General features: G+C 41.2%; 1 protein-coding gene and 1 pseudogene across 8 annotated transcripts; both read right to left on the minus strand.

Annotated features, from left to right (window-relative positions):
• Positions 1-31,696: 31,696 nt before the first annotated feature.
• On the minus strand, positions 31,697-32,255 carry LOC135228206 (protein BTG1-like; annotated as a pseudogene).
• Positions 32,256-64,399: 32,144 nt separating this feature from the next.
• LOC100677032 (zinc finger protein 596) lies at positions 64,400-119,975 on the minus strand. 8 transcript variants are annotated; one of them, XM_064272589.1, is made up of 6 exons: positions 119,882-119,924; positions 78,290-78,375; positions 77,358-77,484; positions 76,559-76,735; positions 72,745-72,809; positions 64,400-72,273 (listed from the first exon to the last, which is right to left on the minus strand). In XM_064272589.1, the coding sequence occupies exons 2-6, from the start codon at positions 78,299-78,301 to the stop codon at positions 71,131-71,133; spliced, it is 1,524 nt and encodes a 507-aa protein (XP_064128659.1). In that variant the 5' UTR covers positions 78,302-78,375; positions 119,882-119,924; the 3' UTR covers positions 64,400-71,130. The 8 variants fall into 8 exon arrangements, with proteins under 8 accessions (XP_064128659.1, XP_064128658.1, XP_064128657.1 ...); XM_064272588.1 differs by having other exon boundaries at positions 64,400-72,276; XM_064272587.1 differs by having other exon boundaries at positions 72,739-72,809.
• Between the last annotated feature and the right edge of the window lie 1,921 nt (positions 119,976-121,896).

Genomic DNA, 121,896 nt, shown 5'->3' on the forward strand with positions numbered 1-121,896 from the left:
GCCCTTCTTTGTGGAGGATGTGATCTTGTGATTCCTGTTACTTCTGGATGATAAAATGATTGGATTCTGCTTTTCCTGAACCAGTCCTCCCCAGTCATTCATGGTTTTCCTCAACTTTAGAGCCCAAACAGGGATAGATGTCCATTCAGTTCTTCTGCTTACCATTCTATCTATGAATGGTCAACATTTAGGCTTCTCTGAGAGCTGGGGAGAGTTGGGGTGTCTGACCACATTACATCATCATATTTGCACTCAGGCTTGAACAAGGGCAGATTTATGTTTTGGTTCCCCATCTGGGTTTTTCAGTGTGCCAAGCACCACCACGGTGAAGCCAGGGTAATGCTCAGCCTCGTCCTTGAGCTGGGCCCCTGAAAGAGTGAGAACGGATTTTCCACCAGAGGTCCTGAGAACTGGTCAGGGATCCATGAGTGTTTGTTGTTTGTGTCTAGGGGACCTGTCCAGACTTCTGCTGGAAGTAGCATGGATAGTGATCATTGGTGACAGCTCCAGTGCTGGAGCCACAAGGACAGAGTGACTGTCCCTCCTGGGGAAAGTCAGCGAGGGCTCCTAACTCACCACAGCCTGAGAACAGTCCCTGAAAATACAAAAACAGACACAAGTTAGGAATGAGAAAGGAAGGGAGATGGACCACTACAAAGGACAATCTCTGAAATCTCCAAAAACCTGGGCAGTGAATGAAGAGGAGGAGGAGGAGAGGAATCCAGGCCATGGTGAAGACTTTCCAAAGACCCCCTGACCCCACAACTGGTGTTTGGCCCTCTATTGGTTCTTTTATCTCCTCCTCATCTCCCTAAGTGGAGAGTATGTGTTTGTGTGGAGCATTATGCAAATCTGAGCCTTTTACCACTACTACCCATTAAAACCCATTGCTTTTTTTTTAGTACCACCACCACCCAATTCTGGGTCCTAGGTTCAGGGAGCCGCTCCACTGCCAGGGGTAAGTTAGGGTGGTTGTGTACTCTGAGTTTATCCCTTGGGAGGAAGAAACTGCTGTAACCTTTTACTTGACCAGTGAGTAAGTGTCTATGTGTTTTGAATTTGAAACTCTTGAATGTGCTTCAGGCCTTGTCCTCCTCTGAGAAGTTCCATGTCATTCCTATTAATTTTTTCTTTTCATTCAAGTTGCGACTTTACTGGTCCTTCATATGATAAGCAATATTTTTATTGTATCCTAGATATTTTGGATATTATAAGATCGCCCCCGCCCCGTGTATTCTTTCCCAAAACTAACCCTAACCTGTGAATATTTTCTACCCTCTCCAGTGAAATCACTTCTTGTCTTCCTTGGGTATGCATATTGGGTACTCCTCCCTCAAGCAGTGAGCCCACTGGGAAATCAGAGATGTCCTGTTTCAGGGTGTGAAGGGACAGGAGCCTTCCAGTGACATTCTCCTGAAAACTTTCCCAGTAGCATTAGTGGAGCTGGCTAGGGCAGGGGGTTCTGATACACAGAGCAGTACTGCCAGGCTTGCAATTCCAAAAGGTCTTTAAGAAGCCTCTAGTTATAAGGAGTAACTTCAATGTAACTGCCAATATTAAGCAGAGAGATAACACTATCACAGTGAAATTATGCAGTTTATCCCAACATAAGAAATACAATAGGAAAGCATATGCCTTACAAGAAAAATGAAAATAGTGCTGTGTCTGTAAAAGTTGCTGTGAACATCACAGAACATTTTCAAACACCTTTCCCTTAACAGTCTCTATGGAGCAGAAAGAATGAGAAGAGTGTCGGGGATTTATGAGGTAAGGAGAAATATCAGGAAGATATTTCTCCAGTTAGTTGGTGAAGATAAACCACAAAATTTGTGTTCATCACAGTGTAAAGTAAAAATATGATTTGATATTCATTTATGAAATGCTAGTAACCCTGGTGGCATAGCGGTTAAATGCTACAGCTGCTAGCCAAAAGGTCAATGGTTTGGATCCACCAGAGGCTCCTTGGAAACTCTATAGGTAGTTCTATTCTGTCCTATAGGGTTGCTGAGAATAGGAATCAACTCGACAGCAATCGGTTGTAAATTAAAAAAAAAAAAAAAATTGGTGTAGTCATTCTTTCCTTTCTCATCATCTATGTTTGAGAGAAATGAAGACCTAAAATTCAAGGGAAAAAAAATCAGAAATGATAATTGAAATACCTAAAGAATATCAGCTTCCATAAGTCACTAGATAAAATGACATAAAACTCACTAAGATAAAATGACAAATAATGGACTACTAAGAAATGCGATCTAAAAATATTACAAATAAATGGTTAACACATTTATTGCGTATTTTACTATGAATAAATTGAGAAGTAATTATTTACCAACAAGGATACCTGATCTCTGAGCCCTGAGCCACCACTGCCAAGAGTCTAGGCATTCTCAAAGCCTCAGGCATCAGAACGATTCTTTCCCTTGGGTGAAGTCTGAGAGCCAATTAGAAGCTAGTGAGGAATGGAAGCATTGAGAAACTAGATGTGGGAGAAAAACCCAGAGCTCACAACGCAGAAACGAGCAGATAGTAGCTTTCTTGTTTGCTATTGGGTGATGCTACTTGATTCAGGTGATGTTGCCAGGTGGAAACCCCAAGTTCTGCTTGCCATGACTTGTTATAGCCAATAAACAAGAGGCCGAGGTGGGAGAAGAAAGGCACTTTCAATTCATTTGCATGGAAAGGAGCAAGCGGGGCTGCTGCCTCCAAGACTGCTGAAGGCAGCTTGGGGAGGTGGGCTTTTACAGAGAACAGACAAGGAAATGCAAATTTGTCATGAATATTCAGGATTGACCTTCATGCAGGGGCTCAGAGCTTGAGGATGACTACGCATTTTCTTCAGACAAGGGCTCCTTTCTCCAGGATGGAGAAAAAGGTCCATTTTCCTTCATTAGCATATTAAGTCTCCACCTCTAGGTGGGTTGAAGCCATCTATGGCCCATTATGGGTTATCTTGTCAAGGACAATTTTAGAAGAATATGCAGCCTATTCTGCTTAGTGTAAGAGGGTAAGCCTGAGCAGGTATCTCTTAGAAGGGCTGGGCTCTGAGGCTGTCTGTCTCAGTAAAACCTTGCTTTGGGTCGTGCTTTTTATACATAAAGGACCTTGCTGATGCAAGCTGCCCACCGTGGGTAGGGTATCAGTGAGTATCATTGCGATGTGCCCAGTAATTTCTTCTTTCTTTCCTACAGAGTGTCAGGCACCACCACTGAGAGCACAGAGGCTTTCTTTCTGACTGGGGATCTGACGTATGGCTCCGAACCTCTTTATATCTGCTCTCCATCCAAAATCCATGTTAACAGTTCCCCAGAGACTTCATAAATGCCCCAGTCTTAGCCCAAATCCTCCCTGGTGGTCAAGGGAAATCTTTCTCAGTCTAACAAGGATTCTATTTGTTAAATATATTTAGGAATGTCTGCATCTATGTTTATACATGAGATTGTTCTGCAGTTTTCAAATCTGATACTTTTCCTGTTGGATTGCAGGTCATGGTTTTTCTAGAATCAGAAAACATGTTTGGGCAATGTGCCTTCTATTTTAGTCTTTCTAAAAGTTTCCTGCATGTTTTGTAGAACTCTGTTATTATGCTTTCTTGCTTGGACTTTTTAGACATTGATTTTGTGTATGTATGTTTGTATACATGTATACCCATGGAAGCAGCAGTCAAGAAATCAAAGAACATATTGCATTGGGCAAATCTGCGGCAAATCTCTTTAAAGTGTTGAAAAGCAAAGATGTCACTTTGAGGACTAAGGTGCACCTGATTCAAGCCATGGTATTTTCAATTGTTCATACATATGAGAAATGTTTAGAATGAATAAGGAAAATCGAAGAAGAATTGATGCCTTTGAATTATGGCGTTGTCGAGGAATACTGAATATACTATGGACTTCCAGAAGAATAAACAAATCTGTCTTGGAAGAAGAATAGTCAGAATGCTCCTTAGAAGCAAGGATGGTGAGACTTTGTCTCATATACTTTGGACTTGTTATCAGGAGGGACCTGGAGAAGGACATCTTGCTTGGTAAAGCAGAGGATTAGTGAACAAGAGTAAGACCCTCAACAAGATGAATTGACACAGTGGCTGCAACGATAAACTCAAGCATAACAACGATTCCAAGGATGACACAGGACCAGGCAGTGTTTCATTCTGTTGTGCACAGGGTCACTATGACTCAGAACGGACTTGATGGCATCTAACAACAAAAACATGTATTTTTTTTTTTTTTCACAGAGCCCCAGACTTTGTGGATGGCAGAGTCAGCACAGTCTGATCCAGAACACTGGAAGCAGGAGAGAAGATGGTAGAAATAATGGCTGACTGACCACCCTTGCTCAGATGCCACGTGCAAAAGTCAGTGCAGATGTGCCCCTCACTATCCTTTTAAGTGTCCCATAACAGAAGCTCCCTTTCTAATATGTGAGAAGCTTGAAGCTCACGAACCACATGAGCCATGGGGGAGACACCTTCATATTCTGCTTGCAAATTTGTTCCTTCGATGTGATTGTGCTTCTAACCCTGCCTGGGTATCAGGCCTGGGAAATGACTCCACAAGGGTGAAGGACAAAATATGAAGCGAAGATGTGAGTCAGAGCTAAGTGCTCATGCGGTTCCTGGGGGACCCCAGGTGCAGGAATGTCACACTTCAGTGAGGACACTGCCCAAGTATGTGAGAGCCAGTGGAGTATTGTCTTAGCTGGTCTGGCCAAGAATGCTCCAGGACTGGTCCAATAGCTCCCCCTGCTTGTCTCAGTTCCTGGGTCCTCCAGTCCCTTAGATACTACCCAGCACTCCTGGGATAACTTCCTGACTTTTGCAGAGAAATCTTTCTGATGTCATTACCCAAGATAGAAGAATGAGCAGATACCCTTCATAGGATTTGGGGCTAAGATATTGTCTTCAGGTCACTAATGACCTCCGGGCTGCTAAATGTGGGTGTATTGTACAGTTCTCATAGCAACAAGATTTTTAAGGATTTCCAGACATTTGAGTTTGCATCTACCAGGTACCTGAGGTCATTACCAATAAGTGCAATTTTAAATCAAGTTCAGGTCTTAAAATTCCATCAGAGTACCCCATTGGTCCACACCTGGTAATAATTCGAATATTTCCATGTTTTGGATTCTGCAAAGGCTTGCTTTATGACCTAATATGTGGTCTATTCTAGGGAATGTTCCATGTGCACTAGAAAAGAAAAGTATATTTTGCAGCTGTTGGGTGGAGTATTCTGCATGCCTATGAGGTCAAGTTGGTTGATTATGGCATTTAAATCTTCCTTGTCTTTATTGAGCTTCTTACTGGATGTCCTGTCCTTCACCGAAAGTGGTGTGTTGAAGTCTCCTACTGTAATTGTGGAGTTGTCTATCTCACTTTTCAATGCCGTTAGAGTTTGTTTTATGTATCTTGGAGCCCTGTCATTGGGTGCATAAATATTTAATATGGTTATATCTTCCTGGTAAATTGATCCTTTAATCGTTATATAGTGTCCTTCCTTATCCTTTGTGGTGGATTTAACTTTATAGTCTATTTTGTCATAAATTAATATTGCCACTCCTGCTCGTTTTTGATCGTTGTTTGCTTGATATATTTTTTCCCATCCTTTGCGTTTTAGCTTGTTTGCCTCTCTAAGTCTAAGGTGTGTCTCTTGTAGGCAGTGTATAGCTGGGTTATGTATTTTTATCCAATCTGCAATTCTCTGACTCTTTATTGTTGCATTTGGTCCATTTACATTCAGCATAATTATAGATAGGTGTGAGTTTAGTGTTGTCATTTTGATGCCCTTTTTTGTGTGTTCTTGACAGTTTCATATTTCCACTTACTTTTTTGTGCTGAGAAGTTTTTCTATGTGAATTGTGTGTTCCTCTTTTTCATTGTAGTCGATTTCGTTTTTGCTGAGGCTTTATGTTTATCTTCGTTTTTATTTTGAAGTACGGGAATGTTAGTCTTCTTTGTGGTTACCTTAATATTTACCCCTATTTTTCTAAGTATAAACCTAACTTTGTATCTCCCTACATCACCTTGATTTTTTCCCATCCTTTGCGTTTTAGTTTGTTTGCCTTTCTAAGTCTAAGGTGTATCTCTTGTAGGCAGCATATAGCTGGGTTATGTATTTTTATCCAATCTGCAATTCTCTGACTCTTTATTGGTGCATTTAGTCCATTTACATTCAGCGTAATTATAGATAGGTATGAGTTTAGATCTTCCATATGCCTACTTTATTTAGTCCTTCTTTATTAATTATTGTCATCTTTTACATAATGATGTAAAAACCCTGGGTTTACATAATGACGTCAGTGATTCCCTGTTTTGAGCATTTTTTTAAATCATATTTTATTTTTGTGATTTCCCTATCTGACTTGATATCAGGATGCTCTGTTCTGTGTCCTAGTGTTGTGCTGATATCTGATACTATTAATTTTCTTATCAGAGAATTCCCTTTAGTATTTCTTGTAGTTTTGGTTTGGGTTTTGCAAATTCTCTAAGCTTGTGTAAATGACTTAATTTCACCTTCATATTTGAGAGACAGTTTTCCTGGATATATGATTCTTGGTTGACAATTTTTCTCCTTCAATGCTCTATATATGTCATCCCCTTGCCTTCTTGCCTGCAAGGTTTCTGCCGAGCAGTCTGAACATATTCTTATTGATTGTCCTTTGTAGGTGACTTTTTGCTTATCCTTGGCTGCTCTTAAAATTTTCTCTTTATCTTTGGTTTTGGCAAGTTTGATGATAATATGTCTTGGTGACTTTCTTTTGAGATCTACCTTATATGGGGTTCGATGAGCAACTTGGATAGATACACTTTCATCTTTCATGATGTCAGGGAAGTTTTCTGCAAACAAATCTTCAACAATTCTCTCTGTATTTTCTGTTATCCCTCCCTGTTCTGGTGTTCCAGTCACCCAAATGTTATTCTTCTTGATAGAGTCCCACATGATTCTTAGGGTTTCTTCATTTTTTTTTTAATTCTTTTTGCCTGATTTTTCTTCAAATATATTGGTGCTCAGTGCCTTATCCTCCATCTCCCCAATTCTTCATTCCAGTTCCTCAGTTCTGCTCCTCTGACTTCCTATTGAGTTGTCTAATTCTGCAATTTTATTGTTAATCTTTTGAATTTCTGAATGCTGTCTCTCTATGGATTCTTGCAGCTTATTAAATCTTTTTAATTTCTTCAACTGCTTTATCTGTGTGTTCCTTGGCTTTTTCTGTACATTACCTGATTTCGTTCTGGATGTTGTTTCTGATGTCTTTCCTGATGTCTTGAAGCATTCTGTATATTAATCTTTTGTATTCTATATCTGGCAATTCCAGGAATACATCTTCATCCTGGAGAGTCCTTGATTCTCTGTTTTAGGAGTTTGTAGAAACAATCATGATCTGCTTTTTATGTGATTAGATATCGACTGCTGTCTCTGAGCCATCTATAAGTTATTGTAATAATTTATTTTATGTTTGCTCACTGTGTCTGATCTTCTTGCTTTGTTTTGTTTCAATATACCCCAGTAGGCTACTACAGTATGCTAACTTGATTATTGGAGACTTTGGAGCACTAATGTCTTGTTACCAGGTGGTTAGAGCTGTTACAAGGTGTATGAGCCTATGAGTCCATTCACTATTCTTGTATAGATTCAGCTCAGGTGTCCTGATAGTTGGCCACCTAGTGTGTGGTGTAGGCTTTCACTTACTGTCTTAGAGGAGTAGTGGTGATGGTTGTATGCACTGGTTTCTAGTAGCAGCAGGGGGTCACACTCTGAGGAGGGCAGAGTGGTGACAGCCTTCCCCCAGGTGTCTGTGAGGAAGGGGCATCTCTGTTCTCTTAGAGTGCTCTGGTAGCAGGGCTCTGCAGCTGTACCTTAGGCACCCAATGCCTATACCTGTAAAGACTGGTAGGCACAACTATCCTCAGACCCCTTTTTCAGGTGGCTATGTGGTGTGGATGGAGCCTCAGCCCTTAGTTCCCTGCTGTGGGTAGGTAAGGGCTCTGTTTAATACGTAAAGAGGTATCAGACCTCCAAAACCTGTCTCTCCACTGCACCACTGAAACAATTACAGTCAGACCTCTAACAGATTTGCCTTTGCATTATAAAAGCCCCCTGGTTCCATGTAGGGGTGAAAGCCAAAGTCTGTGGATCGTTTATGCCTGGACTGAGACCACTTCTGCTCTGAGCTTCCAGTTTAGGGGAGTCGGGAAAGTATTTTCCCCTGTTTGTTGATTTGCTCTTTCTCCCAGGCCAGAAGCATGGGTCAGAGAGAGTGTGGCTTCTATCTCAGGCCCAGGGAATTCAAATGTTGATGAAGCCGGCTGGGGCAGGGGTAGGGATCCGATAGAAAGGAGAGAGTATTTTCAGAAGAAGGAACTATTAGATCCACATAGTAAATTAGACAAAATCACTTATCTTGTGTTGAGAGGTATGTTTTATCTCAGATTCCAGAGGTGTGTGGAGTCTGTGTGCACTGGCTGAGTCCCCACTGAGATTGCCCCAGGGGATTAGGGCTGTGTCCCACGCTTACCTTCTTTCTGTGAAGCAGCTTTATCCTAAACCCCACAGCCAGATCCACAGCTGTCACACCAGGGGGTCGGGGTGCCGGCACTTCATTTGCCTTTTTTTTCCACTGAAGCAGCCGCTCCCTAAACTCTGCAGGCTGGCCTGCTGAAGGCACGCCACAGGGTCAGGAGTGCATCTCTTTTGTTTGCCTTCTTTCGGTGAATTTCCCATGTCTCAGGAAGCTACCATCAGCCCCTCCACATTTGCGCCAAAGAGTGGCACCAAGGAATCGGAGCTGAGGCACTGCGCAGGCTTGGCAGCTTGTTGCTGCTTCTGCACGGTCTCTCGCTCCCCTGTCACTCACGTTGATTCCTTAGTTCTGTGTTTGATGCTCGGGGTTCATAGATTATCATATATGTAATTGATTCACCTGTTTTTTTTGTCTTTGTTGCAAGAGGGTTCAGTGAAAGCTTCTGACTAGTTAGCCATCTTGGCCCCGCCTCCTGGTAATTATTTTATATTGCTTGCCCTTACAGGTTAAATTATTTTGTTTTTGTTGTTGCTGTTGTGAGGGTCTCCTGAGAGATTCTCTAACCCCATTGTACACACTGGCTTTTGATGTCTATCTTTGTTGTAAGAATACTATGGTTTGGGGGGAAAATATCTTTGCTTCTGCTTACTTCTATGATTTTTCATTTGTCCTCCATTGTTAGCCTGGAGGTTCATTATTTTCTTCTGACTTTCTAACATATTTAAGATTTTTAAGTCAAGTTTTATATCAGTTCTTATTACTAGGATTGATATAAAGTGACCCATTAGTATGTGCAGATATCCCACCCCCCCCCCCTTGAAGTTAGATGTTCTTCTGCTCCTGGATTAAGGGGCCTCCATTACCTGCTACTAAAGTCACTTAGGGTTGTGAGCAATTTTATTTGGGAAATGATGCATGGATTGACACTGGTTTAAAAAGAGGAATTATTAGAAATGTTTCTATAATACTGGGGTTCTCTGTGATAATGTAGTTGTAGGAGAGAATAGGTTCTAAATCCCAAAGAACTGAGATTCATTTCACACCATCCCCAACACAGAACCAGAGAAAGAAAAAGGTTAAGGGTCATGGGACTAAAGGAGGAAGTGAGTAGGTGATAGGTCTGAGAGCCATGTCCTTAATGGGGAGGCATCATCCTGTACCTGGAAACTCAGGAAATCTTGGAGAGTATAAACTCAGAAGAAAGAGATGCTAGGCTTTCGTCAGATTCCAGAGCTCAGGGCAGAGGCATATCTATGGAAAATGGTGCCTATGGCAAGCACTGAAATTGCACCCTTATCCAAACATCTGACACACATCTTTTAGATTACTTTACCATAATAACACCTCAAAAATATAAGTCAAGCTCATTAATCTTTTACTTAACCCTTATGGAACTACAAGAGAATTACAACTATACCTACTTTGCTTTCACTGATGAAAATTGATCTGTGATGTACTCCAAGTCATTTTTTTTTCTTCAGTTTATTCACTTTCTACACTCAGCAGAGCAAGATCACACAGTCTGCCTTGACCCATGGAGGCTCCCAAATAGGAAAGTATTGGTAATAAGAACATTCTCACACAAAAATTCAGATACCAAATTCAGTTGTCAGACTGCTGTTTTGGCTTTTATATGCCTTGATGTTTACCGTTCTTGGGGAAAGACATTAGGCCGTACTAGGTTAAACTGCTCAGTGACACTCCTTCAAGTGGAGCCCAGGGCACCTGCCATACCTTAGATACACCTCTGCCTGACTCCCCTGTCTCTGGCGTCACATCTAAAGGTGTAGGTGCCCAGTGAGGGCGCCAGGCCAGCCCTGTGCTGGGAATTTCTCCCGGATCTGTTTCCTCACACATCATTTCAAACCTTAGTGTGCAGTCACCAGACACAGTGAGCCTCAGCCAGTCCAGAGCACAGGTAACTGGGGGGTGGGAGTGGGAAGGCCCATGCTCTGACCCTTACAGAGCAGAGTCCATGCTGTAGAGGGTCTGTCCACCTGCTGGAATTATTCCTGGGCCTTTGACCCAGAAGGAAGCTAGAAAACAAAGGCGTGGTTTCTTTCAAGCGAACAATGCAAGCTCCATAGGCTCTGGTTTTATCATATGTGGGTTACAGGGTGTAGGTTCAGTGTTGTGAGGTTTTTTTTTCTGTTGTTTTTTATTTGTATTCTTTTTTTATTTTTTAATTATTTTTTTGCTTGTTTGTTTTATTGGGACTTCAGAAACATTGAATGGGACATTGGGAGAAGAACCATTGTGAGCCAAAAGCTAGCCCTAGGCATTGTCAGTATAGATAAGAGTTATTTTAATAACAGAAAAGTGTCAGTATCACAGACTCAGAAGACTGGGCTTTTTGTCCTACTTTCACATCTGCCTGTACCACAGTGAGAAGCACTGCTGTGACAGATCTTATAGTAGTAATTGGCCTCGTCCTCAGTCTGCAGCCCAAAGATGAGCAAAAGCCCTGAATTGGCTGAGGCATCTTTGGATCCAGAGAAGTAGCTGGGGACCCCAGAGCCCTGGTGCTGGACTGAGTCTGAGTAGTAAGTCAGAAGATACTAGGGAGGGTTCCCAAGCTTCTGCTGGTACCAGTGCATGTAGCATCCACCTACACTGATGTCACTGCTCAGGATGCAGAGGAATCTCACACAATGTTTCTGGGGTTGTAGAGAGGAAGGGCATTTGAGTCCGCACAGGCTGGGAGAGGGAACTTGCAAACATAGACACTCATGAGTGATGGGGCAGGGGCCAGGGTGAAGCTCCTGGGATCTATGCAAAAGCGGGTGACACAAAATGGGAGACTTCCCTGAGTCTCCGAGGTCTGTTTCTACCTGTGCAGTGAAAGAGGAGCAAGAGGAGGAGAGGGGCCCAGGCCATGGTGGACACAGCCCTCCTGAGGCCCCAAAATGGAGCTGGGCTGCTCCATCCTTGTCTTATCTCTCTACTGACCCCAGAGAAAAGGAGGGGCTGTTATGCAAATTCCCCCCTAACTTCCTGGCTCTCTCAGAACCACCTTGTCACTGATGCGTAAGAGGGAACCTGAGGACAGAGGAGGCTGAAAGAGAGAAAGGCTCTGGATATGGTCCCCAGGTGTGTCATGGAGGGAGCAGCTGTTGAGAACACACCTGGGATACAGCACAGGAGCCTCTGCCAGGCTGGAGAGCACACAGCTGCTGAGTCTCCTCAGTGAGAGCATAGGGGATTCAGCCTCTGCCCCAAGTGGGGCTCAGCTAGCTGTGATACACCCCACGCAGGACCCAGGGACAGCTCCACAGTGACTCGTGCTTGTCACATGTCCATATTCAGTGTCAGCCTCAGTGCCTTGGAGGCTTTCTGCCCCAGAACTTTATCACCATAATTCAACATTCAACCAATGGTGACTGGAACACCTGTGTGAAGCATTGGGCTCAGCATCAATATGATGAGTATTAATACACTGTCTGTAGTTTACAGAGTCTTCCAATACAGAGGAGAAAGTTGTTGAGAAATAGATAATCCTGTGAGTATGAGAATCTCCGTAAATCCAGGCCATGGTGTACACAGCCCTGATGAGGCCCCACAAACATTTAAAAGAGTGAGATTAACCCTCTACCTACTGTATTTAAGGAGGCTTCTCAGAGGAAGGTTCTTTAAACTGGGTCTGAGGGGAGCAGAAGCTGTGGTTCTTCAGGTGAAGTAAGAAAAAGATGGATAGAAAAAGGAGATGACAATTCTCAAAGTATGAAGTAATGTGGTATTTTCACAAAAATGTCAAACCATAGAACTAATGTTGCTGACTGGGAACACAGAACAGCAAAAAGAGCGGGGCAGAACCTTAAAAATTATGTTGTCTTGAAGGGAGAATTTAGAAGTGAAAACAGGAAGAGGAAATGCATTGGAACAATTTTCAGAGGTAGAATTTTCAGGATTGCTGACCAGTGGGATCTCTAGGGTGAGAAAGGAGGAAGATTACGTTATAAACTAGAGGTGTCTAGTTTGAATGACCAGACGGATGGTGCTGATGTTTAGTTCAGTAGAAACTATGGAAATGAGATGATTTTGTTACTTATAGTTGAGCATCTGGGAAGAATTCATCTCTGTGATGGTGAAGATTGTGTGTTAATTTGGCTGGGCCATGATTCTCAGTGTTTTGGCAGTTGTATAATGCTGGGATCACTGCCCCACTGAAATTTGATATGTGATCACCCCCATGATGGAATCTGCTGAGTGGTACCAGTGGGGGTGGGGCCTGTGGTGGCCCACCAACCCCTCAGCCTTCATTTCTACACCTTCTGCCACCTACTTCCTTCCTGCTTGCCTTGCAAATGTTGTTGGCTTGTTCTGGATCCAGCAGCTGTCTCTTGTCTGACATCTGGTTCTTGGGACTTGAGCTAGCAGTTTACCTGTCCATCTTGGGTTTCGTCAATCATCATGGCCTGTAAGCAAGAGTCCTGCTCCCCTACCTGCCTATCTTGGGTTTTCCAGCCCTGTTTTTTTTACAGCTATGTGACTCAGGAGAAACCTTGAGTCTTACCCACTGACCTTGGAGATTCCTCTACCTTCACAGCCTGTGAGTGGTAGCCCTGCTCTCTGACCTCCTCGTCTTGGGTTCACCAGCTTCTGCAGCTCCATGAATTGGGAAAGGCCTCTATCTTGATCCAAGGACTTGGGGCGTTCCAACCCCTACAATCACGTGAGCTGTTCCCTTGATATAAATCTCTCTCTCTCTCTCTGCATGCATATATCTTTATACACTGGATTTGCTTCTCTAGAGAGCCCAGCCTAAGACAATCTCCCTATTCCCAGGATCTGAGCCAGGGCTTCTGAGGCTTCCCAGGGAGGCAGAGCTGCAGGTTTTCTCTGGTCTCCTTCCAGCCCCAGGAGAAGGAAGACACTCTACTCTGATTATGTCTTCTCCTTCTCAGTCCTTTGTTTGGTGTTCATTACAGGAGAAGTAGGGTGGGACAGGGATGGGCTTGTCTTGAGGCATCAGGAGTCCTTGAAGTGAGGGCTGCTGGGGACAGGGTACAGAAAGAGGCAGATGGCTGCTGTCATACCTGGGCTCACCCACATTGAACCCAGGGACAGGTCAATAGTGCACTCTGCTGCCCAGCCCAGGATATCCCTAGTAATTCCTTTGACTTCATTTTGCTTCTCATGGTGTCTGCTAAGCCCTCCTCCCAGTACTACTTTAGAACAGTATCCTGTGTTAGAGATTTTCCTGAGTACAGCCGAGTTGAACCTCCCCAACCCTGCTCTTTGTATATAATTGTCATGGACTCAATGAGGGGTGTTCCTGTAATTCAGAAATTTAAAGGTACACTTATAAAGTGCAAGTTAGAGAAAAATAACATGTGATGGAAGGAGATAGATTATTCTATAAGCTATTTGATTCTCCATGTGGAGCTAGTAAGTCTGTGTCCTTGGGAGCAGCCTCTGGCATGCGGTTGAGACAAACATGATGTCAGAAAAAGCTTTGTTCAAGACTGATTTGGCCCCTGACTCATGGGGGCACCTTAGTGAATGATTCAAACTCCTTGGGCCTCAATGTCCCAATTTTTTAAATGGAGAAAAAAAATGTTCATTCCATATAGGTCCAATTATATTAATGTGGAGAAAGGATAAAAGTGTCCTCGATGTGATTTTACCACACAACAGACCCTCAAAAGGATGTCCTTCACATGAGACTATGTGGGCAGCTCCTGTCTGGAGGCGAGATGAGAAGGCAGAGGGGGACAGGATCTGATTGATTGGACACAGGAAATACAAGGTAGAGAGGAGGAGTGTGCTGTCATATTATAAGGAGAGCAACTAGGGTTGAATAACAATGTGTGTATAAGTTTTTGTATGAGAAACTGATTTGAATTGTAAACTATCACTTAAAGCACAATAAAGAAAAGAGAGAAAGAGAAAGGGTGTCCTTGACTGGAAAATGGAGTCAGTCAGTAATTCCAACCTCATGGGGGTGTGTTGGGGATTAAAGCAAGGGAGATGAAGGTGCCTAAAGTGCTTGGACCTCAGGAGGTCCGCCGGCCCAGGTGCATTCAAGCACAAGGCCTCAGATGGGATTGACTACTTAGAGCTGAGTTGCTTCAGTGCCAGTTGTTCATCTGTAAAATGCAGTGAAATTACCGAGCACCCAGGAGGGGCTCCCCAACAATGTAAGTATCACCAACACTTATCCCGTCCCACTGATCCAGCCTACTACTTCCTGGACTCCCTCCTGTCACCTCATCTACCAGCCAGGGTTGATCCATCGCAGGCGGGACTTTGAGTTTCCTGGGTCCTGTCAATGGAGACAGGAGAAGGGATAGAGGAGGAAGCACAGGGATGGCCTGACCTTCTTCTCTGACCAGACTCTCCATCCACTGCCTGCTGCAGTCCCCCAACCCCTGCAATGCCCCCAGCAGGGCCTACTGGAGCCATCATAGGAAAAGTTTGCAGAGAGGGGAGGGGAGCTATTCAACGGTTCAGGCATCTCCAGTTTCTCCATGCACAACATCCAGTGCCCAGCAACCCCTTCATGTCTGTTTTGGGGTAGAACTATGGTCCCAGGAAGCATGGGGGAACACAGGCCGTGGCAGAATGGTCAGGAGATGCATGAGACCAACTGAGCAAGCAGAGCCTTTAGTGCACTCTGTGAGTGCGTTGTATCAAGGCAGAGTCACACCCATTCACTGCCTGGAGTCCAATGCAGGGCCCTGTGTGCATGTGTAGTTGTGGACATGAGGCCTGTGGACCCCACACAATGTCCTCCAGTGCCTGCCTGTGTTTGGAGTCCTGAGGCTCAGTGATCATAGGTAAGGAACCCAGGGACTGACCTCACTTCCTTGGCAATATAGCCCAATAGAACGCGGAACTCTCGTAACTGGACACTCACACTCTAGATAAAACTCCCTACCTCGTTCACTTGAGTGAAGAAGCTTGAGAGAGCAAGACGTTTTCTTGCTATTTATCGACTTTCGGAGGCACCAGTCTTAGGAAATCATGGAGTGAGAATATTTCTGGATATGTCTGACATTGAGTCCATCCTCATTCCTGAAACTTCAGGCTAATCACCAGGTGAAACCCAAAGGTGACACAGGGCATGGATGGCAAGCCAGTTCATGCCTGGCCACCCCTGTGATTCCACCTGGGCAGGTTCACACCCCCTCCCCAGGCCATAGCGGCCCCTAAGCCATGCCAGAACTTATACCCTCATTGGATCCCAGTAATGTGGACAGGAAGGAAGGACCCGAATGAAAAGCCAGATGGTTGCCAGGAAGAGACAGGTTTCATTGGGGAGAGAGGCAGATTTGGACAGAGAAGGATTCCTGAAAGAGGAATGTGATCTGGGAAGATTTGGGAGGGGAGAGGTGAGGATAAAGATGATGATGATGGTGCTGACATTGCTGCCTGAAGGCTAGCAATTATCAAGGGTTCACCTAGCCTCCATCCTCATGATCATCATCATTGGGTTCTTGGGGTTGGGACTGACCTGCAGTGAGCAGTGACTTGGCCTAGTACATCAGGTTGAGTATATGGGAACTGCGGGACTTAGGGTGGCGGAGGTGGGGACCTGGTTCACATTCCTGCCAAAACCAGCCTGTTCAGAGTGTGTTTGAGCAGTTCTATTTTCAATGTCCAGGCTTTCTATTGACCATTGTGGGAAGTTGGCTGGTGAGGTCCATAGGGAACATGAGGAACTCACCCCATGAGTGGAACAGTGATGGGGTGTGAATGGAGTTTGGGAGATCTTTCCAGCTGAGCTGATTGTATTTGCAAGTGGCAAGCTCGGGTCCCTGAGGATATTTGGGGGCACCCGGGGCCTTGCTCTGGGGATAGTCAGCAGCCCCGTCCACATCACTCTGGCCTCAGAAGTCTGTCTTCTCTGAGAGGTGATTTTCTAAGCAAGAGAAGAATGTTTGAGAAGAGGGAAATGAAAGTGAGCATGTATTTCAGTTTTCCTTCTTCAGGAGGAGGAATTTCCCATCCTCCATGGAAGGGCAGGACTTCCACCAAGTGTGGGCTCTTTGGGATGTTTGGGTGTGTAGGGCACCACTCTGGAGGCCCCTGCCTGTTGTTTCTCCACTAACTTCCAAGAAAGGGACTTATTCTCTCATGAATAAGCAGAGGGTCAGGAGCCCAAGTGTTATTTCAGCAACTTTCCCATTGGTAAGGAGCCCAGGTTGCGAAGGTGACCGCTTGTGTAAAAACGACATGGTGGCGGTGTCTGACCTTCTCTCACTTCATGAAGGGGAAGAAGAATCAAGATCAACTGCCCAAGGCTGATTCTCATGAGGCAGAGGTCAGACATGCCTCCTTTCTGCCATCTTTACCAATTCTGACACCAACTGTCCCTCCTGCAGCATTCTCTACTCCTGTGCTGGGTTTGATAATTCATTGCAGTGGCCACACAGAACTCACAGAAAATACTCACAATTATGGGGTTTATTAGGGAAGTAACAGGTTATAATTCAGGTTCAGGAACACTCAGGATACAATTCTTCAATCAGGACAGCCTCTTCCCAGCTGTGTTCACAGGCACGCCTCTCCCTGGCCCTTGCCCTCTGCCCTGCTCGGACAAGTGTGTCAAAGTTGTTTTAGTTCTGTCAACAAGTGCCGAGGCAGTCCACTCTGCCAGCAAGCCTCTTCCCAAAGGCACTCAGCTTTCTCACTCTGTGGGCCAAGAATTCCACCAAACTGTCTCCTGCCGTCTTTTCTCTGCCACTGCTTCTAGCCATCTTCCATGTTACAGCTCTCTCTCGGTCTCCTGATTCCAGTAGCTCCTCAGTGCAGGGATCCTGGGTCCAAAGGAGGTGATTTCTGCTCTTGGCTGTTCTTCCTTGGTAGTGGTGGAATCCTCTTTCCCACCTCTAGGATGGCTCACTTCAAGCCCAGCCAAAACTAACCCATCCCTTTGTTAGACCATGATTATTCTATCTGTACAGTCCCACCCAATCATTTGAGTAAGAGTTAAAAGACCATGGTGAGAAAGTCCACAAAAAAAGCAATCCGTTGCATCAAAACTTGTCAAAGGAAACGGACTTCTCAAGAAAGGCTCTCAGGCCTTCCAGAGTCCTTGAATGGTGGGAAAGAGGCTAAAGACCCAGGCCTTTTAAGTCCTTGAACCCAGGAATTTTGACATCCATGGAATACAGCCCACAGGATGCTGGACACCTGATTTCCTTCCAAGGGGTCAGCTTATACTTAGGCTTTATGGAAGGGGGAAACCCTGGTGGCATAGTGCTTAAGTGCTACGGCTGCTAACCAAACGGTTGGCAGTTTGAATCTGCCAGACGCTCCTTGGAAACTCTATGGGGCAGTTCTACTCTGTCCTATAGGGTCGCTATGAGTTGGAACTGACTCAACGGCACTGGTTTTGGTTTTATGGAAGGGACTGTCTGGGGTCACATGCCAAGCTGGCATTTTTACCTCTTTTCTTTCTTTTCCAGTGCAGGAGATGGTGACCTTCTGCCCCACAGACTCAGACTTTGCTGATATAGTGAGTCAGCACAGACTGCGTCCAGGACACTGAAAGCTATGAGAGAAACAGAGGTGAGAGAGGCAGGCTCAGTGGACAGGGACACACCCTAGGTTCCCTGGTCATTTCATCTCCAGCCCTGATGCCCAGCCTGTTGCCAACTGTGTAGTTAATGAAGCATGTGGGAAGGAGAGAAGTGTAGGACATGGTGGAACCCCCCGTGTAACTCTGTATCTTGAGACCTTCAGTTGGAACTGGGCTTCCCAAGTCCTCCTTTTCCCCTTCAGCAGCCAAGATGAAGGAGGGACATTCATACAAAACAACCCCCTCCCCTCAGATGTCCAAGCCTCACCTCAGGCCCGGAATCTTACAACCACCTAGAAAACTTATTTTGGGAGGGGTAGAGCTGGAGCTGGAGGTGGTGGCTTGTGGTTCCCAGGGGGCCTGTGAGGTCACGGTTGTGGGCCAGAGTGAGCACCAGGCAGAAGGTACCAGACCAGTGCCAGGTGGGTAGTTCCCACCTGGGATCACAGCAGAGATCCTCAGGGACAGGCCATATACTGCCCCCCTGGTACCTGAGGTCTAGACACACCACATGTACTATCTTCTCCACTCTCTACTTTTCCTTCCCCCAAAGGGTCAGGCTGGGCTGTATTTAGGTCACAATGCCCCTCAGTCTCACTTCCCCACATGACCTCCTACACCAGACTCACCTGTCAGCTCACTCTATAGCTTACAGGATAGTCCTGGGAAACCGGCCTTGCTGGTGGACACTCCCCTGGGAGGCAGCAAAGCAGAAAGCCCTTTCCTCAGTTGACAGAAACAAATGAGCAGTGGAATGGGATGTGGGCGTAAAGTTTACTTTGCATTTAGAGCCCTTTTGTAACTTGTAAACTTTACACTCTGATCTTGCGTTTACTACTCAAACTGTAATGAATAAAATTAGTAAGGGAATTATCAGCAAAGAATAATATAAATCCATGGTTTCATTTCATAACACATACGATGTGTTAGGATGAAATATTTCTTTTTCTGTAGGAAATGTGAGACCCTTTATAATGTTCTGTCTTCAGGTTTCCTTTTGATTTCCAGCCTTTTCCTCTGGAATGAGCTAAGCTTCTGTTCTAGCTCACAGACTCCTGCCCCTTACTCTGGTCTGTACTGAGACTCAGACCCTCTTGTTGGCTGTTCCTAGGCTGGGCAGGGCAGGCTCTTAGCCATCCTGTCACCACGGGTGGCTTTTCCAGTGCCCCATGTGGGCTGTGGGTGATGCTCCCAGATCCTAGTGAGTGCTCTTCCGCACGACTTGGCCCCGAGGCGTCTCCTTCTCTGACATCTTTGTTTTGTGTTAAGAAGGCTGTCCTCTATGTTCCTTGCACTGCCTCCTACCTTCAGCCCCAGAAATAGGACAATGATTTAAAACTCAGACCTGTCCTATAATTTCCTGATGGATCACCAGCACTGCAGTCTTTGGTTCCCCACTGGAATGGAAGGTCTTATTTGAAAATGAAATTACCAAGGATTCAGGAACACAGTGTCTCTTCTGTTCCTTCCCCCACCCTTCCCCACCCCAAATTCTATCAGTGTACATTCAAGGACAGGAATTAGAAGTGGCTGCCCTCACCCACTGGTCACAAATGTTCCGGGCTTATTGCACATATTACATCTGACTATTCAAATAATCGGAAACCCTGGTGGCGTAGTGGTTAAGTGCTACGGCTGCTAACCAAGAGGTCAGCAGTTTGAATCTGCCAGGTGCTCCTTGGAAACTCTATGGGGCAGTTCTACTCTGTCCTATAGGGTCGCTATGAGTCGGAATCGACTCGATGGCAGTGGGTTTATTCAAATCATCTTCATAAGCCAGCTCCTATCAGAAGTACTTTAAGGATGATGCCCAGGTAATTCAGAAAGATGCCTGAGAACATGGTGCTTATGTGTCTGCCAGGATCTCAGCAGCAGTGAGATGGAACCCTCAAAATGGTTTTTAGTGAAGAGTTGAATAAAGTGACCGCTTCCCCAGGTGTAGTCAGCCTGTAGGGAAGATTAAGATGCAGATAGTGTAGGGCATCTGTGGGGTTGCTTGTCAAGAGAAGCCTTGGGAGAGATGAACCTTGAGGCCTTTTGCAATCGTATTCATTGAGAGTAATTTTAATTTTCAGTAGTTTCTCCCTTCCTTAATCCTGTTTATTCCTCCTAGAGTATACTATAGGATATATCTTTTTAATTAGCTTTAATTGTCAAAGATGAATGGTGTGCATGTGTGTTAGGTCTGATATGGATGGATTACTTTTATAACCTCTTCTGTTGATTCTTGCATATCTCTCATGGGGCAGCAGACCAGTGGACTTTATTGTCCATCTGCAGCAGGAGCCCGAAGGATGGTATTAATGAAAAGAATATATCCATAGATATATAGGTATATAGATATATGTTGTTGTTAGGTGCTGTCGAGTTGGTTCTGACTCATAGCAACCCTATGCACAACAGAACGAAACCCTGCCTGATCCTGACTCATCCTTACAATCGTTGTTATGCTTGAGCTGCAGCCACTGTGTCAATCCCCCTCATTGAGGGTCTTCCTCTTTTCCGCTGACCCTGTACTCTGCCAAGCATGATGTCCTTCTCCAAGGACTCATCCCTCCTGACAACATGTCCAAAGTATATAAGACGCAGTCTCGCCATCCTTGCCTCTGAGGAGCACTCTGGCTGTACTTCTTCCAAAACAGATTTGTTTGTTCTTTTGGCAGTCCACGGTATATTCAATATTCTTCGCCAACACCGCAATTCAAAGGCGTCAATTCTTCTTCAGTCTTCCTTATTCATCGTCCAGCTTTCACATGCATACGATGCGATTGAAAATACCATGGCTTCGGTCAGGTGCACCTTAGTCTTCAAGGTGACATCTTTGCTCTTCAACACTTTGAAGAGGTCCTTTGCAGCAGATTGCCCAATGCAATGCGTCTTTTGATTTCTTGACTGCTGCTTCCATGGCTGTTGATTGTGGATCCAGGTAAAATGAAATCCTTGACAACTTCAATCTTTTCTCCGTTTATCATGATGTTGCTCATTGGTCCAGTTGTGAGGATTTTTATTTGCTTTATGTTGAGGTGCAATCCATACTGAAGGCTGTGGTCTTTCATCTTCATTAGTAAGTGCTTCAAGTCCTCTTCACTTTCAGCGAGCAAGGTTGTGTCATCTGCATGAAGCAGGTTGTTAATGAATCTTCCTCCAATCCTGACACCCTGTTCTTCTTCGTATAGTCCAGCTTCTCGTACTATTTGCTCAGCATGTAGATTGAATAGGTATGGTGAAAGAATACAACCCTGACGCACACCTTTCCTGATATATAGATACAGATATTAGTTTTATGAGGATATAGATGCTAGAGCTGGGTTTGGCACATAGTAGGGATTCAGTAAATGGTGTGAGTAGATGGACCTCTGAATCAGTGGACTTTCCTGAATCAGACACAGCTGTGCTCTGTGTCTCTGGATTTTCCCTGACCCCGTCATGAGCTCTGTCCCCAGGAAAGCTTACACCCGGCTTTGAAGACTCATTCAATTATAAAGCATCAGACAATATATAGCTGCAAAGGATAGGCTTTGGGGGTAGAACTGGAGAGCGGAAGAACATTCCTTGGAGTGGATATGAGATGTTAGTTTTTGGCCAAACGATGGAGAGCAGGTGTCTTGGCCAAGGATGTGAGCTGCACAGGGAGTCCCATCACTGGGTGCAGCTTGTTTGTGTCTCACTTCCCCACTGGTCTGGAGCACTGCGTGAGCATTAATGCTGTTGTCCCAGGCTGAGCAGTAATAATCAGCTTTGTTTTCAGGCCAGAGCCCAGAGATGACCTGGAGCCTGAGAATCGGGCAGGGATCCCTGAGGGTCTACTGCTGCTATCATAGATGAGGAGTTTGGGGGCACTGCCAGGGAGCTGCTGGTACCAGCTCAGATCTCTATGCCCTAAGTTGCTGCTGCTTCCAAGGCAGGAGACAGTGACCATCTGCCCCACAGACTCAGACTTTGCAGATGGCTGAGTCAGCACAGACTGAGCCCAGGACCCTGAAAGGCAGAAAAGATACAGGGGTGAGAGAGGAAGGGTTAGTGGACAACCAGGGATCCTCGGTCCTTTTGTCACCAGCCCTGATGCCCAGCCTGCAGCTGTGTAGTGAATGAGGAGGGTAAGAAAAAGAAGAGCCCAGGCCATTGTGGACACCCCCACACAGCTCTGTATCCTGAGACCCTCGGCTAGGCCTGGGCTCCCCAAGTCCTTCTTATACCCTCCAGCAGCTGAAGTGAGGGAGGGACCTTCATGCAAAATAGCCCCCTGGCCTGAGATGTCCAAGCCCCACCCTGGGCCCTGAATCTTACCATCACCTAGAACATTATTTTGGAAGTGGATGGAGCTGGGGAAAGGAGGCTGGACAATGGTTCCCAGGGCCCTGTGGGGTCACAGCTGTGACCCCCAGTGAGTAACAAACAGGGCACCAGACCAAAGACAGATGGGTGGTTCCCAGCTGAGATCACAACACAAACTCTCAGTGACAGACCACAATGACCTTTACTGCCTGAGGCCTAGACATACCACATGGAGAAGGTAGAACTTCTCCACTGTCCACTTTGGTCTCCCTCAAAGGGTCAGGCTGAGCAGTATCCAGGTCACAATGCACCTTAATCTCATTTGCACACATGGCCTCTTTACCCAGGACTCACCTGCCAGCTCACAGGACAGAACTGGAAACCCAGCCTCGTTGATGGCGACTCCCCTGGTCCTCAGCAGAGCAGGAAGCCCAGGGCAAAGACACAACAGCTGCCCTTCCTGCCAGGGTACCAAGCCTGCCCCTCTCCTCAGCTGATAGAAAAAAATGAACAGTGGAATGGAACGTGGGAGTAAAATTTACTTTTCACTCAGAACCCTTCTGTAACTTAAACACTTTACACTCTGATCTTGTGTTTACTACCTTTAATGTAAGTGAGTAAAATTAGTAAGTAGGGGGTAATTATCAGCAAATAATAATATAAACACTTGGTTTTATTTGATAACACATTATGTGTTAGGATGAAATATTTTCTATTGGAAATGTGAAACCCTTCATAAGGACCCTTCTCTGTTCTTATCGCCTCTGGATTTCCAGACTTTTCCCATTGGGAATTTGCTAAGCTTCTTCTTTTCTGGCCCAAAAACTCCTGCCCCTTACTCTTGTATGCACTGAGGCCCAGACCCTGCATGCTGGCCCCTTCCAGGCTGTGCAGAGCAAACTCTGTCATCTGGTTCCCACAGGCGGCTTCCTCCAGTGTCCCATGTGAGCTGTAGCAGAGGCTCCCAGACACTGGCAGATGTTCCTCCTCATGACTTGGCCCCGGGACTTCTCCTTTTCTGACATTTTAGCTTTATGTTAAGATCAGCCACCTCTGGATTCTGTGCTCTGCCCCTCTACCTGTATCCTCAGAAATTGGAGAATGATTTTAAATCAGACTTTTAAAATTTCCTAATGGGTTGTCAGCACTGCAGCCTTTGGCTCCTCACGGGGATGGGAGCTCTTATTTGAAGCCTGGAATCACCAAGGATGTGGAAACATGGTCTCTTCTCTTCCATCTCCATATTCCCCTACCTCACCTAATATAAGTGAACATTCAAGGACAGGAATTAGAAATGGCTGCCCTCACTCCTTAGTCATAACTGTGTGGTATGTATGTTGTACATATCAACATTTATTCTTTGAACAATCTTCATAAGCCAGGTCCTGTCAGAACTACTTTAAAGATGATGCTTTCAGATAATTCAAAAAGATGCATAAGAACATATCACTTAAGCCATGAGGAGGAACATCAGGAAGGAGATGGACCCCAAAAGGGTTTTGAGTGAAGAGTTGAATAAAGTGACTATTTCTACAGGTTTGGCCAGCCTGTAGGGAAACTGCAAGGCATAATGTGGTACAGGGCTGGTGACACTGAAAACAGGTGTTACCTTACCTTGTTCTAACAGCCCTAGAATAAAGTTGTTGCAATGAAGATAAAAGCCTCCTGCCTGCTAAGGGTGACTCTGGACCAGCACAGCCTTCCCTTCCCTTTGATAGTCAACATCCTGACAGCCAAACTCTGGAGAGTTCAGGAGCCTTATTCCTAACTCTACACATGTCTTACTGTGGCAGTGACAAGTCACATGCTGTGTAATTGCTCCTCTATTAGCATCTGATATTCTCCTGATAACTCATCACTGACAGGATGGACCTGGGCCTCAGCAGCAGGGGGTGACACAAGTAGTTTTTTTCAGGGGTGATGGGACTGTTCTGTATCCTGGTTGTACTGGTGGTTACACAAATCTATACATGTGTTAAAATTCATAGGACTATACACCAGAAGAAAAAAAAATCAACTTAAGATGATAAATTAAAAACAAAATACACTGTGCAAAAAAGTTATCATATGACTTTGAAATTTCAGTCCTAGGTCTCTACCCACAGGAAATGAAAATGTAGTTTCATTCAACAAGTTTTACAGATAGCCAGAGACATACACCAAAGAAGCCAAATTGTCATTCTATTTATGAAACAAATTAGCATCAGAGCGGTCCGTTGAGGGCCCTGCATCCACCATTGCCTGGTAACTGTCATATAATGGGATGTAGAGTGAGCACTGAGTAGAGTAAGGAGTAAGTAGGCTGGGTAGGCTGGCTCATGCCTGTGATGACTCCACAGGTCCGTAGCGCTCCCGGCTTCCCAGGTCCATCCTTGTCTGTGCTTTGTTGTTAGGAGCCTTTAGAGAGAGGGTCTTGCCCCAGGACTGCCCAGTAACTGCCCCAGCCCAGCCCAAGGGCAAAGACGAGGGACCTGCTCCTTTAGGGAACACATTCCTCAGGTCAGCCTTTAGTTTTCCATTCTGGACTCTCAGTCTGATCTTCGCCACTGCTCACTCTGCTTTGGGGGTAAACTCTGAGTCTCGAATACAAACTCTTTTTGGGTGAGCAAACCAGGAAGCACAAACCAAGGATGGGCCCCCATGGGTGCACTACTAGACTGCTCAGGTATTCAGGCTTCCTCTTCCTGCTTGATCCTCATCTGATGAGGCCTGAGCTCTTCTTTACCAGGACAACCACCCTGTCATCTGAGGAGAGGGGTCTTTGTGTTGGAGAGGTTGCGGGGGGTGGGGAGGAATCTCACATGCGCTGATGCTGTTGTTAGGTGCCCTCCAGTCAGTTTCGACTCATAGCCACCCTATGTACAGCAGACGAAATACTGCCCAGCCCTATGCCATCCTCATAATCCTCATAATCACTGTTGCAGCCACTGTGCCAATCCATCTCATTGATGCTCTTCCTCCCCTTCACTGACCCTATACACTGCATGCATGGTGGGTTGTAAATTGGTACCAGTTCATTATCAGTCAATTTGTCCAAAGTCTTTAAAATGATAATTTAAAAAGTTGATAAAACATTTGACTAATGACTTGAGCCCTAAGGATTTTTCTCTCATTTTTATGTATGAAAAAAAAATGAAAACAGAGAAGTTTGTTAAATTACTATCACCTAGCTATAGTTACAGATACAGATATTAACTCATACCAAACCAAGTATAAGGACTAAATGAATTAATTGTCATAAAGATCTTAGATCATTACCTACCCCAAAATAAATCCTAGGGAGTGTTAGCATTTATGTTGTAGGCTTCCAATAGTAAACCAATTAACTCCATTAAGGTTTACACCCATAATGGGAATTTTATCACTCTTAATTAAAAATGTTCTTTCACACAAAATTTTCAAGATTTATTATTATGTGAAAAAATCAATTTGCAGAAAATATGACCTCATTAAGAAAAGTAAATAGAACAAAATATAAAAAATACATTTGAATGTGTATAAAAACTTCTGAAAATGCCTGAATCGAAGATGTCTGGGCTTCCTTCAAGAGAGGAGCTGGTGGGGGGAGGGGGGTTAAAAGTACACTTCTGTATTTTACCGTAGAGTTTACAGATATAATTCAGGTTCTTTTAAAAAATCAGTGTTTATGACTTTGTAGTTTAAAAAAATACTAAATATTGTTTAGCATGGGCAGTTACCATAATGGCTCCTCAGATTATCAACAATCATAACTGAAATACATATTTAATTTCAGATAAATGAGCACGATAATGGTTAAGTTGAAATACTTGATTATTTTTAATAGTTTTCTCTTCCATTTAGATAATTGTCTTCTTAAAATATTATTTAAAAACACAAACAAAAATATTTTATGGAATTCCCATCATTATCCAGTGCAGCAATCTGTATAGTGAAGGCTTGTTTCAAGTTTCCCCACTTTTTCTTTCTTTTATTGAATGCAGATATTTTTTATAAGTGGTTTGCTTTCCTGAGGCATTCCCTTAAATAAAGAGAGATGTAGTCAATCTGAGTATTTACTGCCTGTAGATGCATGGAGGACGCATACCCCTTTCCCTATTGACAGGACTTTCAGGCGCAGGATCAAGCCCTGGCCTTGAGGGGCGGTAAAGGATACATCCCCTGGCCTACATTTAAGCAGACTTTGACATGGAGGTTTTGTCCAGAGTCACGAGCTGTGCAGGGGTGAAGGAAACATGACTGTTAGGATAGGTTACATTGTGATGCAGTTGCAAAAACTTAGTAGCTTCTGTAGTGAACTTGGTTGTGGGATGGCCCTTCAGCATCCTGAAGTGGGTTGAGTGGGATAGAACTCGACAACTGTGTGTCAGTTAGTCAGTGAATACAGACTGCCCCTAGAAGTTAGTGACCTTGGGCAATCCCTTATCCAAAGGCTAGTCCCATAAAATGACTCAACAGAGACCTGTTTGCTGATAACCACTCAGTTGCTGGGGAAGGCGTGGTTTAGTCGTCGATGGGGAATCATTGCGGGGAACTACTACATCCACTGTAGTCCATGCCTTGAACTGCTCATATCTGCTGTATCCATAGAATAAGTCCTGGGAGCAGTTCCTACATTATTCTGTTAAATTTCTTTTCCTGGGGAAAATTTTCAATAGGTCTTCAGTGGGATTAACCACAACACCTGCTGCTTCAGCTAGTCTTGAGGCTGTGACCAATGCTAATTATCCTCCTCCTCCACCAGCCATTCTAAATTTGCCCCCACCTATTTTTTTTTTTTTTTATTGTGCGCAGCTGGACCAGTTCCTGTGACTTATCTGAAGAGATTACCTGCACCCTCATCTCTGAAATGTCTGAGCAAGTCATGATGTCTTTCTCAGAGCTGTGTTTTATCAACTTTGTTAATTATCAGAATTGGACAGTGGAGATGTCAATAGATCACACGGATACCAACTACAAAATTTTCTGTCTCCATTGTGTAAAAGCAACCTATGTAATCCTGATAATCAGGGTCAATTGTCATTGCCAGTTTGTTGACTTCTCACTTTGTGTGATGATCTCTTGGCATGAAGGGTGTGAAGTAAACCAGTGGAGCTGAGCTTGCAGTATAATTGGACTTTGCTAGTGTCCCCTGGTTGAAGCGTTTTATTCTGGGAACCAAATTTGAAAGGACTGGACACACAAGATCACTGGAAGAGATGGGAAGAGTGACCACTCCTACTTGGACCCCTTAATTCTTTGATCCACAAAATCTTCTGACTCGAGTTATAGTCCCATACAATGATCTTGATTTAGGGTGCGTACTGCATCCTGGAGTATGACAACTGATCTTTGCAGGGAGTAATCTGGGATCTGGTACTTCTGCTACACTTTCAATTGGCCTGCCCTTTATACCCCCATGTAGTGTTGCCATGAGTCAAAATCGACTCTACAGCAACTTGTTTTGTTTTGTTTTTTTAATCTATCAGTCACTGGATTTAGGCTGCCCTGGGAACAGCATGCTGGGAAGAGTGAACTCTGAAGGAGTTGATAGTATGAGTGGTCCACTGAACCCTCCCAAGAGTAAGGGCTACAGTCCTTCTTTGAACAGGGAGCTAGGTGGCCCATTTCCATGTCCACCACATGTGATACATGAGCAGCAATCATCTGGATATATTGGCTGATATTGGAGACCCAAGTGTTCAGCTGCTCTTTGTTAAGACACTTGACCAGGGCCTTGTTTCCTGTTATGAATTTCACACTGTCTCATGAAACTCCAACTCTGAGATATTCTGGAGTATTATAGGGAAACTCTGACTCACAACTCATGACATCCCTCCGGAAGTTATGTAGGTGTCTGAATTTCCTTTCTAAGTCAATAAGAAACTAAACAACCAAACCAATCGTACTGCCATAGAGTTGATTCATGGTGACCCCATATGTAGAACTGCTCCACAGAGTTTTCTTGGTTGTAATCTTTATGGGTAGTCCCTGGGTAGCACAAATGGTTAAGTGCTTGAATACTAGCCAAAAGATTGGTGGATTGAAGCCACAGAGAGGCACCTTGGAAGACAGACCTAGTGATCTGTTTCCAAAAGGTCACAACCTTGAAAACTCTATGAATCACTTCTACTCTGTACACACAGTGTTGCCATGAGTAGGAATAGACTTGAAAGCAACTAACAACAACTATCTTTACACAAAACAGTTTACCAAGTCTTTCTTCCACAGAATTACTGGGTGGGTTTGAACCACCTACTTTTAGGTTAGCAGCCAATCACAAACTGTTTGCACCATCCAGCCTCCTCAGAAAAAAACTAGGGTACTGTTTATCTGATATCATAAATGGTGGGATAAAAATAAAATATTTCTAGGCTTAGAATAAATGGGCTGAACCACACTACTCTGGGTCTATGGAAAACAAGCTCCCTGAATCAACACTAGCATAGATCTAACCTCTGTGAAAATAAGATAGAAATGGTCAGAGTGAGGGGCTGAGGCTGACCAAGACTGCTTTTGTCTCACTTTCTCACCTACATCTGTCACTGTGGAAATGGTTGCTGTGCCATAAAGCACAGTAATACTAGGCTTCATCCTCAACCTGGGCCCCAGTGATGGTGAGGGCAGCTTTGTCTCCAAGAAGGGAACCACAGAACCGGGTCAGGGCTCCTGGGACCCAACGGCTGGTACCACCTGTTAGACTCCTTGGAACTTGGTAAGGCTTCTGTTGGACCTAGGCAGGATAGTTACTGGTGGTGACGGCCCCAGCACTTGAGCCGCAGGTGATTGTGACTGTCCCTCCAGAAGTTGTGAAAAATGAAGTTTCCTGAGTCACCACAGCCTGGGAAGTGGCTCCTGAAAACAGGTGAGAGACTCAATAGTCAGGACAGGAGACAGGGACATGAAGGTTCAGTGCTACATTTCCCCAACCCCAGCCCAAAAGCTCCTCTCCCTCAACCTGTGCAGTAAGTCAGAAGGATTAGGAGGAGAGGAATCCAGACCATGGTGTAGACACTCCCAGGGCTGTGCTTTTCAGGACTACTCACCACAGTCTGCTTCCCCAGCTCTCATTATAACCCTTAACACCTTGTTGGGGGTGGGAGCCTTCATGCAAATAACCTCCCATCTGATAGTAATAGACAATTTGGTCAGGTCACAGTAATTCAGTTGGTTCACATCAGTGACCAAGAGTTAATGGATCTACATTTGACAGCTAAGCTTGTTTTCCCTGTGCCACAGCCCCCTCTAATGCCCATAGGGAGATTACCACTGATGGAAACCACTCCTGTAGGTCTTTCTTCCTTCCCTTTCCCTCACTTCCCAGATGTTCAGTTTTTAATTCCTCAGTAGGTCAAATGTAGTGCCTGGGATCCCTCAGGCAGGAAACCTAGGGGAGAAATTTTGGGAAGGGAAGACTTGAATGCATCACTTCCTCCCCTTCTTTTTAGCTTCAATTCATACACTGTCATCTCTCCTGAGAGTCTACAATTTTGAGCTCTCCTGGTGTCTTCACTTAGGTTTGTTAAAACAAAAATAATATTAAACCAATAACAGAACTTGATTGAAGTTTACTTAATACACAATTTGCAAATTGGGGCAACATTTTTGATTAGAGAATACAAAAATATTTCAGAGAAGAAAGATCCTTCACAGATTTTTATAACCCAGCTTATCACTAGTAATTATACATCGCTGTGGAAAAAGGGCCAGAATAGAGTTTACGAAATAGCTTGTAGATATGTAGGTTTCCATATTATTTTTTTTAAAGAACAAGTCAAATAATTATTGATCGACTTAAAACATAGCTTCTATTCTGATCTTTGGAATTGCTGTTGTTAAAACTGACTACACATAAACACATAGATAATTTAAAAGAGCACAATGCCCAAGACAAACGTTCTTCATTAATTAAGCTAACCTATTGTTTGACTTAAAGATGGCTTTCAGGAGATCAATTTTTGCTCAAAGTTTAAGGTTCAAAGATTACCTCAGGGAAATAGTTTTGGGCGAGTTATTTCAATTTTGATGGCTCCAGAAAGTATGGATTCCATAAAAGAAAAACTCTGTTCACAATCTGCTCCCTTTTGTTCCGGATACTCTTATAAAATCTTTGATCAAAAATGTTCAATAATGGTAGTCGGGCACTATCTGGTTTCTTCTGGTGTAGAGGCAATTATTAATGGAGGCAATCAGACATGTAGTCTAGTTCCTCCTCTGATTCCTGACTCTCCTTTTTGCTCTACTTCTCCAGATGAATAGAGACCAATTGTTGCACCTTGATGGGCCACTCCAAACTTTTAAGACCTCAGGCATTACAAACAAACTATAAGGTATAACAGAGACACTAAGAACAATATTAGGCCCATTGATTGAAATGTCCCATGAAACCATGGCCCTAAAATTTTCATCCAAGAAAACAAATCCCATGAGCTGTTTGGTTGGAAATAAGAAGCATCATGTACCTCAGCAGCAACTACACCCTGAGAAACCTCAGATTGTGTATTATTAATAAAGTCACAGACACGTTGACCTTTTTTTAATGCCAAGAAACAATTTATTAGAGAGAAGAAAAATTTCTCATCCAAAATATAGAAATCTGTACAACTTTGCTACAATCAATATACATGAACTGTACAAATTTACACCGTTCATAATTTACCAAATAAAAGATGACTAACAAAGTTCACAAAATAGATGGTAGTTTGTGGAAAAGACTTTTACCCAATTAAGTACAAGGAAAGTTACAAACCAGACCTCCACTTTCTAAAAATAAGAAGTTTGCTCAGTCTTAGAAAACTACCAGCTAGCAAATGTACACAGAGCCGGCTGGTGCTAACATCACAGTTGAGAGTGTCTTTAGGGGTCTTTTTTTTTAAAGCCTGTTGCCATGGCAGATTGTGGTCACTTGCTACTTTCAAGGCCAAAAACACAATACAAGGTCTGACCATTTCCCCAGGTCATGCTTACTAGTTTGTCTTATGTACATTTATACATATTTAAGTGCTAGGTAAAAGTCTTGTCATAAAATTTCCAGTACTACCGTGTTTAAAACATTGAGATTTCCTACTGAGCTGCCAAAAAGGTTAACAATTTTCAAGTGTAATAGTGCAAATTTCCTCTGCAAGACCTGTTGCAGAGAAAGGTTCTTTGAGACACAGATCTGTGTTAGAGGGACTGATGTAAAAATTAGGTATAACGTCTGGGAGAAAGTAAACCAGAACTACACTCCCTAGCAAATCAAGTGATCATTTACTTGGACGCACAGGCTATTAAATCATTGAAAGGTACTGTCCAAACTATGGCACTGTCACTTAAAAAATTTTTTTTTACCACTCTATCTTGTGCCAGATCTTCACAGCTGTGACATTTAAAAAAAAAAAATTTTTTTTTTTTTTATCCCCAAGAGGAGCCCACCCAAAGCAAAAATCAAACTTGCCCATCCATTCTAAGATGGTCCATCCATACCTTAACCTGATACAGTGATCATATTGCAGTTTTTGGAAGGGCTTGTTCTGCCCAAGAGAAGTTCCTCCTTACAGCTGATTCTGCTGTCTACCATTTGCACGTTGGTGCTGTTCTGAGTGCTATCTCCTGCTGGTGAGGCTTCGTACAGCACCCAGATGAAGTCATCCTCTCCGATTCCGTAGAACACGTCGTAGGGGTCAACCTGGAGTGTGAGTTCGCTGGGGAGAAGCCTGCACAGCTCCTGACCGCTCAGTCCAGTCCGCTGCGCTGCCTGTCCAATCAGAGGACCCGTTTTATGGTTGATGCGAATACAACGGTAACCTGATCCTCTGCACGGCTTCTCTAGGAACCAGTGATGTTTATAATGTTCTGCCATCAGCTCCTGCAGGCTCTGGCTGAAGGTCTGCAGCTGTCGCTCGCTCGTGAGTCCCTAGGTGCGGAGAAACTTGGAGACGAAAGATACGGCGGCAGCGATCTCGCCTATCGTCGTGGCGGCCCGGCTGTAGGAGGGATGCATGGGGGCGGTGGAGGGGGGCGCCCGGGGCTGCCCGGGCTCTGCGGCGCGGCCCCGACGGCGGAGCGGCCACCCTGGGCTCCCTCACGGGGCAGAAGACTGAGCAGAAAAAAAAGGGTGTAAGGGGCGGACGGCACTTTTTTCTCGTTTCTTTTTAGTAAGAAAGTTATTTTCGAGACACGAGGTGGCAGGAAAAGGAGACGAGCGACGGCGCCCTGGTCACATGGCTCGGACTCCCCCCCCACCCCCGCCCCCGCCGCCTCCGCCTCCACCTCCGCAGCCTCTGAACTTCCCAACAGCTGCATTTCCAGCGCCGAGGGGCCCATGTTGACCTTTTAAGGCACAGACTACTCCTTGGAAGGCTAACAGGAAGTCTAGTGTCAGTCTAGTTGTAAAGCCATAGGTCAAATTACAGGTACTTATTCAGAAGAGGCTAAAATTGCTTTGCTAAACTGAGCTATACAGCTTTCAAATTCTATTGTTACTTTACCCAGCACCATTTGTAATATAATAATCTTTCTTCCTGTACAAAGAAGTCCAATTCTGGTGATACTTGGAATACCAGTGGCAGTAAAGCAACCAATGTATATTCTTTTAGTAAGAGGACCTTCTTTTGATAACTTCTCATTTAATCTTTTTAGAATTTCTTTTACATTAAAAAAAAAAAATTATGCTCCTCTCATATTTCTAATTTTCCCCTTTGTTTAATTGATTGTACACATATAGGACTAGCATAACTAGAACCAGTCCAGTCACTAGATAGAGAATATAATCTTTAGTTGTCTGTAGTTTACAAAATAAAATAGCTCAAGTACAATGAATCAGATCTGAATCTGATAGCCCAGAAGTGCTTCCATTATTTTCTATTGAAACATAAAATTTCTCTCTACAGTAACCCTCCTCTTGATTTTTTAAAAAATTTCCTAATTTGGGAGATACAGGGCAGGAAGAAAAGATAAATGTTTAATTTCTGAGTTTAAGAAAAAGAGATTCCTTGTATCTAGAAAAGAGAACATGGAGCATCAATTGTACTTTAAACAAATCCTATAGAATAATCCTTCAGTCTATTCAGTACTATGTAAATCTTGTTTTATCTGATCTTGCATTTTGCAGTCTCATGAATCCATCAGCTTCTGCACAAGAGTTCTGGAAATAGTGATTCAATCCAATGGTATGATCTCAAAGCAATTCAAGCAGTGTTACTAGAAGTCCATATTCAAAGTGTTTATCACTGTGCTTTCCATGAGTCTCTGAGACAGTCTCTTTTTGTCAAAATACTGTGATGTGTGATTGACTGCAAGAGTTTTCAAGACATCAGCAAAGTAAAAAAAAAAAAAACCTATTGGTTAATTACTAAACTTAAAATATCCATGGTTAACTACTAATTTTTAGAAGTAAAATATCTGATGAGAATTCATTACAAATTAATACAAAGCAAAGTCAATTAAAAAAAAACTTCAGAGTATCACTAATCATAATGGTTAACTCCCTTTTCAAAGAAGGGTAGACATTACATCTAATTTATGAAAGATGAAAGTATATGACCATAATCTTTAGAGTGAAAAGAACTTCAGATATAACATGCAATAATCATGAGACAGAGTATAGTATGAATATACTAAGCATATAGTTACGATATACCAATAATATATCAAGATTATAAAGTTTTTAAACATCTAAATATTTATAAAACTCCATGGGTGAGTGATGCAAATGCCCAGTTAAAATCATTGGCCTCAATGATGCTAGATTTAAACTAAAGAAATAAAGAAGTGACCAAATTAACAAATTAAAAAAAAAACCAAAATTCTCACTGATAATATACTTTTGTTGTCTAATATCAGGCAAAATATCACAGTAAAGACACTGACACTCATGCAAATTTTAACCTAAATAAAATTAGGCAGATCCTCCTTTTCAAGCAACTCACAACACATCAAAAAAACCTGATTATGTCTAGTATTTTCCTCTTATAAAGAGACAACAAATTTTTTTGTGGCTCTCCAACAGACCCTCTATGAAGTTCCAAAAGACAAAGTTTTAGGAATACATCTCACCCCAGCATTACTGGGATGAATCAATAAAACGGGAAATAACAAATGTTGGAGAGCCTGTGGGAGATTGGAGCTCTTATGCACTGCTGGTGGGAATGCAAAATGATACCACCATTTTGGAAAACAATATGGCGCTTCCTTAGAAAGCTAGAAATAGAAATACCATATGATCCAGCAATCCCACTCCCAGGAATATATCCTAGAGAAGTGAGTCATCACACAAATAGACATATGTACACCCACGTTCATTGCAGCATGATAGCAAAAAGATAGAAACAACCTAGATGCCCACCAACAGATGAATGGATAAACAAACTGTGGTACATACACAAGATGGAGTGTTATGCAATGATAAAGAACAATGATTAATCTGTGAAGCATCTGATAACATGGAGGAATCTGGAGGGCATTCTGCTGAGTGAAATAATTCGATCACAAAAGGGCAAATATTGTATGAGACCACTACTATAAAAACTCATGGAAATGTTTACATACAAAAAGAAATGATCTTTGATGGCTACAAAGGGGAGAGGGGTGGGGATGAAAAACACTGTAAATAACTGTAGATAAGTGGTAACTAAAAAAAAACCAAGAAGCTTAGACAATCTAAGAGCTAGATTCTCGTCTTTAAAAAAAGTTTTAGGTATAAAAAACATCACTTAGGATTAGATTTTGAGAAGGCAAAAATAAAAGTTGTGAGGGGTTTTAACATTTGGTTAACTAGCATCAGAGGTTAGTGAGAAACAATATTTGGATAGCTATTTGACCAAAGTGACAATAAAACATTTCAAAAGTACATATAGGCGTTAACATGATTGGAAAAACTTTACCTTTTTCAAAAACCAGGTGGCTTCATACTCTTAAACAATCAAGGACATGATAAAGTCAGCATAAACTCTGGATCTTATTCTAATGAGACACAGAATCTTTGCCTTCTAGGTAGATTACACAGAGGAAAATTTAATGTTTTACAACCTTCAAACCTTAAAGAACATTTGTCACTTTAACTCAGAGAAAATCAAGTTTTAGCTTTATATACTATTTTGTATTAAAGCTCTAAAAAATCTCATAAATAATCTCACCAAACTTTAGCCAGCATTAGCCACAGATTCCTCATGGACTTATTTAATAGTGTAAGTATCCGGGTACATGAGCAGATGACTGTCCCATGGTCAGATGCTTGGTTTTGTTAAAAATAATCAAAACACAAAGATACTAAAACATAGGATTGATTCCAAGCAGCCATTCTGTATGCATGCAGAGAAATCATTTTGTTTTTAAAAACAAGTGTCTCAGAGTAGCCTGGTTACATTATTTTATATATATATATATATATATATATATATATATATATATATATATATATATATATAATTAACCCTTGAATTAGCTCAAGACAACAGCTCAATTTTGATTGTTCTATTATTTAATAAACAATTTGTAAATTGGGGGAATACATTTACCTGTAAGGAAAAAAAAAATTCCCTGGGACAGAAGATTTTACAGAAGCTTAAGAAAAATTCTCCAGGGACAAAAGATTTTACAGAACCTTAAATAGATATTATTTTCTTCTACTTTTTTTTTTGCTTTGTGAACAAAAGTTTCCACGATGAAAAAGTACTTAATGATTATTGATTCAGGATTAAAAAAGCAACTCCTGAAAATTTGACCTTACATTTTTGCAGCTATGACACCTCTTGAAATTAAAATCAAAGAAGTAATTTTTTCCATTAAATCACGATATAATGGGTTTGTTATTGACTTCAATTTCTGAGCCAGAAAAAGCAAATTGCCAGTGCTACACAGCAGTCAACAGTTCCAGGTTAAAAAAAAAAAAAAAACAGTCAATAGTTTTACAATTTTGGGTAATGTTTTTAACTATTACTGTTGGGCTTATGGGTAAGAGAAACCCCTTGAAATAAAGTAAGATGGCCGTTTGTATTTTTTTTTAATAACTACCAGAGCTAAGTACCATGCCAGAATTTTATATATATAAAATTTACATACCGTAAAATACACTCAATCAACCAAAACCAAAACCAAACCCATTTTCATCGAGTCAGTTTTGACTCACGGTGACCCTATAAAAACAGAGTAGAACTGCCCCATAGGGTTTCCCAAGAGAGTCTGCAGCATTCGAACTGCTGACCTTTTGGTTAGCAGCCATAGCTCTTTAACCGCTGCCCCACCACGTGCCAGACACTCTTTCAAAGGTGCCATTAGTTATGTTTTAGTAAATACACAAGTTGTACAACAATCACCCCTATCTAATTATCATCACAAAAGAGAACCTTGTATCCGTTAGCAGTTATTCCCCATTTCCGCTTCCTCCCAGTCACTGGCAACTGCTAATCTACTCTCTGGTTCTCTAGATTTGCCTATAATAAATGGAATCATAGAATATGTGGTCTTTTGTGTGCAACTTCTTTTTCTTACCATAATGTTTCCAAGGTTCATTCATATTGTAAAATGTATCATTAATTTTTATAGTCGAATATGCCATTGTGGCACAAATGGTTGAGCACTTGGCAGCTAACCCAAAGGTTGGCAGTTCGAACCCACCCAGAGACTCTACAAGAGAAAGACTTGGCAATCTGCTCCTATAAAGATTACAGCCAAGAAAACCCTACAAAGTAATTCTACTCTGTCATATGGGGTTGCTATGAGTTGATATAACTATTGGTCTCTACTCATCAGGAGTCAAAGAGTAATAAGGAAACCAAGGGATCAGAGAATAAACTAGTCTACAGGGCTAATAGCCTACATGAGCCATGTCCTCATCTACCCTGATACCAGAAGAACTACATGATGCCCAGCTACCACTGTCAACAATTTTGATCAGGGCCACAATAGATGGACCATAATAAAATAGGAGAAAAACATGAAACAGAACTCAAATTCTTAAAAAGTCCAGACTTGCTGGGCCAATTGAGACTAGAGCAGTCCCTGAGACTATTACCTGAAGATACTCTTTAAATCTTGAACCGAAATCATCTGCTGAGGCCACATTTTAGCAAAATAATAGATTGGCACACAAAGCAAAAGATATTAACCATGAGTCTGGTGACCTATTAAAAAACCATCTACATAAGGACAAAATGTCAACTCTAAAACAAAGATGAGTAGAAATGGACCTGACCACAATTAAAGAGAATGTTGACATATCGTCAAAAATGTTAATTAATGTCACCGAACAATTTGTGTAGAAATTGTCAGGTGGGAACCTAATTCAATGTGTAAACTTTCACCAAAAATAAAGTATTTTATTAAAAACAAAGTTAAAGGTGGTCTTTGGAAGAATTTAAAAAAGAAGAAAAAAATGATTTGGCAAATATATACATGTCTCCTTATACAGGAATAATGAGAGCTACAGAAGAAACAAAAAAGTAAAATACGTATTTTAGGGAAACTAAATGAAAAGTGCAATAACTTGAAGTGAGTTGAAAATGATTTGAATCTGTAGATTTAAAAGAGCCTGTGACCCAACTTGGTCAATCAAAAATCCTTGCTAGGAGGGACAGCGGTTTGGGGACCATGGTTTAAGGGGACACCTAGGTCAACTGGCATAACAAAATGTATTAACAAAACATTCTGCATCCCAGTTTGGTGAGAGGTGTCTGGGGTCTTAAACACTAACAAGTGGCCATATAAGATGCAACAATTGGTCTCAACCCACCTGGAGCAAAGGAGAATGAAGAACAGCAAAGAAATATGGTAAAGATGAGCCCAAGAGACAGAAAGGGCCACATAAACCAGAGACTACAGCAGCCTCAGACCAGAAGAAATAGATGGTGCCCGGCTACCAACCATCACTGCCCTGACAGGGAACACAAAAGAGAATCCCTGATGGAGTAGGAGTACAGTGGGAGGCAGATCTCAAATTCTTGTAGGAAGACAAGGCTTAATGGTCTGACTGAGTCTAGAGGGATCCTGGAGATCATGGCCTCCCAACCCTTTGTTAGCCCTTTGTTAGTATCTTCTGATATCCATTTTGATCTTTTCTTTCCTGTTTTTTCAATGATCTCTTGCTTTCTTCGTGTATGATGTCCTTGATGCCATTCTACTGCTTGTCTGGTCTTTGGTCTTTAGTGTTCAACATGTCAAATCTATTCTTGAGATGGTTTTCTAAATTCAGGTAGGATATTCTCCAGGTAGTACTTTTGCTCTTGTGGACTTGTTCTAATTTTCTTCAGTTTGAGCTTGAACTTGCATATGAGCAATTGATAGTCTCTTCTGCAGTTGTTCCCTGGCCTTGTTCTGACTGATGATATTGAGCTTTTTCATAGACTGTTTCCACAGATGTAGTTGATTTTGTTCCTGTGTATTCCATCTGGTGAGGCCCACATGTATAGTCGCCATTTATGTTGGTGGAAAAAAGGTATTTGCGATTAAGAAGTTGTTGGTCTTGCAAAATTCTATCATGAAATCTCCAGTATCCTTTCTATCCCCAAGGCCATATTTTCCAACTACCAATCCTTCTTTGTTTCCAACTTTCACATTCCAATCATCACTAATTATCAATGCATCCTGATTGCATGTTTGATCAATTTCAGACTGCAGAGTCGGTTAAAATCTTCAATGTCTTCATCTTTGGCCTTAGTGGTTGGTGTGTAAATTTGCATAATAGTGGCATTAACTGGTCTTCTTTGTAGGCATATGAATATTATTCTATCACGGACAGCATTGTACTTCAGGATAGATCTTGAAATGTTCTTTTTGATGATGAATGCAACACCATTCCTCTGCAAGTCGTCATTCCCTGCATAGTAGACCATGTGATTGTGTGATTCAAAATGGCCAGTTTCAGTCCATTTCAGCTCACTAATGCCTAGGATATCAATGTTTATGGGTTCCATTTCATTTTTGACAATTTCTAACTTTCTTGGATTCATATTTTGTATATTCCACATATCAATTATTAATGGATGCTTGCAGCTGTTCCTTCTCATTTTGAGTCATGCTACATCAGCAAATGAAGGTCCCGAAAGCTTGACTCCACCCACATCATTAAGGTCGACTCTACTTTGAAGAGGCAGCTCTTCCCCAGTCATCTTTTGAGTGACTTCCAACCTGAGGGACTCATCTTATGGCACTATATCAAACACCATTCTGCTGCTATTCATAAAATCTTCACTGTCTAATTCTTTTCAGAAGTAGGCCGCCCGGTCCTTCCTCCTAGTCTGTCTTAGTCTGGAAGCTCAGCTGAAACCTGTCTGTCACAGATGACCCTGCTGGTATTGAATAACAGTGGCATAGCTTCCAGCATCGCAGCAACACTCAAGCTCCCACAGTACGACAAACTGACAGATGTGTGGGGGACACAGCAGACTAATTTCTCATTAAACAATTAATACATATATCATTTTGTGACATTGGTTGCCAACCCCACAATGTGTCAACACTCTCCCCTTCTCGACTTTGGGTTCCCCATTACCAGCTTTCCTCTTCCCTCCTGCCTTCTTGTCCTTGCCTCTGGGCTAGTGTTCCCATTTAGTCTCATTTTGTTTTATGGGCCTGTCTAATCTTTGCCTGAATGGTGAACCTCAGAAGTGACTTCAGTACTGAGTTAAAAGGGTGTCCAAGGGCCATACTCTCAGGATTGAAATAGATATTTAATCTCAGATTAATAACAGCATGATAATGGTTAAGTTGAAATATTTTAATATTTTAAATAATTTTCTCTTCATTGAGAAAATTGTCTTCTCACAACATCATTCAAAAAGACAAACTAAGTATTTTATAAAATTTCCTTTGTTGTCCAGTAGCAACAATTCATGAAAAAGAATCCTCAAATATCCTCCATATTGCCTTCCTTTATTTGGTGCAGACATTTTTCATAAGTATTTTGTTTTCCTGTAATTTTCCCTTAAATAGAGATGCATTCATTCTGAGTATTTACTACCCATATATGCATGAATGGCACACTCTCCCTTTCCACAAGACTTTCATGGGCACTATCAAGCCTTCAGTTTGAGGGGCAGTAGAGGAGACATCCCCTGACCTAAATTTAAACAGTCTTTAACATGGAGATTTTGTCCACAGAGTCATCAGTTGACAGGAGTGAAGGAAACATGATTGAGTTACAAGGATGCATTGTGCTGTTATGCAATTGCAACAAACTTAGCAACTTCTATGGTGAACTTATAAATGGGATGGTGCTTCAGAGAACCGAAGTGGGGTGGTTGTTGTTGTTAGGTACCATAGAGTCGGTTCCGACTCATGCGACCCTAGATACAACAGAACGAAACTCTGCCCGGTCCTGAGCCATCCTTAACAATCCTTGTTATGCTTGAGCTCATTGTTGCAGCCACTGTGTCAATCCACCTCGTTGAGGGCCTTCCTCTTTTCCACTGACCCTGTACTCTGCCAAGCATGATGTCCTTCTCCAGGGACTGATCCCTCCTGACAACATGTCCAAAGTATGTAAGACGCAGTCTCGCCATCCTTGCTTCTGAGGAGCATTCTGGCCGCACTTCTTCCAAGACAGATTTGTTCGTTCTTTTGGCAGTCCATGGTATATTCAATATTCTTCGCCAACACCACAATTCAAAGGTGTCAACTCTTCTTCGGTCTTCCTTATTTATTGTCCAGCTTTCACATGCATATGATGTGATTGAAAATACCATGGCTCGGGTCAGGCACACTTTATTTTTCAGGGTGACATCTTTGCTCTTCAATGCTTTGAAGAGGTCCTTTGCAGAAGATTTGCCCAATGCGGTGGGTCTTTTGATTTCTTGACTGCTGCTTCCATGGCTGTTGATTGTGGATCCAAGTAAAATGAAATCCTTGACAACTTCAATATTTTCTCTGTTTATCGTGATGTTGCTCACTGGTCCAGTTGTGAGGATTTTTGTTTGCTTTATGTTGAGGTGCAATCCATACTGAAGGCTGTGGTCTTTCATCTTCATTAGTAAGTGCTTCAAGTCCTCTTCACTTTCAGCGAGCAAGGTTGTGTCATCTGCATGAAGCAGGTTGTTAATGAATCTTCCTCCAATCCTGACACCCTGTTCTTCTTCGTATAGTCCAGCTTCTCGTACTATTTGCTCAGCATGTAGATTGAATAGGTATGGTGAAAGAATACAACCCTGACGCACACCTTTCCTGGGGTAAGAGAGCTAAAACTTCATAGCTGTGCATCAGTCAGTCATTGAATGCAGACTGCCTCTAGTAGAGATACAGAACTTGGGGGACCCCTTACCCAAAGGCTAGTCCTGTAAAAGGACTAAACTGAGACCTGTTGGTGGATAACACACAGCTTCTAGGGAAGGCATGGTTTAGTCCTGGACGGGGAATCATGGCAGGGAACTACTCCGTCCACTACAGCCCACCCCGTGCAGTGCTCCTATCTGCTGGCTCCATAGAAAAAGTCCTGGGAACATTTTCTACATAATTCTGTAGGGTTTTTTTCCTGGGAAAAATTACAATAAGTTTTCTGTGGGATTAACCACAAAATTTACTGCTTCAGCTAGACTTGAGCCTATAACCAATACTAATTATTCTTCTCCACCACCTATTCTATTTTTGCCCTTACTCTTTGTGCACAGCTGGACAGGTCCAGGTGACTTATCTGATGAGGTTACATGCACCCTCATCTCTCAAATGTCTACGCAATTCACCATGTCTTTCTCAGAGCTGTGTTTTATCAAGTTATCTAATTTTCAAAATTTTGGAAAATGAAGACACATCAATAGATCATGTGGATGTCAACTTAAGAATTTTCTTTCTACATTGTGTAAGAGCAGCCTACCTAATCCTAATGATCAAGGTCAGTTGTTCTTGCCAGTTTGGTGACTCCTCACTTTGCCTAATGGTCTCAAGCATGAGGGTTGTGAAGTAACCCAGTGGAGCTGAATTTCAAGTTTAATTGTACTTAGAGTATCCCCTGGTTGAAGCTTTTTATTCTGGGAACCAGGATCTTTAAAATCACAAAGCCCAAATTCTAAAGGACTAGACATACAAGATCACTGGGAGGGATGGAAAGAGGGGCCACTCCTACTTGCACCCCTTAGTTCCTTGGTCCACAAAATCTTCTGATTCAAGATACAGTCCCATACAATGATCTTGCTGGAGTATGAAAACTGATAGTTGTCATCTTGTTAGGATGTAATCTTGGGTCTGATACTTCTATTGCACTTTCAATTAGCCTGGCTTTATACCCTCATATCTATCAGCCACTGAATGTGGACTGCTCTTGGAAGAGCATGCCTTGAGTGAGGGCACTCTCTGTGATGAGGTGAACCCTGAAGGAGCTGACAATATGAGTGGTCCCCTGAGCCCTCCCATGAGCAAGGGCTACATTCTTTCCTTGAAGGGGAATATGGGTGGCACAGTTTCATGCTCACTGCATGGGCTGCATAAGTGGCAATTACCTGACTGAGGCTGGTGACCGAAGTGTTCAACTTCTCCTTATTAAGACTTTTGACAAGGGCCTTATTTTCTGTTATGAATTTCACACTGTCGCTTGACACTCCGACACTGAGATATTCTGGGGTGTTATAGGAAAACTCTGGCTACAACTCCCACTGGCAGTCATGTAGATGTCTGAATTTTCTTTCTAAGACAATAAGAAACTCACAACCAAACCAAGTTCATTGCCATTGAGTCAATCCTGATTCATGACAACCCCTTGCTCCATAAGGTTTTCTTAGCTGTAGTTTTTATGGGGAGTCCCTGGGTGATGCAAATTGTTAAACACTCAACTGCTAGCCAAAAAGTTGGTGGTTCGAACTCACCCAGAGGTTCCTTGGAAGACAGGCCCAGTGTCAGCTTCCAAAAGTTTACAGCCTTGAAAACCTTGTGGAGCAGTTCTACTCTGAACACATGGGGTCACCATGAGTTAGAATAGACTTAACAAAAACAAAGATCTTTACAGAAGCAGTTTACTAAAACTTTCTATTATGGAGTCACAGGATGGGCTTGAATCACCAACTTTTAGGCTAGCCACCGATCACAAACCGTTTGCACACCGAGGCTCCTCAATAAAAAACCAGGATACTGTTTATCTGATATCATAAATAGTGGGAAAAAATAAAATATTCCTAAGCTTAGAATAAATGGGTTGAACTGCCTACTCTGGGGCTATGGAGAACAAGTTCCCTGAGTTCACACTAATGTAGATCTAGCCTCTGTGAAAATAAGATAGAAAAATCAGGAGTAAGGGGCTGTCTTAATCTAGTGCTGCTATAACAGAAATACCACAAGTGGATGGGTTTGACAAAGAGAAATTTATTCTCTCACTGTCTAGTAGACTAGAAGTTCAAATTCAGGGTGTCAGCTCTAGGGGAAGGCTTTCTCTATATGTCTGCTATGGAGGAAGGTCCTTCTCATCAATCTTCCCCTGGACTAGGAGCTTCTCCATGCAGGGACCCTGGATCCAAAGGATGCACTCTGCTCCTTGGAGCTATGAGGTCCCCATGTCTCTCTGCTCATGTCTCTCTTTATATCTCAAAAGAGATTGACTTAAAACACAATCTAATCTTGTAGATTGAGTCCTGCCTCATTAACACAACTGCCACCTATCCCACTTCATTAACATCATAGAGGTAGGATTTACAACACAGGGAAATCACATCAGCTGACAAAATGGTGGACAATCACGCAATACTGAGATTCGTGGCCTAGCCAAATTGACACACATATTTTGGGGAAACACAATTTAATCCATAATGGTGGCTGAGGCTGACAAAGAGTATTATTGTCTCACGTCCCCACCTACATCCATCACCGTGGAAATAGTTTCTGTGTCAGAGAGCCCAATAATACTCAGCTTCATCCTCAGCCTGGGCCCCAGTGATGGCGAGAGCAGCTTGTCTCCAAGCAAGGAACCAAGCAGGAACTCCTAGGCCCCAATTGCTGGTGCTATCTATTAGACTCCTTGGAGCCTGGTAGGGCTTCTATTGGACACAGGCAGGATAGTTACTGGTGGTGACTGCCCAAGCACTGGAGCCACAGGTGAGCCTGACTATCCCTCCTGGACAGTGAAGTTTCCTGAGTTACTACAGCCTCGGAAGTGGCTTCTGAAAACAGGTTAGAGACCAAATTATCAGGAGAGGAGACCAGGTATGAATGAAGGTTCAGTGTTGCCTTTCCCACCCTAAGCCCAGAAAGTCTCCCTGTGACATGTGCAGTGAGTCACAGGGTACTGACAAAGGCTGAGGAGCTTTCATGGGTCTCCGAGTCCTGTCCCTACCTGTTCAGTAAGACAGAAGCATGAGAAGGAGTGTCCAGGCCATGGTGGACACAGCACCCTGACCCACAGGGTAGAGCTAGCCTGCCCCAGGCCTCCTTCTATTTCCACCCTCTGTCAGAGAAAGGGCTGTTCATGCAAATGTGTTTTCATTCCAGCCCCTCCCTGAGCCCTGTTGCTGGAGCTCCTCACACAAGACCCAGGAGGGTGCAGTTTTGGTTTTCCCTTGGGAAAACCCTGGGAGGAAGCACTTGCTGAGCCAGTACAAATGTCCTTGCTCAGGGGACTCAGCAGCCCAGAGAGGACACAGCTGTGAGCTGAGTCCGCATCAGTGAGCACAGGGTCCAGCCACACAGGCCCAGGATTCTTCAAGTGAATGGTCCTTAAGAGCACCAGGGCAAGAACCACAGGTGGTGACACAGCACTCCCTGCTGGTCACAGGATACGCCCTCACCATTCCTGAGATCTGAGAGCCCAGCTAATTTCTGCCGCTTACCAGATCACTCTCTCCACATATCGATGGCATGAGTACTACTTGTGATTCTGATACCCTGTGCTTGATTACTACAGAGTTTCTCACTCCAAGAAGGATTCCTGGTCTAGGCTAGTGCAAACACATGCATAAATAACAACACCAGGTGTCATGTCCCCGTCCTGCTCTCCAAACCCTGAAGGCATAGGTCTTACTTAATATCTCAAGAATGAACTTAGCTGGGGTCTTAAACACTAGAAAGTGGCCATCTAAGATGCATCAATTGGTCTCAACACACCTGGACTAAAGGATGATGAAGAACACCAAAGACACAAGGTAATTATGAGCCCAGGAGGCAGAAAGGGCCACATAAATCAGAGACTACATTAGCCTGAGACCAGAAGAACTAGATGGTGCCCAGCCACAACCAATGACTGCCCTGACAGGAAACACAACAGAGAATCCCTGAAGGAGCAGGAGAGCAGTGGGATGCAGACCCCAAATTCTCATAAAAAGACCAGACTTAATGGTCTGACTGAGACTAGAAGGAAGCTGGAAGTCATGGTCCCCAGAGCTTCTGTTAGTCCAAGACAGGAACCATTCCCAAAGCCAACTCTTCAGACAGGGATTAGACTGGACTATGGGATAGAAAACTATACTGGTGAAGAATGAGCTTCTTGGATCAAGTAGACACATGAGACTATGTTGGCATCTCCTGTCTGAAGGGGAGATGAGAGGGCAGAGGGGGTCAGAAGCTGGCCAAAAGGACACTAAAAGGGAAAGTAGAGGGAAGGAGTGTGCTGTCTCATTAGGGGGAGAGCAATTAGGAGTATATAGCAAGGTGTTTATAAATTTTTGTATGAGAGTCCGACTTGATTTGTAAACTTTCTCTTAAAGCACAATAAAAATTAAAAAAAAAAAAAAAAGAACTTAGATCCTCAAACTCAAAATGTTCAGAAAGCAAAAATCCTTTTTTTTTTTTTTGCCTCAGATCTGTTCCTATTCCTGGGTTTCCAGCTTAGATGAACTCTCATATTCGTTCACCAAACACGTGCTGAGCTTGTCCTGAGTCCCAGCCAATGTTCTAGGCTCTGTAGATAGATACAAAAGTGACAAAACAGAAAATAAATCCACGTTCTCCTGGAGCTTAGTTCCCAGTGGGGGAATCACACAGTGAACAAGATCACTAACCACAAGGAACATGGCCGGCAATATTGCCCAACCAGTTATCTATTCCTGACTGCTGAGTGCCCCTGGCTTCCCCCAGGATGTGCACAGGGAGCCTTCTGATTCTCTGTCCACAGCATCCCCACAGTCTGTGTGCCTCCACATTCCTGCTTCAGCTGCCTGAGTCCAGGTGCCCTCAGTGCTCACCTGGAGAGTACCGCAGTGAGTTTTGTCCACCACTTGCCCTTACTCTATTTCATCCTTTGCATCATAATCTGAGTGATATTTCATTTTGTTTATTATAATAAATACTGTTCTCCATCAAAAATTAAAACACAAACATAATAAGAGATTTCCTAAATGCATGCTCACGCCTTTCTTTGAGTTTCTAAAGAATTTTATAAAGCTGTTAATAAGTTGTGAACTCTTAGTATAAGAGATGTTTTAATGTGTGTATGCTTAAATTACACATAGACAGAAATAGTCAACACTCTGACTGAATTCTAGCCATTTCACACAAATTCAGTATGCAGGCACAGTCTTAGGAGATTACGTGAAGGAAGAATATTTTTGCTGTGTCCATAGAAAATAGAAGCACCATTCAGGTGTTCTGGATTGTGTTAATAATTGAAAACAGCAATACATAGAGACTCTGTAACCTTAACCTCTCTAAGGCTAGGACTCCTAAGGTTCAAATAAGGGTTGCAAGAGGTAACTGGTAGATTCTTTCCTAGCTACACTCCTCTTTTCCCTCCTCCTCATGGGACTGTTGTAAAATTTTGGTGAGGTCATGGATGTAAAACTCATTAAACTGGCATCTAGTTAGTGCTCCACAGGTATCAGGAATCACTATTACTATTACCCTGAGCTATCCAAAACCATACTCACCTACCTTGAGTGTTGGTAAGGTCCCCTTACTGGGGTTTTTCATTTGTTAGATGTTCTTTCGATAATGATTAAAGAGTCAGGTAAGACTATGGTAGAGGAGGAGAGGGGGATGGGAGTTAGATATTTGTATTAGTTTTCTATTGCTATGTAACAAATTTCCACAAACTTAGTGTCTTAAAACAATATAAACATAAACAGTATACATATGTCAGGAGTACAAGTATGGATTAACTGGTCCTCTGCTCAGGTTATCACCAGACTGAAATTAATGTGTCAGCCAGAGCCACACTCTCAGCTGAGGCACCCTCTCCTCTTCAAAGGTCAGCAGAATTTAGTTCCTTGAGGTTGTTGACTTAAGGTCCTCAACTTCTAGAGTTCAACTGCCATTCCCTGGAGGTGGCTTTTTCCAGAACATGGGAGTTTAATGTTTCAAGATCAGCAGAAGACTGTTTCTGGCTCCACACCATTCCAAGCTCTTCTATTTCTGATCTGTTGTTGTTGTTATTGTTGTTGTTAGGTGCCGTCAAGTCGGTTCCGACTCATAGCAACCCTATGCACAAAACAAAATGGTGGCCCGGTCCTGTGCCATCCTCACAATCCTTGCTGTGTTTGAGCCCATCATTGCTGCCACTGTGTCAGTCCATTTCATTGAGGGTCTTCCTCTGTTTCACTGATTCTCTGCTTTACCAAGCGCAATGTCCTTCTCCAGGGGCTGATCCCTCCTGCTAACCTGTCCAAAGTATGTGAGATGAAGTCTTGCCATCCTCGCTTCTAAGGAGCATTCTGGCTGTACTTGTTCTAAGACAGATATGTTCATTCTTCTGGTGGTCCATGGTATATTCAGTATTCTTCACCAATACCATAATTCAAAGGCATCAATTCTTCTCTGTTTTCCTTATTCATTGTCCAGCTTTCACATGCATACGAGGCTATTGAAAACACCATGACTTGGGTCAGGTGCACCTTAGTCCTCAAAGTGACATCACTGCTTTTTTTTTTTTTTTTTTTTAACACTTTAATAAGGTCTTTTGCAGCAGATTTGCCCAATGCAACATGTCATTTGATTTGACTGCTGTTTCCATTGGTGCTGATTGTAGATCCAAGTAAAGTGAAATCCTTGACAACTGTAATATTTTTTCCATTTGTCGTTTCTGAGCTCCTCCATCTATAGACCCTATAGACCCATGCAGGAAAATCTTACTTTTGATTACATTACAGCTAACTTATTGTTGTTGCATGCCCTTGAGTCAATTCCTAAACACAGTGACCCTATAAGACGGAATAGAACTGCTCGCATAGAATTTTCTAGGCTGTAAATCTTTATAGGAGCAGATCACCAGGTCTTCTCTCCCTCAGAGGTGCTGGTGGATTCAAATCACCAACCTTTCAGTTAGCAGCTGAGTGCTTAACCATTGGGCAACCAGGTTTTCTTAGCAACATGTATCTTCAAACTCCTTCACTTTTCCATATAAAATTACCTAATGAGGAAAATAATTAGGTCCAGGCCACACACTAGAGGAGGTGATTATACAGGGTTGTGCTCCAGAGAGCAAAAACCTTGGACGCCATCTTAAAATTCTGCCAACCAGCAGACCCCTTCCAAATCAGGGACCACAACAATCAAATTTATGTGGAAGAAAGTAAGCATTTAACAGAAAGCATTGGGAGAGATGAGAGAGTGTAATGACAAGAACTGAACAACTACTGTTCATCAGGGAGGGTGCTAGGTCTAGGTGCTCTACATACTTTGGTTCATTTGATTCTCACAAGACCTTGCAGCAACCTCGTTAGGAAGCTTGAGCTTCTCAGGCCAACAAACCTAGAACTTCATCTCATTCCCTCATATTTGCTATGTGATCCTCCAGACACAGTACTTCATCTAATTTGATGGAAAATGAGGTTACTGCAGGTTCACCTTTCACCTTTGTCCCTCGACCCTCACCAGTACTCACGCATTTGTTGATTGCCACTCCTTTTTATCTTATGTTCTCCCCCATTTCTTGCCTTTTCTGGTCTCACCTTACCTCAGTTGTTCAGTCTTTTTCTGGCCCCCATTTCAACTTCCCTGTCCTCCCTTTGTCTCATATCCCCAAGTGTCTGGCCTTAATTGCTCACTGCTGGGTTTGTTCCCACCAACAGTGGCCTCCTATGACACACTTCCCTGCCTTTACATTGATTATCCTGCCCCCTCCATTCTCTCAAACCTCCCAATGTTTTATTCAGTTATTCCCTGGAGGATAGGTCATTTCCCCAGCCAGGTTCTTTATTCCCCATTCCTCCTCAGTCAGATTCATCCTGGACCCTCTGGCCTTCCTTGTTATTCTTAACCCCAAACCCTCATCATGGATATGGCTTCCAAGGTTCACTTGGGCCACCCACATTTCTGCATCTTGCCCTCACATTTCATTAACCTTCTTGACCTGTATTCTGCTTATGAGGCCTGTGTGTGTGATTCTAGGATCATGAGTTCCTGCCCAGGGCTTGGCTCCTTCCCTGCTCAGGACATCTCCACTGGCTTAGCCTACCCAACTAGACATCATCATCCTCACCCTGCTTATGCTCAAGTCTCCCTCTACCTGTTTCTCTCCTTCTCCAACTCACCCCCATTTTCTTGGCCTCTTCTCCTCTCCTCCTCCAGCACCGGCAAGAGGAGAAATGATTATGGCAGTGCAGGTGGGAAAATGGAACCTGAACTAAGAACTGCTGGTGAATGGAAGGTATGGGGTAAGAGAAAGAGGAGAGAAATATCTGTTGCCTTTTGTCTAGAAAATTGCTCCGAAGCAAATGGATAACAAAACTCATCCCCTGAGGGGGTCAAATGGCTACAATCCAGAGTAGGCTTCTACATTCAGCTCTCAACAAATATTGTATGGCCTTATTTATATAAAAAGACAAAAAAGGGAAATGTTTAGAGACCAAAGTTTACAAGTGGTTACCAGCGGCAGGAGCGAAGGAGGTGGGCGGTGTAATCACATTGATTAAGGGTAGGGTTCCACAATTATTGCAACTGATGTCAATAAGTTGTACACCTGTAAAGGCTGAATTAGAAAAAGTTGTGTGATAGATATTGGATATTGTTATGGATTGAATTGTGTTGCCCTAGAACGTGTGTCAGCCTGGCTAAGCCATGATTCCCAGTATTGTGTGGTTGTCCACCATTTTGTGATCTGATGTGATAGGACTCACATGTGTTGTAAATCCTAACTTCTATGATGTTAATGAGGCAGGATTAGAGGCAGTTATGTTAATGAGGCAGGATTCAATCTACAGGATTATGTTGTAACTTGAGTCAATCAATCTCTTTTGAGATATAAAAGACAGCAGCAAGCCGAGAGAAGAGGGACTTCTTACTACCATGAAAGTAAAGCTGGGAGCAGAGCACATCTTTGGACTGAGGGTCCTTGCAATGAGAAGCTCCTGGACCCAGGGGAAGATTGATGACAAGGACCTTCCCCTAGAGCCAAAAGAGAAAGTCTTCCTCTGGAGCTGGCATCCTGAATTCAGACTTCTTGCCTCCTAGACTGTGAGAGAATAAATCTGTTTGTTAAAGCCATCTACTTGTATTTCTGTTATAGCAGTACTAGATAACTAAGATATATTTATAATGACGTAAAAAAAGAACAGCTGCTGAGACTGCTTGTGTACAACCAAAAACCTCATGGGATTTTGTTCCTTGATTTGGAGGCTTAGGGTCATGGTTTCATTCAGTCAATTGGCCTAATAACGTGTCTAGTGCTTCTGTTCTACCTCCTAGCTTGTTGTGTAGTGACTGGGATTTTAAAAGTTTGTAAGTGGCTATCCAAGGCATGACAATTGGTCTCTAGTCACCTGGAGTAAAAGAGGAAGAAAGAGAGTAAGGAATAGGAGGAGGATATGGAATGTGTGGCTAATTGCTTCCATGAACAACTGTCTCCTTTGCCATGAGACCAGAACTGGATGGTGCCTGGCTACTATTACTGAACATTTTGATCAAAGAATGCATACAAGAATCCTGACCAAAAGAGGGAATATGCAGAACAGAATTTAAAATTCTCAAAGGCTCCGTAATTTCTGGAGCCACAGGGGCTGGATGAACCCCCAAAACTATTTCCCTGAGATAATCTTTAAACCTCAAACCAAAAATATCCCCCGAAGTCTTCTTAAAATCAAACAACAGTTTTGTAAAACTAATGAAAAAAAACAAGGTCTGCCTTGAACACTATTCTCTTTTAAGAACAATCTATATATGATCAAGATGACAACCACAACTCAAAAGATAAGATAGGAACCTTAAGGAGCAGTGAGTTTATGTTAATGGGGGAGGAACAACTCAGAGAAGGAAGGTGAGAATGGTTGTACAAGTCAAAGAATGTAATCAGTATCAGTGAATTGTACATGCAGAAACTGTTGAATTGGTGTATGTTTTGCTGTGTATATTCTCAACAAAGTAAATTAAAATAAAAAGATTACAGCCAAGAAAAAAAAAAAAAAGTGCCTGTAAGACAGGAGTGCTATAAGGCATTTCAAAAGGGATGAATTTCTCAGATCTTGGAGATAGCTCCAGGTCTTAAAAACCAGACACTGCTGGGGTCTTAAATGCTAGCAAGTGGCCATTTAAGATACAACAATGGTCTCAACACACCTGGACCAAAGGAGAATGAAGAACACCAAAGACACAAGGTAATTATGAGCCCAAGAGACAGAAATGGCCACATAAATCAGAAACTACCTCAGCCTGAGGCCAGAAGAACTAGATGGTGCCCTGCCACAACCAATGACTCCCCTGACAGAGAACACAACAGAGAATCCCTGAAGGAGCAGGAGAGCAGTGGGATGCAGACCTCAAATTTTTGTAAAAAGACCAGACTTCATAGTCTGACTGAGACTAGAAGGACCCTGGAGGGCATGGTCCCCAGACCTTCTGTTACCCCAAGACAGGAACCATTCCCAAAGCCAACTCTCTTCAGACATGATGGGACTGGAGTATAAGATATAAAATGATACTAGTGAGGACTGAGCTTCTTGGATCAAGTAGACACATGAGACTATGTGGGCAGCTCCTGTCTGAAGGGGAGATGAGAAGGCAGACAGGGACAGAAGCTGGCTGAATGGACACTGAAATACAGGGTGGAGAGAAGCAGTGTGCTGTCTCATTAGGGGGAGAGAAACTAGGAGTATATTGTACAAGAGACTGACTTGATTTGTAAGCTTTCACTTAAAGCACAATAAAAATTAAAAAAAAAAAAAAAAGACACTGAGGCTTATCACTTGAAGACATCTTGAAGACATGTGTTTACATTTCTGAAGATTAGGTGAGAACACTGAGTCTTTTCCACCTGTCTCCAAGGAGCAAAGATATTTTTATCCCTCTCTTTGGGGGCATGGAGGAAGAGGGCTTCCTCTCTCCTGTTTAAAAATTGAGAAAAATCTATTGTTCTCTCTTTCTTATCTGTAGAGTGAAACCCACCACTAGCTTAGAGAATTTTTCCATGGGATGTCATGGCATCATCTACAGAAGACTGGCTGCTTATCTGGTTGTATCACTAAAGAACTAATTTCTCTCACCTTTGAGTTTCTTCAGTATCTACCTCTCTCTATCCATCTCTCTATATCTATTTATAGTGCATAACTGTAAAGTGGGAAAACATCTCAAACACTGCATAGCTCTTGAAAAAAGATATAAGTGGGAATTGCATTGAATCCATAGATAAATTGTGATAGAAGTGATACATAAACAATGTTTTTGAATCCATGAATGTGGTATATTTCTTCATTTATTTAGATATTCTTTAATTCCTCTATGTAAAGCTTTATAATTTTGGTATAGGGATTTACACACCTTCCATTAAAATCATCCTTTAATATTTCGGTGCTGTTATAAACACTTCCTGTATTTCATTTAAATTTTTATTGCTAGTATATAGACATACTATTGATTTTTATTTTTGCCTTTCGTCCTGTGACCTAAGGAGTCCTGGTGGTGCAGTGGTTAAGCACTCAGCCGCTAACTGAAAAATTAGTGGTTCAAACCCACCAGCTGCTCTGTAGGAGAAAAATGTCGTAATCTGCTTCCATGAAGATTACAGCCTTGGAAACCCTATGGGGCAGTTTTACCTGTGTCAGACTCACCACGACGGCAACGGGTTTAGTTTAGATCCTGTGACCTTGCTAAATTTACTAAACAGTTCTAAATATGTTTTTGTGAATTCATAGGAATTTCTACATACGAAACCATGTCATCTGCAAATAAATGCAGTTTTCATTTTTTCTTTCCAAGCCTTACGCTTTTTCTCCTCTGTGACGTATTGTGCTGTGTAGATCTGCCATTATATATTAAATACAAGTGATGAGAAAAGACTTCCTTTCCTTTGTCCCTATTTAGGGTACTCAATCTTTCAACATCATACATGATTGAGCTGTGGTGAGAACAGATATACTTGTGGGACTAAGTTTAGTAGGAAAACAGTCTTTCAACATGACATATGATGAGAGATGTAGTGGTGAGAACAGACATACTTGCACTGGAATCAATATTAGTAGGAAAGCATTCAGCCTTTCAAAAATATATATCATGTGGGCTGAAAAACTTTTTTTATATACATCCTGAATCACGTTTCCCAAATTTAATGTCTTCAGTGGCTGTTTTTCTACATCTGCCCCCTCAGGCTGGGACTGCCTATGTTTCTTGCCCATTTGGGGATCTTATTATTTGTTTGATTTTTAACAAGACTTGATTCTTTCAGTGGGTTCTGACTGATACTCTATCATGTGCCAAAGTAAAGACAAGTGGGAAACATGAGCCTCAGCATGTCTCAGTAAACGACTGAGTACAGAACCCTCTCACCCACTGAAGGAGATTCTGGTCACTGAGATGAAGTATGGTTCCCTCTGAGACCATAAACCAGGCAAAGATGTCTGTTCTTACCCTTTGGATTTTTAAAATATTTAATTAAGTGAAAATATATTCACCAACTCAATTTCTACAAGTAGTTTGTGACATTGATTATATTCTTCATGTTGTCATCCATTCTTGATATCCTTTTCCAAATTATTCCACCTCCATTAACATAAACTCAATGCCCCCTAAGGAAAAACTCCCATTTCTTTTCCCTTCCACCCTTGGTGACCACCAATAGTCTTTGGTTTATATATATCTGTTTATTTCACATAAATGAGATCATACAACATTTGTCCTTTTGTTACTGACTTATTTTACTCAGCATGAATTCTTCAAGGTTCATGCATGTTTTGGCATGCATCAGAACTTCATGTTATGGCTCAGTAATATTCCACGTAGGTATATATATTTTATTTATCCGTTCATCTATTGATGGACATTTTGGTTGTTACCACCTTTTAGCTATTCTGAAAAGTGCTGCAATGAACATTAGTGTACATGTGTCTGTATGCATTCCTGCTTTCACTTTTTTGGATATATGCCTAGGATTGTGTCATGGATTGAATTATGTCCCCCCAAAAATGTGTGTATTAACTTGGTTAGTAGTCTGTGGTTGTCCTCCATTTTGTGATTATAGTTTTATGTTAAAGAGGATTAGGGTGGGATTGTAACACCCTTACCAGGTCACATCCTTATGCAATCTAAAGGGAGGTTCCCTGGCATGTGGCCTGCACCACCTTTTATCTTCCAAGAGATAAAAGGAAAGGGAAGCTAGCAGAGAGTGGGGACCTCAAACTACCAAGAAAGCAGAGCCAGAAGCAGAGCACGTCCTTTGGACCTGAGGTTCCTGTGCTGAGATGCTCCCAGACCAAGTGGAAACTAATGACAAGGACTTTTCTCCAGAGCTGACAGACACAGAAAGCCTTCCCCTTGAGCCAGCACCCTGAATTCAGACCTCTAGCCTACTGGACTGTGAGAGAATAAACGTCTCTTTGTTAAAGCTATCCATTTGTGGTATTTCTGTTATGGCAGCATTAGATGACTAACATAATTGGGAAGTTCTACGTACAACTTTTTCAGTAACTGCCAAACTCTGTTCCACAGTGGCTACACGATTTTATGTTCCCACGAGGAATGGATGAGGGTTCCAGTTTCTCTACAACCTGGCCAATACCTGTTTTCTGTTTATCTTTGCTGTTGGAATGGGGCATGAGATTTTGATTTGCATCTCCCTAATGGCTAACAAATTTGGCTTTTTTCTGGTAATGGCTAATGAGACCAAATCGACTTGATGGCAATAGGTTTAGGAACCATGGTGGTGCAGTGGTTAAGTGCTCAGTTGCTAATGGAAAGTTCAGCAGTTCGAACCCACCAGCTGCTTTGCAGTAGGAAGATATGGCAGATTTACAACCTTGGAAACCTTATGAGACAGTTCTCTGTCCTACAGTGTCGCAGTAAGTCAGAATTTATTTGACGGCAATGGGAATGGCTAGTGATGTGCTTGTATGCTAACTGAAAGGTCAGCGATTCAAACTCACCAGTGGCTCTGCAGGAGAAAAGACTTGGTGGTCTGTTCCCATAAAGATTACAGCCTAGGAAACCCTATGGAAAAGTCCTACTCTGTTATATAAAGTCACTATGAGTCAGAATGGACTCAAAGGTACTAAACAACAATGGCAATGACATTGAGCATCTTTTCATGTGCCTGCTGGCCACCTGAATATCCTATTTGCTGAATGTTCATCCAAGTCCTTTGCCCATTTTTTGATAGGGTTGTTGTCTTAGTCATCTAGTGCTGCTATAACAGAAATACCACAAGTGGACGGCTTTAACAAACAGAAATATATTTCTTTACAGTAAAGTAGGCTAGAAGTCCAAATTCAGGGCATCAGCTCCACGGGAAAGCTTTCTCTGTTGTCTCTGGAGGAGGGTCTTTGTCATCAATCTTCTCCTGGACTAGGAGCTTCTTGGTGCAGGAACCCCGGTTCCAAAGGACAGGCTCTGCTCCTGGCACTGCTTTCTTGGTGGTATGAGGTCCTCAACTCTCTGCTTGCTTCCCTTTCCTTTTATCTCATGTAAGATAAAAAATAATAATAATAATAAAGGTGGTGCAGGCTATACCCCAGGGAAACTCACTTTACATTGGATCAGTTATAGTAAGGTCATAACTGATCCAATGTAAAGTGAGTTTCCCTGGGGTGTAGCCTGCACCACCCTAATCCTCTTTAATATAAAATTACAATCACAAAATGGAGGACAACCACACAATACTGCAAATCATGGCCTAACCAAATTGACACATATTTTGAGGGGACACAATTCAATCCATGACAGTTGTTTTTTGGTTGTTAAGTTGTAGACTTTTTTTTTTTTATTGTGTTTTAGGTGAAAGTTTACAGCACAAATTAGTTTTTGTTGTAGGTTTTTAAAATATATATATTTTGGATATTAGGCCCTTATTGGACATACTGTTCCCCCCAATTTTTTCCTAATCTGTAGGTTGTCTCTTTACTCTGTTGATGAATTTCTTTCCTGAACAGAAGTTTTTAACTTTAATTTTTATGATGTCCCATTTATTTATTTTCCTTTTTGATGTTCATGTTTTTATTGTTATATCTGATAATCCATCATTAAACACAGAGCCACATCCGTATATTTTCTCCTAAGAAATTTATGGTTTTAGTTTCCACCTTTAGGTCCTTGACCCATTTTGAATTCTTTTGTGTATGATATGAGGCATGGATCCTGATCCATTCCTCTGCATATGGAAATCCAACTTCCACACCACCATTTATTGAAGGGACTCTTCTTTCCTCAATGACTGAACTTAGTACCTTTGTCAAAAATCAGTTGACCACAGATGTATGGAAACTTTCAGATTTTTAATCACTGACACAAGACAATCATCAGCAACTCCTTAGAGGCACCCCAAGTGATGCTCCCCACAGCCACAATCAGTTGCTTTTAGAAGAACCCAAATCTGAGTCCATGGACCCTCAATTTGCAAACCTATATTTCCATTACAGATAATCCTAACTCAGCTCCCACACTGCCAAACAATCCTTTGCCCAACCCCCTCAATCACCTTTCCACACAGAACCACAGTAATCACCACACATTCCCCCAAATCTAATCCTTCAGACCCTGAATTAGTCACCAACTGGTCAAGATCCAGTCCCTTCCCATATATAGTATTAACAGATTCCACAGGATTGACTCCACTACTCCTTCCAACATTTCCAGGCACCTTGGAGTCACCATTGGACATTTGATGGAATCACTGGAGCTCCAGGGATGTTGAATGTTGAACTGATATCTGGTAAACAATGCTTCTGTCTATAAACCAAACCAAACCCACTGCTGTCGGGTAGATTCCGACTCATAGCAACACCATAGGACAGAGTAGAACTGCCCCATAGAGTTGCCAAGGAACATCTGGCGGATTTGGACTGCCAACTTCTTGGTAAGCAGCCATAGCACTTAACGACTACACCACCAGGGTTTCCATTTTCTCCATAGCCACACTCAAAATTCACTAATCATAAACACTGACCCCCACAGTAACTACACACTCCCTGAACACATAAAAAGAGTGATCACACACAGTTTCCAAAGGCCTACATACAAAATATATGATCATATGTAAAACCAGTAATACACGAATATATGCTGATCATTATGTTACCCAAAGCAGGTCCTGCTCTCTGTAGCTTCTTGTCAATAACGACACACCGAGGTGAGGAGGGAGGCAACGAGTAAGGAGGTGTATACCCCAAATCAAGCTCTCTAAACAGAGGGAGGCAGAACCTTTTATACCGTCTCGCACAAGGAAGTACATATAAACATGGAGTACGTAGGTTATCATGGTGCGCAGGCGCAGTAAGACAAATTGCTTTTTTTTTTCCCTTGGCATGTAGGCTAGTAAACTCAGTTTGACCAGCTTGAGCCACACTCAGTCCTTTGAGGGCAATGGACAGGAGGACGCTGGCTCTGCTTGATCTGAGCAGCTCCCAGTTGAACCACACTATCACTTTGTTTGCTAATGGAAAGGAGGAGCAGGTCTTGCTTGACAACGGCCACATTCCCTGGGTTGTGGAGAGCATCTTCTAAATTGGTCAACAGCTCCTCAAAGTAGGGAATTATATTGAACAGCAGACAAAAATTCTTGTTACAATTAAAGAAAATAAAAATAGTAAACAAACGCTTTAGCGAATTATAGTTAGGTAACCCAGAAGTCAGCCAGTCAAACATATTTGACCTATGTTGGTTAGGAATATGAAACCAAGTAACTTTCTGATATATTGACAAGTCCAACATTTGGTCATTTGGTCGCACTTGCTACTGATTGTGCTAATTTGACTAAAGTGTTACTACGCCAAGACTATGTGAGCGGCAGAGTCAGGAGAAGAATGGATGTGAGGTACCACAGCTTCATATTTGCACAAAACAGGGTCTAGTTTAAGAGATCTTCTATCTTAAACAGGTGAAATATGAACAGGAAGGAAAAAAACCACAGTCAACAAACTCTAGAAGCTAAAAACTCAGAATCCCTTAAACAGATACTTCAGGTCTTGTAATGGCTCACAGTTCCAGTTTTCCTGAAGAGCGGTCATTGTAGAGTCGGGGTCTGGGGCAGATGCAGCTTTCAGCCAGCTGTGATGAATCCAAGGTTTGACTCCTTTCAGTTTGACCGCCCTTTGGGTGATGACAAGCACCTTGAAGGGTCCTTTCTGCTTGGGCTGGAGAGGCTCGTCTTTCCAGGCATGCAACAGGACCCCAATGTCCAGGTTGAAATGGGTGAACCTCAGAAGGGTGTTCTTGTCTGGAAAGGGTGTCTGTGGAGAGAATAAAGGACAGCAAAGAACGCAAATACACTTGTATAGTTTTTTTTTTCACCTAATACAATTAAAAGGTCACTAAACCCTGGTGCCGTAGTGGTTAAGTACTACGGCTGCTAACCAAGAGGTCAGCAGTTCGAATCCGCCAGGCACTCCTTGGAAACGCTATGGGCCAGTTCTACTCTGTCCTATAGGGTCAAAATGAGTCGGAATCGACTCGATGGCGGTGGGTTTGGTTTATTCATCAGCCTGTGATTTTTCAGGAGAGGCTTCCATAGACAAGCTCAATAGGGCTTAATTTGAGCTTGCTTCTGGGAGCTGCCCTAACCCTAGGCAAGGCTATAGGGAGAGCCTATATTCACTTTCATTTTGCTTCTTGACACACCTTTGCTACGTGTCTTTTAAATGTATGATTTACTCTTTCGACCTTTCTACTGGATTGTGGTCTCCAGGCTGCATGTAGTTGTCATTTGACATCCAGCAAACGTGCATCTATTTGGGTTACATCAGCTACAGAGTGAGGTCCATTATCACTTCCCATGGAAGCAAGTAATCCAAACACTCTGTGGGTCGGATAAAATTCTCAGTAACCTTTCTTTCCATAACTCCCACCACTGATATTGATTTCTTTCATAAGGATCCCTTCAGATTGTTAATAACTGACCAGATGGCCTCCGTGTTCAATAAAAAGTCAATCATTTCTCCCCCAACTTTTACTATAACCGGGGACTCCTCAGGGAAAACTGGAATAAGATTGGCCCCTGGTCCCCCTCAGTCCAACTCTCCCACTTGTCATATCATAACCTTTTCGGGTTCCTTCAGGGCCCTTCATCTCTTAGGACATACTCTTCTCCAATGCCCTTCTCGTTTCACACCACGTGCACTGGTTTTTCCCTAGTTCCGAAGGGCTGAATTAACGGGTGCTGATAAAATTTTTTTTTTTTTTTTTTGATGGAACAAGTCCAAACTCAGCCCATCTCTTCATTGCTGCACTTCCCCCTCTTTCACTCATTAGTAGACCCAGATGGTCACCACAAGTGAGTAGACCAAGCTGTCTACTCACCAGCTCCCTTATCTTCCAGTTCTGGAGGGTACTCTTTCTGAGGGACACTGACTTTTCCTGCCTCAATGCATCTAACAGTAAATCTCTTGCTCAAAATTCAAAAAAAGCGCAACAGCCATTTTTTTTTGTCCTGTAAATTCTTCCTTCAAATGCAAATCTTCCATTCTCTTAGCAGTTCTGGGTGGTTATGAACATCTTTTCAAATGCAAATCTGGGTGGGGTTCAGGTTTTTTACCTAAGCCCCACTCTATACACAAGGCTACTTGCTTGAAACAAAAAGCCTGCGTTTCTCTTGGGCAAATCCTAGTTCACCTTTTAGCATATCCAATTTTAAGCATTAGCTGAAGGCAGAGTTATATGCCAAACCCAAGTCATTACTACCTTACATTTAGGTCTGCCTTACAACACAGGTAGGAGAAACATTCACCACCCCTAATACATTCAGATAAACACATATTCCTAAACACATAATTGTTTTACAACATTCCTATTTAGTCTTCTCCACTTGACTATCTCCCCTTTTATATGCATATGGTGTTAAGTCTCTGGCCCAGTTGAACCAGAAGACCCTGGCCCTCTGTCATAGATTGAATTGTGTCCCCCCAAAATATCTGTCCACTTGGTTAGGTCATGACTCCCAGTATTGTATGATGGTCTATCACTTTGTCATCTGATGTGATTTCCCTACGTTTTAAGTCCTATCACTATGATGGAAACCCTGGTGGCATAGTGGGTAAGTGCTATGGCTGCTAACCAAAAGGTTGGCAGTTCAAATCCACCAGGTGCTCCTTGGAAACTCTATGGGGCAGTTCTACTCTGTCCTATAGGGTCGCTTTGAGTCGGAATCGACTCAATGGCAGTGGGTTTGGTATTGGTTTTGGGTATCACTATGATGTAATGAAATGTATTAGTGGCAGTTATACTGGTGAGATCTACAAGATTAGATAGTGTCTTAAGCCAATTTCTTTTGAGATATAAAAGAAAGGAGTGAGCAGAGAGTGGAGACCTCATACCACTAACAAAGAAGCACTGGGAGGAGAGCGTGTCCTTTGGACCAAGTGTTCCTGTGCAGAGAAGCTCCTAGTCCAGGGGAAGGTTGTTGAGAAGGACCTTTCCCTAGAACCGACAAAGACAGAAAGCCTTCCCCTGGAGCTGATGCCCTGAATTTGGACTTCTAGATTGTGAGAAAAAAAAAAATTCTCTTTGTTAAAGTCATCCACTTGTGGTATTTTTGTTATAGCTGCACTAGGTAGCTAAGACACCCTTTACCAATCATCCTGCTTATCTAGCCTGGCTTTTGCCCTAGGCCACTCCAGGTGGGCCTTTCCTCCCCTCAGCTGCAGCACAACCTTCTCTTCAGCCATTACTGGTAACAAGTAAAGTAACTAAGAATCAAAAGTTTTACATTGAAAGCCCCTTCATTCTTTCTCTTACAAAGTCCCATGCTCTCATGAGTACGGAGCCAGGGCAAAAAAATCCTGCTCCTCATGTCAACTGTAAAAATGGCTTGGGAGCAGTGTCTGATTTCCTCCACCTAGTGCAGGGGGTTGCCTTAATGCGTATATCCCTGTTGAGGGTTCTGGGCCCCAGACCAAATCAGGCACTGCTTTGAGTATGCATTGGGGTAAGCATCTCAGCACCGGAGGCCTCAGGGGCTGACGAAGGCTTTACAGGATAAAGGGGAGGTTTATGACCTCCAGTTAAAACTGGGTCCTCTTCTGGAGGACTAGACAAAACAGGGGTTTTAATCTTGGTTGGAACCATGATTTTACATTTTTTCTGCAGATTCTGATTCTTATTTTACCACAATGACATAAAAGGTTCAACATACATTTTCTCATTCCACTTTCTTCCTTCAGTACAGAAAAAATCTAACTGCAGTATGGTGTTATGATTTAAGGATGCATTCTCAAGTCAGTCGGTGTTACAAAAAAAAACCACCTCATTTTAGAGTTTTTCATTGGGTCATATGCAAAATAAAACCAATTCTTTAAAATACACCCTAGAAGACTACATTCCAGAATACTTGAATTACATCCCAGATTTCAGGTTTTTGATGCCAAAATCTGAAACTACAGAACGCTTATTTAAAGTGAAAATATTTGACCTTTCACTGGCTAAGCATTACCAGATCTACAGTCTATCCACTTCTTGCACAATAGGACTTATTTCTGTACTCACCAAAGGAGTTTTTTTCCTCTTCCTGGGGCACCTGACACCATTCCCTCTTCTCCTCATGTAGCCCACCACCAAGGGGTCTGAGGTCAGCTCTGACCTCAATGGCCAACATGTATCTTCCCCGGAGAAAGATTACAGGCATGCACGTGGGAGAAGTGGTCTGTCCTTTCCTGCCAGAGGCAATCTCAGGAGTCAGGCCATGCTGGTCCCATCTAGGGTCAACAGAATTCGTTACCCAAAGGCAGGTCCTGGGCAGTGTGGCTTCTCATCAATAATGACACACCGAAGTGAGGAGGAAGAGCATTTATACAAGCACACAGGCAAAGAGCAAGGAGGTGTACCTCAAATCAAGTTCCCCAAAGGGAGGCATAACATTTTATACCGTCTCTCACAAAGAAGTACATACAAACATTATGGGCTACTTAGGTTATCATGACATACAGGCTCAGTAGGACAAATTTCATTTTTTCCTTGGCATGTAAGATAGATTTGACTGGCTTGAGCCATATCCAGCACTTGGAGCACAATGGACAGGAGGGGGGTAGGTTCTGCTTGGTCTGAACAGTTCCCAGTTGAGACACACCAATTGCCATTCCTTTGCTAATGGACTGGAGTAGGTCTTGCATGCCAATGGCCAAGCAGGTCCCGGCTGCGTTGGCTATCAATTACACATCCATTTGCGCCACCCGCACTGACTGAAGTTTCTACAATGACCATGTCATGGATTGAATTGTGTCCCCTCAAATTATGTGTCAACTTGGCTAAGCCATGATTCCCAGTAAATTGTGATTGTCCACCATTTTATCACCTGATGTGATTTTCCTGAGTTGTAAACAATACCTCTATGACGTTGATGAGGCAGGATTAGAGGCAGCAGGTTGTGTCTTATGTCGAACTCTGGAGATGCAGAAGTGAGCAGAGACATGGTAACCTCATACCACCACGAAAGTAGTGCCAGCAGTGCATCTTTTGGACCCAAGATCCCTGTGCTAAGAAACTCCTATACCAGGGCAAGATTGACAAAGACCTTCCTCCAGAAGTGACAGAGAAAGCCTTCTGTCATGGATTGTGTCCCCCCAAAATGTGTCAGCTTGGTTAGGCCATGATTCCCAGTATTGTGTGGTTGTCCTCCATTTTGTGATTGTAATTTTATGTTAAAAAGGATTAGGGTGGGTTTTTAACACCCTTACTAAGATCACAACCCTGATTCAATGTAGTTTCCCTGGGGTGTGGCCTGCACTACCTTTTATCTTACAAGAGATAAAAGGGAAGCAGAGAGTTGGGGACCTCATACCACCATAAAAGCAGTGCTGGGAGCAGAGCACGTCCTTTGGACCCGGGGTCTCTGTGTGGAGAAGCTCCTAGTCCAGGGGAAGATTGATGAGATCTAGAGAGAAAGCCTTCCCCTGGAGGTGTTGCTGTGAATTTGGACTTTTAGCCTACTTTACTGTGAAAAAATACACTTCTCTTTGTTAAAGCTTTCCACTTGTGGTATTTGTTATAGAAGCAGTAACTAAGACACCCTCCCCTGGAGCTGGCACCCTGAGTTCACACTTCTAGCCTACTCGGCTATTAGAGAACAAACTTATTGTAGCCACCTACTTGTGGTATTTCTGTTATAGCAGTACTAGACAACTAAGACCATGACTCAGTAGTTTTTTATTGGACAGGTCCACCAAGTGACAATAAGATCTGAATAAAATTGTCAGAACTGTCTTAGGCTGGATTCTCTAGAGGAGCAAAACCAATGACATACAGAGATTTAATTCAAGTTGTGGAGGCTGGCAAGTCCCAAAAATCAATGTCAGCTGTCAGGCTGGAGGCTTCTCGACTCACATGGCTGCAAGGGTGATGAACCCTTATGGGCAAGTCAGGCGGCAGGATTCTAACTCACATCCCAAGAACTGGAGGTCAGATGATGAATCAATGCAGGATCCAGAGCAAGAGGGAGCCTTGCTGGAACATCTGTTTATATACTGGGGGCAGATCACACCCCCAATGAAACTCCCTTTTCTACTGGCTGCTCATTGCATATCTCATCACGGAGGTGATTACATTTATTACATTATGGGAGAGCAATCAGTTCAGCGTCTGCCAAACCACTGAGAATCATAGCCTAGCCAGTTGACACAAAACCTTAACCATCACCAACTATTTTAAGGCATTGAAATGCAACCAGTATAGACAGGACTTGATTTGAGTACAATATCTAAGGAAAGTACAATGATGAGTGCCACATTTACAGTGATTTCTCTCCTGTGGCATTTGAAAATTTGTAAGATGTGAATATAAAGTCCCCCAAAAAACAGAAGTAGCCTTTCTGGACTGAGGAGAAATAGGCTAACATTTTGTGCAAGCAGAATATTGGATCTTCTGATTTCAAATAGGATTGTCAGGAAGTAGAGGCAAGACAACTAGAAAATATTCATTTAAAAGTGTATGTTTTAATACTGATACACCAATGTTCTCAGCAGCAATATTAACAATAGCCAAAAGGTGGAAACAATCCAAAGGCCCATCAACAGATAAATGGATAAAATGTGGTACATTCAAACAATGAAGTACTATTCAGCCATAAAGAGAAAGGGTGTTCTGATAAACGCTACCACATCAATGAGCCCTGAAAACATCATGCTGAGTTAAATCTGATACAAAACAAGACATATTGTATGATCCCCTTTATATGAATTATCTAGAAAAGACAAATACATAGAGAACAAAGTTTGTTAATGCAACCAGGGGAATAAAGGCAAACATGGGAGTTACTGCTTAAGTAGCACTGAGTTTGTTACGAGTTGTCAGTTGCTCTTAAGTTGGTCTGATTCATGGTGATTTCATTTGTGTCAGAGTAGTCCTGTATTCCACAGGGTTTTCAATGGCTGATTTTTCAGAAGTAGAGCACCAGTCCTTTCTCCTAAGGAGCCTCTGGGTGCATGTGAATCTCCAAACTTTCAGTTAACAACCGAGTGCATTAACCATTTGAAACAAAGGTGTTAAAAAAAAAAAACACTTTGGAAATGGATAGTGGTGATGGGTACACGGCACGGGGAATTAATGTCATGAAATTGTACACAGAGTTGTTAAAATGGCAAATGTTTTGTTATGTATTTTTCCCAGAATTTTGAAGTTTATCTGAAAGAAAATAATTCAAATGTAAATGCAGAAAGATCTTTCCCATTAAATTAAGTCCCTTAAATTCTCCCTTAGGTCTGAAAAAGTTTATTACGTGAAAAATAAAGAATATCGTCAAAACATCCTTTGTGGGTTATTTTCTTTAATATATGCAATTAAAAGGAAAAATCATTCCATATCAGAGAAAAACAGTGTAGTTTTAAATATCTGAGAAAATACATGCACTAAGATTCCAGAAAGTAAATAACCATTATTAGGAGAAGACAGATCATCAGACATTCGTCTGGGGAAACAGACAGACACTACCAGGGAATAAAAACAAGCATGTGGATTGAATGTGTAAAGACTGAAATCTACAGAATCCCTAAATACATGGCTGCTTTCCGCCACCTGAAAGCTAGAAAAGGAAGGCAGTGTAGTATCTCTGGCAATCCCATGGTTTTTTGGAGAAAATGTCCAACTGTAGAAAGATGCCTGAAATAAATCCAGAAGATTGATCTTAAAGGTATGAGGGTTAGACTCATTGTAATCAAAACTGCAACCCACCCAGAGTACAGTTCAATTCTTGATTGAAAATAAGTGATGATTCTTTCCCTCTATCTTCCAGAGAGAGAATATCCAAACTCTCTGGGGAAAAGATCAGTTTCAGTCTCTTCCTATGTGTTAAATGGCTACTTATCATACGATAAAAAGTAGAATATATACAAAATAGCCCTGGTGGCACACTGGTTAAGAGCTCAGCTGCTAACCAAAAGGTTGGCACTTCAAATTCACCAGCCACTCCCTGGAAACCCTATGGAGCTGCTCTACCCTGTCCCATAGAGTTGCTATGAGTTGTAATCGACTCAAGGGCAATGGGTATGTATGGGGATGTAAGACAACAAGAAATGTTACAAATAATAAAGTGAAAAAAAGAGATACAACAAACAGAGCCACATATATCTTGAGGTTGAACTTACAAGGAATTTAGAATTATAAGTATTTTACATAAAATAGAGGAAATTATAAGAAATGTATTAATAGATGGAGAAGTACTATTGCACTATGGCAAACTATAGTCCATGGGTGAACTTAATAGATAAGTTTAACAGACTTTACAAACAGAAGGCAAAATTAATGAACATGAAGATATATCATTATAAAATATTGCAAACAAAAGCTCAAGAATAAAGTTAGAAATGGAGGCGGGCACTGCATAATCCCTCAGAAAAAAGATGTTAAATTAGTTATAACCATCTAGATTCTGTTTTCCCATGTGTGAAACAGGGATATTAATCACTTCCAAATGAATAACAAGTAACAGGACTTCTCTTGTCATCTTGCCAAAGGTATGAGCTCCACAATTTTCCCTCCTAGACTTCTGCACGTGTATGGAAAGGATTCAGTCACTCCTGATTGGTAGTTTGGAAACTCACCATTTTCTGGGAAATATAAACAAGGTCCAATTCTCATGGGTTCTTTCTCCTCTCTGTTTTGGCAAGCAATTGCTGTTTTGACTAGCAGTGTTGCTAGGAGGGGCAGTGCTTTGTGGCTAGATACATTAATATAAATATAAAGTGAAACCCGTGAAAGCTGGAACTCGACAGGACTGCCCTGTTTTTCCAGGTCTCGACAGTTTTCCATCTTTGACACGGTGCAATCTTACCACTTTTCTATTGCTATTAAGAACCATACCTCATAAACATCCAGTGAGTTTTCCTTCTCTGAAAGGTTTCTGCCTTACACAGGTTCCAGCTTTCGCAGGCTTTACTGCAAAAGGCATTCTGAAAATGGGACATTGCCCACATCTTGTTCTTCCATGTCCTCATCCTGGGGAATTTTCTCACCAATGTACCCATAATCATCCAGAGTTTTTAAGAAGTTAAAGACATTTTTGTAACTCCTTTTTAAACTTTGAAGGCAATATTAAATGGATTTTTAAAAGTAGAATTTATGTACAATCAGAATTTCCTGATAAAGTATGTTTTTATTTATCAACATTTGCTTTCCTTTACCATGTACATATATAGCTCTAAAATGTTAAGAAACACAATTTTGTGTTCTATATGCTTCAGTTTACAACAAAATTTTGATTAGCCCAAATCTATGTCTTTTAATGGGATAAAAACCTGGAACCTGACCGATAGATTTTTCACCAACTTCTACTGTTTACACATATGCAAGTACTAATCTATTGAGTATAATATCGTTTCACAGCACTTCTTACAAAATTCTACATTTGATATGCCCAGATCACTTCACAATCCTTCACGTTGTTGTTCCACATATTTTCAAAAGGTCTTTTGCAAAAATTGAATCCTTTGCTAAATTTTGTTCTCAAGGGTTTAGATTTTTCTTTCCAGTCTGAGTCTTCTGATATGAAATTCACTTATTTTTTTTTTTCTTCCACTTTGATTTTTGGAATTTCTACTTGATGTGAGAATGGAAGTTCTACTGTGTCCTGTGGGGTCACTGTGACTCAGAATTGACTCAACTAAAAAGTTGCTCTACCAATAAAATGACTTCTCATGCTTTTTCATTAAAAACTTCTCCACCGTGAATTATCTGGTATTCCTTAAAAGACTTTGTGTCCTAGTAAACACTTTTCTATCTTCCCGTTTTTGTGGTGTCTTACTTTCCTAGAGCAGCTGTAACAAAATACCACAAAGTGGGTGACTTTTAAAGAATAGAAGTGTATCAACTTGGTTAGGCCATGATTCCCAGTGTTGTGTGGTTGTCCTCCATTTTGTGATTGTAATTTTACATTAAGAGGATTAGGGTGGGATTGTAACACCACCTTTACTCAGGTCACCTCCCTGATCCAAGGTAAAGGGAGTTTCCCTGGGGTGTGGCCTGTACCACCTTTTATCTCTCAAGAGATAAAAAGGGAAGCAGAGAGGTGGGGACCTCATACCACCAAGAAAGCAGCACCAGGAGCAGAGTGTATCCTTTGTACATAAAGTCCCTGTGCCTGAGAAGCTCCTTGACCATGGGAAGATTGAGGACAAGGACCTTTCTCCAGAGCTGACCGAGAATGCCTTCCCCTGGAGCCAACACCCTGAATTTGGACTTGTAACCTACTAGACAGTGAAAAAATAAGTTTCTCTTTGTTAAAGCCATCCACTTGTGGTAATTCTGTTACAGCAGCACTAGATGACAAAGAGAATTTGGTACCAGGAGTGGGGTGCTGCTTTAACAGATATCTAAAATGTGGAAGCAGTTTTGAAACTGTGAATGGATACAGTTGAGACAGTGGCAGAGGACCAGCGCAGCAGAGAACCTGCAGCAGCAGTGAACCAGCAACAGCAGAGAACCAGCAGCAGCAGAACCAGTAGACCAGCAGGAGACAGTGCTGGAGCCAACCCACAGAGGGAGGGCGCTGACTGCCTGTGTGCAGGGGGCTTCCTGGTAGAGTGGGGTGCCTCCAGGTACTTACTGGTGGAGCTAGGCTTGCTAACCCATGGAGTCAGAAAGCTGAGTGCCTGTGTGCAGGAGGCTTCCTGGCGGAGTGGGGTGCCTCTGGGTACTTATCAGCAGAGCTTTGGAACACTTGCTCCAGCAGGGCAGATGCGGGTTTGAGGCCCAAGGAGCTGAGAGGCCAAGAAACCAGGAAACAGAAGCTGAAGAGACAAGGAACACAAGAAACCGAGCTGCCTCAGTCTCAAAAGGTATGGCCATGACTTCAGGGGTTTCAAAAGGTGGAGCCATGGCCTCTGGTGTTTCTAAGGGTGGAGCTGCCACTCGGATGGACTAGAATGGTGCACCTAAAGCTGAGGGAGCAGAGTTGCTGTCCCAGTGGGCCTGGAAGATGGAGCTGAGGCCCAGAGCCAAGGGGCCTCCACTTAGAATCCGGGGAGTGTGGCCAATACCTACAGGCTGGAGGGAAGGGCTATTGTGTAAATTGTCTCAGAGAACTAAGGATTATTTTCAAAGCTTTGAGGGCTAATGTAATGTGTTCTGCTAACTTGCTTGGTGCCTGTTATGCCTTCTTCCACTCCAGTTTCTCCCATTTGTAATGGAAATCTCTAGCTTGTGCCTTTTCTGCCACGCACCTTTGTAAGCAGATAACTTGTGTTCTAGATTTCACGGATGAAGAGGATTTTTTGAATTTTGGACTTGGACTTAAGACTTTTGCTATGCTATGATGGGATGAATATGTTTTGTATGTTACAAGAATGTGATGGGGGGGCAAAGGGCAGAACGTCATAGATTGAATTATGCTCCCCCCCCCCCAAATGTACCAACTTGGTTAGGCCATGATTCTCAATGTTATCTGTTTGTCTTCCATTTTGTGATTGTAATTTTATGTTGACAGGATTAGGGTTGGATTGTACCACCGCCCTTACTCAGGTCAACTCCCTGATCCAAGGTAAAGGGAGTTTCCCTGGGGTGTGGCCTGCACCACCTTTTATCTCTCAAGAGACAAAAGGAAAGAGAAGCAAGCAGGGAGTTGGGGACCTCATTCCACCAAGAAAGCAGCACCAGGAGCAGGGCATGTCCTTTGGACATGGGGTTCCTGCACCTGAGAAGATTGAGGACAAGGATGTTCCTTCAGAGCCAACCGAGAAAGCCTTCCCCTGGAGCCAACGCCCTGAATTTGGACTTGTAACCATCCACTTGTTGTAATTCTGTTATAGCAACACTAGATGACTAAGAAAACCATGTTCTCTCTGTCTGCTGTAAGATCTTTCCTTGTTTCCTCCACCTTCTGGTGTTTTGTAGTGGTGTCCTTTGGCTTGTAGATGTATCTTCACATGGCACCTGTCTTCCCCTGCTGAGGCTCTCCATGTCTGTTCTTCCCTTTTATAAGGCACCACTTAAAAGCAATCATGAGACATCCTACTCTGGTATGATCTCATTAATTGATAACAAAGGAAAAACTATTTTCAAACAAAATCACATTCACTGGTACAGAAATTAGGACTTCAACATATCTTTTTTAGGGACACAACTCAATCCATAAAAAGCCATTACTCCTACACTGAGTTTTCCTATGCACACCAAGGCTGGTGGATGGCTGAGTAATAGTGTACAGTGATTTACAGACGAGTTTATCTCCTGTGGAGTTTATTCACTTTGTTTAAAGGATCAATATATATAAGAAGATATTTCCACGTTGAATACAACAGAATTTTTCTCACTTGTGAGTTCTGGTTTAATAGTAAGAACTGTGACTTAAGACTAGCACATTTATTAAATTTCTCTTGTGAGTCTTCTTATGTCAAATAAGGTCAGACCGCTCACTAAAGCATTTGCCACATATATGATATTCATATGGATTCTGTCCAGTATGGATCTGCTTAGATTGAAGTAGTAAGGATGACTAAGACTCTATGTGAATTACATACATAGTGCTTCTTCAATGTGTGATTCCTATGGAGTGTTTAAATGTTACAACTAAGGAGGAAGTCTCTTTCACAATCATTACATATATGAGTGCTTGCACGTCTAAAATCAAAACAATAAATGAAAGTTTTCCCACATACATGGCACTCATATGGTTTCTCTCCTGTGTGTTTGCTCATGATTTCTAAGGTCAGAACATTGACTAAAGACTTTCCACACAGCTGACAAACATGGTTTCTCTCAAATGTGAATTCTCATGTAGCCTCACATTAGAACTCCCAGAGAAGGCATTCCCACATACATGGCATTCATATAGTTTCTTTCCAGTATGAATTCTCTCATGAAGTCTCAGGTTAGAACTTCTACTGAAGGTTCTCTCACATATATTACATTGAAATGGTTTCTCTTCAGTCCAAGTTTTCTCTGGATCTTTAAGTTCAGAACACTGATTAAAGGCTTTTCCAAATAGTTGATATCCATATGGTTTCTCTTCCATGTGACTTCTCTCATGTTGTCTCCAGTTAGAGCAATTCATAAAGGCTTTCCCACAGGGATGACATTCATAAGGTTTCTCCCCAGTGTGAGTTCTGTTGTGTTGTGTAAGACAAGACTTTTGAACAAAGACTTTCCCACATATATGGCATTCATATGTTCTTCTCCTGTGTGTTTTGTCATGATTTCTAAGGTCAGAACATTGACTAAAGACTTTCTACATAGTTGACAAACATGGTTTCTCTCAAATGTGAATTCTCATGTAGTCTCATGTTAGAGCTCCTAGTGAAGGCTTTCCCACATACATGACATTCATATGGTTTCTCTCCAGTATGAATTCTCTCATGAAGTCTCAGGTTAGAACTTCTACTGAAGGTTTTCCCACAGACATTACACTGAAATGGTTTCTCTCCAGTATGAGTTTTCTCATGATCTCTAAGTTCAGAACACTGACTAAAGGCTTTCCCACATAGTTGACATCCATATGGTTTCTCTCCAGTGTGGCTTCTCTCATGTCGTCTCAAGTTAGAACAGTTCATGAAGGCTTTCCCACAGAGATGACATTCATATGGTTTCTCCCCAGTGTGAGTTCTATTGTGTTGTGTAAGGCAAGACTTTTGAATAAAGACTTTCCCACATATATGGCATTCATATGGTTTCTCCCCAGTATGTGTTTTCTCATGACTTTTAAGTTCATAGCTCTGACTAAAGGCTTTCCCACACAGTTGACAAACATATGGTTTCTCTCCAGTGTGAATTCTCTCATGTTTTCTAAGATTAGATTTTGTACTGAAGGTTTTTCCACATACATGACAATCATATGGTTTCTCCCCAGTGTGAGTTCTATTGTGTTGGGTAAGGCAAGACTTTTGAATAAAGGCTTTCCCACATACACTGCATTCATATGGTTTCTCTCCAGTGTGTGTTTTCTCATGACTTCTAAGTTCATAACATTGACTAAAGGCTTTCCCACAGAGTTGACAAACATACGGTTTCTCTCCAGTGTGAATTCTCTCATGTTTTTTAAGGTTAGATCTTGTACTGAAGGTTTTCCCACACATATGGCAATCATATGGTTTCTCTCCTGTGTGAGTTCTAATGTGTTGTATAAGGTCAGAGCTTTGAATGAAGGCTTTGCCACATAGATGACAGTCATATGGTTTACTTCTAGTATGAATTTGCTTATGTTGATTAAAGAATGACTTGTTACTAAGGGATTTTCCGAATTCTTTGGTGACATCATGTTTCTTTTCCGTGTAAGTTAACAAATGTTGAGTCAATGTGACATTGTTGGTAAAATCTTCTCCCAAAAAATTACATTCAAAGGGATTCTCTTCAGTGAGAGATCTCTGCTTTGGGAAGAACATGAAGGATTGTTAAACATTTATTCACATATATTTATTCATACATTTCTCGATGTATAAATTCTAGAATAATTATTCATTAAAGGACTCAAGTTACAATCTTCCCAACGTTTATTACATATGTGTGGTGTGTTACTCTTCTGAGTGCACAGAGATTGACTCTTTTTACAGCATCCTAACCGCAGGACTGCCTGATTAATTTTGAAGAATTCATTGTTTCAAAGACTATATATATGAGACACGCTATGCAATTGTCCTTTTATAAGACCTTAGGTTATAGTTTTGAGCACAGGCTCGTCTCTTCCCTAAATTCAAATAAACCAAACCTTACTGCAAGGACAGCACTTTACCCAAACTTTAATTACAATAAGGCAATTGTGCTGAATTCCTAACTTATTCCATCCCCAGGTCTCTATTTGGATGGCCAGCATTCACATATGAGAAGCTCACCATTACCATGATGGTGGATGTGTTCTTCCTGCGGGATATCATTTCTTGTTTTTTATGTCCACTTTCCCTGACTGAAATAATTGAAAAAAAGAATAATTTGTTAGAATGTCATTCCAAAAACCAAAATACCAAACTGTTGCTGTCGATTCCGACTCATAGCAACCCTACAGGACAGAGTAGAACTGACCCATAGAGTTTCCAAGGAGCGCCTGGTGGATCTGAACTGCTGACCTTTTGGTTAGCGGCCACAGCACTTAACCACTATGCCACCAGGGTTTCCATTACAGGAATAAAAATACTGAAAAGCATCAATACATCTGAAACCATTCCCCAAGAATAGGAACTAGACAAGGACGCCCTTTTTCACCACTTTTATTCAAAATTATATGCTGGAAGTTCTAGCTAGAGCAATAATGCAAGAAAAAGAACTAAATGGCATCCAAATTGCTAAGGAAGAAGTAAAAGTTTCTCTGCAGATGACATATCTTCTACACAGAAAACCCCAAAGAATCTACAAGACAATTACTGAAACTAACAGAAGACTTCCGCAAAGTATCAAGATACAAGATAAACATACAAAAATCAGTGGGTTTCCTCTACACCAAAAAAGAGAAGTTGGAAAGGGAAATCGCCAAATCAATAACATTTACAATAGCCCCCAAGAAGATAAAGTACTTAAGAATAAATTTATCCAGAGACGTAAAAGACTTATACAAAGAAAACTACAAAACACTGCTGCAAAAAACCAAGAGACCTAGGTAAGTGGAAAAACATATCATGCTCATGGATAGGGAGACTCAACATTGTGAAAATGTTAATTCTACCCAAAGCAATCTACAGATACAATGCAATCCTGATCCAAACTCCAAAAGCATTTTTTAACTAGATGGAGAAACAAATCACCAACTTCATATGCAGAGGGAAGAGGCCCCAGATAAGTAAAGCATTACTGAAGAAGAAAGTTGGAGGCCGCAACTTTCTTCTGATTTTAGAAACTATTATACTGCCACAGTAGTCAAAACAGCCTGGTACTGACTGAACAACAGATACTTAGACAAATAGAACAGAATAGAGAATTCAGATGTAAAGTTCATCCACCTATGAGGAGCTGATATTTGACAAAGGCCCAAGGTCCTTTAAATGGGGAAAAGGCAGTATGTTTAACAAATGGTGTTGGCATAACTGGATAATCATCTGCAAAAATATGAAACAAGACCCATACCTCACACCATACACAAAGACCTAAATATAAAATCTAAAATGATAAAGATCATGGAAGAAAAAATAGGGACAATGCTAGGAGTCCTAACACATGCCATAAACAGAACACAAACCGTAACTAACAATGCACAAACACCAGAAGAGAAATTAGATAACTGGGAGCTCCTAAAAATCAAACACTTATGCTCATTCAAAGACTTCACCAAAAGAGTAAAAAGAGAACCTACAGACTGGGAAAAAATTCTGGCTATGACATATCTGATAAGGGTCTAAGCTCAAAAATATACAAGATGCTGCGACACTTCAACGACAAAAGACAAATAACCCAACTAAAACACAGACAAAGAATATGAACAGGCACCTCATCAAAGAAGACATTCAGGTGGCTAACAGACACATGAGGAAATGCTCATGATCATTAGCCATTAGAGAAATGCAAATCAAAACTACAATAAGATACAATCTCATCCCAACAAGGCTGATACTAATCCAAAAAACACAAAATAATAAATGTTGGAGAGGTTGTGAAGAGAATGGTATACTTATACACTGCTGGTGGGAATGTAAAATGGTACAGCCACTTTGGAAATCGATTTGGCCCTTCCTTAAAAAGCTAGAAATACAAATACCATACAATTCAGCAATCCCACTCCTTGGAATATATCATAGAGAAATAAGAGCCATCACATGAATAGATACATGCACACCCATGTTCACCGCAGCATTGTTCACAATACCAAAAAGATGGAAATAACCTATGTGCCCATCAACGGACGAATGGATAAACAAACTATGGTACACACACACAATGGAATACTATGAAATGACAAAGAACAATCATGAATCCACGAAACATCTCACAACATAGATGAATCTGGACGGCACTATGCTGAGTGAAATCAGTCAGTTACAACAGAACAAATATTGTATCAGACCACTATTATAAAGAACTCAAGAAAAGATTTAAACACAGAAGGAAACATTCTTTGACAGGAGGGTGGAGAAGGAGGGCGACAGGAATTCACTAACTGTTGACAAGAATCATCTTACGTGAAGGGAAAGACAACACACAATATAGGGGAAGTCTGCACAACTGGACTGAATCAAAAGCTAAGAAGTTTCCCAAACACAACCAAACACTTTGAGGGAAAGACTAGTTGGGACTGGGGTCTGGGGACCATGGTTTCAGGAAACATCTAGGTCAACTGGCATTAACAAAGTTTACTAAGAAAATGTTCTGCATCCCACTTTGCACATTCTCTATTCTGTCCTGGGGTCTTAAAAGCTTGCAAGCAGCCATCTAAGATGCATCAATTGGTCGCAACCCACTTGGAGCAAAGGAGAATGAAGAACACTAAAGACAATAGGAAAGTACTGGCCCAAGAGACCAAAGGGCCAAGTAAACCAGAGAACTCCATCAGCTACCACCAATGAGCACCCTGACAGGAAACACAACAGAGAGTCCCTGACAGAGCAGGAGAAAAGTGAGGAGCAAAACTCAAATTCATGTAAAAAGACCAGATTTAATGGTCGGACTGAGACTGGAAGAACCCTCAAAGGTATGGCCCCGGATGCTCTGTTAACCCAGAACTAAAACCATTCCTGAAGCCCACTCTTCAGACAAAGATTAGACTGGACTATAAAACATAAAATAATACTCATGAAGAGTGTGTTTCTTAGTTCAAGCAGATACATGAGACTAAACGGGCAGCTCCTGTCCAGAGGCAGGATGAGAAGGCAGGGACAGGAGCTCGTTGGACGGACACAAGAAACTCAAGGTGGAAAGGGTGAGTGTGCTGCCACATTATAGGAATTGCAACTAGTGTCACATAACGATACGTGTATAAATTTTTGTATGAGAGATTAACTTGCACTGTAAACTTTCACCTACACCCCCCCAAAATAAAAAATAATTAAAAAAAGAAAAGCATCAATGCCTGTGTGAGTATATTTTAAATACTGATATCTAGATGGGAAAAGAATGTCAAATTAAGGAATATTCTAGCAGCAGAAATATGTTACAGGACATGGACAATGAATAAAGATTTTGGGATTGCAATATGACAAAAATAAAATGAACATGGGAGGCATACCAAGGGTAATCTCCAAGGAGTAGGATCAGAAAGAGTCATTATGTGAAAATTTAATTCCAATAACTACAGAATATTTCTTCCTACACAGCCAAAAACAGTAACAGAAGGACACGAATAATTATTAGTGCAAGAAATAATGACACCATCAGAAACGTTGCCTCAAAGTTCCCACCTACATTGTATAAAATATCACGCACTTAAATAAACCTGTAGTTGACATTTCCAAGCACCTCCTCACTCACTGAAGGAGCCCTGGTAGTGCAGTGGTTAAGTGTTCAGCTGCTAGCTGAAATGTTGGTGGTTCAAACCCACCAGTTGCTCTCTGCAGGAGACAGAAGTTGCAGTCTGCTTCCATAAAAATTACAGCCTTGGAAACCCTACGGGGCAGCTGTATTCTGTCCTAGAGGGTTGCTATGAGTTAGAATTGACTTGATGGCAATGAGTTTTTTTACTTACTCACTGAACACATTACTCCTCATAATGAAACACAGGTGCCTGGAGCTTACCTAGACGCTCATCTTGGAGAAACCCTACTCCTTCCCTCCACAGTTCCTCTCCTTGCTCCAGTTGGGAAATCACGTTTGATTCGCAAAGATGATTTCCTGTTTGTGGTGAAAGGACACATGGATTTTGAGGCCTATATTGATAAAAGTGTATGATCAACAAGTCCAGGAAGTTTATATCTAGGAAAAAGAAGGTAACCATTGAAGCTCAACTCAGAGAATAGTACCTAGAACACGAAACACTGATATCTTTCCCCAGAAAAGGCATAATTCTAGACTTTGTGTCCAAATTAAGGACTTCTGGTTTTTTGATACCCACGCCCAAGACAGGCTTAAAATTTTTAGTCTTTTCAAACAAGGAGAAATGTTTTCAGACTGGCTAGTTATAATTTTAAAAACAAATCCAATAACATAAATTTTACCAGAACAATCTAGGTTCTATGTGGAATCGAGTATGTTATTTTTACTACTGTGGTCTGCAGTGTGAGCATAGTCCCTAGGGCAGAATAATTATTTAAAAAATACTTAATCCATTTATTTACCTATTCAAAACATAATCATTGAGTTGTTAGAACTTTCCTGAGTGTTGGAATTTGATTAGCAAGAATCACGTGAAATTGTGGTAAGATTACATTTTATGGGGTGGCAAATCAGATATAAGTTAAAAAAAAAGAAACGTTTTTCAGGTAGTTACAAGTGCTAAGAATGAATCAGGGCAGAAATTGAGAGGGATATGGGAAGGCTGTTCTAGATACTTGTCGAATATATACATAGACAGATAAATAGTTTTTGACACACTTACCTACGAAGACCAGGTGATTGATGTTCTCCAACATCACATCTTTGAACAGCTTTCTCTGGGTTGTGTCCAGAAGGGACCACTCTTCCTGGGTGAATTCCAAAGCTATATCTTTGAAGGTCACTGACTCCTGAAAATCATAGACATTCAGGATCAGACAGGGCCCTCTCTTCCAATGACCACAAGTAGGGCAGTCAAGATGACAGCACTGAAGCAGGAGCTGTGTGTGTAGAAAGCTCAAAAAACTTGGAGTTCTAGTCAGATTATTCTCACTGCTGGTCTACCACCTGCCTTTCAGATACACTAACAGAGACATAAATACTCTGAATCCATAAAACTTCATTATTAAGAATATTATATGATGTACAGTGAGCGAAAGCCTGGAAATTTCCCAATAAATGAATAATTATGACATCCAGACTGGAGATTACAGAATCTGTACTTGAAAGTGGAGATTACAGAATCTGTACTTGAAAATTCATAACATGTCTATGGTTAATTATTCCCTTAAAGGACTTCAGTTTCCTCATTTATGAAACGGTTTAACTGCCTAGTAGAAGTTGTTAAAGATTCTATGTGTTAGTGTGTAAAGAGCTTCCTATGTAGCATAACCCACCCACACACTTGTGAAATACATGTCCTAGGCCTATTACTCGTTAAATGACAGACAATCTTGAAGCAATGCTCAGCATTCTGCAGAATGGCACAAGTTCCACACAGAACTTGGGATAAGTAAGTGCTCCGTCTCTCAACTCTATATAACTCAGGTGTTCATTATAAGAACAGATGGTTCAGAACCAGAAGCCAGGGGCCACTGAGACTTAAGAGTGAAGACCCATGAGTACATTTAGAAGAGTCAAGCCAAGAGGAGAAATTGGCCCATCTGCTGGCAAAAAAAAGTGGAATTTCAGTAAAAAGAGGGATTCCCTACTCACCAGTGGCTGCATTGTCAATAGCTCAGCCACCACCTGTGTTCCTCTGGGTTTTCACTCAGACAGTCCAAGCACTAAAGCAGGCAAAGCTGAGGATGGAGAATGAAGCCTTGAGACTCCAGTCTTGCCCACAACTCCCAGACTCACCTTTTATGAAGCCACAGTCCTTCACCTGGTAGTAACCCCAGTCCAAAAAACAGAAACTTGTAGCACGCTCTAAAGAAATAAGGGGAGGACACTCCTCTCCCAGGGTCGAAAGGAAGAAGGCTACGGTCATCATGGCTAATAACACACACACACACACACACACACACACAAAAACCAAACCCGCTGCCATTGAGTCAACTCCGACTCATAGCGATCCTACAGGATGGGGTAGAACCGCCCCATAGAGTTTCCAAGAGCACCTAGTGAATTTGAACTGCCGACCTTTTGGTTAGCAACTGTAGCACTTAACCACTACGCCAGCCAGGTTTCCATGGCTAACAAAGAAGATGCTAATACAGATCTCATATATAAAAACATGAAACTCACTCAGTTTTTTAAGTTAATTGTCTCATGGTGTTCAGAGGTTTTCAATTTACTCCCTTATTCCAAAATATAGAAATCCATGACTTATGTCACGTGTGGATTTTGGTCTTCACCTCCAGATAAACACTGTGGTATTTCTCAGATTTAATACTTCTCTGTGTACGCACTAGCAGTTCTTCAACATCCAGCTCAGCCCTACCTAGCTTCACATCAACTTCCTCTTCTCTGTCCCTACCTCTTTGTATATACTTGCCCCAAATCATTTTGGCTCCACCACATGGGGTTTCTAGAACACTTCCTTAACCCTGACTTTTTAGATCTGTCCCCAGTGAATCTGGATATAAACCAAACAACTTAAGAATCTATTTTATGATAAGGTTGATCAACTCAATGACATTCCGTTTGGAGGGAGGAATGCCATTGCTTATCTAGCTCTTAAAATCTGCATCACGAATAGCATGAGTACATGGGCCATAATATTACTGTCATGTTCCACAATTCCTATAGGGCAATAGTTCTTAACCACTGTACCACCAGGGCTCCAATAGGGTTAATAAGGCTCAGAAAATATGAAATGAAGTTTAGGTAAAATCAAGTTTCTCCATCTGATATTTTAATAAGTTGTAGCAGAAGTTCTCTACTATATTAATCACTGCACTTCATTATATATGTACAAATATACAAGACGTATGTGAAAGTATTTAAAAAATATAAATTGTCCCTTAAAAGCATCAATAATAATTAAATGTATTTCACAGACAAAAGATAAAAGTGTGTCATAAAAAGGAGTAGAATTAGCTCACTCATTTTTACCTCAGGCCCAGAAAAAAAAAAATTTTGTATTTTTAACTGTGACTCTAGGCCTGGAGAGTTACACAGATTTGCTTATTTAATTCGCACAATAACCTGTTGGTTATGATTTATTTAACAATTTAATAAGTTTTTAATTTAACAGAGATCCAGAAAACTAGTAATATGACAAAATTACATTGCTAGAAAATGATACTGCTAGAATTTGAATTTGGTCTGCCGGCCTCCCAAGCTCAAACTCTTTGACGTTTACACACCACACATAGGTCTTCCCCAGAAAGTCACATCTCGCATTAATAGTCCAAGGCCACAGCCTGTTAAGAAAAACCAACTCTCCTTGTTTTTCACAAAATTACACCCAGTGCCTAGTTTCTCCAGCCCCGTGGCAAACTCCAGTGCACTGACTACACTTTCCAAATATCTGTCTCCATCTTCATTTTTATTGCCCAATTTAATTCACATTACTCATGTAAGCATACTTACCAAGATCAACGTATCTTATGTTCCTGCTTCTATTTATGACATCTGTTGATCAAGAAGCCAATGGAAAGTGATATCGAGTACCTTCATCTTCCATGACTACATCTGGTACAGATCATGAGCAGGAACTGTTCCTGATCTAAACACAGAATCATCACTCCTAGTGTCCTTCAAACATAACTAATGATTCTACCACGTCTTGTTAATTAAAACACTTTCCATGCTCCATAAATATTTCAAATCTTCTCCATGCCTTTTGAATCTCACTCAGTCCACCTTTTTCATTGCCTTCAATAGATGGGGTTACCTCCCAACTAAGCAGATGAATGACATAACTTCACAAATTACTTTAATGAATCACATAGCACCTACAAATATTCCTGCATTTACACCCATAGGTTACTCCATTTCTATTATTAAACTGAAGTCATTTCTACACCTATTTCAGTCCAATGTATACAACTGAGCCCCTTTCTCTTCTATTTCGTCAGGAAATTAGTGATTAGACATTAAACCTCCTTTATCAGCACCTCCCTTTCAAGAGCCTGCCTCTTCAATACTGAAACTCATTTTGTCTCTTCCATCTTGAAACAAACACTTCCTGCTCTCCTGTCCTTCCTTCACAATCAAACTGAAAGTGCAGTTACCATTCCTTCATATCCCTCTCTCACTCTGATTTACAAAGATCACCAATGATTTCCTCATAAATACATCTTTTTAACATTGCCAATGATGTCTTCATAAGTAAATCGCTGTGTGTCAGGCTTTCACTTGGAAACAGAATTGAACCATGACCTTCTTTTGGGAAATATATTTCCCTAGCTTCTTCTGATAGCTCATTCTCCTGTCTCCAAACTACTCTAGTCATTCTTTCCCCACATCCTCTGCAAAGAATTCTTCAAACAAAATGGCTGAAATGCCTCAAAATTCACTCCTAGCCCCTCTTCTCTCTTTCTATAACTCCCTTGGTACTCTCACACATTTATTTGATGGCTTCAAATTCTTCCACTGCTATCTCTAAATTGAAAGTGGTAAAACTTGTGTCAGGATTGCATTTCTGAGCTATAATCTCTACTTTCAAACCTACATGTAGCTGTCTTAGGTAGAGCCGCTGCAACTAAAATACCACAAGTGGATGGTATTAAAGAACAGAAACTTATTTCGTCACCAATTAGGAAGCTAGAAGTCTGAATTAGAGCACTAGCTCTGTGGGAAGGCTCTGTCTGTCTGCTCTGGGGGGAAATCTTTGTCTCTAAGTTTCTGTTCCTCAGTTCCTTGGAGATCTCTATGTGGCATCTATTTTTCCCCCGTTTATACTTGCTTGCTGACCCTAATACACTTTTCTTATGTCTCAAAACTCACTAAAATTTAAGGCACACCCTACACTGATGTTGCCTCAGTAACATAAAAAAGAAAACACTATTCCTAAATGGGATTACACCCACAGGTATAGGGGTTATGATTCCAACATATACTTTTGGGTGACACAGTTTAATCCATCAAAGCACCTACAATGAAATACATTGCAGGACATTCTCTCTCCCATCCAAAAAACATCAAAAATCACTATTCTACTCTCCAATCTTGGTTAACGCATCCAACAAGAAACCAAACGTTGATTTGCTTATTTATTTATACTCTGTCTCCAACACTGGTCATTTTCACAGAAAAATCAACCTCTGAGTGCTGAGACAAGTTTCCTTTTGATCACAACTTAAGCATTTTAGTTTCAGAGAAATTCCACGTTCAGAATTACCTAATGTGTCCTCAGAGAGCCTGTCCCCAGATGTCTACGGTCAGATTAAACAACTATTTCCCAATTAAAAATTCATTTACAATAACTAAGAGAAGATGGTGGAGTAGTCAGATGCTTCTGGTGGTCCCTCTTACAACAAAGGCCCAAAAAACCAAGTGAATCGATTATATATATAACAAGCTATGAACCCTGAGCATCAAAGGGAAAGTTAAGAAATCCGACTGAGTGACATGGGGAGGGAGAGACAGTGCAGAAGCAGTGAACAGCTGCAGGGTTGGTGGCAGGGTCTCAGCCCGTATTCCCCTGCAGTGAGGCTGGCAGTAGTGTTCCAGGACACAGCTTCTTCAGTGAAAGAAGTCAAGCAAAGTGGCACACCCTTGGCCAGCTCGTGTGACTGCGGCGTGCCTAACGGTGGGTTTAGGATGCAGCTGCTTCAGTGAAAGAAGGCAAGCAAAGTGGCGCAACCCCTGACTCCCTGGTGTGACTGCAATGGGGCTGGCAGTGGCCTTTATGGCGTGGACGCTTCAGTGAAAGAAGGCAAGTGAGGTACTGCAGCCCCACCTGCTGGCAAGACCGCGGAGCCAGTGCTCACAATCTACACAAGCCTCTGGAATCTGAGATAAGTGATTTTGTCTAATTTACTGCACAGATCTAATAGCTTCTCCTTTTGAAAGAATTCTCTCCTATCTACTTGATCCTTCCTCCATCTGCCCTAGCCAGCTTCATTAACAGTGGATTTCCCTGGGCCTGAGATAGGTCCTGCTGTGCTCCCTGAGCCATTTCCCTGGCCTTGAAGAAGGAACAAATTAATAGGGGAAAAATACTCTGCCGACTCCCTTAATCTGGAAACTCAGAGCAGAAGCAGCTCCAATCCAGGCACAAGTGGTCCACAGACTTTGTCTTCACTCCTGCATAGATCTAGGTGGTCCTGTTACAGCAGACAGGATCTGGCTGTTACAGTGCAATGGCAAATCTGTTTGAGGTCTTACTGTAACTGTTTCGGCTGTGTGGTGCAGAGGCAGGTTTTTGACATTTGATACCAGTCTTCCTATTAAACAGGGCCCTCACCTACCCACAGCAGCGGCCTGAGGACTAGAGGCTCCACCTAGGCCACCTAGCCACCTGCGATGGGCTCCAAGGATAAGTGGTGCCTACCAGTTCTTACAGTTAAAAGCACTGGGTGCCTATGGTACAGCTGCAGAGTCCAGCCACCAGAGCGTGCTCTAGAGAACAGGGACGTGCCTTCTTTACAGATATTCGGAGGATGGTTGTCAGCCCCCCGCCTTCCGCAGAGTGTGACCCCCTGCTGCAAGCAGAAACCTGTGCTTACGTCACCATTGCTCCTCTAGGATCGTAGGTGAGAGGCTGCACCACACACTAGGTGACCAAATACCGGGACACCTGCACTAAATCTATACAAGAATAGTGAATGGACTCCTAGACTCATATACCTGGTAACAGCTCTAGCCATCTGGTAACAGGACACTAGTGCTTCAAAGGCTCCAATAATCAAGTTAGCTCACTCTAGTAGCCTATTTGGGTACGTCAAAACAAAAAGGAAGAACCTGGGATACAGCAAACAAATACAATAATGTATAGATGGCTCAGAGACAAAAGTCAATATCAAATCACATAAACAAGCAGACCACAATTGCTTCAACAAACTCCCAAAACAAAGACTCTTCCAGATGAAGATGTATTCCTGGAATTACCAGATGTAGAATACAAAAGATTAAAATACAGAACTCTTTAAGACATAAGGAAGGTGATCAGGCAAAGCGCAGAACAAGCCAAGGAGCATACAAATAAAGCAGTCGAGGATATTAAGAAGATTATTCAAGAACATAATGAAAAATTTAATAGGCTGCAAGAATCTATAGAGAAACAGCAATCAGAAGTTCAGAAGATTAACAATAAAATTTCAGAGTTAGACAATTCAGTAGAAAGTCAGTGTAACAAAACTGAGGAGATGGAAGTCAGAATTAGCGAGACAGAAGATAAAAACACTTGGCAACAATATAGTCAAAGAAAAATCAGATGAAAGACTTAAAAAAGTGAAGAAACCCTAAGAATCATGTGGGACTCTATCAAGAAGAATAACCTATGAGTGACTGGAGTACCAGAACGGGGAGGGATAACAGAAAACACAGAGAGAATTGTTGAAGATTTGATGGCAGAAAACATCCCTGACATCGTTAAAGATGAAAGGGTGTCTATCCAAGATGCTCATCGAACCCCACAGAATGTAGATCCCAAAAGAAAGTCACCAAGACATAATCAAACTTGCCAAAACCAAAGATAAAGAGAAAATTTTAAAAGCTGCCAGGGAAATGCAAAAAGTTATCTACAAAGGAGAATCAGTAAGTATGTGCTTGGAGTACTCAGCAGAAACCATGCAGGTAAGAAGGCAATGGGATGACATATACAAAGCACTGAAGGAGAAAAACTGCCAGTCAAGAATCATATATCCAGCAAAACTGTCTCTCAAATATGAAGGCAAATTTAGGACATTTCCAGATAAACACAAACTGAGGGAATTTGCAAAAACCAAACCAAAACTACAGGAAATACTAGAGGGAATTCTCTGGTTAGAAAATCAATACTATCAGACATCAACACGAGAACTCAGGATGGAGCAACCAGATATCAACCCAGATAGGGAAAATAAAAAAATAATCAAGACAGAAAAACGCTCAAAACAGGAAACCAGTGGTGTTATTATGTAAAAGATGACAACATTAAATCAATAAAGAGGGTTTAAATATTTTCTTAAATACAGTACTCAGATCTTCCATATGAAGGGGAAATGAAGGCAAAAGGAGATACAAGTTAGGTTTAAACTTAGAAATATAGGGGTAAATATTAAGGCAACCACAAATGAGACTAACAATGCTACACATTGAAATAAAAAACAAGAAAAACATAGACTCAGCAAAAACAAAATCAACAAAAATGGAAAAGAGGAACACACAAATTTAAAAAGAAAAATTGCTCTGCACAAAAAATAAGTGGAAAAACGAAACTGCCAACAACACACAAAAAAAGACATCAAAATGACAGCACTAAACTCATGCCTATCTATAATCACGCTGAATATGAATGGACAAAATGCACTGACAAAGACACAGAGTTGCAAAATGGATTAAAAAAACCACCATCTGTCTGTATGCTGCCTACAAGAGACACATCTTAGACTTAAAGACACAAACTAAAACTCAAAGGATGGAAAAAAATTTACCAAGCAAATAACAATCAAAAAAGAGCAGGAATGGTTATACTGATTTCTGACAATACTTTAAACTTAAATCTACCACAAAGGATAAGGAAGGACACTATATAATGATTAAAAGGACAATATACCAATCCACCAAACCAAACCCAGTGCCGTCGAGTCGATTCCAACTCATAGTGACCCTATAGGACACAGCAGAACTTCCCCATAGAGTTTCCAAGGAGTGCCTGGCGGATTCGAACTGCCGACCCTTTGGTTAGCAGCTGTAGCACTTAACCACTATGCCGTCAGGGTTTCCAAAAAGGACAATATACCATGAGGATATCACCATATTAAATATTTATGCACCCAATGAGGGGGCTTCAAGATATATAAAAGAGACTCTAACAGCACTGAAAAGCAAGGTAGACAGCTCCACAATAATGGTAGGAAACTTCAACACACCACTTTCAGTGAAGGACAGAACATACAGAAAGAGGCTCAGTGAAGACACGGAAGAGCTAAATATCACAATCAACCAACTTGACCTCACAGACATATACAGAACACTCCACCCAAGAGCAGCCAAGTATACTTTCTTTTCCAACACACATGGAACATTCTCTAGAATAGACCACATATTAGGCAATAAAGCAAGCCTTAACAGAATCCAAAACATCGAAATATTACAAAACATCTTCTCTGACCATAAAACCATAAAACCAGAAGTCAATAACAGAAAAATCAGGGAAAAGAAATCAAACACATGGAAACTGAACAACACTTTGCTCAAAAACTACTGGATTATAGATCAAAGTAAGGATGAAATAAAGAAATTCATTGTATCCAATGACATTGAAAACAGTTCCTCTCAGAACTTTTGGGACACAGAGAAAGTAGTGCTCAGAGCTCAATTTACATCATTAAATGCACACATATGAAAAGAACGGACAAAATCCAAGAATTATCACTACAACTTGAACAAACAGAAAGAGAGCGACAAAAGAAACCCTCGGGCACCAGAAGAAAGCAACTAATAAAAATTAGAGCAGAATTAAATGAAATGGAGACCAGAAAAACAATTGAAAGAGTTAACAAGACCAAAAGCTGGCTCTTTGAAAAGATTAACAAAATTGATAAACCACTGGCCACACTGACAAAAGAAAAAAAGGAGACAAAGCAAATAACCTGAATAAGAAATGAGATGGATGATATTACAACAGATCCAAACCATAATAAAAGAATCATAACAGAATACAATGAAAAACTGTACTCTTAACAAATTTGAAAACCTAGAGAAAATGGACAAATTTCTAGAAACACGTTACCTACCTAAACTAAAACAAACAGAGACAGGACAGCTAAATAAACCCGTAACAAAAGAAGAGATTGAAAACGTAATTAAAAAATTCCCAACAAAGAAAAGCCCTGGCCCTAATGGCTTCACTGGAGAATTCTACCAAACTTTCAAAGAAGAGTTAACACCACTATTACCAACAGTATTTCGGAGCATAGAAAAGGATGGAATACTCCCAAACTCATTCTATGAAGCCAGCATAACCCTGCTACCAAAACCAGGTAAAGATACGACAAAAAAGAAAGAAAGAAAATTACAGACCAATATCCCTCGTGAACTTAGACACAAAAATCCTCAAAAAATTCTAGCCAATAGAATTCAACAACATATCAAAAAAATAATTCACCGTGACCAAGTGGGATTCATACCAGGTATGCAGGGATGGTTCAACTTTAGAAAAAAATCAAAGTAATCCATCATATAAATAAAAGACAAACACATGATCTTATCAATTGAGGCAGAAAAGGCATTTGACAAAGTCCAACACCCACTCATGATAAACACTCTCAGCAAAATAGGAACAGAAGGAAAATTGCTCAACATAATAAAGGGCATTTATACAAAGCCAAAAGCCAACATCATCCTGAATGGAGAGAGACTGGAAGTATTCCCCTTGAGATCGGGAACCAGACAAGGATGCCGTTTATTACCGCTCTTATTCAACATTGTGCTGGAGGTCCTAGCCAGAGCTATTAGGCTAGATAATGAAATAAAAGGCATCCAAATTGGCAAAGAAGTAAAGGTATCTATGTTTGCAGATGACATGATCTTATACACAGATCATGTGTACAAGAACCCTAAAGAATCCTCAAGAAAACTACTAAAACTAATAGAAGAGTTTCGCAGAGTTATCAGGATATAAGATAAACATACTTAAATCAGTTGGATTCCTATATGCCAACAAAGAGAACGTCAAATAGGAAATCACCAAATCAATACCATTTACAATAGCCCCTAAGAAGATAAAATACTTAGGAATAAATCTAACCAGAGATGTAATGATCTATACAAAGAAAACTGTAAGACGCTACTGCAAAAAAACCAAGAGAGACCTACGTAAGTAGAAAAACATACCTTGCTCGTGGATAGGAAAACTCAACCTTGTAAAAATGTCTGTTCTACCCAAAATGATCTACCGATACAATGCAATCCCAATCCAAATACCAGTGACTTTTTTAATGAGATGGAGAAACAAATTACCAACTTCATATGAAGGGGAAAGAGGCCCCAGGTAAGTAAAGCATTACTGAAAAAGAAGAACAAAGTGGGAGGTCTTGCTCTACCTGATTTTATACCGCCAAGTAGGCAAAACAGCTGGTACAACAACAGATACATAGTCCAATGGAACAGAATTGAGAATCCAGACATAAATCCATCCAAATATGAGCAGCTGATATTTGACAAAGGCCTAAAGTCTCTTAAATGGAGAAAAGACAGTCTGTTCAACAAATGGTGCTGGCATAACTGGATTGCCATCTGCAAAAAAATGAAACAAGACCCATACCGCACACCATGCACAAAAACTAACTCAAAATGGATCGAAGACCTAAATATAAAATCTAAAACGATAAAGATCATGGAAGAAAACATAGGGACAATGTTAGGAGCCCTAATACATGGCATAAACAGTATACAAAACATTACTAACAATGGAGAAGAAAAACTAGATAACTGGAAGCTCCTAAAAATCAAACACCTATGCTCATCCAAAGACTTCACCAAAAGAGTAAAAGACCACCTACAGATTGGGAAAAAGTTTTTAGCTATGACATTTCTGATCAGCACCTGATCTCTAAAATCGACATGATGCTGTAAAAGCTCAACTACAAAAAGACAAATAACCCAACTAAGAAATGAGTAAAAGATATGAACAGACACTTCGCTAAAGAAGACATTCAAAAAAGACACATGAGGAAATGTTCACGATCATTAGCCATTAGAGAAATGCAGATCAAAACTACAATAAGATTTCATCTCACTCCAAAAAACACAAAATAATAAATGTTGGAGAGGCTGTGGAGAGATTTGGAACACTTATACACTGCTGGTGGGAATGTAAAATGGTACAACCACTTTGGAAATAGATCTGGCGCTTCCTTAAAAGGCTAGAAATAGAACTACCATACGATCCAGCAATCCCACTCCTTGGAATACATCCTAGAGAAATAAGAGCCCTCAGAGGAACAGATACATATACATCCATGTTTACTAAAGCACTGTTTACGACAGCAAAAAGTTGGAAGTAACCAAGGTGCCCATCAACGGATGAATGGATAAATTATGGTATATCCACACAATGGAATACTACGCAATTATTAAGAACAATGAACCTGTGAAACATTTTATAACATGGGGGAATCTGGAAGGCATTATGCTGAGTGAAGTTAGTCAACTGCAAAAGGACAAATATTGTATGAGACCACTATTATAAGAACTCTAGATAAAGTTTAAACACAGGAGAAAACATTCTTTGATGGTTACGAGGGTGGGGAGGGAGGGAGAGGGATATTTACTAATTAGACAGTAGACAAAAACTTTAGGTGAAAGGAAGGGCAACACATAACACAGGGTAGTCAGTAGAACTGGACTAAACCAAAAGCAAAGAAGTTTCCTGAATACAACCAAAAGCTTTGAGGGCCAGAGTAGCAGGGGCAGTGGTTTGGGGACTATGGTTTCAGGGGACATCTAGGTCAAGTAGCATAATAAAATCTATTAAGAAAACATTCTGCATCCCACTTTGGTGAGTGGCGTCTGGGGCCTTAAACGCTAGCAAGTGGCCATCTAAGACGTATAAATTGGTCTCAACCCGCCTGGAGGAAAGGAAAATGAAGAACATCAAAGACGCAAGGTAAATATGAGCCCAAGAGACAGAAAGGTCGACGTAAACCAGAGACTACATCAGCCTGAGACCCAAAGAACTAGATGGTGCCAGGCTACAACTGCCCTGACAGGGAACACAACAGAGAATCCCTTATGGAGCAGGAGAACAGTGGGATGCTGATCCTAAATTTTCATAGAAAGACCAGGCTTAATGGTCTGACTGAGGCTGGAGGGACCCTGATGGTCATGGTCCCCAGACCCTTTGATAGCCCAAGGTTTGAACCGTTCCCGAGACCAACTCTACAGACAGGGATTGGCCTGGACTATAAGACAGGCAATGATGCTGCTGAGGAGTGAACTTTGCGGCTCAAGTAGACCCATGAGCCTATGCGGGTGACACCTTTCTGGTGGCGAGATGAGAAGGAAGAGGGGGTATAGAAGCTGGTTGAATGGAAACGGCAAATACAGGGTAGAGAGGAGGAATGTGCTGTCTCATTAAGGGGAGAGCAGCTGGGAGTGCACGGCGGGGTGTGTATGGCTTTTTGTATGAGAAACTGACTGGATTTGGAAACTTTCACCTAAAGTACAATAAATAAATTAAAAAAAAAAAAAGAAATTCATTTATAAAACAAGGGATGTCTATCTGTCCTGGAGATCTAATTCTCTGCAGTAATCACCAAAACCCAAACAGATGGAAAGCCAAGAAAGCCAAGTCTTTATTGAGGATGCTGCCACTACACTGAGGGTACAGAGCTTCTTCCTCTCCTTAGGAAAAGCACCGCTGTCACGAACTCTCTTTTTATGATGTTGATAACCTCATCAATACTATTAATCCAAAGGACACACCTTATTAACCTGGATGCTAATCAAAAGGTAAAATCTAACCAAGGTTACATATTGGGCTCACACAGGGTCCATCACAGGTTGTCATAGTTTTGGTCATCACCAAGCCCCGTTACGTTGGATTTGTTTGCTGTCTCATCTGGATACTATTGCTTGAGAAAAATTTTGAAAATCACCATGGGAAACCAGGAAGGAACACTCCTTTTTCGGGCACCAACCGGCAAGAAGATTTATAAAATAAGTAACAGAGCTTAAGGTTCAGCAATGGGATTTGTGACATCTTGCCTTCTAGCACATCATTAAGTCCCACATAATACTATTTTAGGTCTTCAGAAATTTGGAGCCACATAACTGTGAGAATTGTTTTAAAAGAGTGAGAAGACAGTGATTTCACAAAGCCACAAGTTTCCCAAATAAATTAAAAAAAGAGAAAAAAGAGCTGAAGCAAGAGAAAGCTGAGTTATTGAAATGAGAGGCGGTGAGTACCGGGAAGGAACTAGGCTGGCTCTGGGACACAGGCGTGTCAATTTCAGTTCTGTTACTTACACGCTCTGTCTTTCCATAGGGCACTTAACCTCTCTGAGTCTTACTTTCCTCCTCTGGAAGTTGAGAGGGTTGCCCTAGATAATGCTGTAGAACCTGCCCAGCTGGAGGTCTGTGAGTCTGTAAGAAGCAGGGTACACCTAAGGTTATTACACCAGCTACCACACGGCTCATGTATACAGTTAAGCCCACACGATTATTCTGTTTGGAGAGCCAAATCGGCAAACCTGCGGAAACGGAATCATCTGCACAGGAAGCAGCCTTCTGAATGTGCTAGCAGCGCTACTCAAGGGGAGGGAAGAGATGAGCGTGTTTTCTGATGATGCAGATATGCCTCGCCCAGGAACTAACCAGAACGCTCCTACTCCTTACTTTCCCTTTGCACCAATGGCTTTAACTATTTTACCTCATTATTGTGTGCAGTTTTCTAAACACCTCAAATCCTTTATGGAATGAAGTGAAGTATAAATATATTCATACCCCCTGACACCCTTTCACCTCAGTAATGAGGCCACTCCTGAGGTTTACCCTTCAGGCAAAGATTGAACAGGCCTGTGGAACAAAACAAGACTAAAGGGGCGCACCAGCCCTGGGGCAGGGACTGGAAGGCAGGAGGGAACAGGAAAGCTGGTAATAGGGAACCCAGCGTTGAGAAGGGAGAGTGTTGACAAGTCCTGGGGTTGTTAACCAGTGTCATACAACAATGTGTGTACTGTTTGATGAGAAACTAGTTTATTCTGTAAACCTTCACCTAAAGTTCAGTAAAAAAAAGAAAAATATATATTTATAAAATTTTCTTAATACTCTATAAAAAAAAAAAAATCTAACCAAGGTATGCCTTTTTTTAACAATGCCTTCTCCCTTTAATGAGGTAAACCATGTAGATGCAATTAAGGGAAATTAGCCATTAATTCTATCATCCTAAAGGTTGCAAAACCAACCCTCGTATCTTCTCTCAGAAGCCTGTTTTGTGGGCTCTGGTTATTGTAGACTATACTGTAAAGAATCTGTTGTAATAAAGAATCATATTGCTCTTTATTTCTAAGAATGTTGACTGTAATCTACCAACATTCTTTCAGGCTATGAGCTTCTATTTCTATATAGAAATATTTTTGCTAAAACTATGCATATACAGGAAACCCTAGTGGCATAGTGGTTAAGTGCTACAGCTGCTTACCAAAAGGTCAGCAGTTGGAATCCACCAGGCGCTCCTTGGAAACTCTATGGGGCAGCTCTACTCTGTCCTACAGGGTCGCTATATAGGGTGGCTATGAGTTGGAATCAACTAGACAGCAATGGGTTTTGGTTTTATATATATACGTGTATTCAAAGAAAACAAGAATGAGGTTCTCAGTCTGTCTTGTTTTCATTCTGAGAGCTTCACTTTGCTCCAGAGAGCCTTCTCTCTGCCCAGAAATGGCGATTATTACGTCTGTGTTCAGACACAGCCAACCATCAGGTTAGGAGCACATGCCTACTGACCACTGCCAGCTTTTTCACAGGGTCCTTTAAGTCTCAAACCTCTCCTCTTTAAGAAAAAACTCCTGCTTTCTGTCTTTACAAATGGATAATCTGGGCCTTCTGTGGTTACTTTGGAGACCCTTTTTTTTTTTTTTCATTTAAAGAGACGCATTACAAAAAAAGGGGAACATGCACTTCACAAAAAGGATAGGGTCCTTATTTTATTCAATATAAGCAATAAAGATTTTAAAAGACAGAATGATTCCAAAAGTGATTCTATAAAAGATTTTTTAAAGCACATAGAAGACACGGTTAAAATCCCTGATTTTAGAAGAAGGAACTCTTTGTCCTTCAGTTCTCCTACCTGTAGTATGCATATGTCTGTATGTATGTTTAGGTGAGGACAGCACAGGACCAGGCAGTGTTTCATTCCGTTGTGCATAAGGTCACTGTGAGTTGGAAGGGACTCAACTGTACCTAAAAACAACATGTTTATGCTATGTATGCATATGTAATAATTTCTTATCTCTGGATGATGTGACCAAATCAGATTATACCATCCCTTCAAAGAGCTTTATTCTGATTCGCAGAGAGATAAATAAGCACTTACATAAACTGATTAGTCCTAATATTCCCAGAAATTAGTAACAGTGAATTTATTCTAACGAAAGTTTGTATGTCTTGTTCTATGCAAGCTTAAAGTGTTTCTAAGATTTTGTACTTACACTAGATAGAGCACATGGTATATGTTTTGTTCAAGAAAAACAATAATATCTGTCCTTAAATAAAGACTGGTTGTTCCAGAATGAAAGAGGAAAGCATGGAGATGGAGCAAGATGATGAAGTGAATGGATGCTCCCATTTACTCCCCCACCAAGTAACTCACTGAACAACAAATAAAAACAAGCACAGACTGAGATCTCAGAACTCCAGATGGCAGCTGAGGTGTTAAGAGGGTCCAGGTGAGTCCAGAGGTGGGAGAGAGGAAAAGCAGGGACGGCACAGAATCTGGGAGAACTTACCCGCTAACACTGGGCGCACTCGCTCATCACAACCATTTTGGGATGGGACTGGGCAATACCCCAAACACGTAACAGAAAAAGGGAGCTAATCTGAGGAAGCTGTAGCCCGATTATTTTTTTTTAAAGCAACACAAACTGGCCGTGGAAGTTCACAGGTAAATTGGGAGGGACCAAAGGGAGACTGTGGTGCTTCAAGAGAGTGCTGCTGAATCTTGCTGAGGCCCATGACAGATGGGCACTAGGACCAGGAACTGCAAGTGCAGCAGGGAGAAGGGAATACTTCAGGCAGATGGGTGACATAAGAGGGAAACAACTAGCTCCCTGCCTATAGCGGGTCACCTCGGAGAGTCTGTGCAAGGGAGCGCATGAGGGAAAGACAGAAAAAGCCCCCACCCTTGCCATAGTAAAGTCAAGCCTCACTGCTTAAGTCAGCATTTTTGACCGGCAAAACTCCTTCCTCCTGTGCACGCATACTGAATTCCAGAGATCAGGCATCTAGAACTCCTGAATCAACACTGAGGGGAAAAAAAAAAAAACAAAAAAAACCTAAGGATAAGAGTGCCCTCTAGTGGTACTCAGGAAAAGATAACAAGTCCACTACCACTGGGTCGATGTGGAGTAGAGCTGCCCCGTGGGGTTCCCAGGCCTGTGAGTCTTTGCAAAGGCGGGCTGCTGCATCTTTCTCTTGTGGAGTGGTTGGTGGGTGCAGGCCCTGGCCTTCCAGGTGACAGCCAGGCATTTGGTCGCTGTACCACCAGGGTGTCCCATCAGAAAAATTTCCCACAAAAGCCGGAGTACAAAATTTAAAGTTAAAAACAAACAAACAAAAAGGCCCAGGTTAAAAAAAAGTAGAAAAAACCACACAAAATCACGAGAAGGACCAATCAAAAGCAAAGCATGAAGAGGGAATTTCTCCTATGGTGGCTAGGCTAATGAAAAAAACTAATAATTTTCTGACTATGGTGCTAAATATTAAAAAACAAAAACACACATACAGAAAACAAACTAGTGGAGATGAAAACAAATGGAGAAACAAAATGAGAGACTCAACAAGGAAATTTCAAAAAAAAATCAAAGAGAACTAACGGAACTGAAGAATAAAGCAACTGAATTAGAAAAAGAGAAACATTCAACAGAATCAAACAGACAGAAGATAGAATAAATGAACTAGAAGACAACATAACAGAACTTATCCTGTAGCATTCAATTATATGTCTTGTTGCTTTCTAATGTGAAACTCAGGTAAAAGACATCTTCACCCAATTTGCACATGGATGAACATCTATACCCAAACCTGCAGCCTAGAGACTGGGTGTTCTGGAAGCAGCAAAAAAAGAAACATGGCTTTGGAGTCTCACTGGAAAGGATATTTATTACCAGGTACTTTGCTTTGAGTCGGAATCGACTTGACGGCACTGGGTTTTTGGGTTTCAAGATCCACACTGCAGCCAAACTTCAAGGACTAGAACTGTGGATACACATTTCCCACCTCAAGCATGCTCCAACAAACTTTTGAAGCTGCACATCAGGTAAAAGCTCATACTTAGGATAACTTGTGAAGCATCTCCCTATAAGCAGATAAAATCATGAGGTAGACAGCTTTCCCAAGACCACAGATCAAGAATGACATTTTCCCATTGTTTTGCCTCCTTTTATCCTTACTGCTTTCCCCATGCTTTCATGTTTGTAAAAATAATGCAGTTATTAGAATTTTACAGGCCAAAGCCACTAATAGAAATTTGTCAGATTGTTGGATTTGTCACCAAAAACCTAGGTCCGTATATGATAGAGATCCTTACCTGTAACAAACTATAGTCTAGTCCTGGACACTACTATAAATCTTACAATGACTGCTAAAGATAGTTTTTAGGGTCTGAAATTGACAATTTTTTTTTTTTTTACCGGGGAAAAATCAAGTGCCTATCAAAACATACTATGTAACTGTATTGCCTTCTCACCCAAAACTGAAACTTACACTAGAGTGGATTCCAAGGTTTTCATTTAATAACTCCCTATTTTTAGTTTTTTCCTGAATATCACAATATTTAATAGAAAAAACAATGAGAAACATGAGCCTTTATTAAAATTTATAAATATACAAGTTTTCTTTAATCAAAATACATAAAAATTTTGTGCTTGTGATTATCTGTACATATTTTTGAAAGCTTTTCATATATACAATACACAATCCAGGGCCAACCAAAAAACCAAACCTGTTGCTGTGAGTCAATTTTGACTCAGAGCAACCCTACCAGAGACAGAGAACTGCCCCACAGGGTCTCCAAGGAGCAGCTGGTGTTTTTGAACTGCTGACCTTTTTTGGTTAGCAGCAGTAGCTCTTAACCACTGTTGTCATCAGAGTTTCCAACCTACGGCAAGAAAAAAAAAAAAAAAAAACCAAATAAGTTGCTGTCCTGATTCCAACTCATAGCGACCCTTTAGGACAGAGTAGAACTGCCCTGTAGGGTTTCCAAGGAGTGGCTGGTGGATTTGAACGGTGACCTTTTTGGTTAGCAGCCAAGGTCTTAACCACTATGCCACCAGGGCTCCTATGTAGGGCAGTGGCTCTCAAACTCCTTTGCACATTGAAATCATCTGAGAGTCTAAAAAGGCTCTGATGCTTGTTTCCCATCACCAGAGATTCTGATTTAATTGTTCTTAGGTGTGGCCTCGACATTTAGAGTTTTAAAAAGTTTCCAGGTGATTCCAGAAGGCATCAACGTTTGAGACCCAGTTCTCTAAGAAGCTGAGATCCAAAATAGGGGCTTGTTACAGAAGGACATCTTGTTTGGAAAAGTGTAAAAAAAGGTCAGCAAAAATGAGGGAAACCCTCAATGAGATTAACTGACATAATCAATACCCACAACAATAGACTCAAACATACTGATCAAGAAAATGGTACAAGACATGGCAAGGTTTCCTGGTGTTATAAAGTTTGCCATGACATGGAGACAAATCAATAGCAACTACCAATATCACTGACAGTGTATGGTAGGTACATGGACAAGCAGCATCAGCATTTCCTGGGAGCTTTGTAGAAAATCAGAATCAAAGGCCCCACTGCAACCTACTGAATCAGGATCTGCATTTTAACAAAATCTCAGGGGATTCATAGGATGTATGAGAAGCACTGGTTCTGAACAGCTTTTTAGATTCTGCACTATGGTGCATAAAACCTGGACAGAAAGTAAGGATACTGCCACTACTTCATTCAGTTGATAAATGGATGTCTGTTGAAAAGAGAAAACATACACATTGCCAAGAAAAGCTAGCTCAGAGATTTTGCCTAAATTATAGTAACTGAGCTACCCTCACCTTGATGCTAAGCCTCCCAGTTTCTCAAAGTCTTTCTCTGTGTTGGTTATTAGCTCAAGATATTCTTAGTTTAAACTGTTGAAAACTACAACCAAGCTTATGATGGGCAGGAGGAGTGACAAGCCTGTCCTATTTCTTCATATGGCCAGCCCCACATCCCAGAGGAAACTGTTTCAAATTATTTTAACTCTCCTTGTGTGTATCTTGGAGCCCTGGTGGCACAATGGTTAAGAGCTCGGCTGCTAACCAAAAGGTTGGCAATCCAAATCCACCAGCCTTGGAAACCCTATGAAGGCAGTTCTACTCTGTTCTATAGAGTTGCTATGAGTCAGAACTGACTCGACGTCCACAGGTTTGGTTTTGGGTATATCTCCAATTTCTGTCATATATGTTGATTTTAAAATTTTATCTTTCTCAATTTATACTCAACTTATTGACTTCTTTATGGCACTGCCACAGCATATCTGCCGATTTCTCAACCCCGATGCTTCTAAATCATATAACAATTTTAGTTAAATTAATTCAGTGTTTAGAAGGTGTCGACCAGATGGCAGAGATAGATGCTTTCTGTCATCCCTCCTACAACAAAGACCAAAAAAATCCAAGTGAATCCATTATATATGACAATCTAGGAGCCCTGATCATCAAAGATAAAGCTGAAGAGTCAGACTGAGTGGCAGGGGGAAGGAGAAACAATTCAAAAGCAGCGAAGATGTGCCAGTCATGAGGCTGCTCACACCTTGCCCTCTGGGTCAGCCTACACACACGGGCTGATGAGGTGCACAGTAGCATTGGGGACATGTCTCACCACGTAGGGAGAGGCTGGGCACAGGAGAGTCTATACAAGCCTTGACAGCTGGGTAAGGTGGTGCTAGACCTGCAAAAGTTAAGTCCAAGAGTCTAACCTACAGCACGGGGTCAAAATAACACCTCGCTCTCTAAACTATCACAGCGGAGAAGTGTCTCCCCACCCTGATCCACTCCAACACCAGTCTGGTCATGTTCAACAACTGCCACGCCCCCTACATCGGAACTCAGGGCTATCCGCTTCCAAACCAGTTTCACAGCTTTAAAAAAAAGCTGTGTCCCCTAAGCTGGGAACTCAGGGAATCCCCTGCCCCTTTGCCTAGGCACTGGTATTAGGGGTCCACAAACCTGCAGTGCCATTCACTCCTGTCTAGACCTGTGCGGGCCCATTCAACACCACAAGCTCTTATCAGCATAAAACAGGGCACACACCTGAAGCCTATTTTCAACAGCAGCAGCTGAGGGGGCATTTCAGACTGGTGACATTTGACACCACTCTGCCCATTAAGGAGGGGCATTCTCCACCTATATCAGGGGCCTCAGGGCTGGCAGTATCACCCACTCCATCTAGCCACCTATGACAGGTGTCTGAGAATAAGTGGTGCTTTCCAGTACCTCCAGCCAACAGTACTGGGTGCCCAAGGACCCGCTGCAAAACCCACCCCCACAGGCGATATAGAGGACAGGGACACGCCCCCCCACCCAGGCACCTGAGGGCAGCCGTCAGCCCCCTACCTTGCTCTGCACATAGCCCCCTATGTAGCCAGATACCTGTGCCTGCTCCAAACACCCCTACACAGCCGTGCCCATCTAGGACTATAGGTGAGAGTCTGCTCCACACTCAGTGACTGACAACCTGGACACCTGTGCCACATTGGCACAAGAAAAGTGAACAGACCCCTGGGCTCACATACCTAGTAGCTGCTCTAACCACCAGGAAAAAGGACATGACAGCTTCAAAGGCACCGGTAACCAAAGAAGCTCACACTCCCAGCCTACAAGGACATATCAAAACAAAGCGAAAAGCTAGGACTCAGTAAACGAACATACAATAAATATATAATAACTTATTGATGGCTCGAGGCCAACAATCAGTATCAAATCACATAAAGAAGCAGGTCAAGATGGCTCCAGCAAGTGACCAAAATAAAGAACCAGGAAATCTGCAGGAAACAAGGTCTTGGAATCACCAGAGATAGAATTTTAAAAATTAATATACAGAGCTCTTCAAGACATCAGGAAGGAGATCGTGCAAAATTCAGGCCAAGCCAAGGAACACACAGACAGACTAATAGAGAAATTCAGGAAAACAATACAAGAAAAGGATAACAAATTTAACAGGCTACTAGAAAACAGAGAGACAGCAACTAGAAATCCAAAAGATTAACAACAAAATTTCAGAATTAAGCAACTCAATACAAGGTCCTAGGAGAATTGAGGCAACGGAGTTCAGAATTGGTGACAATGAAGATAAATCACTTGAAACCAATTTATTTGAGGAAAAATCAGAAAAAATAATTTAAAAAAAATGAAGAAACCCTAACAATTATGTGGGACACTATCAAGAGGAAAAATCTACAAGAGATAGGAGTACCAGAACGGGGTGGCGGGGGGGGGGGGGTACACACAGAAAATACGGAGAGAATTATTGAAGATTTGTTGGCAGAAAACCTCTCTGATATCATGAAAGATGAGAAGATATCTATCCATGAAGCTCAACAAAGCCCATACAGGGTAGATTCCAAAAGAAAGTCACCAAGATATATTACAAGCAAGCTCGCCAAAAACGAAGATAGAATCTTTAGAACGGCTAGGAGTAAAGGAAAAGTCACCTAAAGAAGAATCAATAAAACTAAACTCTGATTATTCAGCAGAAACTGTGCAGTCAAGAAGGCAATGGGATGACATATATAAAGCCTTGAATGAAAAAAATTGCCAGCCAAGAACTATATATCCAGTGAAACTGCCTCTTAATATGGCGGCGAAATCAAGTCATTTTTAGATAGACAGAGTTTGGGAAATCTGTAAAAACCAAACAAAATTACAAGAAATATTAAAGGGAGAACCAACAATATCAGACAACAACCCAAGACTAGAACACAGGACAGAACAACCAGATATCAACCCAAATAGTGAAGTCACAAAAACAAGTCAAATCTAATAGACTGAAAATAGGGGAACAGACAAGTCAATATGTAAACGATGAACCCTTAAAACAAAAAAGAGGGAATAAATAGTGTAGTAACAGAACTTCCATACAGAGAAGAATATAAGGCATTATCAGGACACAGAAGATCAGTTCAACCTTAGAAAACTAAAGGTGTATTAAGGTACCCACAAAGGAAGCTAACAAATCTACCCATAAAAATAAAAAAAGAAAAAAATACTCAGCAAACACAAAATCAACAATGAAACAGATGAAAAGAAAATACATAAAGAAAAATGATTCAGCACAGATAATTAAGTAGAACATAGAAACTGTCAACACCACAAAAAAATCAAAATGACAGCAGTAAACTCGTATTTGTCGATAATTACAATGAATGTAAATGGACTAAACGAATCAATAAAGAGACAGAGAGTGGCTGAATGGATTAAAAAACACGATCCGTTTACATGCTGCCTACAAGAGACACACCTTAGACTTAGAGACACAAACAAACTAAAACTCAAAGGATGGAAAAAATATATATCAAGCAAACAACAACCAAAACAGAGCAGGAGTGGCAATATTAATCTCTGGCAAAATAGACTTTAAAGCAAAATCCACCACAAAGGGTAAGGAATGACACTATATAATGATTAAAGGGTCAATATACCAGGAGGACAATACCATAATAAATATATATGCACCCAATGACAGAGCTCCAAAATACATAAAACAAACTCTAACAGCAATGAAAAGAGAAACAGCTCCACAATAATAATAGGAGACTTTGACACATCACTTTCAGTGAAGGGCAAAACATCTAGAAGAAACTCAATGAAGACAAAACCAAAAAAACCAAACCCAGTGCCGCTGAGTCGATTCCGACTCATAGTGACCCTACAGGACCGAGTAGAACTGCCCCACAGAGTTGCCAAGGAGTGCCTGGTGGATTTGAACTGCCAATCCTTTGGTTAGCAGCCGTAGCACTTAACCACTATGTCACCAGGGTTTCTGGTTCTTTCAAAAGATCAAGAACTCAGCAAACCATTTGCCAAACTGACAAAAGAAAAACAGGAAACGAAGCAAGTAACCAAAACAAGAAATGAGATGGGTGATATTACAACAGACCCAACTGAAATAAAAAGGATCATAACAGAACACTATCGAAAAACTGCATTCCAACAAATTTGAAAACCTAGAGGAAAAGGATGCATTTCTAGAAACATACTACCTACCTAAAATAATACAAACAGAGACAGAAAAACTAAAGAAACCCATAACAAAAGAAGAGATTGACGAAGATAATAAGAAAAACTCCCAATGATAAAAAAGCCCTGTCCCAGACAGCTTCACTGGAGAATTCTACCAAACTTTCAGAGCAGAGTTAACACCAGTCCTACTAAATGTATTTCAGAGCGCAGAAAAGGAAGGAATACTCAAGAACTCATTCTATGATGCCAGCAAAACCTGATGCCATAGCCAGGTAAAGACGCCACAAAAAAAGAAAATTACACACCAATATCCTTCATGAACACAGCCGCAAAAATCCTCACTAAAATTCTAGCCCACAGAATTCAATAGCATATCAAAAAAAAGAATTCATAATGACCAACTGGGATTCATATCAGGTATGCAGGGATGACTCAACATTAGAAAAGATAAGAACCACTTGATCTTATCAATTGATGCAGAAAAGGCATTAGACAAAGTCCAACACACATTATCAATACAAAACAGTAAAAAAGGAATAGAAGGGAATTTCCTTGACATAATAAAGGGCATTTACACAAAGCCAACAGCCAACATCATTCTAAATGGAGAGAGCCCTAAAGCATTCCCTCTGAAAACAGGAACCAAACAAGGATGCCCTGTATCACTCTTATTCAACACTGTGCTGGAGGGTCTTAGACAGAGCAATAAGGCAAGAAAAAGAAAAAAAGGGCATCTAAATTGGTAAGGAAGAAATAAAACTACCCCTATTTGTAGATGATATGATTTTATACACAGAAAACCCTGAAGAATTCAAAAGAAAACTACTGGAACTAATAGAAGATTTCAGAAAAGCATCAGGATACAAGATAAACACACAAAAATCAGTGGAATTCATCTACACCAACAAAGAGAACTTCAAAAAGGAAATCACAAAATAAATACCACTTACAATAGTCCCCAAGAAGATAAAGTACTTAGGAATAAATCTAACCAGAAATGTAAAGGACCTATACAAAAAAACTATAAGACACTACTGAAAGCAACCAAAAGAGACCTATTTAAGTGGAAATCCATACCATGCTCATGGACAGGAAGATTCCATATTATGAAAATGTCATTTCTACCCACAGTGATCTACAGATACAAGATAATCCTGATCCAAATTCCAATGGCATATTTTAACAAGATGGAGAAACAAATCACGAACTTTGTATGGAAAGGGTAAGGGCCCCAGATAAATGAAACATTACTGAAGAAGAACAAGGTGGGAGGCCTCACCACTGCCTGATTTTAGAACCTATTATACAACCATGGTAGTCCAAACAGCCTTGTATTAGTATAACAGATACATAGACCAATGGAACAGAATTGAGAATCCAGACGTAAATCCACCCAGCTACGAGCAGCTGATGTTTGACAAAGGCCTTAAGTCCATTAAATAGGGAAAAGACACTCTCTTTAACAAATGATTCTGGCATAACTGGGTATACATCTGCAAAAAAGTGAAACAGAATCCATACTTCACACCATGTACAAAAACTAACTCAAAATTATCAAAGACCTAAATATAAAATCTAAAATGATAACGATCATGAGAAAAAAATAGGGACAATGCTAGGAGCCCCAATAATGCCATAAACAGAGCACTAACCATAACTAACAATGCACAAACACCAGATGAGAAACTAGATAACTGGGATCTCCTAAAAATCAAACACTTATGCTCATCAAAAGACTTCACCAAAAGAGTAAAAAGAGAACCTACAGACTGGGAAAAAATTTTGGTTACGATACATCTGATAAGGGTCTAATCTCTAAAATCTACAAGATAAGGCAACACCTCAAAAAAAGACAACCCAATTAAAAAATGGGCAAAGGATACTAACAGACACTTCACCAAAGAAGACATTCAAGCAGCTAATAGACTACATGAGGAAATGCTCACAATCATTAGCCATTAGAGAAATGCAAATCAAAACTACAATGAGATACCATCTCACCTCAACAAGCCAAAAACCACAAAATAAACAAATGTTGGAGAGGTTGTGGAGAGACTGGAACACCAATGCACTGATGGTGGCAATGTAAAATGATACAACCACTTTGGAAAACAATTTCGTGCTTTCTTAAAAAGCTAGAAATAGAAATACCACATGATCCAGCAATCCCACTACTAGGAATATATCCTAGACAAATAAGAGCCGTCAAATGAATATACATATGCACACCCATGTTCACTGCAACACTGTTCACAATAGCAAAAAGAAAAAACCTAGGAGTCTATCGACAGAAAAATAGATAAATTATGGTACACACAAACAATGGAATACTATGCAGCAATAAAAAACAATGATGACTCTGCAAAACATCTCACAACATGGATGAATCCAGAGGGCATTATGCTGAGTGAAATCAGTCAGTCACAAAAGGACAAATATTGTATGAGATCATTATGAGAGCTGAAGAAAAAGTTTAAACAGAGAGAAAAGCATTCTTTGATGGTTATGAGGGCGGGGAGGGGAAGGGAAGGGAATTCACTAACTAGATAGTAGACAAGGATCAACTTCAATGAAGGGACAATACACAACACAGGTGAAGTACTGAACATATCCAAGGGCTGAGGCCTGGGGACCATAGTTTCGGGGGACATCTAGGTTAACTGGCATAACAAAGCTTATTAAGAAAATGTTCTGTATCCCACTTTGGTTAGTGGCGTCTGGGGTCTTAAAAAAAGCTCGCAAGTGGCCATCTAAGATCCATCAGTTGGTCCCATCCTACTTGGAGCAATGAAGAAAACCAAAGACACAAGAAAACTATTAGTCCAAGAGACTAAAGGACCACATAAAACAGAGACTCCACCAGCCTGAGACCAGAAGAACTAGATGGTGCCCGGCTACTACCAGTGACCTCCCTGACAAGGAACACAGCAGAGAGTTCTGGACTGAACAGGAAAAGTGGGGAACAGAACTCAAATTCACTAAAAAGACCAGGCTTAATGGTCTGACAGAGACTGGAGGAACCTCTGAAATTATGGCCCCTGGAAGCTCTGTTAATCCAGAACTAAAACCATTCCCAAAGCCCACTCTTCAGACAAAAATTAGGCAGGCCTATAAAACAAAAACTAATACCCACAAGGACTGTGCTTCTTAGTTCAATCAGATACACAAGACCTAATGGGTGGCTCCTGTCCAGAGGCAGGATGAGAAGGCAGAAAGGGACAGGAACTGGCTGAACAGACACAGGGAACCCAGGGTGGAAAGAGGGAATGCGCTGTTACACTGTGGGGATTTCAACTAATGACACAAAACACTATGTGTATAAATTTTTGTATGAGAAATTAACTTGAGCTGTAAACTTTCACCTAAACCACAATTAAAAAAAAAAAAACAATGCTTACATCATAATGTAAATGTTTAAAATACACGAACATTAGATATTACTGACAAGTTTGGTTGTGCTTGCTTATACAAGCATCTTCTAGAATAAAAAATTCCATTATTTCATCATTTGTTTCATTTTTTGATTCTTTTATTTATGATCTCAATTTTCTAAAATAATCCTATAGTTATTTCCATTGTTCTAGTCCGCCTAGTCAAACTTACACTGCAATCTATCATTCCCAAAATTTCTCTCATGTGGACGGCATTATACTGAGTGAAGTCAGTCAGTCACAAAAGGACAAATATTGTATGAGATCACTATTATAAGAACTGAAAAAAAGGTTTAAACACAGAAAAAAGCATTCTTCGATGGTTTCAAGGGTGGGAAGCAATGGGAAGAGGGAATCATTAACTAGACAGCAGACCAGGGTCAACTTCGGAGAAGAGAAGGACAACACACAATACAAGGGAACTGAGCACAACTGACCAGCACAAAAGCACAGGCGCTTCCTGGATGCATCCAAACACACTGAAGGACAGAATAGCTGGGGCTGAGGCCCGGGGACCACAGTTTCAGGGGACATCTAGGTCAACCGGCATAACAAAGTTTACTAAGAAAATGTTCTGTATCCCACTTTGGTGAGTAGTTGTCTGGGGTCTTAAAAGCTTATGAGGGGCCATCTAAGGTACATCTTTATCTATTGGTTCCATCCCTCATGGAGCAAAGAATAAAGAAAACCAAAGACAAAAGGAAAATAATAGGAGACAGGGCCAAGATGGCAGAATAGCCAGATGCTTCCTGCCATCCCTCTTATAGCAAAGGCCCAAAAATACAAGTCAAACGATTATATTTATGACAAGCTAGGAGCCCTGAACATCAAAGGCAAAGTCAGAAAACGTACTGAGTGGCAGTGGGAGGGGCACATGGTTCAGAAGCAGAGAGGAGTTGCCGGACGTGAATCACTAGGATCCCTCAGGCACCATTACCAGAAGCGGCTGTGGTGGGCTGGTGGTAGCGTTTGGCTGCAGTTTTCTCAGGGAGAAGCAGCCAGCTGCACAGCTTACTCACACCTCTGGAACCAGAGAATGGTACTCTCAGCAAAAGCTAAGTACTTGTGTATATTTTACCACGCCCCCCGCCCCCCAAGTTGATGTCTGCGGCTGTTGACTCCCTGGGCCTGAGACAGGCCCATTTGAGCACCCTGAGCCATACTGAGAAGGAATAAATTCACAACGGGGTAAAAGATAATTAGCCAGCTCCACTAACTGGGGGAGCTCAGGACACAACTGGCTCCTGTCCAGGCATAAACGATCCGTAGACTTTGAATACCTTTCCCCCTTGCATGGACCTGTGTGGGCCTATTCCACGAGAATAGGCCCTTGCTGGCAAACTGACTATTTAAGCTGTGCGGTGGAGAGGTGGGTGTTTAAAATTTGACATGGCTTTGCGTATTAAACTGGGTCCTTACCCACCCACATCAGGGGCCTAAGGACTGGTGGCTCCTCTCAGGTCACCCAACCTCCGCGACAGGGGTCCAAGGATAACTGGTACCTCCCAGTCCTTACAACCAAAAGCACTGGGTGCCCATGGTCCATCTGCAGAACCCACCCACTTCTACGCTCCAGGGAAGAGGGACCCATTTTCCTCAGAGACACTCGGGGGATGGTTCTCAGCTCCCACCTGGTTCAGAGCATGACCCCCTGCTGCAACCAGATACTAGTACCTACACCAAACATCCCTGCCCCTCTAACACTGTAGGACAGAGCCTGTAGCACACACTTGATGAGCAGGTACCTGGACACCTAAGCTGAATCCACACAGGAGAAGTGAATGGACTCAAAAGCTCACATACCTGATAATAGTTTTAGCCATCTGGTGACAGGACGCCAGAGCTCCAAAGGTGAAAATAATCAAGCTATCTCACTCAAGCAACCCATGTGGGCATATCAAAACAAAACAAAGCAAGAAACTAGGATAGAGTTAGCAAAGATAGAATAAAATACAATAACTTATAGATGACTTGGAGACAGCAGTCAGTATCAAACCACATAAAGAAACGGACCATGATCGCTATAAGAAGCTCTCAAAACAGCGAATCAAAGATCTTCTGGATGAAGGTGCCTTTCTGGAATTACCGGATACAGAATTCAAAAGATTAATATACAGAACTCTTCAAGACATAAGGAAGGAGGTCAGGTAATATGCAGAACAAGTCAAGGAACACACAGGTAAAACAGCTGAAGAAATTAAAAAGGTTCTTCGAGAACATAACGAAAAATTTAATAAGCCGCAAGAATCCACAGAGAGACAGCAACCAGAAATTCAGAAGATTAACAATAAAATTACAGAATTAGACAACTCAATGGAAAGTCAGAGGAGCAAATCGAGAAAGTGGAAGGCAGAATCGGTGACCTTGAAGATAAAGCACTTGGTACCAATATATTTGGAGAAAAATTAGATAAAAGAATTTTTTAAAAATGAAGAAACCTTAAGAATCATGTGGGACTCTATAAAGAGAAATAACCTATGAGTGATTGGAGTACCAGAACAGGGAGAGGTAACAGGAAATACAGAGAGAATTGTTGAAGATTTCTTGGCAGGTAACGTCGTTGATATTGTGAAAGATGAGAAGATACCAACCCAAGATGCTCATCAAACTCCACATAAGGTAGATTTTAAAAGAAAGTCACCAAGACATATTATAATCAAACTTACCAAAACCAAAGATGAAGAGAGAATTTTAAGGGAAGCTAGAGAAAAAAAAAAAAAAAAAAATTTTTTTTTTTTTTTTTTTTAGAGATAAACGAAAAGTCACCTACAAAGAAGAGTCAATAAGCTTGGACTACTCAGCAAAAACTATACAGGCAAGAAGGCAATGGGATGACTTTTATAATGCACTGAAGGAAAAAAATTCCCAGCCAAGAGTCACATAGCCAGCAAAACTGTCTCTCAAATATGAAGGTGAAATTAGGACATTTCCAGATAAGAGCAACCAGAGGTAAACCCAGGCAGGAAAATCACAAAACAATATCAAGATAAAAAAACGCTCAAAACGAGGAAACAATGATGTTATTACGTAAAAGGAGACAATATTAAAACAATAAACGGGGACTAAGAAATGTAACGATAGATATCCCATATGGAGAAAAAGATAAGACGTTATACAGAAATAAAAGTTAGGTTTAAACTTAGAAAAATAGGGGTAAATATTAAGGTAACCATAAAGGAGACTAACTATTCTACTCATCAAAATAAAGTACAAGAACAAAACAGAGACTCAGGAGAAAAAAAATCAACAACAACGAGTACGGGGAAAAGACAATATATAAACTACTCAGCACAAAAGATTAAGTGGGAAAAAGAAACTGTCAACAACACACACAAAAAAAGACATCAAAATGACAGCACTAAATTCATACTTATCCATAATTATGCTGAATGTAAATGGATTAAGTGCACCAAGAAAAAGACAGAGAGGGGCAGAATGGATAAAAAAAAAAAACATGATCCACCTATATGCTGCCTACAAGAAACACACCTTAGACTTAGAGACACAGACAAACTAAAACACAAAGGATGGAAAAAACATATATCAAGCAAACAACAATCAAAAACAATATTAATTTTGGACAAAACAGACTTTAAAGTTAAATCCACCACAAAGGATAAGGAAGGACATTATAGAATGATTAAAGGTACAATATACCAGGAGGATATACCCATATTAAATATTTATGCACCCAATGACAGGGCTGCAAGATACGCAAAACGAACTCTAACAGCACTGAAAAGTTAGACAGACAGCTCCACAATTACAGTAGAAGACTTCAACACACCACTTTCAGTGAAGGACAGGACATCCAGAAAGAAGCTCAATAAAGACATGGAAGATCTAAATGCCACAATCAACCAATTCGACCTTACAGACATATACAGAGACCTGCACCCAACAGCAGCCAAGTATACTTTCTTTTCTAGTGCACATGGAACATTCTCTGAATAGACCACATATTAGGACATAAAGCAAGCCTTAGCAGAATCCAAAATATTGAAATATCAGAAAGCATCTTCTCTGACCAAAAGGTCATAAAAGTAAAAATCAATAACAGAAAAAGTAGGGAAAAGAAATCAAACTCTTGGAAGCTGAACAATACCCTGCTCAAAAAAGACTGGGTTATAGAAGACGTTAAAGATGGAATCAAGAAATTCACAGAATCCAATGAGAATGAAAACACTTCCTATCAGAAACTCTGGGACCCAGAGAAAGCAGTGTTCAGAGGCCAATTTATATCAATAAATGCATACATACAAAAAGAAGAAAGGGCCAAAATCAAAGAATTATCCCTACAACTTGAACAAATAGAGAGATCAACAAAAGAAACCCTCGGGTACGAGAAGAAAGCAAATAATAAAAACTAGAGCAGAACTAAATGAAATAGAAAACAGAAAAACAATTGAAAAAGTTAATGACCTAAAGTTGGTTCTTAGAAAAAATTAACAAAATTGATAAACCATTGGCCAAATTCACAAAAGAGAAACAGGAGAGGGAGCATATAACCCAATGAGAAATGAGATGGACAATATTACAACAGACCAAACTGAAATTAAAAGAATCACATCAGATTACAATGAAAAACTGTACTCTAAAAATTTTGAAAACCTAAAAGAAATGGATGAATTTCTAGAAGCACACTACCTACCTAAACTAACACAAACAGAGGTACAACTAAATAGACCCATAACAAAAGAACAGATTGAAAAGGTAATCAAAAAGCTCCCAACAAAAAAAAGCCCCGGCCTGGATGGCTTCACTACAGAGTTCTACCAAACTTTCAGAGAGGAGTTACCACTACTGCTAAGGTATTTCAGAGCATAGGAAAGGATGGAATACTTCCAAACTTGTTCTATGAAGCCAGCATATCCCTGATACCAAAACCAGATAAAGACACCACAAAAAAAGAAAATTACAGACCTATATCCCTCATGAACTTAGATGCAAAAATCCTCAACAAAATTCTAGCCACTAGAATTCAAGAACATAACAAAAAAACAGTTCACCATGACCAAGTGGGATTCATATCAGGTATGCAGGGATGGTTCAACAATAGAAAAACAATTAATGTAATCCATCATGTAAATAAAACAAAAGACAAGAACCATATGATCTTATCAATTGATGCAGAAAAAGCATTTGACAAAGTTCGACACCCATTCACGATAAAAGCTCTCGGCAAAATAGGAACAGAAGGAAAATTACTCAACATTATAAAGGGCATTTATACAAAGCCAACAGCCAACATCATCCTAATGGAGAGTCTGAAAGCATTCCCCTTGAGACTGGGAACCAGACAAAGATGCCCTTTATCACCACTCTTATTTAACACTCTGCTGGTTGTCCCAGCCAGAGCAATCAGGCTACATAAAGAAATAAAGGGCATCCACATTGGTAAGGGAGAAATAAAAGTACCTCTATTTGCAGATGACATGATGACATGATGTTATATACAGAAAACCCTAAAGAATTCTGAAGAAAACTAATGAAAGTAATAGAAGAGTTCAGCAGAGTATCAGGATACAAGATAAACATACAAAAATCAGTTGGATTCCTCTATACTAACAAAAAGAACATCTAAGAGGAAACCACTAAATCAATACCATTCACAGTAGCCCACAAGAAGACAAAATACTTAGGAATAAATCTTACCAGAGATGTAAAAGACTTATACAAAGAAAACTAGAAAACACTTCTGCAAGAAACCAAAAGAGACCTATATAAGTGGAAAAACATACGTTGCTCATGAATAGGAAGATTAACATTATAAAAATACCTATTTTACCAGAAGCAATCTATAGATTCAATACAATTCCGATCCAAATTCCAACAACATTTTTTAATGAGATACAGAAACAAATCACCAACTTCATATGGAAGAGAAAAAGGCCCCAGATAAGTAAAGCATTACTGAAAAAGAAAAACAAAGTGGGAGGCCTTACTCTACCTGATTTTAGAACCTATTATACCAGCACAGTAGTCAAAACAGGCTGGTACCAGCAGAACATATACATAGACTAATGGAACAGAGTTGAGAATCCAGATATAAATCCATCCACATTTGAGCTGCTGATTTTTGACAAAGGCCCAAAGTCAGTTAAAATGGGGAAAAGACAGCCTATTTAAAAAATGGTGCTGGCATAACTGGATTGCCAACTGCAAAAAAATGAAACAAGACCCATACCTCACACCATGCACAAAAACTAACTCAAAATGGATCGAAGACCTACCTACAAAATCTAAAACAATAAAGATCATGGAAGAAAAAACAGGGGCAATGTTAGGAGCCCTAATGCATGGCATAAACAGTATATAAAATGTTACCAACAATGCAGAAGAGAAACTAGGTAACTAGGAGCTCCTAAAAATCAAACACCTATGCTCATCCAAACACTTCACCAAAAGAGTAAAAAATTATCTACAGACTGGGAAAAAGTTTTTAGCTATGACATTTCTGACCAGCGCCTGATCTCTAAAATCTACATGATACTGCAAATACTCAACTACAAAAAGACAACCCATTTAAAAAATGGGCAAAAGATATGAACAGACACTCCACTAAAGAAGACATTCAGTTGGCTAAGAGATACATGAGGAACTGCTCATGATCATTAGCCATTAGAGAAATGCAAATCAAAACTACAATGAGATTCCACCTCATTCCAACAAGGCTGGCATTAATCCAAAAAACACAAAATAATAAATGTTGGAAAGGCTGTGGAGTGGTTGGAACACTTATACACTGCTGGTGGGAATGTAAAATGGTACAACCACTTTGGAAATCAATTTGGCACTTCCTTAAAAAGCTAGACATAGAACTACCATAAAATCCAGCAATCCCACTCCTTGGAATATATCCTAGAGAAATAAGAGCCTTTACATGAACAGATATATACACACCCATGTTCACTGCAGCACTGTTTACAATAGCAAAAAGATAGAAGCAACCAAGGTGCCCATCAATGGATGAATGGATAAATTACGGTATATTCACACAATGGAATACTACCCATCAGTAAAGAACAGTGATGAATGTGTGAAACATTTCATAATGTGGGAGAATCTGGAAGGCATTATGCTGACTGAAATCAGTCAGTTGCAAAAGGACAAATATTGTATAAGACCACTATTATAAGAACTCGAGAAATAGTTTCAATAGAGAAGAAAATATTCTTTGATGGTTACGAGAGGGGGAGAGGGGTATTTACTAATTAGATAGTACATAAGAACTACTTTAGGTGGTAAGAAAGACAACACACAATACAGATGAGGTCAACACAACTGGACTAAACCAAAAGCAAAGAAGTTTCCTGAATAAACTGAATGCTTCGAAGGCCAGTGTAGCAGGGGCAGGGGTTTGGAGACCATGCTTTCAGGGGATGTCTGAGTCAACTGGCATAATAAAATCTATTAAGAAAACATTTTGCATTCCACTTTGGACAGTGGCATCTGGGGTCTTAAACACTAGCAAGCAGCCATCTAAGATACATCAATTGGTCTCAACCCACCCGGACCAAAGGAGAAGGAAGAACATCAAGGACACAAGGTAATTACAAGCCCAAAAGACAGAAAGGGCCACATAAACCAGAGACTACATCATCCTGAGACCAGAAGAACTAGATGGTGCCCGGCTACAACAGATGACTGCCCTGACAGGGAACACAACAGAGAACCCCTGAGGGAGCAGGAGAGCAGTGGGATCCAGATCCCAAATTCTCATAAAAAGACCAGACTTAATGGTCTGACTGAGACTAGAAGGACCCCGGTGGTCACGGCTCCCAGACCTTCTGTTGGCCCAGAACAGGAGTCATTCCCGAAGCCAACTCTTCAGACATGGATTGGACTGGACAATGGGTTGGAGAGGGATGCTGGTGAGGAGTGAGCTTCTTGGATCAGGTGGAAACTTGAAACTATGTTGGCATCTCCTGTCTGGAGGGGAGATGAGAGGGTGGAGGGGGTTAGAAGCTGGCGAAATGGACATGAAAAGAAAGAGTGGAGGGAGGGAGCGGGCTGTCTCATTAGAGGGAGTGCAATTGGGAGTATGTAGCAAGGTGTATGTAAGTTTTTGTGTGAGAGACTGAGTTGATCTGCAAACTTTCACTTAACGCACAATAAAAAATTTAAAAAATAAAAAAAACTAGCAAAACTTTCAGAGTCACTAAACTTGCCATGGTCAAAGTTCTCCCTTTAGCACTCATGGTTATTTGATCAACACCATTAAGCAATCATCAGCTATCACCTTATAAAATTGATAACGGGATGCTCTGGGCATTTAAGATCTATACCTTATATAGACCCAATACTGCACAAGTCTAGTGGATTATTCCCAAGCTTATTCTTGACAAGTAAAAGCAGCCTTTCAAGGGCCACCTTTTGAGAAAGGACACATAATTTAGAACCAGGAGACGTGGTGCTCTAGAAGACATCAAAGGAAATCAGCCCTCGAAACAAGCTGGACAGGATCATTCCAGGTTCAACTTATCATACACACTACAGCCAAATTAAAAGAGACAGACCCCTGGGTACACATCTCCCAATTAAAGAGGGCCCCCTGCCAAGGACAGTCCCATGAACTACCTGGCTTAAAGCTCAAATTTACTTGAGATCACTGTATCCCAGAGGTAGCTGACATCACGAAAGTAGACAGCTTCTGCTCAAGACTCCAGAACAAGGCTCTCCTAGATTTCCTTACCTCGTTCCTTGCTTCTTCATGAACAATTTTGATGATTTATTACCTCTAAAAAACACCTTTATTAGCCTTTTCACACTTCCCATTGTCCCCTTTTGCCCTAATTTTAGTCATTCTGTTTATTCATCTGCTGACAGTGGACCTGACAAAAACCTAACTATTTTCTAAGCCAAAACTGGATTATTTTTCCAATGTGATGATAAAATTTATAAAGAGTTGCCTCTCAAGTGATCAAGATGATATGGTCTTGGCTACTTGATGCCTTCCTTGACCATATGTTCTGCACTCAATGCTAGCCAAGCAACTACCCTTAATTCTTTTGTACATCACATTATCCCAAGAAAAAAGTGACGTAGTAGAAAACCCTTTGCTCTACTGTACTGCCAAATTTCATTCAGTCATGAGAATTATTTTCCTCCAATTATAAATCTATTTTTTACAAAGAGCTGTTATAAACACATCTAAAGTTATGACACAAAGTTTTAACTCTAAAAGTATTAAAATTCTTCAAAATGACATAGATGGTCTTGTAGAATCATAGATGCCTTCACAGCTCAACAAGGCAGAGCATGTGCTATAATTTATGAACAATGTTGTTTTTATGTAAACCAATCTAGACAAGTAACCAACAATTTAAATATACTTAAAGAACAACAGCAAGTATTTCATCACATTGGACAAGTCCAAACTTTTCAAAAGAAAGATCTCATTCTAGACTTGAAATCATGGTTTACAGACTTCAAGGAAAAATTATTAGAACAATATGTTTTGTTTGATTATTGTCATGATATATGTTTTATCTACACTTCTACTTATCTTATTTCTATACTATGCAGATGGTGTTTATTCCCTTCCCTAATAGCTCAACAAATGCTTAATCTTCGATTTTAAGAACAGAAACAATGAGAAACTGCAGATGACTTGTCTCTGGTATGGTGAGCCCGAACTACAGGTACCCATTTGACTCCTTGTTCTCAGCAAAGAAAAAATGACTCCCATTCTGACAATCAGTCTCACAGACCTCCTTTTGAGAAAGGATACAGTCCTCGTAATTTGAAGAACAGGACCCAAGTATTAATTGTAACTGCACAGCCACCAAAAGACTTCCAGATAAGATTTCGCTGAACCAGTGGACTTCACATCAATTCAACAACAATTCAACAACTGATCAAGGACAATGACTACCTAAAATGGTGACAGCGGTTCCTAGTTATTCAAACTTCCAGCTGAGTTGGAAGAATAAACAAAAGGGGAAACTGTTAAAAGTAAACTAAAAATCAATGGCCATTTGTTCCAGGTGCAAAAGCCTTTCTGAGGACAAATAAATCAAGATGGCCATTTGTGCCAGGTATAAACCTTGACAGAATTTTTAGTGTTCTAACTGTAAAAACTTTCTGAAAAGAACTTGACAGTTAAAAATGTTTCAGACTCACCATACCAGACTCCACCAATTCCCAAAAGAGGAGTGTACTTACAAAACCAATGACAGAAAGACCTTTGCTCTGTGAGACACTCCCTTTGATTAAACACATGTCTAAGATACAATCATTATAACTACCCTACTGGAAGTTCCCTACTTACCTTTAGAATCCCTGTATTCCTGATGCTCATTATGTGAGCACCTATATTTCCTCTGCTTATGTTAGCACCCTGCCACTTTCTACTGGATATTCCCTGTTCATGAACAGTTTCTAACTTCGACAAACCCTACTAACTATAATTGACTCATTGATCAATTTTTTCAAGTCTCTTGTGCCAAATAGTCAAATTGTGAATGCAAAGGAACAGTTCTTGAAGAAAATTAAAAGTGCTACTCCAGTGAACACACAAATGATAAGAAAGCAAAACAGCTTTATTGCCATCATGGAGAAAGTTTTAGTCGTCTGGAAAGAAGATCAAACCAGCCACAATATTTCCTTACGCCAAAGCCTAATCCAGACCAAGGCCCTAAATCTAATTCTATGAAGGCTAAGAGAGGTGAAGAAGCCGCAGAAGCAAAGTTTGAAGCTAGAAGAGGATGGTTCATGAGGTTTAAGAAAAGAAGCCATCTCCATAACATAAAATGGCAAGGTGAAGCAGCAAGTTATCCAGAAGATCTAGCTGAGATAACTGATGAAGGTGGCTACACTAAACAGCAAATTTTCATTGTAGATGCAACTGCCTTATATTGGAGAAGACACCATCTAGGATTTTCATAGCTAGAGAGAAATCAAGGCCTGACCTCAAAGCTTCAAAGGACAGGCTGACTCTCTTGTTAGGGGCTAATGCAGCTGGTGATTTTAAGTTGAAGCCAACGCTCATTTACCACTTTGTACATTTCATGGAAGCAGGCTGACATAGAGCAGCTAGTGGGTTTGAACTGGCAACTTTTTGGTTAGCAGCCAAGTGCCTAATCACAGTGCCACCAGGGCTCCTGTATGTAGATTAAAAAAAAAAAACCAAACCCACTGCCATCAAGTCAATTCCGACTCATAGTGGCAAACAATGGAATATTATCCATTTATAAAGACAGAAGTTCTGTTCCTTGAAAACATCCTAAGTGAAATCACATAGACACAATAGGACAAATATAATCTCACTAATATTAAATATAAACCCCTTGCCACCGAGCTAATTCTGAATCATAGCAACCATACAGGACAGAGCAGAGCTGCCCCACAGGGTCTCCAAAGAGCAGCTGGTAGATCTGAACTGCCTTCATTTTGGTTAGCAGCCGAGCTTTTAACCACTGTGCCACCAGGGCAGTGGTTAAGAGCTCCACTGCTAACCTGGTGGTGCAGTGGTTTTGAATCAGTTTTGAATCAACAAAGCTTCAATTATTCCCTTACAGAGGAACTGAAACTCAGTCAAGCAAGGGACGGGCTCTCAAAAGGCTCACAACAGAAAATGCAAACACATCCAAGGGCTGATCCTGACCTCTACTTCACCCTACTTAGATGAGGTTCCTGTAGTTCTCCAACATTATGCTCCTTCACAAAGCCCTCTGATCAGGATCTAAGCATTCCCACACCTGGAAGAACTCTACGGACAAGTCAGTGTAATCAATGGTACCTGACCATTAAAAACTCATTTCACCTATGGTCTACACGGTGCTGATTGTGGGAGGCAATTCCCAGTTTTCACACGCTGTGACAAGAAGAAAAGAGGTGTTAAGAATCAGTTTTGATTGACATGAGTGTTTGGATGGGTCCATTTAAGGAAATTTTGAGAACTTATTTTTTATAGCCCTAATTTTAATCTATGACACTTTTCCATCACAGGATACGAGATTCAACGTACAGTTTATATTTTTGTGGGTGATAAATGAAAAACACAAATTAAAAAATAATTCAAACAAGCAGCTGTCTTTAACCAAGTGTAAATATTTGGTTCTAGCCACCAGATGAGGTATAATTTCTCAGATGAGATAGTCACAAGTCAGCCCATTAGAGATAACAAAGAGGCAGTAAGAGGCTTTAAAGAGAGTTTAGGATCTAACCTTGTGATCATAACAGAAAAGGCTAGAATTTTTAAGCATTCCTCATATGCTAAACATTACCCTAACGTGTATTTTGTGTTAACTTCTTTAATTACATAATACCCAATTAGATGATCTGTTCTTACTTTCGAATCCGCCAGGCGCTCCTTGGAAACTCTATGGGTCCTATAGGGTCACTATGAGTAGGAATCAACTCGAGAGCACTGGGTTGGGTCTGGGTTCTTACTTTAGAGAGGACAAAAATGTGTCACTGACTCTAAGTAACTTGTCTTCGTCAAACAACTTAATAAATGGCAGAACCCAGGTGGTAGGGTTTTAGAATTACACCCAAAAGATTACACAGTCAAGTAAAATATAAACCATTAAAAGGACATTGGCAGAGGGTTTCCTAACTGTGAAAACTTAAAAACTAGTTAAAAGCCAACGACAATGAAATGGTTAAAGGTCTTCATATATACACACACGTGCATATACATAATAAGTTACTACTTTTACCATTAACATGACAAGTGTCAAAAAAGGTAAGGCCACGGGAAAACTTTAAGACGTACTTTTCATAACTAAAAATATGTAAAATTTACTTAGAATATGATAGTGTCTTTTATATAAACTTATGGTGCCTGCAAGAGCCCTGGTGGCACAGTGGTTAAGAGCTCAGCTGCTAACCAGGCCAGCAGTTCAAATCCACCAGCCACTCCTTGGAAATTCTGTTCTGTCCTCTTGCGTTGCTAAGAGTTGGAATCAACTCGCTGGCAATGGGTTTGGTTTTTGGTACAGTGCGTGCACCCCACAGTAAAATTAACCTAAATGAGAGCAGCTGTCTCTAGCTGGATTTTCATTACATTTCCTGCTCATGTTTTTCAGCATTTTGGTACAATGGGGATATTTAAATCCTGCTTCTGCAGTAAAGAATTTGATTTCACCTAAAGAGAGGTCTGGCCTATGTCCTGACTCCTGGGAGGTAGGTAACCTCTAAACCCTTGGAATCTCCAGAGTGATATGAGTACCTTTGCTATTCATGGTAGGCCCTTCGGTCCACACCTAATAGTTTATATAAAGAGGTGGAAGCTGGTCATGCCAGAAAGACCAACCATGTCATTAGAGAGTTGTGGCTTTGGGCTCCTTGATATCAATCTGACTTCGTGGAGGGAGAGGGAAGACAGGGCTAGAGACCTGAGTTCAACCACTTGAGCAATAATTCAATCGATCATGTTACTGTAGTGAAGCCTCAATAAAAACTCTGGATGTGAAAATGTGAGCATTTAGAATTAGAAATACACCATGGTTACTGTCTCACATCAAAGCTGTTGATCGTCTCCTAAGGATGTGTAAGCTTTGCATGTGGAACCCTCACAGACTCTTCCCTATGTGTCTCTTATCCGGCTGCTTCTAGTTTGTACCCTTTCACTGTAATAAATGTGATCGTTTGTATAATAGCTTCCAGTGAGTTCTGTGAGACTTTCTATTATGGACCTTAGGGTGGTTCTGGTAAACCCCCTAACTTTCAGTTGGTGTTAGAAGTCTGGAACAAATTTCGCAATCTGGAGGACAGTACCCTTAACCTCAAGTTGGGCTAACTTTGGTAGTACTTAATTACAATTTTCTTAAAAGAACAATAATGAAGATTGTTCCTGGAACATGAGTGTGGATTACAAAGGAAATCAAAATCCCTTTTGCAGTAAGTAAAATGCATAGTAAACAAATAGTGCCTTCATATTTGAACCATATCACAAATAAAAATCCTCACAGATTTCTTCATTAAATTTGAGAGTTTCCACACATTATGCAACCAGTGTGACAGAAACAAGGGGCTCACTGAAAGTAAATTCCTCATGCTCTAAATGCATCTGTTTCTAATAAATGCTTCTAAAGAAAATTTTAATATTGTTTAATAAATTCTCTGTATCTCATTAAAAATAAATTTAAAGATCTGAGTAGGATGACTGTTGGATCTTTTGTATAGCATCTCTTTTAAACAGAGCCCTGGTGGCACAGCGGTTAAGCATTCAGCTGCTAACCAAAAGGTGGGCAATTTGAATCCACCAGCTGCTCCTTGTAAACCCTATGGTGCAGTTTTACTCTGTTCTCTAGGGTCGCTATGAGTTAGAATTAACTCGAACAAAGGGTTTGGCTTTGTTTTTAAATAAGACTCCTATTAAGTCCACGTTATTAGTTTCATTCTATAGATATTATAACAACTCTAGTAAGGTTAAAGTATATACCATATGATCCTTTTTTATATTTTTAAAGTTTTTTTTTTTTTAACTCCTGAGTCCCTGGGTGGCATAAACTATTAACATGCTCAGCTGCTAATCAAAAGGTTGGAAGTTTGAGTCAAACCAGAGACTACTTGGAAGAAAGGGCCTGGCAACCTACTTTCACAAAATCAGCCACTGAAAACTACTGTGACACACACTGGGTCACCATGAGTCAGAGTCAACTAAAAAGGCAAGTGACTTTTTCTTTATATTCCTAAGGGAAGATTAAATTTGAAAATACGATATTCATGAGTATGTATGAACCTAAAATATATGTTGGAAACATAACTAAATAGAAACATAAAAACTCAAAGAGAAATTGATAAATTATTAAATGTGAACAGAAAAATTAAAAACAATTTCCTTCGAAATCATGTCTATAATGCAATAAAATGTAAGCATATTGAAGATTCAGTTTATCTAAATTAGTGAATACAAACTGAACTTTTATCCAAGACACTTGGATACACCAACTGAACATTCATCAAATATGACCATGTAGTGAGTCATAAAGAAAATGTCAGCTAATTTCAAACAAGGAGCTATCTTACCATATTTAACAACTCTCCTATTACTGGATATTGTGTTGTCTTCAGTTAGAAATAAAGTTGTCATAAAATCTAAAAAATATTAAGGAGATACCAAACAGACCACAGGTTCTTCCACAGTGAAATAAAAAGAAACGAAAATCAGATAGTGAAAACAAGCTAAACAAATCAAAAACCAAAGGACAGTATATGTACTTCGAATTTGATTAAAGGAAAAACTTTCTACAACCTATGTCATAATTTTTAAATGACCAATTTAGAGTCATTGTGAAGAATAAAAGGGAATGTGGTCAAAGCAGTGATCTTAAAGAAATTTATATGTAACAACATAATTACTAAAAAAAAAAAGGGTTTGAAAAGTAATAAAACGACTGTTCAAATTTGTAAACCAAGAGAGGGAAAAAGGAATTACATATTAAAAATTAAGTAAATATCAATAAAACTTGAGAGAAATGATAAGCTTCAAGGACGAAAGAAAGAGACGGACTATTTGAAAGTGACGAAATAAATAAACTTTCCAACTCGGTCCTGGGCCCTTGGCGCGCGGCGGGGGCCGCCCTGAAGGCCGAAGGGACAAGGCTGGGGGTGCGGGAGAGGTTCTCCCGCGGGGCCTTTACCGGCGCGAGGTGGAGTGAGGGCGGCTCAGGGTCAGGTAGCAAAACGACAAGCGGGATTCTACAGTCCCGAAAGCAGGAAGGCCACGCGGACCGGCCTCAGCGTGGTTTTAACCGGAAACAGACGGGTATCCGGGACGACAGCTGGGCAGGTACCGGGAGTTTAACTATCGCATAAACGCCCGGACCCCAAGAGAGGAGGACACGGGGCTGGAGGGGACGGAAGATGCGAGCTCGAGCTTAAAACACTACACTCACCTAACATCCCTCACGGGACCGTCGCTCCGAGAAATCCTCTTCCGGGTCGGCAGGACTGTGTCGGGATGGGGCGGGGCATCACCGACCAGAGGCGGGGCGTGGACATAGGCGAGCTGGGCGTTGAGGGGGCGGGGCCTGAGCTTCCCTACTTCAGGATTTAGGATTCCCATATCTGTCCGTAAGTCTTCCCAGCTGAACTTGATTCTCCGCTATTGATGTGATTCACTGTCTTTGGGGTCCTGAGGACCACAGGTGCTTCCTACCTATTTTAAATTCACGTTTCAAACGATTTAAGTAAAAGAGGAGAGCTGTGTAGGTCACATGTATTGGAAGCTGAGATGTTTTCCTTCTTCTACGTGGAAAACTGGTAAAAATCAAACGCGCAGTTAGTGAACGGTTCCTGACTCAGGCCTTTGAGCTGGAACTTCAGTGAGGGGGGACGATGTGGTGCTGTGATTGGGTCCAGGAACATCTGAAACTCCTGTAATTAGATGAGTTATTTCATTGAGCAAGGGCTGGAGTTGTCTGTATTGGTGGAAGCTAGAATGCAAAATGCAAAACTCTGCCCTGTGCAGAACACGCAATTTCATGCTGACTTCCACAGAACTTAATTTCCATTTCTGTCCCTGTTGTCTGCTATAACAGAAATACCGCAAGCGGATGGCTTTAACAAAGACAAATTTATTCTCTGTCCAGTTTTTTTAGTAGGAGGGCATCAGCTCCAGGGAAAGGCTTTTTCTCCCTTTCTACTCTGTAGGAAGATCCTTGTCATCAATCTTCCCTTGATCTGGGAGCATCTCACGCAGTAACCTCAGGTCCAAAGGACACGCTCTGCCTCCGGCACTGCTTTCTTGGTGGTATGAGGTTCCCATGTCTCTCTGCTCACTTCTCTCTTTTATAGCTCAAAAGGGACTGGCTTAAGACACTATCTAACCTTGTAGGTCTTGTCGATATAACTGCTGATAACCCATCTTATTTACATGATAGGATTTACAACACATACTGAAATCACATCAGATGATAAAATAGTGGACAATCATACCATCATACAAGGGAATCATGACCCAGCCAAGTTGACAGATATTTTTGTGGGACACAATTCAATCCATGACACCCGTTCACCCAGAGGTACAGACACAAATTTTAGCTCAGTTCTGAAACTTCCCTAATGCCAGGACCTGGTTTATGGAGGTGTAGGTCTTAGGCAGCTGATAATTTTGGTCACCAGAAGTAAAAGAACAAAGATTTCTGTTTCTATAGATATAAATTTCTTTCTCCTTTATATTTAATTTGTCATTCTATTCAACGTTGTTGAGATAAATGATAAATTCAAATATCTTTGAGATAAACTTGTATTGCATCTTGTTATTTGCTTATGTCGTTAATTAGTAAATATTTCATAATTCCAGATTTTTCTTTGCCTTTATTTTAAGAGTCATTTAGAAGAGTATTTTTAATTTGAAAATTGAGATATTTTAATCTGTTTTTTGTTTTCTCTTTTTGAAAGTTTTGTGTCAAATATGCATAATGAGGCTTGTGAAGGACATATGTATTAAATATACATACACAGAATCGACTCGATGGCACTGGGTTATATTGATATATATATAAAAGGAGCCCTGGTGGTGCAGTGGTTAAGCACTTGGCTGCTAACCAAAAGGTCTGCAGTTGGAACCCACCAGCCGCTCAGTGAGAGAAGAAATATAGCAGTTTTCTTCTGTAAAGATTACAGCCTTGGAAACTGTATAGGGAGTTCTACTGTGTCGTATAGGGTCACTATGAGTCAGCATCGACTTGATAACAAAGGGTTATATTGATATGTATTAATTATATATTACACTATTACATTAAACCCAAACAAAACCCATTGCTGTGTGGTCAACTCCAACTCATAGCAACCCTATAGGACAGAATAGAACTTCCCCATAGGGTTTCCAAGGAGTGGCTGGTGGACTCAAACTGCTGACCTTTTGGTTAGCAGCTGAGCTCTTAACCACTGCACCACCACGGCTCCA

Source organism: Loxodonta africana, chromosome 19 (genome assembly GCF_030014295.1).
Source record: "Loxodonta africana isolate mLoxAfr1 chromosome 19, mLoxAfr1.hap2, whole genome shotgun sequence".
NCBI lineage: Eukaryota > Metazoa > Chordata > Mammalia > Proboscidea > Elephantidae > Loxodonta > Loxodonta africana.

Excerpts from the sequence above, each read along its gene's own strand:
- LOC100677032 (XM_064272585.1), bottom strand. Across the intron at positions 76,736-77,357 it reads CAATCACCTGGTCTTCGTAG|ATATAAACTTCCTGGACTTG; the intron begins GTAAGTGTGTCA and ends TCTTTTTCCTAG. Across the intron at positions 72,810-76,558 it reads TCTCCAAGATGAGCGTCTAG|TCAGGGAAAGTGGACATAAA; the intron begins GTAAGCTCCAGG and ends CAATTATTTCAG.